This window comes from Rousettus aegyptiacus, unplaced genomic scaffold (genome assembly GCF_014176215.1).
Source record: "Rousettus aegyptiacus isolate mRouAeg1 unplaced genomic scaffold, mRouAeg1.p scaffold_m13_p_2, whole genome shotgun sequence".
NCBI lineage: Eukaryota > Metazoa > Chordata > Mammalia > Chiroptera > Pteropodidae > Rousettus > Rousettus aegyptiacus.
This window is the reverse complement of record NW_023416295.1, coordinates 172,050,911-172,191,008: the sequence shown is the minus strand read 5'-3', so window position 1 is coordinate 172,191,008 and position 140,098 is coordinate 172,050,911. Positions and strand designations below refer to the sequence as shown.

Sequence of the window (140,098 nt, the reverse complement as noted above, 5' to 3'; positions counted from 1 at the left end):
GTGCGTGTTCATTGTTGGGAGATGTTAACTGAGCACTAAGTCAGTTCTGTGCTCGGGCTGAGATGTAGGAATGAATCAAACCGAACCTAGCTTCTGTCTTCACAGAGCTCAAGTTCCAGTGTGTGACCATGAAGTGTCCTTGGGTTGTGGGCTGGGGGTGCAGAGGAAGGAACGTGTCAGGAGAGGCTAGGTGGGGAAGGCGGCCTGGAGGACCCCAGCCCTGGCCTCACCTTGCATCGCTCAGATGGGCCAGTCAGGTGCTTGGTGTTAAGGCGGATCAGTCCTTGAGCTGTGGACCGAGGGTCTGGTGGAGGGCAGTGTCAGTTTTCCTGGTGGCAGCTTTGTGACCTCTGAGACGCTCCCCACAGCAGGCCTGGGTTCTGATCTTGCCGGGGCTGGGAAAGCCCTGCAGAGAGAGCTCCCTGTACCCTGTCTGCCGCAGGACAGCCCCGGTCACAGCACGGCCTCCCGTCCCCGCACCCATGCCCACCGTCAGCGCTCTCTAGCTAGTGGGGCTCTTGGTCACTGTCTCTTGCTGAGTCAGAGGGTGCAGCCATCACTACTGAGGTGGCGTGAAAGCTGTTCAGAGCCGCAGCCCCATGAAGCCAGAGCTGGAATTAGACATGGAAGCAAAGGGGACTCCATTCTCGGTGCCATCAGCGGGGGGCCAGGAGGGAGGAGAGTGTGGGGTACCTGCAGGATAAGAGTGCACATCCCTGAAAGAGTCCAAGGCTGGACCTTGGGACCAGGTTCAAGGCTCAGCTCTGGCACTGAGTCTGACTCTGGGCGAGACACTTACCTCTCTGGGCATCTCAGGCTGAAAAGGCTTTTGTCATTCCCATCGGATGACTTATGGTGCTCGCGTGCACACACTAAGCTGCGCATCTTCCCTCACTGTCATCGTAGGGACTTGGGGGCAGGGTTGAACCGGAGGGACAGGGGGGCTCATCTGGCCTCCTCTGACTTAGTGTTTGGGTTGGTTCCACGTCACCTTTGCCCTCCAGTTACTTGTAAGAGAGAACAGGAAGGGGGCTGGGAGGGTCGCCCGCCCACAGCCAGCCTGGGTTCTGGTGTTGCAGATGGTGGAGAGCATGAAGTACCCGTTTCGGCAAGGCATGCGGCTGGAGGTGGTAGACAAGTCCCAGGTGTCACGGACACGCATGGCCGTGGTGGACACGGTAATTGGGGGTCGCCTACGGCTCCTGTACGAGGATGGCGACAGTGACGACGACTTCTGGTGCCACATGTGGAGCCCCCTGATCCATCCAGTGGGTTGGTCACGACGCGTTGGCCACGGCATCAAGCTGTCAGGTTAGCAGAGCCCCAGGCCAGTGTGACCCCAAACTGCTGGCCCCAGGGCCTGGGTGGGATCATCTCCCTGCAGATGGCAGTACTGAGGTCCAGAGAGGTTGAGTGACTTGATCATAGTCACTCAGCTTGTAAGTGGTAAAATCGATTTGGACCTAGGGACTACAAGCCCCACCCTCTCCCGTGTCCCGTGGGAAGAGTCTGCGCCTTGGGGGCTGCCTGGTTCCTACAGAGAGCTCCTGCTGCTCTGTATTCTGGTCTGGGTGGGGGCCGGGGGCTGTGTTTGAGACCAGAGCGTGCGCAGCGCAGCTGCACATTTCTGGGGGACGTGTGCAGACGGCCCCGTTCCCTGCCTTCAGCTCCCTTCTCTCCCTTGCTCCCTCTGCCGCTTCCCCAAAAGAGAGGCGCAGCGACATGGCCCACCATCCCACCTTCCGGAAAATCTACTGTGATGCTGTTCCCTACCTGTTCAAGAAGGTGAGACGCAGCCCTCGGCCGTGGGTGCGTGCCCCGCCTCAGGACTCCGGCTCTTTCCAGGGATGTCCCTTTCCCTCCCCGCTTCCCTGCCAGAGGCGGGCTCCCCCATCCTTGAGCTGGGCTGGCCCAGATTCCCCAGCTGTCCCATTCCTTGAAGGTTCGGGCCGTGTACACGGAAGGCGGTTGGTTCGAGGAGGGGATGAAACTGGAGGCTATTGATCCACTGAATCTGGGCAACATCTGCGTGGCGACCATCTGCAAGGTGAGCCTGGAGCTGGCCCTCCATCCCCCGGGACGGCTTTCTCAGGGGACGGAGCCCCGTCCTCCCCGTCCGTCCCTCCTTCCCAACACTGGCTGCTCCTGCACCGCCTGACGTTTGTGCGTTAGGGCGCTGACCTGCTCCTTGCTCAGAATCTGCTTTCATGTCAAGCTTGGAGGCGTGTTGCCCAGGTGTTCGTTGAACCCCGGGCTTGAGCTCGGTCTTGTGTCAGGTACAGGCCCCGCCCTGTCACCTCAGCGGGGGCCTTTGCACAGCCACATGCCGTCTCCTTTAAGTGCCAGCCTAGCCGAGAGCCACGGCCGGCTGAGTGCTGCACACCTCCATAATCGCAGCCTGAGAGGCAAATGGCCTCGGCCTCCCTGGGGGACGTGCTGTTTTGTCCACCTGGCAGATTCCTCCAGGCTGGGCCTGTGTGCTCGCCACTGGCGACAGTGGCCGGCACAGCATTTGCTGTCCCGTGAGGAAGGTGAGTGATCTCAGAGCACAGTTCACAGAAGTGCTGAGCGCTCTGGAGCTGCCACTCAGGGAAGCTGAGGTCTAGCCCCGGCTGGGTCCATGGCTTCCTGTCCCCACCGCAGCCACCTGCCCTGGGATGGGGCTGCAGCTCGTGACACCCTGTTCTCTGTCTGCCCCGCCCCACCCCCAGGTTCTCCTGGACGGCTACCTGATGATCTGTGTGGATGGGGGGCCCTCCACAGACGGCTCGGACTGGTTCTGTTACCACGCCTCCTCCCACGCCATCTTCCCTGCCACCTTCTGCCAAAAGAACGACATTGAGCTCACGCCCCCGAAAGGTCAGGCCGCCCGCGCGCGCTGCACGCCCCTTTCTGGGCTCCCTGCGCCTCTCCCCTCTCTCTGCATCTGCGCTTTCTGCTCCTCCAGGCTGTGAGGCACAGACTTTCAGCTGGGACAGCTACCTGGAGAAGACCAAGTCGAAAGCAGCTCCGGCGAGGCTCTTCAACATGGTGAGGACACTGAGCCCGCAGGGCGGGGGCCGCGCAGGACCGGCCCTGCCCGCCGTCAGCGAGCGTGTCCTGAGATCAGCCACTGGAGGGAGGGCCCAGCTCCTACCTGGGCACTGTGCCCAGCAGCTTAGCCGGCCCCTTCCCTTGGGAGCTGGTGCTCGGGAACAAAGTACAGTGGGGTCACTGGTCGGGCACTCTGGACCCTGCTTCCTCCCCTCGATTCTGTCCCTCCGGGCAGGGAGCTGGCCGGCGTGGTCACTGCCCCTTCCGCCTCCAGGACTGCCCCAACCACGGCTTCAAGGTGGGCATGAAGCTGGAGGCCGTGGACCTGATGGAGCCGCGGCTCATCTGCGTGGCCACGGTGAAGCGGGTGGTGCACCGGCTCCTCAGCATCCACTTCGATGGCTGGGACAACGAGTATGACCAGTGGGTGGACTGTGAGTCCCCAGACATCTACCCTGTTGGCTGGTGTGAGCTCACCGGCTACCAGCTCCAGCCACCCGTGTCCACAGGTCTGGGCTCTCGCGGCCCTGAGGGGCTCTCGACTTTGCTTTCCTTTCTCCTTCCTGGCATCCGTCCCCGCCCCGTGCCCATCTCACTGTCGGTGTGAGATGGAGAAGTGTGGCCCACCTGTGAGGGACAAGTCGCCCTTGCGCCTGACTTCTCCGTCTCCCTCTCGCTCTGGCCTGCAGAGCTCCTTCCTTGACCTTGCCCACTCTGTCCTAGGCTCATGCCCTTGGGCACCAGGTAAACTGCCCAGGTCCCTCCGAGCAGCCCTGGTGACGAGGGTGTTCTCCAGTCCCTCCCCAGCCCTCTCCCCCATTCTCTTTGCCAGGCTTCGGCGTTCCTTCTTGGGGCGGCCTGTGCGTGAGGGAGGCGAGTGCGGGGTGGGCAGCGGTCTCGGGGTGTGCTTCTGCGCTGCGTTTTCTCAAACTCTTCTCAACTTGGCCCCTGTGTTTTTTTTACGACAGAGCCAACCACACCTCTGAAGACCAAAGAGGCCACGAAGAAGAAGAAGAAGCAGTTTGGGAAGAAACGTAAGCAGCTCCCTAAGCAGCGTGGGCCGGCGTGGGGCCGGGATCTGCGGGTCCAGCGCCCGTGGGCGCGGAGCCGGGATTTCCCGCCTGGATGGTGCTCTTCACGGTCCCCCCATCTCCTCTGCTTGCCCTCTGGTCCCACGGGCTGTCACCGTCTGTCTCAGAGCCCCAGAGCATAACAGGGAGTGTTCGGTTTCTGGCAGTGGTCAGGATGCCCAGAAAAAAAAAGGGGTCGAGGAGAGGAGGGGAGGGACCCGACTCCTGCCGCCCCATGGCAGAACCGGACGACACGTCCCCCTCGGCAGTGCACAGCTGCTGGGCATGAAAGTCAGAGGCCTGGGAGGAAAAGGCAGCTGTTTCTCGAGGCCACCAGGCTTCCCTTGTGACCCCCTGAGGGCGAGATGAGAGCTACAGCCAATCTTTAGGGTCATTTCACTGGGCGGGGCCCGCTCTCAGCAGGTCCTGAGCCCGGCGTGGGCTCAGCTCAGAGGACAGCGGGTGGCGAGGGTCAGGGAGTGGTGGAGGCCGAGCATTTCTCTGGAGCTGCGGGCCAGCGGCAATGATGTGGCACCAGAAACAGGACAAAGAGGTCCCTGAGCAGAATTAAGATCACACGAGGGTGTGGAGGGCCCCGAGGGATGATGTCCGAAGCTCAGGCCGATCCCCCCACATTGGTGCCAGGCCCTCTGCTCCACTGCCCATGCGCCAGATGAGACCCCGCGTTTGAGCCTCACGCGGATACAGCCCTGATGGTGGGTTTAACGCCGTTTTTATTCAAAGGGAAAAGAATACCGCCCACCAAGACCCGGCCCTTGAGACAGGGGTCCAAGAGGGCCTTGCTGGATGAGGACCTGCAGGCGGCGGAGAAGACGTCGTCGGAGCCCGCTCCTGATGAGAGTAAGGGCCCCCGGCCGGGCCGAGGCGGCGCCAGCCTGCTCCGGGGCTCAGACGTGGCCCCGCTTCCCCACCTGGGCACAGAAGGGTAGAGTCAAGTCTGAAGGGGATGCTCTGGGCACCACGCGGTCTTCCTCATGCCCCCGGCCTGAGGAGCTTCCCAAACGTCCACCCCGCTCTGACCGGAGCCGGCAGCTGCATTCTGGCCGCGCCGTCTGCCCCGCCTCATGCGCCCGGGTGGGCAGCAGGGGCGCAGTGCCCGTGATCCTGACACAGCCTGCCTGGCGACGTGCGACAGGGCCCCCGGCCTTCTCGTCACTGACCCCCACGGAGGGGAAGGTGCTCTCCCCGCCTCCTCCTGAGGTCCCCACCTGTAGGAAGCCAGGTCCTGCGCCCGCCCGTCCCAAGGCTGCGTGCGCGCTCACGCTGTCCTCTCGGCCCTCCCGCCTCTCCCTCTTTAGTCATCGCTGTGCGCGTGAAGGAAGAGCACGTGGACATGTCCACGCCTGACAAGGCCTCAAGTCCAGAGCTGCCTGTCTCCATTGAGAACATCAAACAGGAGACAGACTGAGCCTTCCCTGCTGCCAGCATGGCCGCCCCGCGGGAAGCTGCTCCAGGCCTCCTCTGTTGCCACCGCTCCCCACCCCACTGCAGCTCGGACACTGCGTCTTTTTGCATAAATTCTGCCTGGTGCTTTGAGGGCCAGGCACTGAGGTCCAGCTGGGGGCTCCTCTGACCCACGCTGTGGCCTCTGCCCACCTCCTTGGCAAGGCCTAGTGACTGGGGCTGCCTAAGTGCCCCCCACACACACACTTGTGTGAGCAGCTCCCCCTCCAGCTAGGGTGCCTGAGGCTGCCTCCCTCACAGCCCTCTGTGTCGGGGTGGGGGGCTATCCCTCAGCCACTCTGTAAGACAGTGAGTGTGCGTGTGTGCGCATCGGCGCGTGCCCGGTCGTGAGGGCCTGCAGCCACTCTCCTGAGGAGACAGTGGTGACGGGTGGGACGGGTGCAGCCTCTGCCTGAAAGCCACCTCTGTCCCCTCCTGGGTTGGTTCTCTGCTCCCCCTAGGTCCCTAGGGAGGTTGGGGGGCCCGTGCGGGCACCCAGCTCTGGCGGGAAGCTGAGAAGCAATGATCAGGATGTGGGTTTATTTCGGTGACTTGTGAGGTGCCCTTGACCTGCGTTCTGTTGACGTGTGAGCAGACTCCCATTCCTGAAGGGAACAGTGGAGCGGGGGGGGGGGTCTGTTCCTTGGGTTGGGCTCTCAGGGGCCTGAGGAGGGAAGTCCACACCGGCCCCTGTGCCCCGTGGGGAGTAGGGGGACAGGGGCGGCAGGACCGGAGGGTGAGCATGGCCGGGGTGTGGAGGAGACCCCCGCTGAGAGGGAGACTCACCCGCATGGAGCGTAACCTGCGCTAGAGGCTGCTTGGCTGGGCCTGTCCCTTTCACTCCCCGCTCACCGGGGCCAGGTACAGCCCCGCCAAACAGTCGCAGAGCTGCGACATGCAGCGGTCAGCCCTGCTGACCAAGGTGGCCCTGCAGGACCTGGAGGATGAGGAGAGGGGCGACAGGACACGCCTCCTACGCCACGTCCGTAGCTCAACCCGGATGGTCCCTGCTCCCCTGAAGTTACATTCCGGAAGTTCACTTGTGTCTGCCCAAATTACAGCTTGTATGTTTTCCAGTCTTCGTTGAAACCGTCTCCTCTCTGGTCACCTGTGTCTGTTCAATAACGCCACCTTCTGGAAGCTGAGGTGCGGGCAGGCTGCAGCCTCGGCCCTTCCTGTGCGTGGGGTGAACTGCACTGCCGGCCGGGGCCCCGCGTCTGCCTGCGTTCTCCAAAAAGTGACTGGTTTTAGGACAGTGACGATCAGGGACAAGTTCTGGGACAAAAGGGGCATTCTCTCACACACACTTGGGTGGCGGGTGCCAGGTCAGTGGCATCAGTCCCCGGGCAGGAAGGTGGCCTGGGTATGCACTCTAGCTCCTCAGCCTGCCAGTGGGGTGCTGCTTTTGCTGGGGGTACCCTGCCCAATTCTAAACTGGGTTTATATGGTATTTTGGCCTTTAGATTCTTTCGAATGTAGCATTCCTCCAGCTGTCATGGGCGCGAGAGCCCCATGATTTGGAAGGCAGAACTGGAGGACAAGTTTAAGTGCCACTCCAGCCTTTGACCGTCCTCCCCAGAAAGACGGTTCAGTCCCTCACGTGCTGAAGCCCAGTTTGTCGGCCTTCCGTTCGCGCGGCAGGGTGTGCTCTGATGTGCCTCCTCAGTAACAGTTACGGAGTCGGTTCAAACACGGAGACGAGAAGCAATAACAGCCGTCCCTCTTGAGCACCCACCTCCATAGCAGCCACCCACATTATTCTGATTTCTGCCATCCCCCTGTCCCAAGGCCCTAAGCTCCCGAAAGGGTGACACCGAGGAGCGTGTTTGACATGGACGAGTGGGTAACTATCATGTCGGGGCCTAAAGGTCAGTTCGACGTGTCAGGTAGAAGTGTTGACCCCTGGGACGTGTTCACTTGAGGCAGAATGAACCTTCTCTGACGTGCTGTGAGGCTTCGCTACACCTGAGATCTGAGTGTGAATGGATCTGTGAGGATGGGGAACATAAGGTCGGGACGAAGCAGAGTGCAGTCCAGCCTGTCCGGGTTGACAGCTAGTGGAATGGCAGCGTCAGCAGCACACTGGCTCAGCCGCTCGTCCCGGCCCAGGGACCAGCGAGACCCTCGAGGTCGGGGTGGGAAGTGGTCAAGACAACGGATCCAGTAATCACCGTAACAGCGGCCTCGATCTCACAGACACAAAGCGCCACCCGGGATCTTTGGGACCCGTGCCCCAACAAGGTGCCCGCACCCGCCTGTGGCCCACCTCATCTCCCCGCCGCCTTCTCTGTACGTGGGTCCTCCTGGCCCCCGGCGTCCGCTTGGCCTTCTGGGCCGCCCAGCCCGGGCAGGCTTCAAAGACAGCAGCTGCGGCCCTCAGCCGCTGGCCACGGGCCCTCGGAGGACTGGCGCACGTCGCCCCCACGCGCAGGTTCAGCCCAGTGAGCCACCTGCGGAGGGACGAGAGTCGGGGACCCTGCTGAGCTGTCTGAGGAGAGCACAAGGGTCCTTGAGAATCTGGGCCAGGGGACACCTACTGCGTGATAGCGGAGCCTGGGAACTGTCGTGGCCCGGCTGCTGACCGATGACATGATGTGAGCAAATCACTGCCAACCTCAGATTCCTTCTCTAAGAGGTGCGGAGGGCCGGTGCTCCAGGCACCTTTCAGACCACCCTATGCGCACCACTAAGTCAACGTAACTCCTTCCAGCCACCGCCAGGAGGCGGCACAATTGCTCTCATCCCCGTTAGAGAGGGACCTACTCAGGGTAGTTAGTTACATGGCCCAAGTCAGAGCTGGATGTCAGCTGGTTTTGTGAGACTCCAGGTGCTCCTCACTTTCTCATGTAATTAGGTCACATGCCCACACACACTGCCACTTCGCTAGGCTCCAGGCTCATAGCTCAGAGGCGTCCACCCCAAGCCCATGCACGCCGGCTCCCCCGGGAAGGGTAGTTGGCGCTGGCAGGACCCCAGCCCCTAAAGCTGCTCGGCTGGGCCCAGGTGGCAGCCTGGGGAGGTCGTGGGGCTGGGCTGAGAGCAGCTGTGGGTCCCCGGCTAGGGGTCCACGTGGGGATGCTCGCCTGTGCAGTGGAAGCAGCTGGCAGTCACAGCGGAAGGGATTGCCGCTGAGGTCCAGCAGCTCCAGCTGGCTGAGGCCGGGCAGGGCGGGCAGGGCCTGCAGCTGGTTCTTCTGCAGGTGTAGGCTCCGGAGCTGGGGCCCCAGGCCCAAGAAGGCCCCAGGAGAAATCTGCAAAGAGGAGCCATGCCCGGATGTGAGCTCCTGTCAGGCCAGGGAGGGAGACCCCAGCATAGGAACTGGGCAGCCCAAGGCGGCCCAGGCAGGAAGGGCAGAGCTGGGCTGGAAACACAGGGGGGGCTGATGCCAGAGCACTTGCCCTTTGCAAGTCGCCTGGATCCCCAGTTCACAGTTCTCACTGTTCTGCCTGAACCCACGCCCAAAGTTTCTTGGGGGCTCAGCCCTGCTCTCAAAGTCTATAATGGCAGGTGACCCATGGACCGACATTTCTCCGTCTTCCACGCCCCTGCAGTGCCCCCGCCCCGCACACCTCCCTGTGGCATTGGATTCCGCCTGCTCTGTCACGCAGGCCTGAGTTCCCTGGGGCAGGCGCAGTCTGGCTGATCTTAGTGTGCGAGCCGGGTCTCGGGCCAGGCACTGCAAAGGCAGCCGTGTTTGCTGAGTGAACGCGTGCCTGCTGCCTTCCCACCCCTAGTCCCTGGGCCCACCCGCCCCGGCCACCAGCCCCTGGGCCCACCTGCTCCAGGCCACTGCTGTTTAGGAAGAGGTGCTGCAGCGACCTGCCCACGGGCTGGAAGGCCCCGTCTCGCAGGGCCCTGAGCGGGTTCCCCGAGAGCCGCAGCTCCCGCAGGCCAGGCAGCCCCGCCAGGGCCCCGGTGGGCACCTCGCGCAGCTGGTTCCTGTCGAGGTGCAGCTTCTCCAGCTCCCGAGCTGGGCCCAGCGCCCCGGGGGACACCTGGGTGATACGGTTCCCACTCAGGTAGAGCCAGCGCAAGGCCTGCACGCCTGCCAGGTCCCCGGGTGCCAGGCGGTCCACGGCGTTGTCCTGCAGGTGCAGGGAGAAGAGGCCGGGCAGGACACGCAGGGCGGGCCCAGGCACCTGCACGAAGCGGTTGCGCTCCAGGTACAGGTAGCCGAGGCGGGGGGCCCCGTGCAGGGCGGCAGCGCTGAGGCCTGAGAGCTGGTTGTCAGACAGGTAGAGGTAGAGCAGGCTGCCCAGCCCCGCCAGGGCGCCCGCCCCCAGCTCCGCGATGCCGCAGTGCTGCAGGTGCAGCGACACCAGCTGGCCCAGGCCTGGGAAGGCCGCTCGGGGCACCGAGGGGGAGTGGTTGTGCCTCAGGTCCAGGAGCCGGGTGTCGTTGGGGAAGCCGCGGGGCACGGCCCGCAGGCCTCGGCGGCCACAGCCGCTGTGCCGGGACTCGGCGACGCACGCGCAGGCGCGCGGGCAGGGCTGCGCGGCCCCATCGCCCGGCCCGGGGGCGCCGGCGGGGCCGCGGGGGCGCGCGGTCGCCGGCTCCTCGTCCTCCGCCGCGGCCGCGTCTCCAGGGCAGCGCAGGTCCGAGGGCCGCAGCGCGTCCAGGGCCTCGCCTCGCAGGCGCCGGGGCTGCCCGCACGCGCCGTCCGAGCGCACGCGCGCCCGCGCCAGCCACTCGAGCAGCGGCCGGGCCTGGCAGCCGCACCACAGCGGGTTCCCCTGCAGCCACAGCCGGCGCAGCTGCCCCGGGCCCTGCAGCGGCAGCAGGGTGTCCAGCTGGTTGCCGCGGAGGTCCAGGGTGTGCAGGCGTGGGCAGCGGGCGAAGGCCCTGGGCTCCAGGGCCTGCAGCGCCCCGTGGTCCAGCGCCAGCACCCGCAGGCCGGGCAGCGCCAGCCCGTCCTCCTCGCCCGCGTAGGTGAACGGGTTGTGGCCCAGCTCGAGGCGGGCCAGGCCGCGGGCCTGGGACAAGGCCGGCCCGGGCAGGGCCTGCAGCTCGTTGTGGTGCAGGCTGAGCCGGCGCAGCGCGGGCAGGCCGGCCAGGGCGTCCGGGGCCAGCACGCTGAGCGCGTTGTGGGACAGCTGCAGCCAGCGGGTGCGCAGCAGCCCCTGGAAGGCCATGGCGGGCAAGTAGACCAGGGCGTTGTGCGCCAGGTTCAGCGTGGCCAGCGCGCCCAGTGCCCCAAACGTCCCTGGCCGCAGCTCCTCCAGCACGTTCCGCTCCAGCTCCAGCCGCCGCAGCGAGCCCAGCCCGGCCAGCGCCTCCTGGGGCAGCGCGCTCAGGCGGTTGGAGGCCAAGTTGAGGAGAAGCAGGCGGCCCAGCCCGCGGAAAGCCCCCTCGGCCACCCGCTCCACCTGGCAGAGCCGCAGGTCCAGATGGGTCAGGTAAGGCAGGTCCTGGAAGGCGGCTGGAGGAATGACCTTCAGCGCGTTGCCCCGGAGGTCCAGCCGCTGGGTCAGCTGGGTGGGGAGAGGGGAGGGGAGGCTGAGCAGCACCGGGGCTGGGCCCTGTGCCCTTGCCCAGTTCCCCCTCTTGGAGCACTCTTCCCCCCTCACCTTCGCCTCGTTCTCTTCATCCCGCTCGCTGACACCTCCTCCAGGAAGCCTTCCTCTCCTGCTGCCTGGGCATCCCCCACTCTAGCACTTTTCGCATAGAATTGTCACTGACCATTTAGTTTCTTTCTCCCCGGCTAGTTCTTGTCTCCATAGGGCAGAGACCTTATGTGACCCCAGTTCCCTGCCACAGGGCCTGTAATTAATCCAGTATTTATCTATGGGTTATCTACTTGTCCCAATCACATAGGATGCTAAATAGATTGTTTCCCTGTTGGTCGTCGTTCCCGTTTTACCGATGTGAAGACTGAGGCTCAGAGAGAAAGAGTGACTTTCCCAGGTTCCCCAGCCGGGCGGTGGCCGAGGCTCCCGTGCCAGCTCAGGCTCCCCCCACGTCCTCCCCCCACCACACCCGCTCGCCCTGCCGACCTCGGGGATGGCGCTGGGCACCTCACTGAGGTTCTGGTGTCTGCAGGACACGTGCCGCCTGGCGTTGTCGCAGACGCAGGTCTGTGGGCACCGCTGGGCGGCCGCGTGCCAAGCCGGGCCCAGCAGCAGCGGCAGAGGGAGCAGCAGGAACACGCGGATGCGCGGGCGCCTGGGGCGAGAGGGCGGCGTCTGTGGTTCACAGGGGCTGGCGACCCGCACTCCTCACTCGCGCAGCCCTGGCCCCCGTCCCGAGTCCCTCGGCCCCAGGGAATGTGTCCTCGCCCCCAGCCTCGCCCCCTCCCACCTGTAGGCTGGGTCCAGGCCTCTGAGCAGCCTTTTCTGATCCCGGGGCTGGGGCCCCGCTCAGCCTCCCGCATTTCTGTTCACTGCTTTGCCACCCTCCGTTTTTCAGTCTCCTCGGGGTCCTAGGATCCAGCCCCAGCTTTGGGGCTGGTGGCATCCTCCAGTCTGTGGTGAGACTGAGGCTCAGGGTGAGCCAGGGAGAGGGGCAGTGGGGGCCGGGGACAGATCCCTGAGGGACAAGTGTCCATGGCTCAGAGGGCTGCTGAACGCTCAGACGAGCCCCACAAGCAACTGGCCCACAGGAGCAGCCACACTGCCATACACCACCTTCCTCAGCACCCATTTTGGGGAACCCCTTGGAGAATGCCCAGGCACACCCCAGAGCTCCTGTCCTCCTCCGTCTCGGAGGCCCTGAGACAGGCAGGGGCTAGCCTGCGGCCACTCAGCTCTCTAAGACCCCTGGCACAATGGAACCCAAAGACTCACCCCTCCATGCCACCTCGCACTGCCAGCCCGGCCTGGAGGTGCCTCACAAGGGAAATGCCGGTGTCTGGATGCTGGCAGGAGTCCCCCTCCACGCCTGCAGGCCTGGCGGTGGGGACGGAGCTGAATGGGAGGCATTGTGGGCTGCCCAGCCAGAGCTGAGGCGAAGGAGGGGCAGGCAGGGGCGGGAGCAGCGGCTGGAGTTCCGGGGCCTCCTGCCCAGCACAGCTCAGGATCTCGGCCCAGGCCCCATGGCCTGGTCTGGGCAGCCGAGCTCCAGGGCCAGCCTCGCAGGCAGGGGCCCTCAGGGCTGCGGGACCTCTGGCTGTGGGACCCTACGTGGCGCTGCACCTCGCGGAGCCTCTGTTTCCTACTGTGTGTGAAAAAGACATAGTGTTAGTAACTAGCTCAGAGGGCTGCTGTGGGGTTCAGGTAGGCACCCGGCACATAGTAGGTGCTCAAGAATGGTTAACTCTGTCCTTTCTATTTGTGCTTCTTGCACATTTACTTGCATCATTTAATACTGTACATACATACAGCATTTTGCAATTTATTTTTTTCTTTCCACTCAACACTGGATTCCTGGCAGCAATCCAAGTAGATTGTAGTCACATTCATTTGCCTGCTGTATAGTATTCCATGGTAGAAATGTCTCAACTTGGCCATTCCTCTCTGTTGCCTCCAAGGTTTTGCTGTTACAAAGTTGCAAAAAAATATACAGATAATTACTTCCTGGACACTTAAAAATATGAAGTAGCGCATCCAGACCATAGCAAATACTTCTGTTTCCTATTTTTCAGATCCGTGTTTCCGATGAAATTGCATTTCTCATTACTCCATTTGGCTTTTTTTGTTTGATTTTTTTTTTTTAACCAGAAATAGTGCCACACCACACACAACTTTCCGCATGTGCCATTTCACTCAGCAAATTCCTTATCCATGGAATCACAGTGCGAACCCTTATGTCTGACTTTTTTCACTCATCAGGGTGATGCATGTTTTAAAAATCGGTCCACTTCCAGTTTTGTATAGCATTCCCGCATTCCGTTCTGTAAATGTTCCGTGACCGTGGCACAGGGGTGAGGCAGGAGAGCGATCCGCTCAGATGTAAACAGCAAGGACGCATCGGCGGTAGGGGATTTAGATACAGTGGGACCGACTTAAAGTTGGTCTGCTTCTTATCATCATGCACTGGAAATCCTCAACGATGTCAGTACTGAACTATCCCTCCCGGCTTGGGGTGACCATTCCCACCTTTGCTTTGCTGGTACTTCCCTACACTACAATTTATTATTTTTTAAATTTTATTGTTAGTTTGAAGTATACAGTACATTGGTTAGACATTTATGTAGCTTATAGAATGATCCCCCTGATCGCTCTCTCTCCCCTCTGGCTCTTACCTAGCGATTCATTAATGCTACAGGACTCTCAATGCTGAGCTCCCCATCCCCGTGGCCATCTATCAACTACTAATGTGTACTTCTTTAACCCTTCACCCCATTCTCCCAGCCCCTCAATCCCCCTCCCCTCTGGCCATCACTAGATTGTGAGTTTGTTTTTGATTAGTTTTTTTTTATTCTTTAGATTCTGCATATAAGTAACATCATATGGTATTTACCTTTCTCTGACTTATTTCAATCAGCATAACAACCTCTAGATCCATCCATGTCACTGCAAATGGTAGAACTTAACTTTTTTCATGGCTGAGTAGTAGTCCATTGTATGTGTGAACCATAGCTTCTTTAACCAATCGTCTCCGATGGGCATTCCGGTTGTTTCCATGCCTTTGCTATTGTAAATTGCGCTGCCATGGACACAGAGGTGCACAGATCTTTACGAATTATCGTTTTGGTGTTCTCTGGATAAATACCCAGAAGTGCAATCACTGGGTCAAAAGGTGGATCCATTTTTAATTTTTTGAGGAACCTCCAGACTGTTTTCCATAGTGGCTGTACCAATTTGCAATCCCACCAACAGTGGATGAGGATGAGGGTTCCCTTTTCCCCACATCCTCGCCAACGCTTGTGCTTTTATTGATGATAGACATCCTGACAGGTGTGAGATGTATCTCATTGTGGTTTTAATTTGCATTTCTCTGATGATTAGTGCCCTGGAGCATCTTTTCATCTATCTAGTGGCCATCTGTATTTCCTCTTTGGAGAAATATCTGTTCAGGTCTTCTGCCTATTTTTTATTGGTTTGCTTTTTGTTGTTAAGTTGTAGGAGTTCTTTATATATTTTGGATATAAACCTTTTATCAGATGTATCATAAGCGAATATCTTTTCCCATTCAGTCGGTTGTCTTTTTGTTTCGTGGATGGCTTCCTTTACTGTACATAACATAAATGTTTTAGTTTGATATAGTCCCATTTGTTTATTTTTTCTTTTATTTCCATTGACTGTGGAGTTATATCTGAAAATAAATTACTGTTAGCAATACCAGAGAGTTTACTGCCTACGTTTTGTTCTAGAAGTTTTATGGTTTCAGGTCTTACATTTAAGTCTTTAATCCATTTTCAGTTTATTCTTGTATACAGTGTAAGAGGTGGTCGTTTTGGTTTTATTTTGTTTTGTTTTGCATCTGTCTGTCCTATCTTCCGAGCACCATTTAGTGAAGAGACTGTCTTCATCCCACTGTATATTCTTGCCTCCTTCGCCATATACTGAGTGTGTAGGCGCGGATTTATTTCTCTGTTCTCTATTCTGTTCCCTGGCTCGATGCGTGTTTTTAAGCCCGCGCCATGCTGTTTTGATTACTGTAGCCTTGTAGCATATTTTTCTATCAGGTAGCGTGATATCTCCAACTTCGTTCTTCTTTTTCAAGATTGCCATGCTATTTGGAGTCTCTTATGGTTCCATATACATCTTAGGAGTATTTGCTCTAGCTCTCTGAAATGTACCACCATTCTTTATCCATTCCACTCTTGATGTCCGTTTCCGTTGTTGCCCGGCTGGGGCTGATATGAAGTGCCGCTGACCATGTTTTGCTTTGTTATTCCTTTTTGCGCCTACAGCACCTGGTTTTCCTTGGTGGTCTCCCATTCAAGTACTAATCAGGCCCGACCCTGCTTAGCTTCCGAGATCCGACGGGAGCGGCTGCTGACCATGTTTGCACATCTTTCTGTAAACATAGCACAACCCGCTTCTGTCAGGATATCGCGAGGGGTGGAATTGCTACTTTTAGAATATGCCTGTTCTGGCCTCAGTGGACACTGCCAAACGGTTCCCCACGGGGTTCTTCCAATTTACACGTTCACCAGTGGCATGAGAGAGTCCCAGTTGCTCCACATCCTCTGTGACGCTGGGTGTCATCTCCTGTTTGGTAGCCATTCTCGTGAGGACACGAAGGCGTGAAATTGTGATTTTTAAGACGTGTTTCCCTGAAGACTAATGAAATTAAGGACCTTTTCGTATACATTTTGTGAAGTGCGCTTTCTAGCCTTTTGCTAATTTTTCTATTGTCTTTTAGAAACTCTTTATATTCTGAATGTTATTTTAAAGCCGTCACCCCTATCCATTTCCAGAACCTTTTCATCATCCCAAACAGAAACTCTGTACCCATTACACAGAGTCCTCATTCCGCCCCCACCTCCAGGCCCTGGTGACCTCCCTTCTACTTTTTGTCTCTATGAACTTGCCTCTTCTGGGTACCTCATGTACGTCGAATCACGTACTACTCGCCTTTTCACATCTGGCTTCTTTCACTTAGCACGGCGGTTCAAGGTTCATCCATGTTGCAGCATGTGGCAGAATGTCATTCCTTTTGATGGCCTAATAATATGCCATTGTGTATATATAGCACATTTTTCTTGTCCATCTGTTGATGGACGCCTGGGTTGCTTCCGCCGCTTGGCTGTTGTTAACGCTGCTGTGTGCGTGGATATGTGACATCGGGGCCCTGCCTTTGCTTCTTTTGGGTCCATACCCAGATGGGGGGTTAGGGGCAGTTTAAGCCTGTCCTGCCGCTTTTCCCACCCATCTCATTCTCTCCCCTTCCTCTCTACCCAAAGGCAACCGCTTTCATGAGGCAGTATAATTTCCTGTAACATATGGCAATGCATTTTGCGATGTACCAGTGTATAGTTTTACGACTTGCTTTTTTTCATTCGAGTTTTCCAGATTCATTCACGTGGGTGCAGGCAGCCTTGGCATTTAGTTTATTAACTGCCCCACGGTCACCGCATGCACGTGCTATGGTTTAACCATTCTCCTACTGACGACCATTTAGGTTGTTCCTCAATGTTTAGTGAGCCTTATCCCACTGCCTTTCCTTTGTCTCCTTCGGCACAACGTGCAGGTTTTTCTAAAGTAAATGGAATTTGGGGCCACAGCTACACGCATTCCCGATGTTTTTAGTATCTGCCAAATTGCTCTCTAACGTGGTTTTATCAAGTGACATCCCTCCAGCAATGTATAAAATGCCTTACTGGTGTCGCCTCAACAATATTTGCCAGTCTGTGTGGCTTTATTTTGCACTCCCTTGATTACCAGGAGGTGGAATGATTTCAGGTTCTGCTTTCCCCCCTTATTTTGTTGTTGCTTTACATTCTTTGATGTAGGCAGACTTCCTCACGGTTTATCATCAGAAATGCTCTCCTGTGTTTGTACTTCCTTTCTAAGAATATGGTTGTTCGGTGAACGGACTTGGATCACTTTGACAGCTGGCGCTTCCACCCCATCCTGTCCCCGCCCTCCCTGGACTAGCTCCTGTCATCGGTGGTGCTGGGTTTAGCTTCTCTACTGACAGCATCGCCCTGAGACTCTTCACTGCCGTGGGCTCCTCCGCGCTGTGCATCGCACGCACATGACCGCAGTCGACATGTCTCCACCGTCGTCAACCGTTCTGCTTGTGGCTCTTTGCTCTTTCTCTGTCTCCCCAATACTGGCCTGAGTCCTTTCTAGGTTTTTGTCAACAGATGAACTGCTAGGAGTGGCCTCGCCCACGCGGCCTGGGGCTTTTCTAGTCCGTCTTCAGAATGGGATTGCTGGTTCAGGCCCGAGCGAGCGGTTGTGCTTTTATTTGGAATGGCCTCGTCAGCACCAGGCCCTTGACATGTGGGGCCCCAGGCAGAGGTATCTAGGACCTCAGACCCCGAATTGTGGTGCTTAGAGACCTTGAACCAATGCTATCTTAGGGTTGGCTATACTTCTTGGGAGCATTCGGATCTGGGGGGAAATGCCAAAAACTGTAACTTTCTCAGTAAGCAGCAAGTTAGAGGGCCCAGGTCCTTCCCTGCACCTGGAGCTGGTCAAGGTCTGCACTACTGGGACCAATCAGACCTTCCTCACTGTGCAGGTTTGAGGAGCCAGGCACCGTGAGCCTGTCACGAGGTTAAACGAGATCTGCGGTTCTCTTCTCAGCCTGAGCTGAAGCTTGCACCGCATTTCCTAGGTGGGAACAAGGGCCAGCCCAGGGCGGCCTGGAGGGAAAGGAGCCAGGCCAGAGGACCCTGGACAGGCCCCTACACAGCACCGAGTCCCGGTTCCTCCATCTGTCAGATGTCTCTTGTGAGGAGTTCTGTTAGAACCTCAAGACACAGTCCTTGCAGCCCTCGCTTGTGGTCTTCCCTGACTTCACTGCCCACCATCCCCACAGGGAGTCGTGGTTATTGGTCTCCTGCACCAGACCAGGAGCTCCCCAGTCAGCGCCTGCGGCCCTGGAGCTCACAACAGGGCCCAGATGGAGGTTGGACAATGTTTAGGTCAGGCAGGTCCATAAACGGAGCAATCCAGGGACCAACAGAGCTGTGGCCCAGACTGGGTAAAGGTGGAGTGGGCTGGAAAAGCAGAACAGGCCCAACTCAGACGTCAGTAGATGGGAGAGGGGATCCGCCCACCCTCCCCCGCCCCAGGTCGCTGCCCTGCCCGCAGCAGAGGAGGCATCCGGGCCTGGGTGGGAGAGGCCTGCCCCAGGCAATGACAGGGTTGACATGGGAACTGCTTGGCCAGACAGACTGCCCTTGCAGACTGAGGCAGGGCCTCCGCGCCCGTGCTGATGTGGGCCCCCAGGCACTGAGGCCCTGAGAACGGCTCACTCACGGTGTCCACTGTTGCCACACACGACTTTATTTGTGGAGCCTCAGGCACAGCCCGAACACAAACAGCACGAAAGGAAAAGCACAGGGTCCTCAGGGCTGCCAAGAGACAGTCCAGGGCATCTCTGGCCCTGTCCCCATCCTACCCCAGGTCCTTCAAGAGCCTAGATGCAGCCCAGGCAGCAGTGGGCCGGCCCCCGCCCCGCCCCTGGTAGAGACCAGGTTAGGGCCTGTTACGGGTGCCCCCCAGGCCAGCTGCAGACAGCCTCTCAGCATCCAGGGGAGGGACCCCTGGGTCCAGAGCCAGCACCATCCACACAACTCTTGTTAGAGGGCCCTCTGTTGTCTGCCCGCTAGCTTCCTGTCCTGTCCATACGGCACGGGCACCACAGTCTGGCCCTCTGCCGACCACCCTATGCCCCCCTGCCCCTGACAGCTGTCTCTGCCTCTCATGCCAAGGGCTCAGCACCGCAGGGATGGATGGTGGGGACTGTGGTGGCTGCGGGATCAATGCTTGGTGACAGGAAGCAGAGGTAGCCACCAAGCGGCCCCAGGCAGGGTGGGAAACAGCCTGGACACAACACAGAGGGAGGGGACAGCTCACAGACAGGAACTCTCCTGGCTTTGGTACAGCCCAGGAGGGTAAGGAAGGCAAAGTGGGTGGGGACAGCCACCAGGACCTCAACCTGAGGCACAGATCAGCGCAGCGCCCTCAGATGGTGGCGAGTTTAATGGCAGAGCAGCTGGCGCCTTGCAGCCCTTTGGCCTGGGGCAAGCTCCCCTCCAGGGGACCAGGGCCAGCCCAGCGGGGAGATGTTAAAAACCCCAACCCCGACAGGAAGCACACACTGGCACGTGCACCACACCCACACACACGCTTGGGGGACTGACACGACACATGCGACAAAGCCCCTCTCTGCCTCTGGCCAGAGCCCTTCATCTGAGTCCATTCCCAAGTCACTGGTCCGGGCTGAGAGTCGGGGAGAGGATGCTCTGCATCTAGACCTAGACCTTGTGCAGCGTCTGCAGCAGACTGTGGCGGGCGAAGGAGCAGGACTCCAGGGCGCCGTTGGGCCTGCGGGGAAAGAAGGCTCAGTGGGTGGGGCAGCCCCGGGGCCTGGCAGCTCAGGGTGCAGAGCGGATGGGGCTCTCTGTGAGGCCAGATGTGTGCCAGATTCCGTTTTTCTAATTTTGACAATGCCTTTTCAGGGGAGGTGCGCGTGGGGGCGGGGGTGGGGGCGGGCACTTCCTCCTGTCTCCCTGCCGTGTTCCCCAGGGCACTAGGTTTGCTCGAAATGTGGCCGGTCAGAGCCCCTGGAGGCAACCCTGCGCAAAGGGGAGACTGAGGCCTGAGGAAGGCCAGAGGTCAGCTGAGGCCATACAGGGCCTCGCCTTCCCACTCATCCCTAGTGGGCCCCAGGGCCTGGAGGTTCCTGGTGACCTGACTGCGGCCAGTGGCCCACCATGGCCCAGGACCCTCCAGGAGGTGGGCAAGGTTTCCGTGTCTCTGGGCACTGGCGTCCCCAGGGGAGGGCCTGTGGTCACGGAATGCCCATGAGACCGGGCCCCTTGACCGAGGTTGCTGTGGGAATGAACAGAGAACTGCCCCAGGGATGCTGCCAGGCACAGGCCCTCGTCAGCAGTGTGACGTGGAAAACTCCTTAAGCGACCTGGGTTTCCTCATGTGGAAAATGGAGGCCCTGTCTTTCACAGAGAAAGGCACTGTCGTCGAGCCCCATGTCCTCAGCCGGGCACAGAGGCTGCCTCACACGAGTGCCTGTCTCATAAGGCTAGCGAGACCTAAACACAGAAGCCAAGAGCCTGGGAGGCACGAAGGTCTTTCACAAGCCCCAGCGGCCGGGCCAGGGAAGCCTCAGCCGGCCGGGGCCTGCCTGCATGGCCATGTGAGCTGACATGGGCACACTCACTTGGTCACGAACGCCAGCAGCAGAGGTGCAAGGGCCTTGGGGAAATAGTCCTGCTGCACCATGTGATTCAGCGCCATCAGGGGGCCGTACAGGTTGGCAATGGCCTTGATCTTATCTTCACTCTGCAAGGGGAACACACAGAAGGTGAGCATCGAGGTTCCCTGGGGGGGCCCTAGGTTGCCGCCATCCAGTCCCTCCTCAGAGAGCCTCACGGACGAGGTCAAGCTGAGCCCCATCACGAAGGCCAAGGCTGCTTAAGCGGAGCCAGGCCCAGGACAGTGTGGGTGACAGGCCCCTGCAGGACACATGTGCGATGGGGCGGATGGGTGTGGCCAAAGCAGCCACCAGTGCGCCCTCCCCCACCTGGGCCCACTGCTTCCGGCCGCACCTTGAGCAGACCCATGTGGATGAGGAGACTCGTGAGGAAGGCGTTGGCGTTGAAGGAGGATGAGCCGAAGGCCTTCTTCATCAAGGCATCTGCAAGGCAGAAGCAGCACGGGACAGGGTGCTTACTGGGGCAGAGGGCATGCGGCTCCCCCACGAAGCTGGGTCCCGCCTCCTTCTCAGGAACACAGGAAGTGGGTCATGGATACAGGTACCAGTCTAAGGGGACAGCTAGCACCAAGGGAAGGGCTTGACCTACCGGCCGTGACACCTTGGCCCTTCCCTGTCCTGGCCTCGCAAATGAAATGGGCTCGGGGTCCTCACACAGCTGAGGCAGAGACAGTGAGGTAGAGACAGTAAGGCGGATCACTCCCGGAGAAGGTTCAGCCATCTTGTGGCAGTGAGGGAGAGTGATGGGGAAGAGGAGCGGCCGAGGGCCAGCAGAGACCGCCCGCTGGGGCCACCTGCTCCTGTGCGGGGCTACTCTGGGAGATGGAATTCAGGCAGTCTGTTCCCGCAAATGCCCATGGGGTCGGGATCTCAGGGAGCAGACCTGGAGGCGCCCACCTGGCTCTCCCCCGCCTGCTCAGCCTCGCTTCCTGCCGCCCCTCCTGCCTCAGTGCTGCCCACGGTACGCCAACCCAGGAGGACGCATCGCGGGTGTTGCCAGTCCTTTCTACCCCTTTCCGCGGCGGAGCCCCTCGCTGCAGGCCCCTCCGCTCCTCTCTGCCTAGCCAAACCTGGCCGACTCCTGGAGACTCAGACACACATGGGCAGCGGGGAAGGTGAAAGGTACTATGACAGAGGTAACTAAGAAAACGAGGTGGCAGGATGGGCAGTCATGACAGGGAAAGTGACCCAGAGACCCCAGGAAGCCTTGAGAAAGATTGGTGAACAGCGGGCATCGTCCAGGCAGGGGGACTCCAGCTGGAGGGGACCACATGAGTAGAGGCTCGGGGGGGGGGGCGGGCAAGCGCTCAGTTCTCATCACCCCTCCTGAGAAGCCTGCCTCCACACGGGCCTTGCAGCTGTGACCAGCTAGTCTTCCTGTGGTGGACACCGCCTGGCCTGAGCTCTACCTGTAGACAGCTGTATGACTGGGAAAGACCTGTTTCCCCATTTGCATAAAGCAGAGAGAGAGCGCCCAGCCTGCTCTATGGCAAGCACCCAACAGGACAGGTGAGAGGAGCTGGAGAACAGTTCACACGTTAGCGCTGGAGCAGAGGGATTCCGGCGACTTCGAGGAACGTCACCTGAGTCCTAGGGCAGCGGAGGTAGGAGCCACCCAAGCCCCACGCCGCCCACGTTACCTACTGCATCCTGAACTGCTGTCCTCACTGTGGCTTCGTCCTTGAAGACAGAGGACACCTTCAGGAAGGCAGAGACCACCTTCTCCGGATCCGATGTGTCAGTCTGAGGACAGAGGAGACAATGGCTGATCACCGGATTTCGGTACGCACTGGCTCGGGCTCTGCTGCTGGCTCGATGAAGCCTTGCCAAGAAATGGGCCTCGGGCGAGCGAGGACAGGCCATGCCGCGCCCCGCGCTGTCTCCCCTGGGCCTGGCCCGTGCGACTGTGCCACACAGAGAGGGAGCAGATAAGCAATCGTCCTCCTTGTGACTCTGTGATCCCCTTCTTGTCATCTAACCTGAATAAATAATCCGGAAGGTAGACGACGGTCCCAGGCAACAAAGCTTACCTCTACTTCACTGCTACAGAGAACAGGGAAACAGGGCAAATGTCCAGAAATGGGGGGCTGAGTGCTCCACCCACTCACGGGATGAAGGGCTCAAAACGAGTTTTATTGACACAGGAAAACGAGAAGCGGTAGTAAATGAAAAGATGGGCCACGGAAACGTTTCTATTATACAATCTCATTTATCAAGAGGAAAAAGTACAGATAAAACATCAAAAGGAAATTAGCCAACATGCCCAGCCAGCTGAGCACGGGCCTGGTCCCTTCCGTTTACCACTCACTCTCTTCGAGGCTCAGGTGTCCCATCTGGACATTAAAAGTCACAGCATCTCCATCCCAGGGCAGCAAGAGCACTAAACAGCGCCGGGCCCAGTACTCAGAACAGCGCCCGGCACACAGGATTGCTCGACAACCCTCTCAGAATGAGTGAATGCAGGAACGCATACACGAATGAACCAACTAACCGGCAAATGAGTGAGGCTGGAGCAAGGGCAGCCTCCCTGCAGTACGCATGTGCCTGCCACAGGGGCCCTGGCAGGAGACAGTTGTTCTAGAAGCAGCTGGGCCTACAGAACACATAGAGGGAAGCCTAGGGATGTGTGTGCACGTGAGAGAAAAAGCTAATTCTAGTCGCCTGAGGAGCGGCAGGCCTGTCCTTCCTGGGGCCCAAGTGTGCCCACACGGGCGCACTCGCTCGTCCACGCATCTGCGGATTACGAGAGAATCCCCCGCAGCCCTCCCTCACCCCGCGGACAGCCTCCCCGCGCCCCGTCTCTGTGCCCTGCTCGTCCCTTCCGTGCGGCAGACGCGGAAGCCTGGGCACGGAGGTCTGCGGTCGAGGCGCTGTTACCTGCTGGGCTATCAGCACAGAGCTCTTGGGCCCGAGGCGCAGCAGCTTCTCCGGAGAGGGGAACGCCAGGAAGGTGGAGACGTCTGCGGGGGGCGGCGAGGACAGCGCGGAAGCTGGTTCCTGAGGGACAGGTGGCGCAGGCGGCACTGCCGAGGTCCGAACCCGGGCCCCACACCCAGAACACGTGGCCCTCCTCGAGCCAGGCAGGGCTCAGTCTCCAGAACGCTTCCTCCCACTCGTGTGCAGCCCCCACCGGTGGCCCTGGCCGGCCCCGAGCGCGCAGCCTCTGCGGTTGGGGCAAGCCACTGCCCTAGGACTCCGAGCGCCTCGCCATGACACGCGATGCCCCAGAAAGGACTCGAGACGCATGTGGGGACTAAAGTGGACCCACCAGGGAGGGGAATGTAGCCCAAGTAAGGACTGGAGCAAGCGCCAGAGGTGCCCGAGAAAAACGAAAGCAGAAACCAGACCATTTGTTCAGATGCTGCCATAAAATTGGAAAAGAAGCCAAATTGAGTGAGGGGGTCCTGAGCGACCCACCCCAAAGTTCCCCAAAAGCTTCATTTGGCAACCTGAGGGAACAGGAATGAATGACTGAGGGACCTGGCAGCTCTGATGCCACTGGCCTCCTGGCCAGGGAAAGGACACCAAGTGCTCCAGCTGGGTCATGGGCCCAGCCAGTCTATAGAATGGGGGGCTGTCCCTATAGGTCATTGAGGTGAGTGAGAAAAAATAATTTGTTTTTATTAACTCTGTCCTTTCAAAAATATGTACGTCTTACAACATGCACGAGGTAGCAGCAACACGTTCACTACAACCTATAAACAAACGCATTTATAGTGAGGTCAATACAAACATAGATAAAACGGCTACATTTGGGTGGTTTTCTTTTTTACTCACAGGAATGTGTAATTATAAAGTTTGCGGCCACTGTGCTTCCTAAGGGGGTTCCACCCACCATGTGGCCCCATAATGTCTTAGGATTTCACACTTGGACCCTGGTGGAGAACAAGAACTCACCCCACTGTCAGAGTCCAGAATACTCCTTGGTGGCGTGGGGGACCCCTCCCCTCGTGGCTGTGGCTCCTCCTCTTCTTCCTCCTCATCCTCCTCGTCCTCCTCGTCGTCCTCCTCCTCCTCCTCTTCTCCCTCATCGTCGTCCTCGTCCTCCTCCTCCTCCTCATCACCCTCATCATCACTGCAGGAGGAAGCTGGCTAAGCAGACCCACCCTGCCCAGTGGCCATGCTGGCGCCGAGGCCGGGCAGGGGGAGCAGCTGTTCCCAGGGTGGGGGCAAGTGGGTTGCCAGGGAGCTCATCACTCATTTCTCATCACCCAGGGAAGCCCATGCTGAGAATCAGATCTCGTCCCTGTCCCAAGAGTCCCCAGTCCCACCGGGGTACAAAGAAAAGGAAGAAAACTGTCACAGGGGGCCCAGGGTCTGGCGGAGACACTGCCTGGGCTGAGATGCCCAGGACTGCGCTACCCACACCTTGCCAACCATAGGAAACTACAACTGGGGGTGTGGGAGAGGCAGGAATTTCCTAGCCCCGAGGACGGCCGTTCCACTGTCCCTGGATCCCGAGCCTCTTGACACCATCTTCGAGTCCCCAAGTCCTTAGCAGCAGCGCAGGCCCCAGCACTGAGGGTACACGACTGAGATCTGACTGGTGAATGAAGCCGTCGTGGAAATTAAAGCAGCAGAGAAAAACGGGTCCTTCTGGAGGAGCCTGCCCACTGTCGCCCCGTCCCACCCCAGGGGGCTCTGCAAACCCAGGGACCCCGCCTCTGGCCTCAGGCGCTTCCCCTCTAGAGTCAGTCTCTCAGAGTGATTTTAAGAACAATTCTGAGAACATCTCCATTGCTACCTGGCCTCACTGCCACCCTGCCTAACCGGTCAGCATCGATCAAACGTCCCTTCGGAGGTCCCGCTCACCACTCAAACTCAACAAGGGGACCATTCTCAGTTCTCTGTCCCTCTGCTGAATGTGTGATAACCTGGGTATTCTGGACCCCTCGCCCCACTAGAATGAAGTCCCGTGGGTCAGCAACGTCGATGCCTTATTCTTGTATCGTACTGCTTGGCACATGACAGGGGCTCAACCGACTTGTTTTTAACGATGCTTTTCCAGGGAGGCACTAACCCCGCAGAGCTCCCTACCTGAGGGACGCCAGCACCGTGGCCATGCTGAAGCCATCCAGCACCTCCTGCAGCTGCTCGCAGCCTTCTTCCCCCAGGATGTTACCTGCCCGCCGGGGAGGGAACAGAGAGGGTCAGGACCGGCACTGGGGCCACCGGCAGGCCTGCGCCAAGGCCAGTGCCCCCATCTACCCACCGTTAAGGTCCAGTTTCTCCAGCTCGGCCTTGTCTGCCACAGCCTCCGCCACGGCCAAAGCAGCATCTCTCTTGATTTCACAAAATGACAAGTTCAGCTCCTAAAAAATAAGAGGAAGGGGTAGTGGCAGGCAGAGACGTGGGCTGGGAGACTATATCCCACTCTGAAGCCTCCAGGTAAGACAGGTGCTGTCCTCCAGCTGGGCAGAATGACACCAACAGCAAAAATGTCATTACCAGCGGTGTACCAGGTACTGGGCACACTTATACTCTACTCTGAGAACTTACGTCATGCCCGCCTCTCAGTTCGCAAGTGAAGAAACTACAGCTCAGAGAGGCGAAGAGACTGGCACGTCGCAGAGGGAGAATGTGGGAGCACCCAAGCCCGCCTGCCTTTGAAGGCCGGATGCTCTGCTACCGCCCCCCATGCATCTGCCCCACCCCCACCACCGCGCATGGGAGGAGCCGCGACCCCAGAGGGCACCTTCAGCTTGGGCAGGCCCCCGCGGACAGCGTCTGCAATGGCAACAGCGCCCTTGGAGCGCACCAGGCAGTCCCCAAAGTTGATCACCTCCACCTGTCGCAAGGTCTTCAAGGTCTGCAAGGAGGAAGTGCAGGCCAGGGCGAAGGTCAGACCTCCTCACCCAAGCCCTCCATGGCCAACGTCACACCCCGAATCAGTCGATACACTCTGTCCTCTCCTGCATCCGGTCCGGCCCCCTCCGCTTAACTTGTCTCCCTGGTGGCCTCCTGACCTCCAGCTAGACCTCCCCCCAACCCTGTTCCCACAGTACAGCCAGAACCCTCTTCCTCAAGCACAAACCCTCTCCGGCTCCCTACTGCTGACAGGAGAAAGTCTGGGAGTCAGTGAGGGCACAAAGTCTCCAGCCCTCAAGCACACCTTGACCGTGGTCACTTAAACCAATTGAGCACGGCTCCCTCCCGTCTCTTGGCCTCCCTACCTGCTGCTAATCCCTCTGCCTAACACAATCCTCCTCCCACCCTCTTTGTCCAGAGGAAGTTCACTTGTCCTGTACAACGAGACCAAAATGTGACCTCTTCCGGGAAGCCTGCCTAGTGATTTGAACTTCCTGTGTGCTCCCCAACACTTGCACACATCTCTGCCTATGCCACCCAGCAGCAGGACCAGCCTTTTGTGGGGTCGCGGGGCCCTGTGAGTTTGATGAGAGCTGGGGAGCCCTCCCATGCTAGTCACCATGTTTACGGCCCTGCACTGCCGCCGATTAGCCACTCCCTTCCCTTCTTGAACCAGGGGTTTTTTGAGGGCGAAATCTTTGACTCAACTCTGTGTAGCTTTTGACTGGTACAGGGCTGGGCGCTAGACAGGGGTCACTAACCAGAACCTATGAAGAAATCGGGCTGGAGCGGCCTTATGCGCAGCCTCTGAGAACAAAACCAGCCCCAAGAGCTGCGGTTACAGAGGCAGCTCAGGGGGAAGGTGGTGCAGACACTCGAAGCTGCCCGAGAAGGGTGTGGGCTAGCTCGGGACACACGCCTCGGTCTGGACATGTTTATACGGCTGGAGCCGTGGGGGTAACACACGGGGTGGGCGGGGCGCGGGGCAGAGCAGCCACCTGCTGACCCGGTTCCTCCCGAAGGAAGCAGCCATGCCCTACCTATCGGGGCCTGACCTGGGCCTGACCTGGCCCTGCCGCACCGGCCTTACCTGGGCCATGGCCACAGCACCCTTTTCAGTGAAGGTGTTGTCGTTCAGGTTGATGATCCGCAGCAGGGGGTTGATGGCGAATGCCTGGGCCAGGGCAGTGACGCCGGGGTGATTGATCCCATTCTGTGGCATGTGGACCTCTTCCAGAGTCCCGATGATCTGTGAGGGGCGGGAGGGAGAGGGCAGAGGTGGCGCCCGCGACACGAAGCAGGTGGAGGGCTGCTCCGCGCTCGGACGTGGGGAGGAGCTGCCGTCAGCGTGGGCAGGGGCCCGTCCGCGGATGTCTGCGCACAGATCCGGTCTGAGCGCACATTTGGGGGCAGCTGCATCCGAGGCCCTCCCCAACCTCATGAGGGAGACCTACCTGGGATTATGATCTCCACTGGGCACAAAAGACGGGGTCGGAAAGGCTAAGTGACTTGCCCAGGCTCACCCAGCTCGGAACACAGCTCTCTAGTCTGGTGTCCACCACACTGTGGGGACCCTGGGCTCTGGCCCGGCGGTCAGCCATGGCCCTTCTCCGGATAACGCAGCTCTGGGCCTTTCTTTCCTGGAGCCCTCCTGCCGTGTTTATCCAGTGAGACTGGCATTCCATGTGCCATGTCCTTTTTGGGGGGTGAGGAGGGTCTTCCCTAACCCATCTGGCCCTTTTGTATCCCAACCTTCTGACACTTCATTCTCTCTGCCTGGACACTCCGTCTCATTTGCTGACATTTTCTTGGTAAGCCGACTACTATGCACGCTGCAGCTCTCGCTCTGGATGCCTCCTCCCCCGGGAAGGCTTCCTGGATCCCCCACGGTCCTGCCATGTAAGGCCTCAAGCAGAGAGTGGACACTGCGGGGGGTGCTGCCCTGGCGTGAACACTGTTCGTGCCACTAGACATCGTCTGCCAAAGGGAACATTTCAATTACGCAGAGGAGGACAGACCCCAGAGCTCCCAGCTTCAAGGGGACAGGTGTCCTCTCACCAAGCTCACCACCAGGGACTCAGCAGTGCCTTGTGTGGGAGGGAGGTGGGGCAGCTGGAAGGGGACAGGAGGGGATAAGGACACCCGAGTGTGCTTCGCCCTGCACCTGGGCCGCTGCTCCAGCCTGCCTCCCTGTCTCAAGGACCAGCCTGTGCCCTGCCCACCAGAGGCCGGAGACGCTGACTCACACTGCTCTGGCGCCACCGCGCCCGTTTCTGAGCCTGGCAGATGGCACTCACTGCTTGGGGCAGCCTCACGCCTTTCTCAAACAGCACTGGACTAGGAGCCGCTGCCGGTCCACCTGCAGTGGTGGGTCAGGCACCTTCTCAGACATGCTGCAGGGTGAGCCAGCCGGCGGGCTCAGTGAGGAGAAGCGGCTCGCCTAAGGTCTCTAAGCTAAGTCCCAGAGCTGGGAGGCACACCCAGGACTGCCGCCATGCTGGGCAGGATGGGCAGAAACCACTCACCCCAAAAGCTTCTGCCAAGGCAGTGACTCCGTCATTCTCCAGACGATTTCTGCCAGCCACAAAGACCTTCAGGGCCAGCGGCTTGCCTTGGGCACTGGATTTTCGGTGACACTCAGTCAGGGCTGCTGCCAGGATCTGTGGGGAAAAGGCAAGGGGCCCGGGCCTAGGCAGGAGGCCCTTTGCCCAGCAGGGCAGCCACGCCGCTGAACTGGTCTTCAACACCCCACACCACCCACTGGTGGTGGGCACAGGGACAAAGAACTGTTCTAAAGAACAATGGTCACCCCTCACATGTGCCCGGCACCTTACAGACACTTTCCTGACTATTAGGCAAGTGACAGACTCTGGACCAGAACCCAAGTCTTCCAGGGTCTCTTCCGTATACCCCAACACCGAGCGGGAGCTGGCCAAAGAGACCATGGCCTCACTGCCCTGTCTGATGCGTGCCAGGGTCCAAGGGAGCCACACAAAACGACGTCTCAGCTGCTGCTGGGGACAAAAACCTCAAACCCAGTTTGTCCTGTCCTTGGGTGGCGTGTGAAGGTAGCTGCTAAGCCTCAGCCCCCCGGGACTGCTGGGCGGCACAGGTGAGGCAATGCGTGGAAAACGGAAGCATTTTCCAAAGATGTCCCCAGCTCTCCCAGCATATCACACTCTAGGTTGGGCTTCACCATTTTCTGTGCTGATGCAAAGCTTTTTATGTAATCTGTCTGTCTCTGTCTCTCTGTCTCTGTTTCTCTCTCTCTCACACACACACTCACACACTCACACTCTCTCACACACAGCTTATTACCCGATTAAAACGAGGGGCAGAGCCGGCTGAGACGGACATGGGAACATACCCCTGTTCTCCCTCCCATGGGGCAGGAAGGTGAAGGGCACCCTCTGCAGCGGGGTGCTCCTCAGCCTGGGCACTGCGAGCGTCGCACAGGCCCCTCTTGTTGCCGACCGGACTGCATGGATGCAGGTTCAGGTCCCACATCATCCCGCACTAGCTACATCATCTGGGATAACCTACCAAAGAGCTCCAAGCCCAAGCCTGGTTAAGTAAAAAACTGGAGACAGCATCAGCGCCTATCAGTGTGGATAAGAGAACCAGGTAACGCATACAACACATCTTTAAAGAGATTTCCTGACTGCTGTCATTCCTGTGGCCTAGCCTTTTTCTCCTTTTGGTCAGAAGTGGGAATGGGGGCCGGGGGAGACGGAAATGCAGACCGGCACTGAGTTTTCTAGAATTTGGGCCTAAAGGAACCAGAATGGAGCAAGAAAATAAGCATGGCCACCTCCCCTGGTGCAGATTCTGGGAAGAGGACAGACTTGTACGCCAACCAGCCTGACTGGCAGGACGGCGAGGCATCCTGGCCCACAAAGGAGCCGCGCCATCTCTTTCTGGGTCTCTCCCCGCTGCCCCGTGCACACTCTCCAGGCTTCGCGTGGCTCTGCCAGCTGTTCGAAGGGCACAGCAGGTCTAGGGATGCCCAAAGCTCTGCATTTTACAGAGCCTGCAGGCCGGAGCACATATGCAATACTGCTGCTGTGTTGCCAAGGCAACGTGAGGACAGGATGGTTGCTTGGCAACCCCACCCTCAAGGACTCCATCTCCTCTCCCCACCGGCCACAGGCTGTGCCTTTGAGGCCTTTCTCCTTTGAGGAGAGGAACAATGAGCAACCATCCCAGAGGGTGGGTGGCCGAGCGCACATACTTTAGAGGAAAATGTCGCAGGGAACTGGCTAGGGAGGGAGGGTGAGGGACAATGGAGACGCGCACCCACCTTGCCGCCCCCGATGCCCATGCCACAGTTGTTGAGCTTCAGTTCGTGCAGGGTGAAGCAGGCCGAGCTCTTCAGTAGGGCCTCAAAGCCTCGCACGCCATCGGGCCCGAACGCATTGTCACTTAGATCCAGCTCCACCAGCTGGGCCCCGGCTGTGATGAGTCCCTCCCCTAGGGAGATCTGGGCACAGAGGGAGCTCATGTCAGTATGAGAGCCACCTAGCAGGTGCTTCTGTGCCAGGCCCGCCGCCCTTAGAAGGCACCTGGATTGGTGGGGAACTGGCGGAAGGCACGGCCCGCTTCAGCACGGAGCTGTCGTACCATATACCCGAGACGGGAAACCCTGCAGAGGGCTCCTAATCCTGCTCGGCGTGGGGCTTGGTGCACGTGGGGTGGTCAGAGAAGGCTTCCCACGGGAGGTGACGTTTGAGCTCAGTCTGGATGCGAGTTCATGAGAAAGTTCCAGGAAGCAGTGAAAACATGAGCAGAGAGAAGGAAGCGCGAAGCAGCATGCTGTGTGCTGACCGGTCACGAGGGAGCGGAAGCTCAGGGCGTAGGAGCGGGAAATGCCGGGACAGGGGGCGACAGTGTAGGGAGCGACACCCACAGTGCAAGTGGAACCACACAGCTCCAGAACGAGCCCAGGAATCTCTGGCCTCCGCTGTCCCTCCTGTCACTGGGCCTCCCAGTCTCACAGGGCCCTTGAATCCTCCTCACTCTCTGGCTCCCCGTTACCACCTGTACTCGCACCTGCCCGTCAGATCACAGGGCAGCTGCCGTGCTTGCTTGGCTTCTATTTCAGCATCTCTGACACCCACAGGACACAGCTCAATCTCCAGAGAGAAGGTGTGAGGAAAAAGGCCTGAGAACTGCCACAAGGTCCCCTCTGCCCAGCTGCCCAGGGGAGCAGTGGCCTCGTGTGCTTACCAGGGCTGGTGGGATCTCGGACCGCAGCCTCCCGGTGAACATGTCACTCCAGTGGCATCGCTTAGGAGGACAAAAAGACGAGTTAGCTGAGGCCCTCAGTGGCTGTCTGCAGGCAGTAACTCTTCTCAAGGACTCGGACTCCCACGCCACCAGACTTAATTTGGGTTTTGTCAATGAAAAGATGAACCAGCTCTGGCCCAAACTGGTGGGACCTGGAGGCCCCCAAGAGGCATGGGCGTTCAGCAGAACTATAAGAAAACCCCCAATCTGCCCAACCCTCTGGTTCTCTGGGAAGGAAACCAGGATGAGAGAGAGGAGACCGGTCCCGGGCCCCACGGCAAGGCAGTGGCTGGTCCAGCACCAAGGTGGCCAAGTGCTCCTTTCCAGCGTCAGTTTCTCACATGGTATGGGCTGTGGTGACATGTGACGCAATTATGGGTGGTGGAGGAAGAGAAAAGTAAACAACATGGGGTCCAGTAGCGAGGAAGTTACTCTTTTTTCAAGCCTCCTGACCCCTTCCAGAGGAGACCTCACTTTGAGGCTGGTAGGTCTTGCCCGCCTCCCCAGCTCTTGTTTGTGACACAAAGGGAAAGCAGGCCTCAGGCTCAGGGCCTTTAGGTGCCCATGGTATGGATAACACTTTCCATTTGTAGAAAAAATCGTGTTTGTTTTTCAATTACTTCGAAGAAAGTGGATTTAAAGAAAATACTAGGTAAATGTCACAAAAGTGGTGGCCATGTGACCGGGCTGTGTTATCATTTTGGCCAGCAGTTTAGTCTCCATGCACACAGCCCTACTCTCCTTTTGGGTTGTTTCTGCCCAAAATGTCAATTCTGGCAGCTCTGTCCTTTCCTGGACCAACCCTGGGAATGATGGGCCACAGAGAAGCATCTTTCTCCTGAAAATCTGGTCCTTAAAATGAATGAACTTAATCTAACCTTGAACAGGGGAGTCGGCTTCGGTAGAAGGTAAAGCAGAGTTGCTCATGCACCTGGGGCCTCAGGGGGCTCCCGCCACAGGTCTGCTCAGTGAGTACACGGCACGCAGGTGCTAAGGGCCAAGACAGGCAACCGCTGCCTGTGCACCGGAGCCCCTCACAACTGGCATCTGTCCCCAAAGCTTCCCAAACCCAACTCTGATGCGCTCAGGGGTGGCACGGGGCCCCAAGGCACAAGGCCTAAGTTCTGATCCCAACTTGGCTGACGCCAGGCCTGCTACGCCCTGTCTCTGACCCCTGGTGTCCTACCTTTGAAATATGCTTTAGACTTCACTATCTCCACCAAGTGGGCAGAAGACCCGTTAGGAGGTTGGGCTGATGTGTGGGCTCCAATCCCAGCCCGCTCCTGCTGGGGTGGGCCACACTTTTCTCACCCGTCAAGACCTAACTTGTACAAAAAGGGAGAGTATGTCTTATCTCAAATCAACCCTGGGCTCCTTCCTGCATAGAAGTAAGCCTGAGACGGTGGGGTGACCCAGGGCACTGGGTCTGCACAGGGGGACAGCATGCACACGGCTCTCCCCCGGCTCAGTTCTCACATGAGCCTGCACCCGGGCATCACTGCAGCCTCCTGGGGAGGAAACGGTCCATGAAGGAGCCGGATTCCGCTGAGTTTAGCGCAAGGCCGTGTAGTGCACACCAGGCGGCTTGAACACAGGCCCCTGGGTGCTGAGGCTCGGCTCCGGCAGTCTCCACGCCCGGACACACCTGCTCTGTTCCTGTTCTACACAGGTCACCAGGGAGGGCTGAACTCTCTCATAGGAAAATGTCTCAGCTTCTGCTAAGGAAAGGTTGGTCCTGGGCAGGAGAGTAGGAATAATCGCTGTCTGAGTTGCTCACCTGAAGGCGATCTTCCTGAGGAAACCACTGTCAAGGGTCACTTCATAACCTGGCTCCGGGCCCTCAGTGGGCAGACGCCCTGGGTTTTCGCTCGGGAACCCCAGACCTGTATTCCTGCCCCCTCAGAAAGCATAGTGGTGCCATGGAAAGAGCACTGGACTTGAGAGTATAAAATGCGGCCCAGGCACCTACCAGCAGTAGGATCCTGGGCCATTTACTCGGCCCCTCTGAGCCTCGGTTTCTACTGATTTACAGAACGGAGATAGTCTGGTTACATCGGTTGCTGTGAGAACTGTATGACTCGCATGGAAGGGCATGGCATGAGCCCAGCCTCTTATTACAAGAGCCACTTCTGGTCTGGAAAGCAAGGCTCTTCCTGCATGACTCTTCAGAGGCTTTCGTGTGCTAATTTACACCGGGATCTCCGGGAAGAGGGGCATGCAAGGACGGAAGTCCTCCTGACATTTTGAACAGGCTACCCCACTTTTCTCAAAGAGCATCTTGACATACTGGTGTTCAGTGGAACCCACTCTGGGACACACTAGAACGGGTACTACGTGGATCTAACTGGTAAGAAAGAACCTGCCATCCCTCTGTGAGGAGGGCAGTTAGCACCTTCCCAACAGCCCAGCATCTGAGCTGAGGCCCCGCCATCAGGCAGTCTTCGCCCTGAGCTCCCGCTGGGCGGACTGAGCAACTGTGGGAACAGGGAGGGTGTCGAGGCCTGCTTCTGTGCCACCCCTCCTCACAGGTGCCAGATCTGCACTGCGAGCTGAAGGCGCTCCCTGTCTGGTTCTGCCCCTTCCCCGTTTATGTCACGTGTGTGGCCCACTAAACCTCGTACGCTCCTAACAGCGGCTCAGTGTCTGTTACTGGAGGACCCAAAAGGACACTTCATGCAGGATCAGGGGCCCTGGCTAGTGCTGAGTGCTCTGGGGAGGCCAGAAGAAGAGGGGCTATTTGTGGTGGCCATCAACAAGGCAGGGCCGGGAGGTCTGGACACAGGTGGGTTGTGGCCGTTTGAGCAGAAGCTCATCCCCAAACAGTCTGGGCCCACTCGTCCTGCAGCTCTCACCTTCAGCTCCGACTTCTTCTCCAAGGCCTTGGCGATGACTTTGGCTGCTTCCACGCCCACCGTGTTGCCCTCCAGGCGCAGAGCCTCGAGGCTGTCAAAGTCTTCAATCTCTTTTATCACATCCTTGGCTGTCAGGACCAAAGAAACGAACCTTAGACTTCCGGAGTCATGAACAGCTCAGAGAGGAGAAAGCCTAGCCAGGACCTTGTCACTCACAACTCCAAAGGCCATGATGTATCTCCCATGTGCCAGGCCCTGGCTTACAAAGGACAGTCAGATAGGCTCGCAGTCTAGCAGGGACACAGCTACACAGACAATTCTGTCATAAATGTTGAAACAAGGCATGTATAAAAGGCCTGGGGGCCAAGAGAAAGAGCACTTGGCTGCTTGGGGTGAAGAAAGTGCTCGTGACACCTCGTGGGTGGTGTGCCTGAAGCCTCCCAGGACAGGGAGGGCACCGGGCCAAGCAGGGAAATGGCGCCCACATCAGAGGGCCAGCAGGCACAATGGCACGAAGGTTTTCAAGGTTTCGATCATTCAAGTTTGGGGTGCTCATTACTTTAGTGTTTTATGATTATGAAAAATTCCAAAAGACCTAAATGTCTATAAACAGAAGACAGGTTGATAGGCAAGTTACCGGGGTAGTTACACTAACGTCTTGACGAATGGTGACAAAGGCATTTGACTTACTTTTTCCATAACATTTTTTAATCGTTACATGTATTCCCGCTCTCACGCGCGTACAGAGGAAGGCTCGGCACGGAAAGCGAACGTCAGAGCGGTTACGTCCGGGCGGCGGGAGCGTGGACGACCCTGCGTCGTCCCGTCGTCTGCACTAACGCGCTCCCAATCCGGCGGGTTATAAAGCAGCTTTTAAAGTTTCTATAATATGATTCTACTCATCAAAAAGAAGATGAACTCAGCTACGTTTAGGAAAAACAGGAAAGACTAGAAAATATACCAAAATTGACAGTAGCTATATCCCTGAGCTGTGTGATAATGAAAATAGTTTTTACCATTTTTTTAATGTTTCTGCATTCTATAATGAAAACGTATTAACTTTATAATCTGAACAAAACACACCACTTACCTAAAACAAAACAAAATCTAGGCTGGCTGGAACAGGATGGAGTGGGGTGGGGTGACGTGGTAGGGAAGAGATGGAAATGGATACGGGAGATAAGAGTTTGAACTTGACCTTCCGGCTGACAAAGCCCACAGGTCTCAAGAAAGGTTGTGACATGCAACCTTAAGCGGCTCCCTACGAAGTCCCGGGCTGGGGCCTTTGCACGCACCTGCCTCCCACCCTCTCGCCTCGGCGGTGGCTGCGCTTCCTCAGGAGCCCTTGCCAGCCTCGTGGCCGGGTCAAATCCACAGCCCCCCAGACCCCATCTCGCACGTGTACACAATTTGAACCCATCTAAATGATTATTCAATCATCATGCGCTGACTTCATTAACACTGTCCTCCTCACTGGGTCATGAGCTCCATGAGGAAAGGGACTCGCTCTGCGTCTGCTCACACATGTATGGATAAGCACTTAACACACTAACATGCGTTTCACACACATTAACTCATACATTCACATTTGTTATGTCTATTTCACGACTGAGTACACGGAGACACAGAGAAGGTAAGTAAACGCCTACAGAGTCACACAGCGAGAAAGTGGCGACCAGCATTCGTTTTCCGTTTCTCCTTTCACAGGTGGAAAGACTGCATGGGTATGAGCCTCCCATTTTCTAAAAGGGGAAGCTGAGGCTTCGAGGCATGGAGTAACTCTGCCCAGGACTTCAAGGGAAATGGCAGAGCTGGCTTCAGACTGTGTTTCCAACAGCGAAGCTCCGTCCTCCTCCCCAGACCCTTGCTCTGTGCACAACCACGGACTCTGTGCAGCCCCCCCACGGAGGAGCCCCTCAATCCCTCCATTCGCTCTGCCCCTCTCCTGGGCGACCCCTCTGCAGGCAGCACCTAGGACAAGGGCTGGAACACCTCCTGGGCTTTTGGAAGACCTGCTTCGAAAAGGAGTCCTCTCCAATACCCGGGGACTCACCAGGTCAACACGGAGAGAGGGATGCCCGGCTCGAGGGCATGTTTACGCAGCCCTTAAAAGCAAGGTGACAGATGCCAGGGCCCCAAGGGAAGACAGCTGATGCTGCATAAGTGACTTAAGCACAGAAATACACAGGTGCGATGCTTCCCAGGAGTCTGGCCTTGGGGAGAGTCACGAGCACAGACCAGCCTTGGAGGACAATGCACCAGAATGGGAGGGGTGGGGACGGGAGAGAGTGGAGCCACGAGGAGCTGCCTTTCCCACTCAGCTTCCAGTCCAAAGACGGTCAGTCACACCTAAACACGGCTTAGAAACAGGCCCGAACCATTCCAGAATAACCCAGTCGCGAGGCTGCGTGGCAGGGGTTTCTCTTTTCAGCCTCTGCCACCTCGCAGAGTAACACATTCCAGGTGTTTATCCTTTTGCCATGTAAAACAGGAAGGCCTTTCTTTGGTCCTTAAATGACTTCCTGCAGAGAAAAGGGCCTTGTTCTATCATGGGTTTTATGCCTTGCCCAGGCCTTGCCCACCCGAGACACACTGGCTCACTCCTGGCCAAGATTAAGTCACTTTTTAGGCCAAGGATGAGGCCACCAGGCATCTCAGCACAGCATTTAAGGGCCTCTGCCTTGGGCTCCCTATGGGACTCTGACCTCTTCCGAGCCCACGCTGTCTCAGATCCTGTGCCGAACGCGTGGCTCTCGCTGCCTGCAGCACCCTCTCTCCTTGAAATCCTCCTTCAAGGTCAATACCACCTCATCCAGAGACTTTCTGGGCCCTCCTAAGCTAACCGTGATCCCTTTCGCCTGCTCTCCTTCCCAGAGCCTTCTGTTCACATCTACCAAAGTGTATTCCATCTTCTGTCCCGTTAGTTATGGGGCTGCCTCATTCTCGTTTCAGGTTAGGAGCTTCTCAGAGGCTGGGGCTGTCGGTCGGGCATCCCTGTGACCTTCTGAATGAGAGGCAACACATTCAGCCTGGCCTGGGAAGGGATTATCTGCACTACTTTAGGGCCAGAGAAACTTGAGTTCAAAGCCCAGTGGGACTACTTACTGCTGTGCCCTAAAGCAAGTCACAGCCCCTCCCTAAACCTCAATGTTCCAACCTGCAAAATAGAGATAAAACCTACTTCAAGAGCTTTTGTGAGATTACTATTTGTATGACACTTAAGACTGCCTGACACAGTGTTCAATGAATAGCATTTAGTAGCACATCCATGTTCAATGCACTGAGCTAAATGTCTACAGAGAAGCACGGGAAAAAGGATATAGCTAGAGCTTTGTTAAAATCCTGGCTTTGCTGTTTAAAAGCTGTAGGACCTTGGCCAAGTTATTTAAGTCTCCTCTAAGTCCTTTTTCCTTATTTATACAATGGCAACGTTTCTACCTCCCTCCCTCAAAGATGAGGCAAGACTCAAAAGTAATAAAGCAAAGGGAAGAACTCGGTACATTTCAAGGGCCTGCAGAGATGTTAGAAATGTGCGTCACTGTGCTCCAAGCAACCCAAGGACTCGAGCAGTCTATGACCTGGTGGAGGCGGGCAAGCCTACCTGCACACCGAGACAACCAGGCAAGTTGAGACCAGTTTCCCTGGCTGGGCCGGAACCTTGAGAGGCCCCAGGGTTGGTCCGTGCCAGCCATGCCTTGGCCACGGACAAAGAGAAAGGGTCTCCATTCTGATTCCTAGCTCCCTCCAGTCCTGGTGCCCACACACAGACAGGAGCATCCGCCCTCTCCCGGGGGCATTCAGCTGCATGGACCAGGCCTCCTGAGAGGGTCTGGATTGTTGTTTTAATGCAGCTCCAAGAGGGCCTCAGCTCTGAGAAAGGTGACAGGTATTCCCAGACCCCTTGGGATGATGGGGGTGAAGGTCGGGGTGGATCTCAAGTAAGGAGCCAGCACCCACATCTTGGGACTGCTGTTAACTATAGTCTGTCATTGCCTCTGTGCCCCACAAGAGGTAAGCGGCCCTTCCCACCTGCAGCCTGGGCTGTCATGGGCAAGAACGCCCACTGCAAACATGAAGAGTGGCAAGGAAGCCTGTGCACTCCGGGCACATCACCTTTGAGCCCCACTGTCGGATGGGCCCAGTGATGCCTCACAGAGCTGCGGGAACAAATAACGTGATAACGCAGCTAAATGAGTCTGACAACTAGCAAGAGCCAGTGCCCACGCGCACACCCCCTTCCTCCCTTGGGCCAGCCCCTGCAGGAACTCACCATCTTCTGCAGTGTTGAGTTTGAGACTTTTGCCTTTGAAGCTCAGCTGTCCTCCAGCCACCTGGGTTTGGGCTAGCGTCTCTGCCAACTTGGCAATGTCTTCAGAGGCCATGTTGGACACGCTGGTGGCCTCCCCTGGAAATCTACAAACTGAGAAGGCCAAAGTTTCATTAAGGGAGAAGAGTCTCCTGCGGACCCCTGGTTGGGGAGGGCAGGGTAGGACATCAGCTGCTTCAGGAGCCTGAACCCTCCTCCCCTGCTACAGAAATCCCAAGGGCTAAGCCACTGAGAGAAATGGAAAGAAAGAGCAATATGAAAGGAATAGTTCTAAAAGGTGGAGAAGGTAGCAAGAAAGCAGAAAAATCACACACATTTCGCCTGTGAAGAGTTACCATCTTGCTACAAGTCTTCCTCCGCCCAACTGCCCCAGCTGGGACATCCAGTAAAGCAATAGAAGTCACCCAGCTGCTGCGCCCTGGTGAGTGGTGACTGAGTCTCAGACCCGTGGCTGCAAAGAGCTGGCCCCAAGCACACACCTGCCTGATCATCTTGGCTGCTCTCTGTTTGAGGGTCCCACTTCTCAAACAGGACGTAGATAGCTATGGGATCCAGGTCATCCATCTCAAAGAATGCCCCCCTACCCGTGCTGGCATGACTCTGGGGGTGGGGCACAGGGGACAGCCCACTGCACATCTGGTTTCAACCTTGGCCAGGAGACAAGGCAGCCCATGCTGGTCAGAGCTCAGGGGTTCCTAGGAGACCAGAGGTCTCTACATCACAGCAGCCGCCATCACAATAGACCAGGGGCACAGTCTCTGAAAACAGGAGCTTCCGGCCTGGAGCTCAGCAGACTGATAGAAAGGAACACTCCATTTCCCCAAAGAGGAAATGGCAGGTAATCCAGGGAGACCAAGGAAGACTGATATGGGGGGATTGAACTAGGAGATGCCCACAGAGACCCCTACCAGAATGATTCCTCTCCCGATCTGGTCATCCTCAAGACATAGTTGTGATAGCTCCCCATCCTCCCACTCGCCCAGGCTTCAAACTGCCAACTGCTCACCCCTTCTCCTTATCTTAACCCTTATCTCCCTGTCTGTCTGTCTTTATCAACAAGCACAAATTATTCTTCTGGGTACGGAGGCGTCCACTCATTCATTCAGCATTTATTGAGTACTACTGTGTGCTGGACATTATTCCAGGTACCAGGAGTACAGCAGTGAATGAAACAAAAACCTTGCCCTCTTGAAACACATGTTCTAAACAAAATATTTAGTTAAACAAGACAGTACCTGATAAGAAAAATAAACAGGGAAAGAAGTGAGGTAAAGAATTTTTGGGGGGTGGGGAGTGGGTGTCGCAATTTCAAGGAGAATGGTTAGAGAAGGTATTATTAGGATAGAAATAAAGACGTGATGGATGTCAGGGACTGGGCCATGCAGATACCTGGGGGAAGAGCATTCTTGCAAATGCAAGGGATCTTATGGGGGAGAGGAGGCCAGTGGGGCTGGAGCACAGAGAGGGACGGTGAAAGGGAGGTAAGAGAATTAACAAGAGGCCCAAGTCACAAAGGCCAGTTTAAAGACTGTGGCTTTTATTCGGAGTGACAAGGAGAGCCACTGGAAGGTTTCCAGGAGAGGAGAAGGGTGATGTGGCACATTTTGACAAGTCCCTCTATCTGACGAATTCAGAAGGTGCTCCAACGATGAGAGGAAACTCAATGAAAATCAGCCCCAACCCCATCACCGCTAGCGGTTCTGGGAGGGGACAATCTTAGACTAGAAAAGTGGTGGTGGGGCCTCCAGGTGGAATAGGAACACAATTTATCAGCGGGAGGAAAGCCAGCACCCTTTAGTGTACACACACGATCCACCTGAAAGACTACGAAACCGAAGCACAGAGGGTGAGTTCATTTGTCCATAGTCTGCAAAGGGGCAGCGGCAGAGCAAAGACAAACAGCAAATACACAAACGGTCCTCTCCCTTCTCCGCAGGGGCGTCACACTTTTTTAGGTGCACAAACCTCGCTGCTGCGAAGCGTTAGCAGTGACTCACGCCGATTCCTAAGGGCTGTGGCGTCAGCCCAGGGCCTCCGTGGGTGTGAGCCTATTGGGAGTCGGAGGCGGCGAAAGAGCGACGCGCGAGTTAGGGCCGCAAATGACAGGCGGGCAGCGTGGGAGCCCCACCCGGGATCCCTGGCGGGCGCGTGCCGCCTCCACTTTACACTGACGCTAACAGGAGACGCCACTGCTGGCAGCGGCGGGCTGGGCGAGCCAGGAGCCCTCCCTAAGCCTCAGTTTCCCCATTTGTGAAAAGGGCCAGCAGCCCCACGCCCACACCTCCGCGCTTGACCATCGCAGTTGCCGGGGAACAGGCGCTCAGGGGCGCCACACCTTCCTCGCCCAGTTCCACGGTCGCCCCGCCCCCAAGCCCCATCCCCAATCCCAGGCAGGTGACAGGGAAAGGAAAGGAACCTCGACCGTACCGTAAACAGACGCTGCCGCGTGGGACGACCCAAGCGCGCGCGTCCGCCCGGCGGACTGATTTAGGGTGCGGGTCCGGTCGGGGTCGCCGCCTCCGAGTCCAGCAGTCCCGATGCCCAGCCCGCCTATCCGTCAGCTCTCCTGGTAGTTCTCGCCACTCGCGCCTCGGTTACCACCTGCTCCCCACACGGCCGCGGATGATGGCGGAGGAGGAGGATTTTGAAAGCCGGCAGTTTCTTTCCTTGGTTTTGATTTGTTCGAGGCCGAGACGGCTGCCCCTGCCCTTGCGCGCGTGGCCTCTCGGGTATGGTAGTCTAGTTCGCCCGCGCAAAGCGAGGCGGAGCGCAACTTCGAACTACAACTCCCATGAAACACCGCGTCCAGAGCGCTTTCGTGAGCTCCTTCTTCGCCCTCTATTTTCGCCTTCTGGCTCTTTCTCCGCGAGACCACAGGGCGGCGTTCAGCCGCGAGCGCCGCAAAGGACTACAATTCCCATAATGCCTTGCGGCCAAGCGTCCCAGCCCTTCCGGAAAGGTGCTCGTTCACAGAACTTGATTGACAAAGGCTGGCGCTGTTCAAGGCATGCTGGTAGATCTGTTCAGCGAGAAATAGGTGTCCATTCTCTGAGATGAAAGCTTCGGCCTTTTTTGTCCCATTAAATTGAAAGGACATTCTAAGCCTTCCACGTAAGTAGTCACAAATTACTTGATAATTAAAAAGAGGAAATAGTAATCCTATAGAAGAGGAACTCTGCCACACCATCTTCACCCAAGTGATATACGTTCACATCAATAACGAACAACCTGATACCACCTCCCGCTGAGATGCACCGAGGACACAGCATCACCATCAAGTCAGCAAGACATAAAATTAATCTGATCATGGGCACACATCAGACGAACCCAAACTGAGGAGCATGTTACAGAATAACTGGTCTGTACTTTTCCGAAAATGTCTATGTCATGAAAGACAGAAAAACCGAGAACTGTTGTAGATTATCAGAGACTAAAGAAAAGGACAACTAAATGTGATACATAGTCCTGAATTAGGTCTTGGAGTTGGGAATGGGTGGGGATTACTATAAAGGGCAGTATTGAGACAGTAAAACTTGACCGTATATTAGATAATAGTGTTGTATCAACATTAAATTTATTGATTTTTTAATTACCGTGTTGAGTTATTTAAGTGACTTCTCTTGTTTTTGGGAAATCTATGCTGAAATTATTAGGGGCATGATGTCTGTAACCTACTCTCAAATGGTTCAGAAAAAGTGTATACAGATTTCTCCGCTATCCAATAGTAGTGGCAAAATGTCAACACTAAGTGAATCTGGGTGAAGGGCTTCTGGGTGTTCTTTGAAGATGTTGGCCACTTTTCTGTAGGTTTCAATTTTCTAAAGTATCAGAACAAAAGTAGTTTTTTGTCTTTTCGCAAAAATCTTTTAACCATTATATAAATCATATGTGTTCATCATCAACGCTTCAACCAATCAATATTGAGCAGGAGAAAAGAAAAGTAAACATTACTGAGAAACTCTAGCACCCAGAGACAATCACCATCAACATACCCAGCTGTCTTTTCCAAGGTTATCTCACAACTCATCCCACACACATGCTTTCGCACTACCTACAGTTCGGAGTTAAATATTACAAGCCAGGTCCTGTCTCATACAGCTAATTTAATCTTTACAACCACAAAGGAAGGGGGTATCATTTCCATTCGTCCCAGCACAGAGCTGAGAAAAATGAAGTGCCAGGCCCTGGTTCCCAACACTGCTCAGATGTGGGTCCCCTTTTCACCCTCCTTCTCCTCTTCCTACAAAGCCAATTTTAAATGCCACCTCTCCCAGGAGGCCTTCCTACACGACTCTGGCCAGATGAGTTGCCTTCCTCTGGGCTCCCATGGGAAGCTGCGAGCCCGTTCAACAGTGGGTATGCGGCTTTGAGGGTTTTTTCACAGTTAATAGTATTCTTGACAGCTTCCTCCATAATCATCTTGGCAGCATCCTCTCTGGGCCAGGCCTGTCACAGGTGCTTGAAGTTTCCTCATTTTAACTGGATTCCAGTCAGAATGATCAGATATTTGCTTAAAATGACTCGTCATCTGAGAAGTCTGAGAAGTTCCCAATTAGGCCCAATGCTATTCCTGGGCTGATTCCAGCTAGGACTGATCAAATCGGTCTGGGGGGTTCTTGAGGGTGCTCCACAGGCTCCATTTCCCAGGTTTACTTCCTGAGACTTTCGTTGCCCCTCTGACGGAGACGTCTCAAAGCAAAGAAGAAGGGGGGTGGTGGAACGTTTTGGGGGATCTTCTCCTTTCTCAGCCAGCTGATGGATCATAGGGTTTTCAGAACTGTAAGGGAATTCTTAGCAGAAACTCAATGGCCTTCAAAGGCCAGGGAGGGAAGAGGAGGTCATGGTGGCCCGGTGGGACTTGTGGAGAACTGGAGAGTAGATGGTCTGCCTGAAGGTGTTCACATTCAAAGCTAAAATCCCACACCCAGCCTGAGAGCACTCCTTAGCAATCAAGATTCTCTCTGTTGCTCCTGAATCTAGATTCTAGCACAAGCCCCTCTGAAATGGGAAGACTGGGGTTTAAAAGAAGGGGGTTTGTACAGTGAGTCAGAGTTCCGAACCATCAGTGTTTCCGAGCAACACATTTGTCATCTCCTCTCTCTTTCTCTTTATCCAACTGATCTGATCTGTTTGCCTAGCTCAAGAAGTGGAATCATAGCCTTCAACAGACGGATAAGGCCATCATTGGCTACCCCTTTCCTCTTTTCAACAGATGAAGAGCTGTGGAAAACTTGAATGAAAAAAAGCAAGTCGTAAAACTATACACTGGTACATCGCAAAATGTATTGCCATATGTTACAGGAAATTATACTGCCTCATGAAAGCGGTTGCCTTTGGGTAGAGAGGAAGGGGAGAGAATGAGATGGGTGGGAAAAGTGGCAGGACAGGCTTAAACTGCCCCTAACCCCCTTTCTGGGTATGGACTCCAAAGAAGCGAAGGCAGGGCCCCGATGTCACACATCCACGCACACAGCAGCGTTAACAACAGCCAAGCAGCGGAAGCAACCCAGGCGTCCATCAACAGATGGACAAGAAAAATGTGCTATATATACACAATGGCATATTATTAGGCCATAAAAAGGAATGACATTCTGCCACATGCTGCAACATGGATGAACCTTGAACCGCCGTGCTAAGTGAGAGAAGCCAGATGTGAAAAGGCGAGTAGTACGTGATTCGACGTACATGAGGTACCCAGAAGAGGCAAGTTCATAGAGACAAAAAGTAGAAGGGAGGTCACCAGGGCCTGGAGGTGGGGGCGGAATGAGGACTCTGTGTAATGGGTACAGAGTTTCTGTTCGGGATGATGAAAAGGTTCTGGAAATGGATAGGGGCGACGGCTTTAAAATAACATTCAGAATATAAAGAGTTTCTAAAAGACAATAGAAAAATTAGCAAAAGGCTAGAAAGTGCACTTCACAAAATGTATACGAAAAGGTCCTTAATTTCATTAGTCTTCAGGGAAACACGTCTTAAAAATCACAATTTCACGCCTTCGTGTCCTCACGAGAATGGCTACCAAACAGGAGATGACACCCAGCGTCACAGAGGATGTGGAGCAACTGGGACTCTCTCATGCCACTGGTGAACGTGTAAATTGGAAGAACCCCGTGGGGAACCGTTTGGCAGTGTCCACTGAGGCCAGAACAGGCATATTCTAAAAGTAGCAATTCCACCCCTCGCGATATCCTGACAGAAGCGGGTTGTGCTATGTTTACAGAAAGATGTGCAAACATGGTCAGCAGCCGCTCCCGTCGGATCTCGGAAGCTAAGCAGGTCGGGCCTGATTAGTACTTGAATGGGAGACCACCAAGGAAAACCAGGTGCTGTAGGCGCAAAAAGGAATAACAAAGCAAAACATGGTCAGCGGCACTTCATATCAGCCCCAGCCGGGCAACAACGGAAACGGACATCAAGAGTGGAATGGATAAAGAATGGTGGTACATTTCAGAGAGCTAGAGCAAATACTCCTAAGATGTATATGGAACCATAAGAGACTCCAAATAGCATGGCAATCTTGAGAAAGAAGAACGAAGTTGGAGATATCACGCTACCTGATAGAAAAATATGCTACAAGGCTACAGTAATCAAAACAGCATGGCGCGGGCTTAAAAACACGCATCGAGCCAGGGAACAGAATAGAGAACAGAGAAATAAATCCGCGCCTACACACTCAGTATATGGCGAAGGAGGCAAGAATATACAGTGGGATGAAGACAGTCTCTTCACTAAATGGTGCTCGGAAGATAGGACAGACAGATGCAAAACAAAACAAAATAAAACCAAAACGACCACCTCTTACACTGTATACACGAATAAACTGAAAATGGATTAAAGACTTCAATGTAAGACCTGAAACCATAAAACTTCTAGAACAAAACGTAGGCAGTAAACTCTCTGGTATTGCTAAAGGTAATTTATTTTCAGATATAACTCCTCAGTCAATGGAAATAAAAGAAAAAATAAACAAATGGGACTATATCAAACTAAAACATTTATGTTATGTACAGTAAAGGAAGCCATCCATGAAACAAAAAGACAACCGACTGAATGGGAAAAGATATTCGCTTATGATACATCTGATCAAAGGTTTATATCCAAAATATATAAAGAACTCCTACAACTTAACAACAAAAAGCAAACCAATACCAAATAGGCAGAAGACCTGAACAGATATTTCTCCAAAGAGGAAATACAGATGGCCACTAGATAGATGAAAAGATGCTCCAGGGCACTAATCATCAGAGAAATGCAAATTAAAACCACAATGAGATACATCTCACACCTGTCAGGATGTCTATCATCAATAAAAGCACAAGTGTTGGCGAGGATGTGGGGAAAAGGGAACCCTCATCCTCATCCACTGTTGGTGGGATTGCAAATTGGTACAGCCACTATGGAAAACAGTCCGGAGGCTCCTCAAAAAATTAAAAATGGATCCACCTTTTGACCCAGTGATTGCACTTCTGGGTATTTATCCAGAGAACACCAAAACGATAATTCATAAAGATCTGTGCACCTGTGTGTCCGTGGCAGCGCAATTTACAATAGCAAAGGCATGGAAACAACCGGAATGCCCATCGGAGGCAATTGGTTAAAGAAGCTATGGTTCACACATACAATGGACTACCACTCGGCCATGAAAAAAGTTAAGTTCTACCATTTGCAGTGACATGGATGGATCTAGAGGTTGTTATGCTGATTGAAATAAGTCAGAGAAAGGTAAATACCATATGATGTTACTTATATGCAGAATCTAAAGAATAAAAAAAAACTAATCAAAAACAAACTCACAATCTAGTGATGGCCAGAGGGGAGGGGGATTGAGGGGCTGGGAGAATGGGGTGAAGGGTTAAAGAAGTACACATTAGTAGTTGATAGATGGCCACAGGGATGGGAAGCTCGGCATTGGGAGTCCAGTCGGCATTAATGAATCGCTAGGTGAGAGTCAGAGGGGAGAGAGAGCGATCACGGGGATCATTCTATAAACTACATAAATGTCTAACCAATGTACTGTATACTTCAAACTAACAATAAAATTTAAAAAATAATAAATTGTAGTGTAGGGAAGTACCAGCAAAGCAAAGGTGGGAATGGTCACCCCAAGCCGGGAGGGATAGTTCAGTACTGACATCGTTGAGGATTTCCAGTGCATGATGATAAGAAGCAGACCAACTTTAAGTCGGTCCCACTGTATCTAAATCCCCTACCGCCGATGCGTCCTTGCTGTTTACATCTGAGCGGATCGCTCTCCTGCCTCACCCCTGTGCCACGATCACGGAACATTTACAGAACGGAATGCAGGAATGCTATACAAAACTGGAAGTGGACCGATTTTTAAAACATGTCTCTATCACCAGTGACGAGTGAAAAAAGCCAGACATAAGGATTCGCACTGTGATTCCATGGATAAGGAATTTGCTGAGTGAAATGGCACATGCGGAAAGTTGTGTGTGGTGTGGCACTATTTCTGGTTAAAAAACAAACAAACAAACAAAAAAAGCCAAATGGAGTAATGAAAGATGCAATTTCATCGGAAACACAGATCTGAAAAATAGGAAACAGAAGTATTTGCTATGGTCTGGATGCGCTACTTCATATTTTTAAGTGTCCGGGAAGTAATTATCTGTCTATTTTTTGCAACTTTGTAACAGCAAAACCTTGGAGGCAACAGAGAGGAATGGCCAAGTTGAGACATTTCTACCATGGAATACTATACAGCAGGCAAATGAATGTGACTACAATCTACTTGGATTGCTGCCAAGAATCCGGTGTTGCGTGGAAAGAAAAAAATAAATTGCAAAATGCTGTATGTATGTACAGTATTAAATGATGCAAGTAAATGTGCAAGAAGCACAAATAGAAAGGACAGAGTTAACCATTCTTGAGCACCTACTATGTGCCGGGTGCCTACCTGAACCCCACAGCAGCCCTCTGAGCTAGTTACTAACAGTATGTCTTTTTCACACACAGTAGGAAACAGAGGCTCCGCGAGGTGCAGCGCCACGTAGGGTCCCACAGCCAGAGGTCCCGCAGCCCTGAGGGCCCCTGCCTGCGAGGCTGGCCCTGGAGCTCGGCTGCCCAGACCAGGCCATGGGGCCTGGGCCGAGATCCTGAGCTGTGCTGGGCAGGAGGCCCCGTAACTCCAGCCGCTGCTCCCGCCCCTGCCTGCCCCTCCTTCGCCTCAGCTCTGGCTGGGCAGCCCACAATGCCTCCCATTCAGCTCCGTCCCCACCGCCAGGCCTGCAGGCGCGGAGGGGGACTCCCGCCAGCATCCAGACACCGGCATTTCCCTTGTGAGGCACCTCCAGGCCGGGCTGGCAGTGCGAGGTGGCATGGAGCGGTGAGTCTTTGGGTTCCATTGTGCCAGGGGTCTTAGAGAGCTGAGTGGCCGTAGGCAAGCCCCTGCCCGTCTCAGGGCCTCTGAGACGCTGGAGGACAGGAGCTCTGGGGTGTGCCTGGGCATTCTCCAAGGGGTTCCCCAAAATGGGTCCTGAGGAAGGTGGTGTATGGGAGTGTGGCTGCTCCTGTGGGCCAGTTGCTTGTGGGGCTCGTCTGAGCGTTCAGCAGCCCTCTGAGCCATGGACACTTGTCCCTCAGGGATCTGTCCCCGGCCCCCACTGCCCCTCTCCCTGGCTCACCCTGAGCCTCAGTCTCACCACAGACTGGAGGATGCCACCAGCCCCAAAGCTGGGGCTGGATCCTAGGACCCCGAGGAGACTGAAAAACGGAGGGTGGCAAAGCAGTGAACAGAAATGCGGGAGGCTGAGCGGGGCCCCAGCCCCGGGATCAGAAAAGGCTGCTCAGAGGCCTGGACCCAGCCTACAGGTGGGAGGGGGCGAGGCTGGGGGCGAGGACACATTCCCTGGGGCCGAGGGACTCGGGACGGGGGCCAGGGCTGCGCGAGTGAGGAGTGCGGGTCGCCAGCCCCTGTGAACCACAGACGCCGCCCTCTCGCCCCAGGCGCCCGCGCATCCCCGTGTTCCTGCTGCTCCCTCTGCCGCTGCTGCTGGGCCCGGCTTGGCACGCGGCCGCCCAGCGGTGCCCACAGACCTGCGTCTGCGACAACTCCAGGCGGCACGTGTCCTGCAGACACCAGAACCTCAGCGAGGTGCCCAGCGCCATCCCCGAGGTCGGCAGGGCGAGTGGGTGTGGTGGGGGGAGGACGTGGGGGGAGCCTGAGCTGGCACGGGAGCCTCGGCCACCGCCCGGCTGGGGAACCTGGGAAAGTCACTCTTTCTCTTGAGCCTCAGTCTTCACATCGGTAAAACGGGAACGATGACCAACAGGGAAACAATCTATTTAGCATCCTATGTGATTGGGACAAGTAGATAACCCATAGATAAATACTGGATTAATTACAGGCCCTGTGGCAGGGAACTGGGGTCACATAAGGTCTCTGCCCTATGGAGACAAGAACTAGCCGGGGAGAAAGAAACTAAATGGTCAGTGACAATTCAATGCGAAAAGTGCTAGAGTGGGGGATGCCCAGGCAGCAGGAGAGGAAGGCTTCCTGGAGGAGGTGTCAGCGAGCAGGATGAAGAGAACGAGGTGAAGGTGAGGGGGGAAGAGTGCTCCAAGAGGGGGAACTGGGCAAGGGCACAGGGCCCAGCCCCGGTGCTGCTCAGCCTCCCCTCCCTTCTCCCCGCCCAGCTGACCCAGCGGCTGGATCTCCGGGGCAACGCGCTGAAGGTCATTCCTCCAGCCGCCTTCCAGGACCTGCCTTACCTGACCCATCTGGACCTGCGGCTCTGCCAGGTGGAGCGGGTGGCCGAGGGGGCTTTCCGCGGGCTGGGCCGCCTGCTTCTCCTCAACTTGGCCTCCAACCGCCTGAGCGCGCTGCCCCAGGAGGCGCTGGCCGGGCTGGGCTCGCTGCGGCGGCTGGAGCTGGAGCGGAACGTGCTGGAGGAGCTGCGGCCAGGGACGTTTGGGGCACTGGGCGCGCTGGCCACGCTGAACCTGGCGCACAACGCCCTGGTCTACTTGCCCGCCATGGCCTTCCAGGGGCTGCTGCGCACCCGCTGGCTGCAGCTGTCCCACAACGCGCTCAGCGTGCTGGCCCCGGACGCCCTGGCCGGCCTGCCCGCGCTGCGCCGGCTCAGCCTGCACCACAACGAGCTGCAGGCCCTGCCCGGGCCGGCCTTGTCCCAGGCCCGCGGCCTGGCCCGCCTCGAGCTGGGCCACAACCCGTTCACCTACGCGGGCGAGGAGGACGGGCTGGCGCTGCCCGGCCTGCGGGTGCTGGCGCTGGACCACGGGGCGCTGCAGGCCCTGGAGCCCAGGGCCTTCGCCCGCTGCCCACGCCTGCACACCCTGGACCTCCGCGGCAACCAGCTGGACACCCTGCTGCCGCTGCAGGGCCCGGGGCAGCTGCGCCGGCTGTGGCTGCAGGGGAACCCGCTGTGGTGCGGCTGCCAGGCCCGGCCGCTGCTCGAGTGGCTGGCGCGGGCGCGCGTGCGCTCGGACGGCGCGTGCGGGCAGCCCCGGCGCCTGCGAGGCGAGGGCCCTGGACACGCTGCGGCCCTCGGACCTGCGCTGCCCTGGAGACGCGGCCGCGGCGGGGGACGAGGAGCCGGCGACCCGCGCGCCCCCCGCGGCCCCGCCGGCGCCCCCGGGCCGGGCGATGGGGCCGCGCAGCCCTGCCCGCGCGCCTGCGCGTGCGTCGCCGAGTCCCGGCACAGCGGCTGTGGCCGCCGAGGCCTGCGGGCCGTGCCCCGCGGCTTCCCCAACGACACCCGGCTCCTGGACCTGAGGCACAACCACTTCCCCTCGGTGCCCCGAGCGGCCTTCCCAGGCCTGGGCCAGCTGGTGTCGCTGCACCTGCAGCACTGCGGCATCGTGGAGCTGGGGGCGGGCGCCCTGGCGGGGCTGGGCAGCCTGCTCTACCTCTACCTGTCTGACAACCAGCTCTCAGGCCTCAGCGCTGCCGCCCTGCACGGGGCCCCCCGCCTCGGCTACCTGTACCTGGAGCGCAACCGCTTCGTGCAGGTGCCTGGGCCCGCCCTGCGTGTCCTGCCCGGCCTCTTCTCCCTGCACCTGCAGGACAACGCTGTGGACCGCCTGGCACCCGGGGACCTGGCAGGCGTGCAGGCCTTGCGCTGGCTCTACCTGAGTGGGAACCGTATCGCCCAGGTGTCCCCCGGGGCGCTGGGCCCAGCTCGGGAGCTGGAGAAGCTGCACCTCGACAGGAACCAGCTGCGCGAGGTGCCCACCGGGGCCCTGGCGGGGCTGCCTGGCCTGCGGGAGCTGCGGCTCTCGGGGAACCCGCTCAGGGCCCTGCGAGACGGGGCCTTCCAGCCCGTGGGCAGGTCGCTGCAGCACCTCTTCCTAAACAGCAGTGGCCTGGAGCAGGTGGGCCCAGGGGCTGGTGGCCGGGGCGGGTGGGCCCAGGGACTAGGGGTGGGAAGGCAGCAGGCACGCGTTCACTCAGCAAACACGGCTGCCTTTGCAGTGCCTGGCCCGAGACCCGGCTCGCACACTAAGATCAGCCAGACTGCGCCTGCCCCAGGGAACTCAGGCCTGCGTGACAGAGCAGGCGGAATCCAATGCCACAGGGAGGTGTGCGGGGCGGGGGCACTGCAGGGGCATGGAAGACGGAGAAATGTCGGTCCATGGGTCACCTGCCATTACAGACTTTGAGAGCAGGGCTGAGCCCCCAAGAAACTTTGGGCGTGGGTTCAGGCAGAACAGTGAGAACTGTGAACTGGGGATCCAGGCGACTTGCAAAGGGCAAGTGCTCAGACATCAGCCCCCCCTCTGTTTCCAGCGCAGCTGTGCCCTTCCTGCCTGGGCCGCCTTGGGCTGCCCAGTTCCTATGCTGGGGTCTCCCTCCCTGGCCTGACAGGAGCTCACATCCGGGCATGGCTCCTCTTTGCAGATTTCTCCTGGGGCCTTCTTGGGCCTGAGGCCCCAGCTCCGAAGCCTACACCTGCAGAAGAACCAGCTGCAGGCCCTGCCCGCCCTGCCCGGCCTCAGCCAGCTGGAGCTGCTGGACCTCAGCGGCAATCCCTTCCGCTGTGACTGCCAGCTGCTTCCACTGCACAGGCGAGCATCCCCACGTGGACCCCTAGCCGGGGACCCACAGCTGCTCTCAGCCCAGCCCCACGACCTCCCCAGGCTGCCACCTGGGCCCAGCCGAGCAGCTTTAGGGGCTGGGGTCCTGCCAGCGCCAACTACCCTTCCGGGGGAGCCGGCGTGCATGGGCTTGGGGTGGACGCCTCTGAGCTATGAGCCTGGAGCCTAGCGAAGTGGCAGTGTGTGTGGGCACGTGACATAATTACATGAGAAAGCGACGAGGACCTGGAGTCTCAGGAAACCGGCTGACATCCAGCTCTGACTTCGGCCATGTAACCTCCCTGAGTAGGTCCCTCTCTAACGGGGATGAGAGCAATTGAGCCCGCCTCCTGGCGGTGGCCGGAAGGGGTTACGTTGACTTAGTGGTGCGCATAGGGTGGTCTGAAAGGTGCCTGGAGCACCGGCCCTCCGTACCTCTTAGAGAAGGAATCTGAGGTTGGCAGTGATTTGCTCACATCATGTCATCGGTCAGCAGCTGGGCCACGACAGTTGCCAGGCTCCGCTATCACGCAGTAGGTGTCCCCTGGCCCAGATTCTCAAGGACCCTTGTGCTCTCCTCAGACAGCTCAGCAGGGTCCCCGATTCTCGTCCCTCCGCAGGTGGCTCACTGGGCTGAACCTGCGCGTGGGGGCGACGTGCGCCAGTCCTCCGAGGGCCCGTGGCCAGCGGCTGAGGGCCGCAGCTGCTGTCTTTGAAGCCTGCCCGGGCTGGGCGGCCCGGAAGGCCAAGCGGACGCCGGGGGCCGGGAGGACCCACGTACAGAGAAGGCGGCGGGGAGACAAGGTGGGCCACAAGCAGGCGCGGGCACCTTGTTGGGGCACGGGTCCCAAAGATCCCGGGTGGCGCTTTGTGTCTGTGAGATCGAGGCCGCTGTTACGGTGATTACTGGATCCGTTGTCTTGACCACTTCCCACCCCGACCTCGAGGGTCTCGCTGGTCCCTGGGCCGGGACGAGCAGCTGAGCCAGTGTGCTGCTGACGCTGCCATTCCACTAGCTGTCAACCCGGACAGGCTGGACTGCACTCTGCTTCGTCCCGACCTTATGTTCCCCATCCTCACAGATCCATTCACACTCAGATCTCAGGTGTAGCGAAGCCTCACAGCACGTCAGAGAAGGTTCATTCTGCCTCAAGTGAACACGTCCCAGGGGTCAACACTTCCACCTGACACGTCGAACTGACCTTTAGGCCCCGACATGAGATAGTTACGCACTCGTCCATGTCAAACACGCTCCTCGGCGTCACCCTTTCGGGAGCTTAGGGCCTTGGGGCAGGGGGATGGCAGAAATCAGAATAATGTGGGTGGCTGCTATGGAGGTGGGTGCTCAAGAGAGGACGGCTGTTATTGCTTCTCGTCTCCGTGTTTGAACCGACTCCGTAACTGTTACTGAGGAGGCACATCAGAGCACACCCTGCTGCGCGAACGGAAGGCCGACAAACTGGGCTTCAGCACGTGAGGGACTGAACCGTCTTTCTGGGGAGGACGGTCAAGGGCTGGAGTGGCACTTAAACTTGTCCTCCAGTTCTGCCTTCCAAATCATGGGGCTCTCGCGCCCATGACAGCTGGAGGAATGCTACATTCAGAAAGAATCTAAAGGCCAAAATACCATATAAACCCAGTTTAGAATTGGGCAGGGTACCCCCAGCAAAAGCAGCGCCCCACTGGCAGGCTGAGGAGCTAGAGTGCATACCCAGGCCACCTTCCTGCCCGGGGACTGATGCCACTGACCTGGCACCCGCCACCCAAATGTGTGTGAGAGAATGCCCCTTTTGTCCCAGAACTTGTCCCTGATCGTCACTGTCCTAAAACCAGTCACTTTTTGGAGAACGCAGGCAGACGCGGGGCCCCGGCCGGCAGTGCAGTTCACCCCACGCACAGAAAGGGCCGAGGCTGCAGCCTGCCCGCACCTCAGCTTCCAGAAGGTGGCGTTATTGAACAGACACAGGTGACCAGAGAGGAGACGGTTTCAACGAAGACTGGAAAACATACAAGCTGTAATTTGGGCAGACACAAGTGAACTTCCGGAATGTAACTTCAGGGGAGCAGGGACCATCCGGGTTGAGCTACGGACGTGGCGTAGGAGGCGTGTCCTGTCGCCCCTCTCCTCATCCTCCAGGTCCTGCAGGGCCACCGCGGTCAGCAGGGCTGACCGCTGCATGTCGCAGCTCTGCGACTGTTTGGCGGGGCTGTACCTGGCCCCGGTGAGCGGGGAGTGGAAGGGACAGGCCCAGCCAAGCAGCCTCTAGCGCAGGTTACGCTCCATGCGGGTGAGTCTCCCTCTCAGCGGGGGTCTCCTCCACACCCCGGCCATGCTCACCCTCCGGTCCTGCCGCCCCTGTCCCCCTACTCCCCACGGGGCACAGGGGCCGGTGTGGACTTCCCTCCTCAGGCCCCTGCGAGCCCAACCCAAGGAACAGACCCCCCCCCCCCGCTCCACTGTTCCCTTCAGGAATGGGAGTCTGCTCACGTCAACAGAACGCAGGTCAAGGCCACCTCACGAGTCACTGAAATAAACCCACATCCTGATCATTGCTTCTCAGCTTCCCGCCAGAGTTGGGTGCCCGCACGGACCCCCCAACCTCCCTAGGGACCTAGGGGGAGCAGAGAACCAACCCAGGAGGGGAAAGAGGTGGCTTTCAGGCAGAGGCTGCACCCGTCCCACCCGTCACCACTGTCTCCTCAGGAGAGTGGCTGCAGGCCCTCACGACCGGGCACGCGCCGATGCGCACACACGCACACTCACTGTCTTACAGAGTGGCTGAGGGATAGCCCCCCACCCCGACACAGAGGGCTGTGAGGGAGGCAGCCTCAGGCACCCTAGCTGGAGGGGGAGCTGCTCACACAAGTGTGTGTGGGGGGGGCACTTAGGCAGCCCCAGTCACTAGGCCTTGCCAAGGAGGTGGGCAGAGGCCACAGCGTGGGTCAGAGGAGCCCCCAGCTGGACCTCAGTGCCTGGCCCTCAAAGCACCAGGCAGAATTTATGCAAAAAGACGCAGTGTCCGAGCTGCAGTGGGGTGGGGGGCGGTGGCAACAGAGGAGGCCTGGAGCAGCTTCCCGCGGGGCGGCCATGCTGGCAGCAGGGAAGGCTCAGTCTGTCTCCTGTTTGATGTTCTCAATGGAGACAGGCAGCTCTGGACTCGAGGCCTTGTCAGGCGTGGACATGTCCACGTGCTCTTCCTTCACGCGCACAGCGATGACTAAAGAGGGAGAGGCGGGAGGGCCGAGAGGACAGCGTGAGCGCACACGCAGCCTGGGGACGGGCGGGCGCAGGACCTGGCTTCCTACAGGTGGGGACCTCAGGAGGAGGCGGGGAGAGCACCTTCCCCTCCGGGGGGGTCAGTGACGAGAAGGCCGGGGGCCCTGTCGCACGTCGCCAGGCAGGCTGTGTCAGGATCACGGGCACTGCGCCCCTGCTGCCCGCCCGGGCGCATGAGGCGGGGCAGACGGCGCGGCCAGAATGCAGCTGCCGGCTCCGGTCAGAGCGGGGTGGACATTTGGGAAGCTCCTCAGGCCGGGGGCATGAGGAAGACCGCGTGGTGCCCAGAGCATCCCCTTCAGACTTGACTCTACCCTTCTGTGCCCAGGTGGGGAAGCGGGGCCACGTCTGAGCCCCGGAGCAGGCTGGCGCCGCCTCGGCCCGGCCGGGGGCCCTTACTCTCATCAGGAGCGGGCTCCGACGACGTCTTCTCCGCCGCCTGCAGGTCCTCATCCAGCAAGGCCCTCTTGGACCCCTGTCTCAAGGGCCGGGTCTTGGTGGGCGGTATTCTTTTCCCTTTGAATAAAAACGGCATTAAACCCACCATCAGGGCTGTATCCGCGTGAGGCTCAAACGCGGGGTCTCATCTGGCGCATGGGCAGTGGAGCAGAGGGCCTGGCACCAATGTGGGGGGATCGGCCTGAGCTTCGGACATCATCCCTCGGGGCCCTCCACACCCTCGTGTGATCTTAATTCTGCTCAGGGACCTCTTTGTCCTGTTTCTGGTGCCACATCATTGCCGCTGGCCCGCAGCTCCAGAGAAATGCTCGGCCTCCACCACTCCCTGACCCTCGCCACCCGCTGTCCTCTGAGCTGAGCCCACACCGGGCTCAGGACCTGCTGAGAGCGGGCCCCACCCAGTGAAATGACCCTAAAGATTGGCTGTAGCTCTCATCTCGCCCTCAGGGGGTCACAAGGGAAGCCTGGTGGCCTCGAGAAACAGCTGCCTTTTCCTCCCAGGCCTCTGACTTTCATGCCCAGCAGCTGTGCACTGCTGAGGGGGACGTGTCGTCCGGTTCTGCCATGGGGCGGCAGGAGTCGGGTCCCTCCCCTCCTCTCCTCGACCCCTTTTTTTTTCTGGGCATCCTGACCACTGCCAGAAACCGAACACTCCCTGTTATGCTCTGGGGCTCTGAGACAGACGGTGACAGCCCACGGGACCAGAGGGCAAGCAGAGGAGATGGGGGGACCGTGAAGAGCACCATCCAGGCGGGAAATCCCGGCTCCGTGCCCACGGGCGCTGGCCCCGCGGATCCCGGCCCCACGCCGGCCCACGCTGCTTAGGGAGCCGCTTACGTTTCTTCCCAAACTGCTTCTTCTTCTTCTTCGTGGCCTCTTTGGTCTTCAGAGGTGTGGCTGGCTCTGTCGTAAAAAAAACAGGGGCCAAGTTGAGAAGAGTTTGAGAAAACGCAGCGCAGAGGCACATCCTGAGACCGCTGCCCACCCCGCACTCGCCTCCCTCACGCACAGGCCGCCCCAAGAAGGAACGCCGAAGCCTGGCAAAGAGAATGGGGGAGAGGGCTGGGGAGGGACTGGAGAACACCCTCGTCACCAGGGCTGCTCGGAGGGACCTGGGCAGTTTACCTGGTGCCCAAGGGCATGAGCCTAGGACAGAGTGGGCAAGGTCAAGGAAGGAGCTCTGCAGGCCAGAGCGAGAGGGAGACGGAGAAGTCAGGCGCAAGGGCGACTCGTCCCTCACAGGTGGGCCACACTTCTCCATCTCACACCGACAGTGAGATGGGCACGGGGCGGGGGCGGATGCCAGGAAGGAGAAAGGAAAGCAAAGTCGAGAGCCCCTCAGGGCCGCGAGAGCCCAGACCCGTGGACACGGGTGGCTGGAGCTGGTAGCCGGTGAGCTCACACTAGCCAACAGGGTAGATGTCTGGGGACTCACAGTCCACCCACTGGTCATACTCGTTGTCCCAGCCATCGAAGTGGATGCTGAGGAGCCGGTGCACCACCCGCTTCACCGTGGCCACGCAGATGAGCCGCGGCTCCATCAGGTCCACGGCCTCCAGCTTCATGCCCACCTTGAAGCCGTGGTTGGGGCAGTCCTGGAGGCGGAAGGGGCAGTGACCATGCCGGCCAGCTCCCTGCCCCGGAGGGACAGAATTGAGGGGAGGAAGCAGGGTCCGAGGAAGCGGTGGCCCGAACTTCCACGCCATCCTCATTTTCTACTGCTGGCTTCCATACCACCCGCGCCCTACCCATCAAGTTGGAATTCGAACGCCATTTTCTCCAGGAAGCCTTGGTACCTGCTCTTCCTCAGGCCCTGAGGCCAGTTCGATTTCGTGTCCTCGCGGCACCTGCCCTGCTGTGATGCCCAGGGCAACACCGGAAGTACACCTGTGAGTACCCGGGTCAGGAGACCTCAGCTGTGGCCCAGGCACCTACGTGAGCAAGACCCACAGCAGGCCTGGCGTACAGAGCGGGAGAGACTGGTCTTCACTGCGTACCCTTGAGAGTCCTTTGAAATTTTACCCAATGCAGGACTTTTTCGGTTAAAGAACTAAATAATTTTTAAAGAGTTAAAAGCCACAAAGTGATCCCGAAGCACATCCCTGGTTCAGAACCAAGGCTTTTGATAATTATTCACGTGTGTGACTTCGTTTCCCCTGCCAGTCTAGAGAGTCCCGGAAGGCGGGGTCTGTATTCCCGCAGGGCCTCGTATACAAGTACTTAATGAAATCTGTGGACTGAATGCTCCTGAAAAATGCTGTGAACGAGGGAGGGGATCTGGAAGAGCGAATGGCACACAAAGCAGTGTGGTCCACGTGGCTGGGTCAGAGGCTGGGCGGGCGGAGGCTGGGAGGGCAGACGGCAGCTGCCATCCTCCCTTGAGAAGTGCGGAGCCGCTAGGCTGCTGAGCAAGGCTGTCTCGCAAAAAACACTCCAAGGAGCAGCATGAAGGACAGAAAATGGGAGGAGGGACAGGAGGGCGACCAGTTAGGAGACCCGAAGGGCTCATGCCAGACCTTGATGTGGAAGTCCACGGGGAGCGTCCTGGAGCCCACCAGCCGTTTCATGAGGTAGCCCTTCCAGTCGGTGAACTTGGCGTGGATGGCTGCGAGACAGGAGCAGATTCCTGGTTACACAGACCGACAACACTCCCGCCAGCAGAGGGCGCCAGAGCCGCACGGCCATCACAGAGGGGCCAGAACCACCTGTGTCTTTCTGCCCTTTTGGGAAAGCAGTTACTTCATCCCACAGAACCAAGCTCCACAACCTTGATCTGCCCCAGGGCCTCTGGGACAGATGCGGCAGGGGGGTTCTGTCCTGACCTCAGGCAGAGGACGCTCCTTCTACCAAGGGCCCCGCGGGAACCAGCACGGGCCACGTTCTCATCGACTCACTCCGTGGGGGCACCAGGATCTTGCTGTTGATGGCGCACCAGCCGATGGGGTGGACATCCACGGTTCCCAGGTTGCACCAGAAGTCGTGGCTGGCGTCGTTCTCAAAGCCTTCGTACCGGAGCAGCACTCGGTACCCTGGAAGGAGGAAGAGAGCCCAGTGAGGGCGGGGGGCGGGCACAGGGCTTCGAGGCCTTCCCCCTTCTCCAGCGGACACTGGACGTGCCACTGCCTCGTCCAGGGGCTCCTCCAGGCACGGGGTCTCTGCTGTCCACAGGAGTCACGGCCGAACCATGCCACTTACGTGGAAAGCAGTAGAGCCCAGTGGGGAGAATTAGCTTTCTATAGCCAGATGATCCTTAGCGTAGACTTAAAAAAATGGGACGTCCCAAACTCACCGAGCTCCGTGGTGCCCTCTAAGGTAGACAACGGAGGAGAGTTGCACAGGAGGCAGAAACTCCAGCGGATGGTTTTTTGTATCGTGAAGCCAATTTCTGCCTACAGCACTGCCCACCCATCTGGAGCTGCCACGCTCCTGACCCTGACCCTGACCCTGACCCTGTGCCTGCGCCAGAGGAGCGCCCACCTGCCGTCTGGATGACAGAGGCGATCCAGTACACCCGGCTGGGGAGCACGGCGTCACTGTTGAGCACCTCCACCTTCATCCCCTTCATCACGTCTTCCCACTGGTCGTAGAGCGGGACCTGGGCGGGCGTGAGGGAACCCCAGGGGGACAGTGAGCGGCCTGGCTCGCAGAGTGGCGGGCCTCACGGCCACTGAGTCGCTGTGTCCCTCGCCTCGTCCCATCATCGTGCGGGGGAAGCCAAGCGCGGGACCAGGGATGAAGAGGCGAGCCAGATGTGCCTGCCGTCCTTGAGGAGCGGACTCAGGGAGTGAGGACGGAGGCCGGGGGCGGGCGGGGGCGACGGCCAGAGATCCAGAGTCACACAGCCCTGAGAGCTGAGCTGCACGGGACCGGCCCTTAGCCGCACTGTCTTGGGCACGTCCCACCTGCGCCAGCCTGTGTGACAGTAAGGAGAGTGTCTATAGTGCTGACCACATGCCAGGCACTTTCTTGGCACAGATATTACCTCGTTCGGTGGTCACTCGAACCTGAGTGGTAAAGACCACGACCCCCTCGCCCCTCAGCTGCCACCAGGCCGGCTCTCGCAGAGCTGTCTAGCACACACTTCCCCTGCCATGCTCTTTCCCCACCTCTCTCCCCGGTTAAAATGCCCCCTGACATCAATGGACTGCTTTGGGGTGCGTTCCCGATGTCTAATCCTCACTTTGCTAAAGAAGGGCTTCCCGAGCAAGGTTCTCGGGAATCCCTGTCCCCGACACGAAAAGCGCTCCCCGCTCATCTCCACGCCCCGGGGTTTCTCCACGAGACCTAACAGGTTTCTTTTACCGTCACCAGGCGCGGGAATCCCAATTGGCCTCGCCGCTTCCCCCGAGGGCACTCATTGGCCACCTCCCGAAGCCGCAGGCCAATCACGCTGCAGAAAAGAGAAACAGCCGCGGACGCGCTCGCCCGCGCCCCTCCTCCCCTGGGCTCCGGGAAGCCGCGGGCGCTTGTGGGACTTGTAGTTCTCCCGTGGGTGTGCGCGCGGGGTAGGCGTTCCTATAGCGACGTGGAACTCCCGGGGTGCTGTGCCTGTCCCGATTCCCACGGCGTCTTTCTTTTTTTGACACCACCCTCCTTCCTTCACCCTGACCCCGGTCTTCATTAAGCCATTACTGAGCACCTGCGACTGTTAGATACTCTTCCAGACGTCAGAAAAAACCTCTTGTTCTCCCTGATTAGGAAATTCAGGTTCTCTTGGGCCAGGATGCCTAGGCAGAAACTGGAATATTCTTATCCCCAATGTTACAAATGTCCTTCATGTTACAAATCTGGCAACACAGCCCCTACATCACTATCTCCCCAAAGAAACCTCGAATATGAGGTTCTCTACCTCATTCGGTTGAGATTTCTCACAACCTCCTTATACACTCTTGAGTGCTCTCTTGAAGCTTTACAAACATCCGAAATCCGAGAACAACCATTTTCCTTCGAAAGACAAGAAAACGGTGGTTCTTTTGATTTAGATAATTCCTAAGATCATACAGGATTGGAAATTAAGATGCTGAAATTAAAATTCTGTGTGCTGTGCTGTGCTCTAATGAGTTGCGAATCTACATGTATTAAGTAGAGGCTAAATATTAAGTATGTTTCTAAATTTGAGGTGCACCACAGATGTGAAAGTCTTCGTTAATTTCTTCAACCTTTTCTACCTTCACCCCATATCCATGCTATCCACAAATACTGGTGGTTCTTCTACATCCATAAGATATTCTTGTCCCCCTACAGCCACCACCCTGATACAAGCCACCAGTCCACTGCAACAGCTCTCCACCTTGTCTCTTTGAGTCTTCGCCTTCTCTAATCCACACAGGTGATCTTTTAAAATGAAATGGGATCATGCTCATTCTCTTGCTTAAAACCCCTAACAGCTTCCCCTTGCACTTTGAATAAAATCTAAACACTCTGCAAGGCTCTGAATGACCTGGCCCCAGCTTTCTCTCCAACCTCCTCTTGTACCACCTTCTCCACCTTTCCACTTTGTCCATCCACCCTCCTCTTCCTGTTCTTAAATGCCAAGCTTGAGTTGGCCTCAGGGCCTTAGCACCTGCTGTGCCATTTGTATGGGAATTCTTTCCATGGCTTTTCTCATGGATGGCTCTTGATTTTTCAGATTTCAGCTCAATGTCACATCCTCGGGGACCTTATTCAAAGCAGCTGTTCCCTCCCCTCACTCTGTATACCTTCACTCATTTTATAGTCATTGATAGCACTTGTTTCTGTCTGAAATTATTTTCTTCAGTTTTTTACTTGTTTATTGCCTATCTCCCACCATTGGAATATAAGTCCCATGAGGGCGGGGTCTTGGTCTGTCTTGTTCTCTACTGTAGTTTCCAGAGCCAAGAACATAGGCTAGGTGCTTAATGATCAAAGGGCTAGAGAATAAGACTTTAAGGATTACAATAGGCTGCTTTAAAAAAAATTTAAAGTATAGTTGACATACATTATCATATTAGTTTCAGGTATACAACAAAGCGATTCAATATTTATATTCCTTGCAAAGTGACCACCACAATAAGTCTAGTAACCATCTGTCACTATACAAAATTATTACAATATGATTGACTGTGTTTCCTATGTGCTACATCACAGTCTTGTGACTTATTTGATTTGTATCTAGAGGTTTGTATCTATCTTCTTTACCATTTTTTGCCCTGTCTTCCACTGCCTGCCCTTCTGGGAAACCATCAGTTTGTCCTCTGTATCTATAAGTCTCTTTCTGTTTCTGTTTGGTTTTCTATATATATAATGTGAAACCTGGGGAGGTTTTAAGCAGAGGAGTGAATTAATTCCATTATGTTTTACTAGGTCACTCTCTGGCTGCTGTGTGGAGAGTGGATCGGAAATGGGTTAAGAGAAGCAGCGGGAAGACCAAGTTGGAAGACTCTTGTAATGAAGGATTCAGGTGAAAATGGTGATGGCTTGGACCAGGACAGACTCAAAGGATATGCAGAAAAGTAGAAGCATTTGAGATATTTGTTAGAGGCAGTAATTAATTGTATGGAGTAGGTTTGGCAGAGAGAGGAATCCAGAATGACTCCAGGTAAACATGTCAAATGGGTAGATCGTGGGACCATGTTCTGTAATGGTTAGAAACTGTACAAGGAATGAATGAGTTTGAGCGGTTGAATAGAGAGATTAAGAATCCTGTTTAGCCTACAGCTATACAACCCTGAATGCACTTGATGTCATCTGATCTCGGAAGAGTTCTGCTTAGTCTGAGATGCCTGCGAGAGGGCAAGAAGGCAGTCGCAGCTCCTCAGAGAGCCCTGGCTAGAGATCTGAATCTTGCAATTTTGGGCATCCTCTCTCTAAGATGGAATGGGAGTCTCTAAATCCATCTTCGTTGTGATGTATTATTTTTCACATCTTAGTGCATGTGTCATCAACATATGTAACAACAAAAGGAACAGAAGTACCAGACATTGGGGAAGGGAGAGAAATAGAGCTGGGAACCTCAGTGACTGGTACTGTTAGCATAAGTCGAAATGGCTGTTAATCAGGAATTCAGTTGAAACATCTTATTAAACGCAGGTTACTAAGCAGAAGTGGCCGGCTCAGGAACAGTGGGGCCATTCCTTCTGCCTTCGGCTTCCTGGGTCTGAGTCTCATGCTGTAGCCAAAGTACCCTTTTTGGCCGGTCTGGGCCATGCCCCTATATACCCACCTCACATATTCCTCTCTGTTCAGAGCCCTCTCTCCGTAAGTCACCGTCCCTCTCTCTGGGATTATTGATCTCTCCCTCGCTATTGTAGCATTGCCAATAGCTCTCGTGTTACCCATACTATACAAATAAATCCCTTGACCCCACTTCGTCCGTCCCCTGCGATCGTGCTATTCCATCCCACAATCTTTTGAAGGAATCGTCTGCACACTCTACCTCCACTTCTGTTTCTCCTCACTTCTCTATCTGTCCTCGGACTTCACCAACACTGCTCTATTAAGTTCACATACTACTCTGAAGTACGGCCATGCCTCCTTTCTTTCAGTGGCATTTGGTGTAAGCGGTGACTCCACCCTTCATAAAATCCTGTCCTTTCTTGGGCCCTTCTTGGTTTTCCTCCTGCCTCTCTGGCCAATCCTCTCCCCTTTGCAAGACCTTCCTCTACGACCTGAATTCTATTTTTTTCTTTCTACCTGAATTCTAAGTATTGGCTGGTGTCCATCAGGGCTCTGTTCTGGGCCCGCTTCTTCACTCCTTACTTCTTACCATGAGTTATGTCTTTCATGCTATAAATACCATTGAAATGCCTCAAATGTACATCTCCAGCCCATGTGTGTGTCCTCTAATCTCCAGACTCACATATCCGTCTGATATTTCATCATTAACTACAAAACAGCAGTTTCTTCCCTTACCCAAAACTATATCCCTTCCTGATTCAGTGCATGGCGCTGCCAACTCCTCGGGAACTTCCTCTCTATTCCTCCTGGTCCGCCCCTCACTTTCAATCCATCAGCGAATCCCCTTGCTTCTTCAAAACCTCCCTCAAATATTTCCACTTCTATTAGTACTGCCACCCCTTAAATCCAGACCACCAGCCTCTGTCCTCCAGACTCCACTGGAGCTTCCCAGCTGGCTTCCTCTCTTACTCCGTCCCACGAATCGGATCGTTTCCCCTGCATCAGCGATTCGCAGGCTGGGCGCTCTTTTCCACGTGGCATCACTCACGTCTGTCTGGCCTTCCCCCAGTTATTTCTTAAGATCTTTGGGGAGAGGGCGCCGGGTGACTCAAGTGGAGGTTAGAGAGTTAGGGAAGGGACAGATGAGAGTTATTCGTTCAAATAATTTCCTGCGTGCCCACTGTGCTCTGGGCACTGCGGGCAAGTAGGGAACTGGAGGACCGCTGAGTTCCTGCCAGATGGAGCGTCCATTTCAGTGCGATGTGAAGGAAAGGGGACCAGCGCTTTCAGGCTCGCACGACGGGCCGGCACGGTGCTAACGGCTTCGACAGTCGGCCTGCCACCTGTCACCCTGAGCAGGCCTCAGTTCTCCTCATCTGCCAAATGGGCTAATAACAGGTAGCTCCTAACCGTGGCGCTCCCTTGGTAGCAGGTAGGGCTCAGGCCGAGGTCAGAGGTGGTGACACCAGTCACCCCGCTCCTACCTCACCCCATCCCCCGCCTCCCCCCCATCCTCACCCCTAACCCCATCCCCACCCCCACCCCGACCCCCACCCAGACCCCCACCCCATCGCCATCAGTGCCAACCCCCGGCCCCGAGGGGCGGGGCCCGACGGTCACGAGGCCGGGCTCCGGGCGCCGGTTCCGAGCGCCGGTTCCGAGCTCCAACCGTCGGCCGCCCCCGCCCGCCCCGCGGCCGCCCCGGCGCGCGGCCAGCCCGGCGCCCCGCGCCCCGCGGGCCAGCCGCAGCCCCTGCCCGAGCGCGCCCGGCGGGAGCGGGGAGCGGGCGGCGCGGGCTCGCCCGGACTGCGGGACGGCGGGGCGCGCCTGGTGCGGGCGGCGCCGGCCCGGGGGAGCCCGGCGCTGGGGGGCGCGGCGCGCAGCGAGGCCGCGGAACTGCCGGGCTGCGGCCGGCGCCCCGGGGCGGAGAGCGGCCCGGCGGCGGGACCGCGCCCCGTCGTCTCGGTCCCCCTGCGTGCGGGGCGGCTCTGCGCCCGAGCAGTGAGCCCGGCGCCCGGCGAGTGCGCGCAGATCGCGGGCCTCGGCTGCGCCCGCGGCGCGGGCAGGAGCCGGGAGGGTGAGTGAGCGGGCGGCGGAGCGACCCGGGGTAACTGCCGGGGTCAGCTCCGCGGCCGCCGCCGCGGCCCCGGGGCACGGGCGTCCGTCCTGGGAGAGGGACAGGGGCGGAGCCGGGGCGCGACCCTGGGACGTTTGGCCCTCGGCCCACAGCGCTGGACTGGGGAAAACGTGGGCGCCTTGACCAGGGGGGAGGATTTGACGGCTGGAGGTAACTGAGCGGCGCGCCGCCCTAGGGTCCCTGAGACCTCGGGCAGGCGTTTGGTCTGTAGCAGCCACGCTTTCTCCTCCGGGACAATGACGGGACTTAGGACAGCTCAGTGAGGCTTCGCAGTGGGGGGAACAATCTCAACCACGTTATCGTAGGTAATGCCTCCCAGCTCACCGAGTGAGCATTTTTATTAGCTGCCTTTTACAGACGACGAACTTGTGTCCTAGAGAGGTTTGTTGGATCCGGGAGAACAGACAGCATTACTATTCAATCATTCAAAGGATTTTCAGGGTAACTGTCCTGAGCGTAAAGCTCCAAAACTCAACTAGCTTGTGACCTCATCATCTAAGCTCCCAGCTACCAGTTTAAAACGATACTTTGCTGCATCTGCTGGCCCCTCCCCAACTACCAACTACCGTATCCCAGCAACCTAGATCACCAGTACACAGGTTTTAATCATTATTATTATTTAATGCTTCTTTGTGGTTTGGGCTGGACCCACTGTGAGGAGCCCTTTAGCTGAAGTCAAGACTGCGAGATTGTTGGGTGGGGGCTGACTGCCCTCTGAAGACTACAACTGTTTTTTAGGCTAAGAGTTATTTTGGGGACATTGGTGGTAAATAATAATTTTTGTCCTTTCTATTGACAGGTCCACGTTCTCTGGGAAATTATTGGAAGGAACATGAGAAATGTAAGTAGGGATGTTGAAGTACCATCTAAAGGAACCGAGATAATTTATTTAATTTGGCAATTCTATTTCTGGATGTATAAAGGTAATTGGCAGGTGCCTAGCCACTGCCCCTTTCTGAGGAATGTGTTTCCTAATGCCGCAGAGAGGTTGCACAGGTGGCACCTGTCACCACGAACTCTGACGAATGCACAGAGGGAGATGCCGTGGCCTGTGAAAGGGAATTGGGGCCCAGTGATTCCTCGCGTTGGTGATGCGTGCAGGTGTTTTCTGGGCTAAGCGTTTTCACCTCTCCTGTAACCTCGTGCATCCTAAGTACAAACTTAAAAGGCAGGAGTTCTTTTCCTTTTTAGAAACGAGGAGCTGAAGCTTAGGAAACAAGCAAACCTTGCCAAGCTTAGGAAACCAGCCCTGTTGGTGCCGATAAAAACTTTTCACTAAACCTCACTCCTCACAGTGTTGATCCAGGTTCAGAGTCCAGAAATATTTAATGAGCATCTACTTATGCCAGGTGCTTTTGAGTGTTTTATTTAATCCTCATGACAACCCGCCATGCCTTTTGCTCACTTCAGCCGATCACCTTGAAATCAATTAGCGAGCCTTAAAAGAAAAGCCCACGTCCTCATACAGGACAGGAGATAAGCATTTGTAAATCCACGTGAAGTTAGAGCCCCCTTTCTAAATGCAGTGCGGTGCCGTCCGGGTACCAACAGCAGCAAATCCCTCAATACACTCCTAACATCTCAAAGAGAGATGTAAAACAAAAATGTGGGCCTTAGGGAACAAATCGAATTGCAAGAGCATTTTTTCCTGCTGATGACAGTTGAATCTGAAAATGCCACTGGTTTCCTGTTTTGAATGCACAGGGTATTGATTAATGGGACTATTCGCTGAGCTGACGCTTGGACCAATTAGGTGTTACTTAGAAAAACAGTGTAAATTCTAAGATGGCCAGTGAGAAAGAGGAGTCAGATTGTTAAAAGGCCTTCAGATGCTTAAAACTGAGCCCTGAGCGGAATTGTTACAGACGTGGCCTTCCGTCCGAAACCTCCTCCAACCGCCCTCCACAACTCTGGTTTTTTAAAAAATATAAATCTGATCAGGTCATTTGTTTTCTCGCCTTTGGAGGAAAGACGTTTGTACATCCCGGAAGAGGCTCAGTGGTTGGCTGGGGCGGAGGTGCGGACAGGCGCGACTGCAGACAGACGGCAGGGGCCTTTGTGGGGTGATGACGACGGCAGGGGCCTTTGTGGGGTGATGACTGGACCGTGGGGATGGTCGCGCAACTCCGTAAATTTACGAGAAATTACCGAACCGTACCCATAAAAGAGATGAGTTTTATGGGATGTATGTTATACCTCAAGAAAATTGTTAAAAAACAGAGAAAACCCCGTCAGGTTTCCCGTCTCTTGCCCGGCCGAGGCCCCGCCCGACCCAGCGTCTCGCGACGTGCCCCGCGTGTGCCCTGCGTGCGCGCCGTTCCGAGCTGGTGGCCGGTCTTTGCACAGAGGCTCAGTCATCTCGGTGCCTTTGCACGTGATGCCCCTGTGCCTGGGCTCTCCTGTCCCTGGGCGACACTTAGTCTCCTCCTTCAAGACATGGCCGGAGAATCTCCTCTGCCTGGAAGCTACCCGACTTTTCCCGACCAAACCAAGGGACATCGCTGCCATTTTTAATGTACACATCAGGTACCCTCACCAAACTGTGAGCCCTCTAATTATTATTCCTGTTTTCCAGGCACTGCTAGGCAAAAAAAAAAAAAAAACGACTGCAAGCTGACAGGGTCTTTGCAACCTGTGAGGTCGGCCAAGGGTTGCCTCGCCTAAAAAATTAAAAAATCGAAAAAATAGATTTTTTTCTCCCTCTTTTTCTGTAACTTTTTTTTTTTTTTAAACACCTACAGCACTGTCTTCCTAGGTGGTCTGCCATCCAAGTACTAACCAGGCCTGATCCTGCTCAGCTTCTGAGATCAGCCCAGATCAGGCACATTCAGGGCGGCATGGCAGGAGACTGTCTGGAACTTCAATTCCGCACCTGTCAGGTTGCTTCATGTCGCCCCGCAGAGGCTCTGTTCATGTCCTTCAGTCTTTTTCCTGTTTCGTTTTAGTTTCTATTGTGATGTCTTTAAATTCACCGATCGTCATTTCCTGTGGTGATTAATCTTCTGTTAATCCCGTTCAGTGACTTCTCCATCTCAGACACTGTATTTTTCATCTCAGAAGTTCCGTCTGCGAGAGTAACGAGTGTCTTCCCCCTGACCCCACTCAGGACGGCGTTCGGCTCAGGCCCGTGCTTTACCGTTCAGCCCCACGCTGCTGCACGAAGAGAAATGTCCGATCACGTGCCCTTTAGATGTGCTGTGTTTTCCTTCTTCTCTACCATCTTTTCGTTTTTTCTGCCTGTGACCGCCCGTGACCACCTGGAGTTTTGAGGCTGTTGCTCTGTGGAACCAGGCAGGTCCCAGCTAGTGCTTCCTTTCACGTGGTTCTGGTCACCAGGCCGTGTATGGAAAGTAGTTCCGGCCTGTTGCAAGGCCTTGCTGCAAGGACACAGCCATGACTCCCTTCCTTTTTTCAGTGTTATCCTATCAGGCCGTGTTCTGTGTGCAGACTAGGAGGAAAGGCTGGAATTCACGGCCAGAAATCTCTCCATCATCTGTACAGGGACTAATATTTAGTTGGCTCCTTTTGATGAATTGATTGACAGCATCCAGGAAGGAAAGAAATAACATATGAATCACTGCTTTGAAGTTTACAACATATTTTCATGACACACAATGTTATTTAATCTCTTTATTGTGGTAAAATATATATAACGTTTACCATTATAACCATTTTTAAGTGTACAATTCAGTGGGGTTAAGCACGTTCACACTGTTGTGCAGCCCAAACTAAACTCTGTCCTCAGCAAACACTAACCCCGAGTCCCCTTTGTCCCCAACCCCCGAAAACACACTTCTACTTTCTGTCTCCACAAATTCGACTGCTCCAGATACCTCACATAAGTGGACTCATACGGTATTGGTCCTTCTGTGTCTGGTTTATTTTACTGAGTTTAATGTTGTCAAGTTTTAAGTTGTAACTTTCTCAGAATTTCTTTTTTAAGGAATGATACTGATATGTATATTTTATAGATATATAAAAATATATATACTTTTTAATCCCTTCATCTGTTGATGGACGCTTGGGATGCTTCCACCTCTTGGCTATTGTGAATAATGCCGCTGTGAACTTTTTAGAGAAACCGCTCCAATTTTCCTAAGTGGCCGTACCATTTTACATAGCTACCAGCAGCGTATGAGGGCTCCAGTTTCACCGCATTCTAAACAACACTTGTTATTGTCTTTTCGATGATAGCCGTCCTAGTGGGTGTGAAGTGGTACCTCATTATTTGATTATTTGCATTTCCGTAATGACGAATAATGTCGAGCATCATCTTTTCATGTTTATTGGCCACTCGTATACCATCTTCGGAGAAATATCTATTGAAATCCTTTGCCTGTTTCTTCAATGGGTTGTCTTTTTATTGTTGAGTGTCAGAATTTTTATAGTCTGGACACACAGACCCTTATCTGGTTTACTAATGTATTATATTCCATTCAGTGGGTTATTTTTTCACTCTTCTAATAGTGTCTTTTGATGCACCAAAGCCTTTAATATTAATGAAGTCCAATTTTTTTGTTGCTTGTGTTTTCAGAGTCATATATGAGTAACCATTGCCTAAGCCAAAGTCATGAAGATTTATACCTATATTTTCTATGCTTTTTATAGTTTTAGCTCTTACATTTAGGTCTATGATCTATTTTGAGTTAATTTTTGTATTTGGTGTGAGTTAGAGTTCCAGCTTTATTTTTATAAATATATCTAGTTGTTCCAGCACTACTTGTTGAAAAGGCTATTCTTTCTCCATTGAGTTGTCTTGACACCCTTATCAACTGTGACCATAAATATATGGGTTTATTTTGGACTCTATGCCATTGATCCTTATGCCACTACTATCGTCTTGATTAGTTTTTTAGTTTGAATTTTGAAATTGAGAAGTGTGAGTCCTCCAAATTTATACTTCTTTTTCAACATTGTTTTGGCTATTTTGGTTCCTTTGCATTTCCATGTGCATTTTAGAATCAGCGTGGCAATTTCTGCTAAAAATAAAATAAAAATAATAAAATAAAATTAAATGCAAAGCCAGCAGATATTTTGATATTTTGATTGCATTGGATTTCTAGATCAATTCGAGTAGTGCTTTCTTAACATTAGTTCTTTCGGTCTTCCCGTGCATGAATGTCTTTTCGTTTAAGTCGAATTTCTTTCAATGGTGTTCTGTTGTTTTCAATGGACAAGTCTTGCACTCCTCTAAGCCTCTTCTCTTCGATGCTGGCTCACGTGCTGTTCCAACAGGTGACCTCATGATAAAATCACATTCCAGGACACTATCTGTCTGGAGATTAGTTTCCTTGGTTGTAAAAGAAAACTGGAGAGCTTATCTTTACGATTCCTCACCGCCCACTTTTTTATTGTTAGTCTGTATTTTGAATTCGCTTGGAACAGGGCCTATGTGTCGTACATATCAGTTAATTTGCTGCCATCTCTATGGCTTCTCGGCTTCTCTACGGTATGAAAGATAAAAGATACGGAGAAGAAGGGCTTTGGAGCCTGACAGAACTTTCTGGTAAGCTGTTTACTGGCTGTGTGATCTGGAGCAAGTTATTTCATCTGAGCTGCAGTTTTCTCGTTTTTCAACTGGGGCTGTTTGGGGGGATTCAGTAACCTAAGTCAGCGAGAGCACCTGGGATACCACCAGCCGCAATGGGTCAATTTCCTGGATCGATGTCTTAGAAACAGCCCAGTTGGAGACTGTGGCTCCTTTGAGCTCTTCCTAGCTTTTCATTGTGTTAATTTTCAAATACACACAAACGCTGTAATCAAATTCTTGCAGTGCTGACTCTAGAATAATCCTTATTTTCCCTCTCCCCAGCACTAGCTCTGGCCTGAGCAAGGACAGCTTTTTTCCCTCCCCATTTAATTATGTATTTCTGCGGCCACTTCCCTGCAAGGTTGCAGTGAAATGTGGTCCGACATTTCAACCTAGCTGTCGTCAGCCAGAGGCTAGAGCTATGAAAGCTGTACATTTACTGGTTAGAATTCAAAATATTTCCCTTTTGGGGGCTCAGATCAATCCTGGGTTCCTACTAATAGAGCAAAATGGAAGTCTTTCTGTAAGAGGCATTCGGCAGCTTCTATAACCTGGCCTCAGCCAGGTGGACCTGAGGCTCTTGAGGATCTAACTCTTCAGTCTCCTGGGTGGGGTCCCTTCTCACTCCTCTCCGCCTTCGCCCATGCATCTCCTTGCCAGTTGTTCCGTTTAAATACTACCCTTCCAGAAAGGTTTCCAGTTCCCAGAAGCCAGGTTCCTCCCCCAGTCTATCTTGTTCCCTGCTTACAGAAGTTAACACTTTCTATGTGATTTAAGCATCGTTCTGCCTTTTGTAGCTCTCAAACTGGCTTGAGGGCAGAGCTGCATCTTGTCCACGAGTGCCTTCTCCAGCCTGGCTTGGAGTGTAGGTGCTTCACATACCTCTGGTGCACCACTGACCTGAGGCAGGTGGATACTCTCGGGGGTGGGGTCAGCCTATTGATGTCGAGTGTGCAATTCACCTCACATTAGGATACTGGATATTTTTGAGACAATGTCACTTTCTTTAGCCCTTAGCAGACTGTCATATAGTGTAAAACTGATAAAAACAACACCTGCCCAATGGTGCCAAAGCAGCTTACTAAACAGTCTTCGAATTGTTCAAGGCTAATGTAACATGCAGTCGGAGGGGTAGCAAACTCTCCATTCTTTAACACCTAGCACAGTACTGGACTCACTGTTGTGATTAATCTCTCAGCCTTCCAGGTTGAATATTTTAAAATATGGAATGCTTCCCGAATCTGCCCGTCATCCTTGCGCAGGGCCAAGCAAATCTTCTCTGCGTCGTTCATTTTAGTATGTGTACTGCCGAAGCGGGCACCCAGGTTTTATTTCCCCGTATTTTCCTTTCCTAATGCCCTCATTCCAGCCCCGCTCACCCACCGGACTTCTTGGTTGGCAGTTAGCAAAAACAAAGCATGACAGAGATTACAGAGGTACTGTCACCCTAGCTTTCACACTTTCTTGAGAAACTGTTGTGACTTAGGTAGATAGGAGCCCACTTCAGCGCTCCTTTTCATCCCTGTAACATGAGGGCACCCATAGTGGACCATGGGGAAAGGTCCCATATCACGTGAAAGGCTAATATCAATTCGAGTTGATAAAATTGACACTTAGCTGGTACTTGTGTTTTTCTCTGAACTTCGGACAAATTTACTAAAGTCCACTTGTGAATTCACTTTGTGTAACAGGGAGGCTTTAAGTTATACTGCTTTCGCTTTATCCTGGGTTCTCTGCCTCAAGAACTTACACTGATGCCTCGTAAGACAGAGACATGAGGGCAAGAAGTGAAACGAAGCCGGCTGTCTGTCTCACACAGTTTATTTAACAATAGTAATAAGAAATCAAATTTAACAGTCTATACAGTGATCTGAAGTTCATATTTATAAGTAATCAACTTTAATTGCATGATTTACAACAGTTGAGGGTTTTTGCTTTCTATTTTCAAGTTTTACAGAAAGTGTGTGTGAGTGTGTGTGTATGCGTGTGTGTGTGTGTGGTGGGGGCAGGGTAAGGAGGAAGAAAGCAAGCAAAGAAACCCCAGGGATATTTTGCATGTTAAAATCATCCCACTGGAATCGTTTCTTACCCTCTTTTTAATTTTTTCCTTTGTTAGATGTAAAAATAACAAAAAAATTTTTTTCGAGAAACAGAACCACAATATATAATACATCAATTTGGCAGCTGCCCCTGTATATTTTGAAAAAGTCATTTTTCTCTCTACATGTACAAATTATTTTAATACTTGAAGTTTTTACGCTCAGACTTACAGAATAGAAAATTTTCTGGAGCACAAAAGTTGACTTGAGGGGGGAGGAAAGGGATTTTTTTTTTTTTTTTTTTTTTTTACATTTTTAAAAGAATGAAATCTTTGCACCCAGAGAAAAAAAACTGGTATTTTATATATATTTATATATATTTATATATATATAGAATGTAATTTTAAAGTAACATTAACCCCTTTTGTCCTCTGGTTTTAGAAATGTTCTTTTTTAACTCTTCCATAAAGTGAGGAAAATAGGGAAAAATGTCAACCATCTGCACCAGTAAATAATAACTATTAATATTACATATTTTCATTAATTTAAAAAAAATAATAAAACCTATTGGAGGTGCACGGCAGGAGCATGTGGGCGGCTTCACAGACCGCGGCCTCCTCCCAGTGCACACTTGAACCACACACACAAAGGGAAAAAAGAGGCTGATGGTAGCCAGCCATAACAAAAATATATTCTTTGTATTCTGTCGTCCCTCAGGTTCATCTTGCGTGTTTGCTTTAAACCACAAACAGCTACTGCACAGTTCTTATGTGTTCCAAGGAAAAATTGTCTTTTATGCTAAGAAAGATTCAAAAAAATTGTTTTCAGTACAAAACAGTCCTGTTACGAGAAAATAATTTTTTTGCTCCCAAAATACTACAAGGTGTCTCTAGTGTATGTCTAGTGTACTCTGTGAGAGGGTTGAATTCAAGTCTGAGTTGTCGGTGCTGAGTCCCAGGTCCGTGGCGCTTGCACCATGGAGGTTTGCCATGCCTGGGTTGCTAGCGAGCTGAGAAAGCATCGAATTCTGGTCCGGGCTGGCAAAGTGCCCTTGATCCATGGGGTTGGCCTGGGCAGCTACCAGTCCCGGATGGGGGGAACTGGTCTGCGGGGAGACGTGGTGTGGAGAAGGTTGAGGTTGCATCCTTGGGGAAGGGCTGGAGTGGGGGGGCTGAGACTGTGGCCGAGGAGAAGGGACAGGCTGGGGAGAACGCACTTGATTGGAGAGAGAAGAAGGGATCTGCTGGCCTTGTAGGTGTGGGGACTGAGCCTGATTCGGGAGCATATGCTGTTGGGGGCTCATGGGGTTGGGCTGAGCAGGGGACCCCATCTGTTGCTGAAGGAGTCGCTGCTGATAGACCTGCAGACTGGCTCCTGCCTCCGGTCCCAGAGCCTGGGGGAGCTGGCCCATCGGTCCCATGTTCCCTTGCTGCATCTGCTGCATATGATGCTGCATCCGCTGCTGCTGCTGCTGCTGCTGCTGCTGCGGGGGGTAGCCAACTCCTTGGGGCTGCTGAAACTGGGTATGGTTGGCCATCCCCGGGCCAAGGCCTGGCCCTGCGCCCTGCTGCTGCTGCTGCTGCATCATCTGCTGTCGCCTCAAGATGTCTCGGAACTGTGAAGGCATGGCGTTGTGATTCATGTTCACCTGCTGAGCCTGGGGGCTCATCCCTCCCACGGGTGGCTGCAGTTGCTGCTGTGGCTGCTGCTGGGGCAGGCTGGCCCTCTGGACACCCGCCTGCATGGCATTCAAGTTCTGCATGGCTGGATTGGAGTGGACCCCCTGCTGACCTGGCATGCCAGGGGGCTGGAGCCCTGGCTGGCCCTGGGGCATGCCAGGCTGCCCAGGGAGGGACTGTGGATTAGAGTTGGCGTACTTGGCAGCCCGCTGCTTGATGAATGCAGCCAACAGCTGGGGGTTGGCGTGAAGGATACTAAGCACCTGTTGCTGCTGTAGGGGAGAGCTGGGAGACCTGAGAGTCCGCAAAAGGTTTTGTAAGGCTTGTTGAGGCACAGTGCCTGGTTTGAGACCTACCTGGCCCAGTCCTGGTTGGGGAGCCATGTTCAAGGGCTGACCATGTTGGGCCACTGACATCATGGCTGGCCTGGGCATCCCGGTCTGTAGTTGCTGGGGCTGAGGCAATCCTCCTTGGGCCCACGGTGGCTGCTGTTGCATCCCGGTGGGCCCCATCCCTGGCTCCAAATGCCCACCAGGACCTCTGGCCATGGGAGGTGGGTTCATACCCATGGGATTCATTGGAGCCATCTGAGGCATCTGGTGCTGGATCGGCCTTTGAAAAATTTGCACGTGGGCCATCTGGCGCTGCGTCTCAGCTGCCCTTTGAATCTGCATTGCCATTTCCACTGCTGCAGGTGGTGGCCCTGGAAGGGGTGGCTGAGCGGTCTGAGGGGGCGCTGGAGGGGTCACCTGGCCTGCTGCCTTACCCTGGGACACAGGGCCAGCAGCTTGAGTCCTGGGCAAGTACGGCGGCATGCTGTTGGGAGGTGTAGGCTGGGGCTGAGGAGGGGGCGGGGGCTGAGGTGTCTGTGGGGTGGTGGGCTGCTGGCTCGTCGGCGTGGTGGGCGTGGCAGGAGTGGGGGAGGGCAGGCCCTGCTGCTGCCCCGCCACGCCGGTCCGCTGCATGCTGGCCATCCTCCTCCGCAGCATCTGCGCCTGCTGCAGCCGGTGCTGCAGCTGCTGCTGCCGGAGTTTCTGCTTGATATTTAGGCAGAACGGGACGGGGCACTTGTTCTCCTGGCAGTGCTTGGCATGGTAGCAGCAGAGGGCGATGAGCTGTTTGCAAATGGGGCACCCTCCATTGGTTTTCCGTTTGCAACCTTTGGTGTGCTGTACAACCCGCTTCATCTTCTGGCAGGAGGGCAGGGAGCAGTTGGCATTTCGGCACTGGCAGGCGTGGACCAGGGACTGGATGCAGCGCTGGATGCTCAGGCGGCGAGAGTCTCCTGGGCTCTGGGTGGCCGCAGCCTGCTGGCTGTTGCTTTCGTCATCTAAGCCAAGACCTAGTTTCTCCATTTTGTGGTCATGGTTTTTAGTGTTATAGCAGGTGATACACAAATCGTAATCCTGGGGGAAAAGAACACAAGTCCAGGTCAACTCTCCAAGACCGAAGTCATGCAAAAGCACTTTACGTATTCTGCTTGGGCTCAGAAGCCCCTTTCTGGAGCAACCTCTTCAGTCCACCACTCCGGGACGAGGCCGGGCTCCTCCCACCTCCTTCTATCCCTTGCCACTGGCCCTCGGAAGCCTCCCCCTGTCATCCGCACCATCTGGGCCTACCTCGCACACGGTGCAGTGCCAGCGGGTCTCCACGTGGTGCTTGCACTCGTTGCAGGTGTAGACGAAGCGGTCCTGGCTCTGGGTGTGCAGCTCCACTAGCATGCACATGGTGGACCACTGGGCTCTTCGCAGCGATGAGAACTCCAGGTGCTTGTCCCTTGCGAGGGTGAGGAAGGCGTCCCGCCCATCCATCAGATCGCAGGGGATGAGGGGGTCAGGATCAACGATGGGCGGCAGGGAGTTGGCGGCAGGGCCAGCGATGAGACGGATCACAAAGAAAACCTGCAAAACAGAAAATCTCATCCGTCTCTGGATCAAAAGCACCTCAAGGCACTGGACCACCCGCAGCCGACGGGCGAGTCGAACTGGATGCCTGTGAGGCTGATGAACCCTGAGTTAGTTTCACAACCACACCACAAGGATAAGTGATGTAGCGCTCTCTCCTGCTTCGCACACCGCTGGTCTCCTCTCTGAGTCTGTCTATACCATGGGCCTAAAACCTGCATCATAGCTTTTCTACCTCATTCTGTAATTCCTTCAAAATAAGATAGTTCAGGTCAGGTACAGCACATGCCCAGTGGACTTTCTTCTTCAAAGAAGTGTACTTTGAGATGCATTCCATGGCTTTGTCTGAATCTAATCACAAGGAAACAAAGACAAATACAAGCTGAGTGACACTCTGCAAAACAACCGGCCTGCACTCTTCAAGAAAATGCCCATAGCACAAAGGAAAATAAGGCCGGGAACTGAGACAGGGCAATTCAACACGACACGTGATCCTTTAGTGCAGTATGTAAGGACCAGACATTAGACGGTGGGCACTGGGTTGTTTGCTGAGTGCGAAACCATAGTTTGGCTATGCAGAGGATGTCCTCTTCCTTCAAGGGTACTAGCTGAAACAGAGATAAAGAAAATATAGCAGAACGTTAACTGCTGACTCTAAGTGAAGGCTGCGGGAGGAGGTCTTCTATGCAACTTTCCTGTAAGTTTGGGGGAAAAAAAGCCCAAATATATTGGCTGGGGTGGGAAAAATAAAAAAGTTTCCTTGCTGTAGAAGCAGCAAAATTTTTGTTCATTGAAGTGTGAAAGAAGTATAAACACTATGACATAACATAACCAGTAAAGGCTGCAACAAGAAGCCAGCATCTGTGTATCTAAATTAATTAGCATAGACATAAACCTCTTAATAATACCTTCAAGAAATTAAGACATCATGAACTGCTGTTTGCTCACTGTATTGTTTTCAGAGACTGGAAACCTATGTGAACTGGCAGTATAACTTGTAATAACTTGGGAAACGTTTGCAAAAAACAAGTCTTTTAAGATACAGTTTCAAAAACATAACACGAGAGAGCGCACACTGAGCACAACTGTGTCAAACAGAAGCCCGAAGTTAAAAGCATCACAGGAGGACTGGGATGCGTCTTTGCCCTTGTACTGCTGGATCTAAGACTGCAGCTGGAAGGAGGCGCTCGGAAAGCAAGGAAGCGCAGGCTGAAAACGCGACACGGAGGGAAGCACTGAATCGAACGAGCGGGGAAGGCCTGCGACACCCCGTGAAAACGCAGAGGCCGACGACCCGGACCACGGGCTGACTCCGCAGGAAATCTCCACTGTGGCCGACCCTCCGATGACCACCACGGCTGACAATACTTGAACTTAACCTCATCGACAACCTTAGATTCTAATTCCTAATTGGCAACTATGTCCTACATCTTCAGATGAAACAAAGTCACAGGATGTACTGACTATTTAAGTCAAAACCTCCTACGACACACTCTAAGGGGCGTACCCCACTGCTCGGTTGTCAAGAATTTTGCGACATTAAATACTGCTCTAAGTCGCTAATAGTATCTGAGGCACCGCTAGGACTCGGGAATCCTTCCAGTTCACCAGCATGGCTGAGGGAACAGTGTTAGGCTTCTACCATCTCAGGCCATTCTGCTGACCTTAGGTTTTCGGGCTTCAACAAAAAGAGCCTGGGGGTAGAGCAGTGGTGTATGGGAAAAGATGCTCTGAGCAGCTTTATAGGTCAAGCACCATTATAATACCTCTCTAAAGAAGGGTTCTGCCCTAACTATTTCTCTCCCCAAGAGAATGCTTCATCAATTTGGTTGTAATTCCATACTGAAGTAAAGCCTTCCGTTCCCTCTCCACAGAATAGTCACTTCCTTAAGAACTGGATTATGACGTCTGAACAGTCTGTGACACTAAACAAAACAAAACAAAACCACGCTGCCATGAACGACCCTTTAAGACTCATCTGACCAATGATAAAGCTGAAGGGAAAAAGCGCACCGACACGTCAAGCCGTGTTCCCAAACGACTACATCAGCAATTCTGAAAATGAAATAATTCAAAGTTTTATCTTCTGTGAAAAAGGTTTACCATGTGAGCCCCAGACCACTGGAAATTCAGAATATATGTGCATATATTAAAGTTTAACTTTTCTTCGATTCTCTCCATTTCCCCAATAGTCCATATTTTTGTTCATTTGCTTTACTATAGTTTTATAGACAAATTGGAATGGTTGGTGGAGTTCTAAGGACTTGGTTTGAAACAAAACAACAAAATATCCAGCAAGCCAATCTTGTGAACAATGGACAGAGGTAGAGACACGAGGGTTACAAACAACAGGGTTCAACTATGCTCGTACTTTTAAATTATATTCATGTACCACTTCTCGACCTGGGTTACGTTCTGAGAAATGCATCATTAGGTGACTTCGTCACTGTGTGATGGTACACAGCCTACTACCGCAATTGTATGTGTACGCTCTTATATGACTGGCGGCTCTGTAGGTCTGTTTACACCAGCATCACCACAAACGTTTAAGTTCCATTATAATCTTACGGGACCCGCCGTTGCATGTGAAGTCCATCAATGACCAAAAAAACAGCATTATGTGGTACATGACTACATGAAACACAATCCAACACCATCTAGATTTTAAGAGCTGCAAGTCAAAGAAACCTTATCATTTCCAGTTCTTACCACCCACTCTAGCCATCCTCTTTTGTTTCTTCTGACAAGTGATTTCTTTTGAATTTCCAATGGTCTGGGGCTCTGTCATAAATGCCGACCGTGGTGGATAGTTTTTTTTTTTTTAATTTTTATTTTTTAAAAGAAATCCTGCTTTGTTTTTCTCCCATTCTTGCAGGCCTAATCTTACCTCTTTATGCTTCTCCATGGTGGCATACAGTTTCTGCGAGAGGTCATTGGAAACATTGGGCATGCCTGGCTTCTTCTTATTGCCCCTACTTAGGCTGCTCTTGTTTTTGCTGGTTTTCTTATTATTTTTCTTTTTAGCATTTTTGCTGTCTCCTTTTGTCACCTACAGGATAGTAAAAGGAGACAAAAAAATGTTAATGTTTTGTTAGAACGTGATCTCAACAATACTAATGGTAAATTGTTCTCCTTTCTTTGAAACTAAAGAACATAATGTCATGCCTTCCATCACCCGCGCTAATCACCCTTTCTTTTTCAAGCTGTTACTTACATTAAACTGATGTTTACTAACTTTTTTTGTACTCCACATTAGGAGTCCCCTCGGATTAAACCACCCTACCCCCGAGTTGAGAATGCGGGACAGGGAGAAGTGGCAGCGTGGGGTAGCGAAGGTACACAGCGGTGGTGAGCCAAGGACTTGGATTAACATTTCTTTCTTATCACATTCTAGAATTTTATGAGCCTACTCTAAAAAACAAAAAAAAAAACTTGAAAAACATTCAGTTAATGAATTCAAGCAATAAGCTGTGGAGTGTCCTTTAACAGACAATTTAAGGATTACTTCAGTAGGTCAGAAACAATGAGTGCAATTCTAAACACGCTATGGGGAAATGAAAGACCAGGAAAAGCTCCTCAGATGACCCTCCTAACAAAGCCACGTTTTGTACGAGGGACTGGCAAACTGTAGTCTAGACCCATTTTTGTTTTGTACGGCTTTAGAAAAGATTTCATGTTTACAAAGTATTGTTTAAGAGAAAAAAAGCAAAGAACATGCTGGAGATGATACATGGTGTGCAAGGCCCCAATTAGCTATAATCTGGACCTTTACAGGAAATAAAGTTTGCCAACCCCTGCTCTAGACAGGTAATTTTCTAGTTTTCAGGGTTTCCTTTCTGTTTCCATGATCAGCTTCCATAATGGAACTCCAAGATTCTACTTAAAAAGGGAGTCCGATGCTAAAAAGGTTGAAAACCACAGAAACAGAACGTCGGTAATTTCTCAATGCCAGTGTTTCTTGCACAGTTAAAAGGGCTCTCTTTCACAGCTGAGAGCTTTAGGACCAAGTTGAAAGTTTAAGCCCCATTCTGGATTATACGTGAGAATCAAGGTAGAAGCTGGAGAGGAAATGCAAAGCCCTTACATCTGTGCTCTCGTTGCTGGTGTTTTCCTCTCGTTTCCGCTCTTCCTCTTCCTGTTCCAGTTCCTTAATGCTCTCTTCCAGGACATTGGGCCAGAAATCACCCTCGAAGTAAGGCAATTCCTTGGCACTTGTTAATCGATCTTCAGTAGCTTGTTTAAAAATATCCTGTGAAAATATTCATGTACAAATTGAAATTTCTACTTTTTTTTCTTTTAAAAAAGGCTTTGATCATACAGAAGCAGCCCCAGCTAACGAACATAAACACCAAGAATTAACATGTTTTTGAAATGGTGAGAGATTTTTTATCTAAGTTCCAAGCCTGGGATGACACTGAAGTCATAAACAGTGAAAAGCCTCGGTCTTAAGTCAGTATTCCTGGTTTTCTCTTTCCTTCACCCATGAGGGCGGGGAGACAACCTGTCTTTATTTATAACCAAGTGATCAGTTATCCTGCTAGGACCAACGGCACAGCCAGAGGCAGCAGCATTCACGGTGGCCTTTACCCTTCCTGATGACAAAAGGCAGTGCCGTAATGCATGCCTGCCTCGCACCCATTCTTGGAACTGCAGCACCCTTAAGTGAGAAATACGTTCAACACGACTCTAATGACAAACACTGGAAACTGTATGGCTACAGAATGATTTGCTGTGCTGCTCGAGAAAACACCCATTAGTATAAACAGGTAAGAAGTTTATTCAAATTCTTGTCATGAGATTCCCTATGATCACAAATGGCTATTAAGAATGTATTTTTAATTAGTCATATCGTTGATATTCGATTTGTTGACCTAAGATTCTTTGAAAGTCTAGTTTTTCGAATTTGAAAAAGTGTGACTGGACGGAAAAGGGAATATTAAACACTGATGTACTCGACTGACTAGATTAGAAATTTGAAAATGTTCTGCCAGATACACGCCACCTTAATAATAATTCTGGCAAAATAAAAACTTTGCCAAATTAGGTTAACTTTATAAGTTACATGGAAGAGGGAGAACAGAGTCTCGTGATGGTAGTTAAGTGGCATAATACAGAGCAGCAGGATTAGCAAATGTGCACTTCTACCACGCCCCGCACTCCTACTGACCTTGTAGTCATGGACGATTCGCTCAGACACGGCCTTGTCAAGCATCTTTTTGTACCATTCCTGCAGTCGCTTAGGCTTGGGTATCTTCTGGTCAGGAGGATGACAATGGAAGATATAGTCGTCTCCCTCACTTGGGGGACATGCCCAAATATGCCCTGTTGTATAACTAACAACATGAAGAGAAAAAACAGTCAAGAGAAAAGATCGATTCTGGGAAGAATGCCACACCTTACAAGGTGGAGTCAGTACAGAAACCAGCAATTTCCTAAGATAACACAAAGTACACAGTCCAGCACCGGATCAAAATTCTAAGGCCTGTACGAGACATTGCTCAGAACACTAACAATGGATCTCCCGTTGACTAGCTCTTCCTGGAGGTTTCCTGAAAACTTCTAGTTCTCGGATGATCCGAAAATCCCATATTTGCGTTCAAAGACCAAATGAAATGGAAAATGGATCCATTTCAACACGAAAGCTAAAGGAATGCAAATTGCAAACAAGGAGAGGCGGTGAATATTCTCAAGCACATATAGAACTTAAAGGTAAGGAACTGGGTCTGGTGAATTTTTATTATTTCTAGACATTTGTTTTTGGTTTCCATATCTGGTGTAAAAAGATCAAATTCAAATGTTGAAGGTTCTGGCCCTGAGTAACAATCAACCTTCAAATCAAAGGGGACCTAACAGCTTAACTGAAGGAAATGCAGCTGAAGCTGATCTGGGGCGGGGGTGACTAGGGCCAAAGCAGCCATTTCTTTTCTACTGGCCACAGTAACACCATGGGATCAACAGCAAAGTCGGGTTGTGGTTTCACTGGATGAAACTGAAGTAGAGAAAAAGGACGGAAAATCGCATATTTGCATGTTTTACCTCATGTCTCACCACAATACTGGTAGTATAAGACAAATTAATTTAAAACAATTGTTTTTAAAAATGGCACGTTATCAATATACTTACCCTAATTTCTTGACGTATTCTAAATATCCAATCAGAATTTCGTGGTAGACCGCAGTTCTCAAGCATTTAGGATGGAAGAAATGAACACTATCGAGGTATGATATGTATACTCTCCTGTGCCAAACAGGGAGAAAGAAATCAAGTCAAGTCACATAATGAGTTCTTATCAATGTGGCTAAAAATACATTCTCTCTTTTGTGCATTTTGCTCATCCCGTCATTTGTAATGCTTACAACACAGCACCATAGTTAGGTGCTGAGACTGTGAACGCTGGGCTCTACTATACAGTCTCAGCACCGAGCAGTGCCAGAAACACAGTGTATCAGACGATATTTATGGATTCAAATGGTTTCTGGCAGCATCCTTATTCTGGCCTTTATGTTATTTTGGAAACAAATTCTAAATATTCTACCTCATTTGTATGACGGTCTTTCACGTACCTCCCCATGAAGGTACTTAATACAATCTAGATTTAAGCCCGTTATCTGAAAGCAGTGCATTCGCTCCCCATTCCGGACTGCTATTCATCACCCTTTCTTTATTACTATGACCACAGGAGAGCAATATTGAGCAGGACTTACTTATTTTTGCCTCCGCTTTAATACTACACGTGAGAACCTGCCTTTCCAAACCAAGTACATCAACCGTTTTCTTGCCCATTCTGCTTTTTCGCCTAACTCCAAACTCCCACGCACATGAGGAGGTAGCCCTGGCAAAGCTTACCTCTGATTGGGTGGAGGGCAGTCTGAGCCATACTCTTGAACATGCATGCCAAAGAAGCATAAGTCAACACCATCGATCTCTTCAAAGGCAAAGAGGGCTTTGGTTCGATATGGAAAGGATTCTGCCATCTCTCCACTATCTACAAACCTGTGCAATTCAGATTGGAGGGAAAAACCGCATCTCGTTCAGATTAGAATCATCACCAGTAACCACGCATGAACAGCTGTGGATCCATGAGAGGAGAGGGGACATTACTACGTACCTTGCTTTCATGCCTGGTTTGACTTCCACGGTTTTGTCAGAAGCATGAACTACCCGAACAGTGACCTCTCCTGACTCAGGGTGATTCTGTCGCCTCAGAAATTCATTCACGCGATTCTCCAGAAAGGTGCCTAGCCTGGTAGATGGCAACCCTAGAAATGCAGAAGTTAAAAGTTCAGTGGTAACCAAGGTGCAGATTTATTACTATCAGTCTCAAAGTTCGACATCAAATACATAGAAGCAACTCGCTGGATTTTGTTGAAAGTTAGCCATGTAGTCAATACTTAAAAAAAATTTTTTTTCATGGAAGACTTCATGAGTTTGTGTATCGTCCTTGCCCTGGGGCCATGATGATCTTCTCTGTATCATTTCACTTTTAGTATATGTTCAGTTGAAGCAAGCATGGTAGCCAATACTTTTTAGATGTTCTTTTCCCTAACTTCCTATTTTGAAAACTTCGCAGTTTCAGATCAGTTTAAAAAAAAAAAAAAAAATAGAACAAATATCTGGATATTTGTGCTTTGCTTCAGCTGCAAAAAATAATTATAAAATAGTTTGGGTATTGTGAGAAACTTCATAGTAATTAAAGCAATCTATATGTAGGTCAGCAAAAAATTGCAAAAGATCCACAAAACTGAACCAAATATAAGATAAATCAATATCAATTCATTACATGATACTTGTTGCAACCACTCCTCCCCCTACCCTCATCTGAAAAGATCACACAGGAGCAAAAGCAGCCCCCACTGATAGCACGGACAAAGCTGAGGGACTCACGCATGGGATGGCAACTCTGGACAGATACCCCACACCCAGCCCCGCGAGGAAATGCTCCAGATGTGGAGCAGTGCGAGAACAAGGAGCAAGAAGAACAGATTCTGTAGTTTAAAAATCCTGCTCCCTGTAAAGTTTCACTTGGGTTCAATGAATTTCACACCAAAAATGTTGTACATTACTACAGTTAAACTGCATACATTACAGGAAAATTATTTTTAGTTTGGTTAAATATTTTAAATAAGGTTGAAAGAAAGGAGTTAATTTTGGATGCCTTAGTGTTTTAACTATATGCTTCGGTGAAGTCTGCCGAGATATACTTGCAAGAATGAAACTTACTTTTAGCAGAAAATTTATTTTCTTTCCTAGTTCGTGCAGACTTCTTCAAACAGCCGTCGCAGATAAACCTAAAAGGTAAACCAAGATTCTGCTTACAAAACTTAAGAGAAACATACACAATAACGTACACTACAAAATCTACCTCATGTACGTAAAAGTTAAAATTCAAAAGACGATCTGGGAGTAGTTTTTCTAAATATGCAACAAAGTGAATACAACCAGTATACCAAGAGCTTGTAAATATTAACAAAAAGGAAAAAAACCTGAAGAAATGCGAAGGGCAGATGAACTGGCTTACATGTCAAAAGATTATGAAGGGATTACAAGATCAAATCAGGGATTTTGTTTTTGGCCAATCACAATGGCAAAAAGTCTATATGTTACCGGCAGGAATGTAAAACACGTAACATTTGTCCAGCAATGTGCGACAGATTTAAAATGTGCATTCTCTTTGCTCTTGCAATACATAAGGATGTGTACACAGGTAGAATTTCTTACAAAAATGGGAGAGTTCATCAACTAGCTGACTGATCTGAAGTTGCAGTAATCACTGCAAGTCTCTTAATTTATCCTTATGCTCTCTGTAGTTTAGGAGAGTACTAAAAACGCGTATCTAAAGACATGTCCACTACTACAACTTTCCTCTGTCTTACTATCTGGAGATCTGTTAATGGGCCTCCTCTTTCCTATAACCTCCAAACTGACATCAACAATCAATCCAAGAAAAGAGCACAGAACACTGTAGGTAGAGACCCTACATCAGTGGGAGTCACTTGATGTGCAGATACCCTCCTCCATCCCTTGGAACAGGACTGGGATCGGCCCCATCCTTGGAGAGTGAGAGGTGGCCCATAGCAGCAGCAGGCAAGTGTCACAATGGACAAAAACCCACGTTTTGCTATAGGAGTCACTGATGATGTGCCGCTTGGGTAAGTATGTGGAGAATATTCAGAAACAGAACATGGGACCCAAGAATAGCTAGTTCATGGAAGTCGGTACCTAGTCCTTTTATGCAACTCTGTCACTCACTGGACAGAAGCCATGGAACTTATTACTATGGCCGTGAAACTTATCACCCAACTCTCCCTAGAATGATCAAATTAAATCTTAACCAGAGCCACCAGTTAATATATGATTCACAGTGATGTTTTCTCAGAGAGAGAAATAGAGGTGTTCCCTTGGCACCCTCCATATCTGTATCTTCTAATATTTCTACTGCAGTATAAGTAACATTCAGAACCTGGCAAATTCATTAGCACCTAACACCTCCTTGCTAGTCTCCAGGTGCAAGAGATTTCTTGTTATCGCTATTGATAAATCTTTCAAAACCATTTACTTTTAATGTATAATGATCACAAAATAATTTAAAATATAAACCGGCAAAATAAAAGATTTGTACATGGATTTAAACAATGCATGCAAGCGAGAGATCAACATTTTTGGATCCTAGGTTAAAGTTTAAAAACTGGATTTTCATTACTTTTTCCCAATCGAAAGAATAATTTTTAGACAGGAATTTCGAAGAACAGGATATAATCATTGCAAAGATGACAAAACTCATGATGGAAAAAAATGCCTACAGAAAAAGCTGGTGTCTTACCCAGATGGCCAGATGACCTCATGATGAAGGACACAGATCTGATGCATCTTTCTTCCACACTCTGTACATTCCACAAATCTGGAAATAAAAAGCCAAAAGTTCAAAATTTCCCAAATCCTCAGATTTCGGGTAATTCCAAAGGTAGCCAAATCATGTCCACATAACTGAAATAGTTTAAATAAAAAGTTTTTAAGTTTTAAAAGTTCTTTAGTGTTACAGGTAGAGCAAATTTCAAAAGAAGTACATTCGGTTATTTTGTGACGATTTTAGATGTGACTGTGGAACCGCCATGAAAAGCGGCGGATCACTGACGCAGAGTCCTGGGGCGCCTCAGTGCTCTGAAAGGCCTCCCTGCGAAGAAAGGGACTGGGAACCTGTTCGGAAATGCAGAGGCCAACAGAGATGGCCTTCAGGGCCCTGAGCAGAGTAGTTTGGTGCTTCACTTGGGCCTATCAAATACCATTTGGTCGATTCAGTGAAATGGAAATAAACACTAACTGAAATGTAGACTTTTACGTTTCTTACCATTTAAGTTAGATGTACGTTACATAGATTTAGCTCAAGAATACAGAATCATCTCACTGACTGTGCGAACCAAGAAAATGAAAGGAAGAAGGAAAATCAAAGCATACTGACCATTCAAGGGGAACTACTTACAGTTCAGGATCCAGTGTGTCATTTTTTCTCTTGGAAAATTGTTCTTTATTTATTGTACTAAAGAGAGAAGAGGGACACGATGAGAAAAAGCAACATAGGAAGATGAGCACTGTGACTACTGTTCTAACCCAAGGAACAAATCGCAAACTGTAAGTGGATTCTTCAAATCGAAGAATATACCAAGAATACGTTAAACAGGTATATTCTCGGCTCCCACAAAAGTGTACATTTTACATAAAGGAATGCTGTGTTCTATTTCTTCTTATAGGAAATGGAGACCCCCACAACTAGAAATACTAGTTTGTTCTTTTCTTTTTAAAATCTTGCCTGCTACTCTTGATGTTAGGTATTTATATTTATGCCCTTTAATAGTTTAATGTTCCTAGACTGAATCATGAAAGATAGTGTGTACAGAGAGAGCTAACCCACTATTTAAAAACAACACCCATTTTGTTAGGAGAGTGCAGTTAAACAACTTTTTATATTAATAGAAAATTTCAATATTAAGAATATGTGCTTTAGGCTACTAATAGTCTTAAAAAGTAAAAACTCTTTATTTCACAGTATTCATTTAAAAATTTTCACATGGCCTCCCATGCTGTGATCTAGGATACCACACTACTACTCACTGCCTCACAAATACAGACGCTAACAGGCCCGTCATTCTCTTAAGTAGGATTAACTTCATGGCGCCTAACTCTCACTACAAAAACGAGCACACCTCCACATGTAAACTGCTTCCCACTAATTATAACCTGGAGATACGCGTGTGATCTGAAGAGTCACAGCACAGGAGGTCCTGGGAGCTTGTCAGTAAGGCAGACGGGCCCACCACAGACCTGTTCCAAGCCGGACATGCACTGATCTGATGTTCAGAAAATGTGGTAAGCTACTCAACAGTACTAGAGAAAGGCCGCCTTCCTTTCCTGCCTTGGGGAAACCCAGCTAGAGCTGACATCCCTGTTTTAGCCAAGGATCAGAAAATCCTAAGGCTCAAGAGACTCAGTACCTACTCTCCAGATCAGCACCTGATTCCACTATGCTGTACTTCAATGGTGCCTGAAGGAAGAATGCAACTTCGAAACCCAATTTGAAAAATTAACCAGTTTTTCTCAGAAGCCCTGTTTTACGAGTAACAGAACAATTCCAAACTTGTTGGAATGTTCTCAAATACTAGAGGTTAAAGCAGAAAAAAAGAAAATTAAAAGTACATGAAACTGTTCTTTCTTCCCAGAACAGAACGAATTTGATATACAGTGAATAACCAGGTCTTATGAGATTAGAAGTACTATGAGGGATTTTTAGGATGTCTGAAAATTTTTCTTGGCATTTTCCGAACAAAACAGCTTTAAAGATCACAAAAGCCCAAGAAAGTCTCTTTCTAATGAAGTCACTCTAACAAATTCCTGAACCACTAATGTTGAAAAGATTTTTTTTTAGGCAAGGCAACCCGTGGTTGACCTCACAGATTGCAAGGACCTTGTCAGCTTAAAATCCCTTATATTTTAAGCCTACACCACCTGGTTGTCCTAGGCGGTCTCCCGTCCAAGTACTAACCAGGCCTGACCCTGCTTAGCTTCCGCTATCAGAAGGGATCGGGCTTGTTCAGGGTAGCATGGCCACAGACTTGATTGTTTCTTTATAGAAGAACTGTATCTAAAATGACCATCCAATCTGATGCATTCCCTATCCTTACGCTAACAGAACTCTCTGCTGTGATGGAAGTGCTCTATCTGTGCTGACCGATATGGCAGCCACTAGCCACAGGCGTTTAATAAGCACGTGAAATGTGGCTAGTGCAAGTGATGAGAAACAATTTAACATTTTATTTATTTTTAACTAATCTGCATTGAAGTAGCCATGTGTGGCTAATCGCTATTACACTAGACAGTGTAACTCAAGATCATTTAAAAGCCAGAGCATAATCACCTGATAATAAACTGAGAAATAAGATAGCACTTTCCAAAACAATGCAGTTACTTACGTTTGAGGCTGGGAAGGGTCATCCCCCAAAGAAACGCTCTCCCCTTGGATTTCATTGAAACACTTCTCACAGAAATGATACCTGTCGGCAAGAAGGCCATACTGGGGTGAACTATTCCGTTCACACAACACAGCCCAAGCCAAGCAACGAAGCCACCAATCACAGCAGGCCAAGGAGGGGGACGGGAGCAGAGAGCAGGTCATCAACGGCGACAAGGACATTCAATGATGCAGATTTATGGGCCCCACAGTATGGGTTTTGTATTTTGGTTTTTTTTTTTTTTTTTTTGCAATCAAAGCCAAGTGCGGACAACGACAAGCATGAGGGAGAAAAAAAAAAACACAAAACAAACGAAGAAATGAGGGATTGCAGGACAACAAAAAACATAAAAGCAAGACAAGACAACACAAAGCAGAAAGCCAAGGCAAAGCACAGATTAGCATTAAATATCTCAAATGGGATCACAAGTAGCAAATGATTACAGCAAATAAAACGAAGGTTCACTCTCACGGACCTATACCCTTTCATTTTAGTAACTAAATATTCAAATGGAGGGAGGAGGATGAATATAATGGGGAAATAAAAATTGCTACTTAATTACCTAAACCCCACACACTTCTCTCCACTCACAAAAAACATCGAACAACCAAAAAACAAAATTCATACAGTAATCCTATGGATACAAGGAAATAATCATCTGAAAACAATTGTGGGTTGAAAGAAACTTTCTTTTTTCCCTTTTTGATCCCAAAAAAGCCACATAAGGAAAAAAAAAAAAAAGTTTTTTTTTCAATGGAAAGTCTGCACAAGCAGTGAAATACTGATTTTAACCATTAAAACGTAGTTGAAAAGGCAAAGGCAGGCAGTGGTGTATACAGGTACACGGTTAGATGATCCTTGGTATAAATATCTCCAACACTGAAAATTAAAGTTAAAAATCCAAAAATGGTATGTCAAGGTTGCAGCATAAAAAAAGTTTCATGCTCGTTTGTTACTTGCTTTTTTGAAAGTAAGGTGCTTTTATCAACTCAAGACCCACTTTTCCTGTGGATTCCAATGACTTTAAAGCACTAGGAGAGTTCACAAACTTTTTGATTTACAAAAAGTTGACGTGACTTTTTCAAAGCTAGAAATACATCTGTAGCACACAAGTTCAGCAAAAGCCACCACAACGGGCTTGGTTTTATCGAAGAGGTAGAGTATTAACTGCCCGGCCTTGCTATTATACTGTCTCAGAGCCCAAAGTAAACACCCCAAGCAAGCTATACTGTAGGCTGATTACGGAAGGTAAGCGACAAATCATGGTTAAGATAGATTAGCGAGTACAATTTTTATAACTACAGCCGTTGTTTGGGCAGGAGAAAACAAGGCAGAAGTGCCGAATTTATTAGAACCCTACCATCCACTGTCATAGGCAAGTGTTTGTCAGTTATCTAGTACAGAGAAATTTTTCGCGATGTTCCTTTTTATTTGCTTCACAGAGGTAAAGCAAATACTCTGGAATCCGTTTTCACACACTTTAGGAACAACTACTTAGGGATAGGACACATAGAAAGAGAAAGAACTTCCAAAAAGATATACCGGGCTGACAAACTTTGGGTTAAAAATTTTCTGGGTAGCTTACGGGAAATGAGCTAGCCAGCAGCAATTTTAGGGACAAGTAGAAAAGACTTATTAGTCGGAAAATTGTTTTGCCTGAGGCTGCGGTGAGCCATGAAGAGACAGTGGAAGGAGAAGTGGGGCCTGGGGCATAATCCCATCTAGCCACCAACACACAAAGTTGCTTAACTGCCCAAGGCTCTGGGTTCCTGCCTTTCTTATTTTTATGAGAGCCCAGACATCTGATGCAAGGCTAATTTCTGCCAGAATATTGTATGATTCTACAAACAGAGGCAGAATGCAAAGAGCAGAACTTGTGCTGTACAGCTGTTTTCAAGCAAGTTCACAAACACACGAACCATGACCGCATGTGAACTGGTCCGTCTATCCCCATGCACTCCCTAGACGTGTGGACACATGAAGTATGGGATACACGTGGTCACACTTACCTGTTTTGATAACTGTAGTAAGTGGCATCACGAGGGATTGTGCATAACTGTTTGCCATAGCAACAGAGTGTCTGTGGAGAGAACTCCAACTGCAAAAGAAACCATTCATTACATAGTACCTGTACATAGGCATGAAGGACGAGCTAGAATATTTACACTGGCAAATCAAAAACAAGTCGGTGAAGTCTTCGTTGGCATTTGTGTTCATCACAATGGGCTATTCAGTTTCCAAGGCACTTCACTGATCTAAAACCGTTGTAGCTCGTGGTTGAGTCATATCCTTCCACCGTTACCAAAAAACTGAAGAAGACAAGAGGAGCTCAGTGGGAACTGGAATGCACAGGAAAAGCTCTGCATGCCAGGTACCGTGCGCCCACACTGGTGATTATGAGTCTCCTTACCCTGGACGATGAACTTATAATCTGATGATTCAGGATTCAAATTAGTCAAGTTTTCCACACAATTCTCACCTGTCCACAAATTTCTTACCTTTCTGCCACAACAATATCCAAGGCTTTGCATGACTGGGTCAATTTCTTGTTCAAAGACCTCAGACAGCTTGGAGCAGTATTTGTACACTCGCGACGTTTTCCGATTATATAGCCAGGCATTGTTGAACATAAGCCAGATGTCGTCCACATACTGCCAGGGTTCCTGATACTGTCCAGTGTCTAACTTCCTCTTGATGGTAGAAAGATCCATGGGGCTCTTCACAATATCGAAGTAATCCTAGGACAGGTGACACCAAACGTTACCTCCCAGTCTCTGTATTTGAGGGAGATGGCATCTTCCATTACCATTACTAATTTTCCAGATGTTGTTGAAACTTTGACCTGTCTATATTTCTAAGAGATGACTGATATTCGATCGTCTTTAAATCCTTAGTGTAGAGATATGACGCAGCTAGAGGGCAGCGAGAACAGACTTTCCAGACAGCTGGCTGATGGTCTACTGAAGCGACTCCATGTTTTACCATATTACCTATGTGCGATCACTTCGAAGACCCTTACCATTTTAGTATTATAAGGGACCTATAGATAAAAAAGCAAAGTCCAAAGAACATCAGTGATCCATCTAAGGTCACAGAAAAATACAGGGAAATGAAAAGTCCCTAATGGATTTTTGCCCCTTGAAAGCACTCTGCCTTATCTATTTCCACTTCAGACCCTCAAATGAAACCTGCTAGTAGCCTGGTGTGTAAGGGCAACTTCAAAAGCAGATGAAGCTAATTCGGGCCCATCATTTCTATCGTAAACTACTGATACTCAGTGATGGCAATAAACCGTATGACCGGACAATCTCACTCCTGGGTGTATGCCGAAGGAAAATAAAATCATACACCCACACAAAAATTTCTATAGGAACATGCACAGCAACGGTAGTGTCGACAGACGAAAAAGTGCAAATAGCCCAAACGTCCATTAAAAAATAAGTAAGTAAAGAAAATGGGGTACAACTGCATGAAGGAATATTACTAGGCCATAAAGAGCAGTGAAACATGGCCTCGTGATATAATACGGACAAACCTTAAAAATATTATGGTAAGTGAAAGAAGCCAGTCACAAAGGACCACATACTGTATAATTCTACTTAATGAAATGCGCAGAACAGACAATTCCAGAGGCAGAAAGCAGACTAATGGCTGGGGTGGTGGTAGTGGGGGCTGCGAGGGAAACAGGGAGTGACCGCTCATGGATGTGGGACTTCTTCTGTGGGCTGATGAAAATGATCCAAAACTGACTGTGGTAATGGCTGCACAGTTCTGTGAATACACAAAACCCACCGAATCGTATACTTTAAATGGGTGACCTGCACAGTATATGAATCACGTCTGATGAAGCTGTTAACTCAGTTTTAAAAATTCAGAAGTTCCACCACATACTTACAGGGATTCCTAGAAGCTGAGGGTCCACAGGCTGACGAAAAGGAAGGGATTCCGGATCCTGTCGGTAAAGTGCCTCCAACGTTGGCATCAGCGCCTGACGTAATTCCTCCGGTTTGAAAACTTAAGAGTACATTTGAAAGTAGTTATCGATTAAGCAAAAGAAGGAGAAAAGTTCAAGTCAAAGCCAAAAAACGTCTCAAGAATCACAAGACACGAGTTGCCTACATTGGCCCCACGGGACTATCGCTAAGTGCGCACTTCCTGTTTCTGATTCCTGCTCTGCTTAAGGTAGCACCTTCAAATCACCACGTCTAGTTACCTTTAAACAGCTTTCATAGCTCGGCTATTTCTTTGGTCAGAAATTTAGTTAAGATAGTGTTGACCATGTAGAAAAAGAATCCTAGCCTTCCAAAAATTTATGGAGAGACTTGTCAGAATAACAGTCCGAAAGATTCTGGCGATGAGAGGGATGCTGTCAAGGAAGAATAGAAAAAAGTCCATGTCTGTGTTATCAGTATTTAACAAGTCAGAAAATTAGACCTGGTATTATCTTATCACTAAAGGTCTAAGAACGACTTAAGGGAAGAGTTCCTCGTTATGTCTTAGAGCTTAGGAGGAAATTATAGTTACAATTTACTTGGCGAATGTGAGGTTTAAGTCTCAGGAAACAGAGAGCTAAATTGTTATGCCCGAGCCATGGACTCACTTGATCAAATTCTGTTCAAAGATGTTCTCAGTTATGTTTCCCAAAAGCCAGGAAAGCTTTGCTGGCGTGTCCCAAGTGGAATTAATTTAAGCTCTCACTCAAGAAGCGAGTCATCTAGGGTTCAGCTTTGTGCTTTAAAAACATACTCTGGGCATGGGCCTTGTTATCTCTACTAGTTATAAGTTAATTTTATCTTCATGAGTATATGTATTAGCGCTTTAGATATTTATCACCTAGTGATGGGGGCTGGCATTAAAATGATCAAAGAGATGGGCTTCTTTGTCTCGCTCACACTTGCTTGTACTCAAACATAATTTGCAAACTTGTGGGATTAGCTGTTTTAAAGAGAGATTCCTAATAGTAAGACTGGGTTTGCCGCAGCCTACATTAAAATAGCACCTCAATATGTATAAACCTTTTTTTAATGAAAATAATTTGTAACTCCAACATTTAATAGTAGTACATTGTATTAATAGAACACTTTTATATATATCATCTCTAGGAACCAGGAGACTCTCCCTATTGAGCCAAGATCTACCTGTGCCACTGAAGGGGTCTCTAGAGCCCCAAGAAATTCTAGCCCTAAACTAATTCACTTCTGTGGGAACTGTTTAATGCTGTGCAGCGCTGTTAGCCCGGCCTGACTCATCGGATTGCAGCAGCGTGGTTCAGAACAGAGATTCTGCATCAGCCAGCCTGGGCTCACTTACAAGCTGAGCGAGCTGGGGCTAGTTACTGAACCTTGCCAAGCTTCAGTTTTCCAGTCTGTAAAATGGGATCGAAAGCCTCACAGAGTTGTTGTGAGGTCATCAGACGAGACAATGCAGGTGCTTGGCACACTGCCTGGTTATTAACAGTAGGTTAATAATCAATGTTATTATTATTGCTATTATTTCCTGCATTTCGGTCAAAAATATTACTTAACAACTTCCTTCGAAAAAGAGAATTTTGACAGGTTTCAACCATCTAACCCTGAAGAAATGATAGGTGTGAATGACCCCGTGATTCCAGGAAGCAAATATTATCTTAAAAAGTATAAATTCTTTCTCAATATTAGTAATAAAGAGACCAGGCCAAGGGCTCCAAGTGTAATGAAGTCACATTAAATTCAATTCCCAGGCTTGATGTTTGATCCCATCCTTCTCAAGCTCTTCGGGTTTCCTTGTGTCCAGGAATACAGAGCTTAAGACACTTACTCTTCTTTTTTGACTGTCCTGGGGCTGGAGACGACTGGGTAACTGAAGTACTTGGCTGGTCTTCTTCCTCTTTTATTTCAGTTTTTAATTCAGTGCCTCTCTCTTCTGTTTCTATAGGTTCCACTTTACAGTCTTCTGTTTTAATCTAAAAGGTAAGGTAAGTAGATGTTTTTAGTATTACAAAGACATGCACCTGGAAGCAATAAGATCACAGTCTTATTCTCCCCTTGTCTGAGTAAAGAACGACCCTTCTCATGTATCTGAAGACTCTTTCTCACATGGAAATCGACAAAATGAGACCTGATTATGAGAATACTTTCCTGTAACGCGTTTATAATTGGGTTCCTAGACTAAGGCGCTGACCACGTAACAGCAGTAATTGCCCTACTCTCACCTCTGGAATATCCTCTGGCTGAGTATCTGCTGGTTCTGGTTGATCCACTTCCATTTTAGCCTCCATTTTCACTTCCTGTGAAGGCTGCTTCTCAGCAATGGTCTGAGAATTCACTTCTGTGCTACTAGTAGATGGAGGATTGGATACCTGCCCTTCAATGCTTACAGCTGGCTGGGAAAGCTGGGCAGAGAGGGGGGAAAAACACAGAAAGTTTGCCAATTATTCAACCAGAATGTACGCTACACAACAGGATGGCACAATTAACCACCTATTTCTAGGCCAGTATCATTCTATCCATTACGGTGCTTTCACGTAACTGCTTATTTCACCCCTTGTAGTAATTATACTGAAGTACAGGAGACTGAAAATTTGCAAATTATCGGCTGCGCATAAAAGAGCCAGGAACTGTTTATTTGATAACTATCATTCTTTGGCGTTGTGTGAGGGGTGGAGGTTTCAGAGATGGCTGCCTAGAGGAGCTCACATTTATAGAGAAATGGAAAGAAAATAAGGATGACTGGCTATCTTGTTTTGTTTTTAACTTCTCATTGGAAAAAGTTTCAAATGTACAGAAAAGCAGAGAAAATACAATGGACCCTCATAATGAGTGGCCGCTTTCCATCATCGTATTCCTCTGGGATAAATGGCTATCTCTTTTTCCTAAGTCTCCTAAGAAGAAACTTCATAATGATGTTGGTATTTTCAGGAACTACCCTACAGAGAATAAAGTGAAAAGTTTCCATTCTGCACTGTTCCTTTTCTTGCCTCTGAAGACACCAAGATGAACCAGCCGCTGCTAAATAGATACAAAGTAGTTGTGACTCACAGACCTCTCAGTTCACCTACATGACAAAGATCTAAAACACAGGCCTCAGTGATCAAATAGGAAGTTCTAAGCCTTGACACAAAGAGTTCAACTAGTAAGGACGCAACTATTAAAGGTAAATTTGGATTTCTACGTATATATGAAGAAAGCCTCTCAGAAGGAGCTACGGGTTGCCTCAGGCCCATACTTTTCTCATCTTAGATCATAATTTTCTAACCTTACTCAGGACCACAGATACTCATAAATCCATGATTTTTTGTTCTGTGAGAGAGGGTGCTCATTTGCTCTCAAGTATTACAACTCAGACAGCCTGAAAAATATTCTTAAAAATTCACATGTTGTTCTAAATGTACCACAGGCTTTCTCCCCCTTGTGGTCCTCCACATATTGCCCCAAAGCCTCAAAATACTACTACACGTAACATACTATGGTCAACACCAGACCTGAACAATAAATGTCCTTGGTGCTCCTTCTATGGTAGGTATTACACCAGAAGGGATGGAGGGATGGAGGAATGGAGAAAGAAAAGGAAGGGAAAGAGGAGACGGAAGAGGGAAGAAAGAAGAGCCTGTAACACAAAGAGATTCTAGTCTAACTGAGAAGACAACAGTTAAGAGGTGAAACAAGCAGAAGCAGCACAGCACATAGGTAATGTCACACACACAAAATACAATGAAAATGATTCTGCCAAACCCAAGTCTCTGCTTACTGGCGTCGCAGGCTGTGGAGGCAGCAGTGGTGCCGTCGGGGTGGGAACAGATGCTCCTGTACTCTGCTGAGAGAGAGGCTGCTGCTGTGGCTGGTCAGCGGAAGCAGCAGCAGGAAGTGAAGGCTGTGCTTGGGGAGGAAGTTGCGTTGTTGGTGGAGTTGGTGTCTGCCTTGGCGGTGGATGCAGAGCCTGGGACTGTGGCCCAGGTGGTATAGCTGGAGGTGTAGGGACAGGGGCTGGAATTACCGTTGCTGGTGGCTGCTGAGCCCCTATGCTTGGGGGAGTGTGGTGAGGGGTGGGGGTACGACTAGGTACAGGAGAGGGTGAATTCTGATGCAGAGCTTGAGGGAGAGGAGGACAGTGAATGTGGCTCCCTTGAGACCCTGGAGGCATTATAGGAGAGTTCACAGGGCAGGAAACATTGGACATTTGTGCCTGTTAAAGTAAAAAAAAAAAAAAAAATAATAACAAGATAGCAATTAAGAAGAGAAAGAAATATTTACATAAGGCAAGCTATACACATCTAAGGACTCAAACTGAACAAACAGAAAATGGCAATGAATGCCTCAGTTTAAAAATGTGATTAAAATTCTGTTATTGTGGGCGTACCGTTGGATAATCTAAGCAATACAGTATTTAAGTAGACTTTAAAAATTCTGCAGAAGGCCCTCAGTACCATAGGGGCATGGGACAGGTAAGCACATCGTGTTTTCTGGCTTTCCTATGTTCTCTTCAGCTAGAGCTCTTCCTTCTGCAAGTAGTTGTACGATTTTATCTTAAAGTGTTCACTACTAAAAAAAAAAAAAATGGCTAAATCCTCAATTTATTTCCCAGTTTGTAACAATTAACACTATTGCCTATGTCACAGAATAGTCTCTTTATTGTTTATAATACTATATGTCCATAATTATTCTTATTAAAAACTTGGAGAATCTTTCACCTTCTACTTGCTGTCACCCTTTCCTGTAAAAAGAAAACCTAGATCAGATTTTCAAGAATCACAAAAACAAATAAGAAAATTCATTTGGGAGACATACTTGAGACACTGGTGCTTGACCGCCAGACGGAGCCAAAGGCATATTCGTTACATTCATTCCCTGCGCTGGGAACGGAGTCTGGGGAAGGAACTGGTTCGGGTTGGAAGGCTGCTGTATGCGAGGTCCATAGCCCAGAGGCTGCATACAAGAAACACAGCACCAAATTAATTCATTATAGTTATTCTACTAGAGCCGCAGCTGGAATCACCAACTGCCCTGGGCCCTGCTGAGGAGAGTGGGGTAGGAAAGGGAAAAAAGTCGTGCAACCACTGATTCTCATGCCAAGATAAAGCCTACTCTAAAATTACAAGTTGTTACGAACTCTGACGTACAAATGCACCTAGAACCTTGACCTAGAGGTAAATGTTTCTTTGCATGCTTTGTTAAGGGAGGAGAGTGAATCATGATTTTATAAGTTCTTTGCTCATGTCAATGGTATTGTAACAGCACAAATTTTAAGATTCCATAATGGGTTCAAACAAGCAAAATATTACAAGGTTATGATTGAACCTGGTAGCATTCATAGTCCACAAACACTCTAGGATTGTTACATTTTATTTCTAAAAGCATCCCAAACAAATCCAGGGATTTAATCAAGAATTATGGAGTACCAAAGGCTAAAAGCGTCATAATCTAAGAAAGGCATATGTGATACAGATTAAAATGAAGACTAATAAGAATTCTCATTAAACAAGGGGGACTCGTATGCCAAGACGTCTTGCTAGACTACTCCAAAAGGCCTAAGTACTAGAGGCACTAGCTAACTCTGGAAGATGGTAAAGAGCTGAATCCAACCAAAGGTTGATGACAGTTTTAAGAGTCTCCAACAGAAAACAGCGAGATGCTTAGAGTACTTCACTTGTCTCTAGTACCAGGCAACTGCTTCTCCATCTCCTTTCTCCAAGTCAGTTTCCTGCATGGGTATGTGCCATGGCTCAGGAAGACAGGCATTTATGAAAAAGGAGAGACTGCGTTAAAGTGTGCAGGCTACTAAACATTAAGATTTGAGGGAAAGGTGACTGGGTACTCTTATAAAACTTTCTAGTACTATAACTATGAAAAGGACTTGAAAGCTATCTCTTTTAGTGTTTATTTTATATATATTAAAATCAAGAGTGTTCTTAAATATGTTGCTCTCATTATATATATATACTTTAGAAACCTAGTTTTCCCATTTAAATCTTTCCTACAATCATGTAAATTCTGAAATTATTGATTACTTGATTACTTAACCTCCCAACTGACAGATGTACCGAAGTTAACTCCATAATGTACATTCAAGATACAGCCTTTTTTCAAAATAGAGTGCAAAGCATCTTTCAAATGAGTTATCTTCAAAGCATCCTTTTAGTATCTCACTGATTATTTCTGCAGGACCAATTTCTAAAAACAATTTATAGGTAAGAGGTAAAAATTAAGGTTTTTAGTATTCAATATCTACTTATTCTCATCTCTAGAACACAAATCAAAGAATTAATAACTTATACTTAGCTGGTTAAGTAAGTCTGAGAATTTTTGTTTATGAAGTTAAAACAAAGAAAAAAGATTTTAAAAATGTCAGATGAAGGCCAAAGAGGTTATCCTGAAGAGGTTAAACTTACAGGGTTGAGAGTCCCAGGCTGAGCCAACTGTCCATGGTGCTGAAGAGGTGAGGTTTGCCGTGGTCCAATAGGGGGCTGAGGCATACCTATCTGGCCAAATTGATTCAAACCTATGAGTAAGTGCAAAATATTACATTAGGTATGAACACCTTCATGGAATCAGAGAACAGAAAACAAGAGTCTTTATTTCTAATTCTACATCATTTTTCCAGGATAAGTACAGGAACCTGCGTTCAATGGCGAATGAATCTGTTTTATTCACAGTAGCCACAGAAGGGGACTGTTAATTTTAACATCGATTTCATTTTGGCCAGGTGGTTTTAAATGGATACCAAATCATCTAATGTCTTTTGCCCATTGACCTGCAAGCCAACCTGTTCTTCTCTATTCCTTCCACCCTGGGCTCTAACTCTAAAACGTTTTCAGATTTCTCAAACATGTTATTATGATACCTGCTGGTGGAATGAGGCAAAAATCAAGGTGGGAAGTACAACCTTGTATTGTAGTATGATACGACCTCTGTTAAAGAAAAAGACCATGGATAAATACATAGTTTCTTCCATAACTCACCAGGTTGTGGTGGTGCCCGAGGCATCATCTGGTTTGGCACACTGCCACGGATCATAGATGGATCAGGAAGAGGGCCATCTAGAATGGAAGAGAAATGGTTAGAGAAGGATCTTTTAGCCAGTTTCTCATCCTTTAAAAAAAGTCTACAAAGCATTAGTGGTATCTTGAAAACTTCATTACGAATCATAAAAAAATACAACTATGAACCAGACAGGAACTTGAAGAAAATGTTAGTTCTGTATGTATGAAAATGTTTCCACCAAATGACTTTAGTACATTCCTTTATGAACTAGGGTCCTTTCAGTGCTGATGGGAAAATAACATAAAATCTTAAAAAAAAAAAAAAATCTGATTCTTTGGTTTCTATGTAGAATACCTCTGTAGAAAAAAAGCCACAGATTTTGTCCAGTGACTAAATTTGACTATATACTCCAATAATGTTTTTATGCACACAAGCCCACTGTGAACGGAGACTTTAAGTAATCCACACATTATGGTGCACTATATATTAAGCACCTCTTAAAACAAAAATAGAGAAATGAGATTAAAATATCGATACATGAGTTCTAATGTTTTCTTGGATTATCTGTACTTCTAGTGCAGCACTTTCCAACCTTTTTCACATCATGGTGCAAAAAAGTAGTATTTCTATAGCAACCCAGGAAAAGACAAAATGCTTGTAGTGAGTGACCCAGCTCTACCCTGGATGTGCCCTACTGAAAGTGCTATGCCCTCAAGCCTTAGACTATGCTCTAACAAGAAGCCCAACACTTCAGACAACTGTTTTTACTGTCATTTTTGTTCATTTAATAAAAAGTTTGCTATACTGAGTAGCAAAAATATGATCCCACAACTAAATGGCTTACTATATACAATTCGAATTACTAAGTCTATAAGGACTTACCACTAATAATACGCCTAATAAAATAATACATTAAAATTTAAAACCAAGAATACTCAACATTTAGTGATATCTTTTACCAGCAACTGTGTAAGATATACAAAATTACATGTGTAACCTATGTCCGCTACATTAAAAATTAGAACACATAGCAAAAAGAGATGAACTTGTATTAATAGTTTTATTCTTCCACATGTGTATTCACATACATTCTATATACAACAAGGTTTTCACCTAACAGACTGAGGAACTTTTTCTCTTGTCAGTAATGTGGGTAAGCACTGCAAGCCAAATGACAGCAGGGGCCAGGCAGTTACTATCAAAACTAGGCACTTGAAACTACAGGGAACACAGAAAACTGTGAAGTGGAAAAAGCACAACCCTTCTAAACAGGAAGCAACCACTCTAGCTATAGACAAAAGTGCCCTGTGGGAGAGGGGCCAAATCTGCTAGGTCCTTCTATTTTTAAAGGAAGCCAGAAATCCAGATTTAATGCAAAATCTTCTGATTAACACGTAAGACTAATAAAATGAAACAAAACAGTCCTACGGCCTACATCTGGCCCAAGCACATCTGCTTACAACTATGATGGATATGACAGTTTTTATTGACTTCATGGAATAAATTGTCATAAAATCTACTGTTGGCCTGTTAGGTCTCGATTTTTCACTTACTATAAAAAACATCTGATGAACATTTGAAAGAACAATTTTGATGTTTTTAAGATAAATATTTAAAGATAAAGAATATATGTACACATATAAAACCATTAATTGAAATGTCCACGATTTACATTTTAATACTCTTAATGCAATATATATATATATGATCACACAACAAAAACCTCATAATGCACAACACTAATTTATCCAGGAATCTTACCACCCTCACAGGAAACCATAGTTAACAGATTAGTATTTACTTCTTCTAGAACTCTTTTCTGAGAATATGTCACATTTTTTAAAAAAAATCAAATTATTATCCATATGCTTGTCTGTCATCTACTTTGTCTTAAGGTTTTTTATATTTGCGGGAAAAAATTAAGTCAGATCCTATTCAGCCTAAAATTAGGTGTATCTTTTTCAGACTGCACATGTACCTTTCATCTATTTGGCACACCATCTCGGCCTCTAGCAGCCACCAATCTGTTCTCTGTATCTGCAAGCTTATTTTAAAGATTCCACTTTTTAAAAAGTGAAATCACATGGTATTTGTTCTATGCTTGACTTATTTCACTTAGCATAAATAATGCCCTTTTTGCGGTCAATCCATATTGTTGCAAATGACGAGACTGTTTTTTAAAGCCAAACAATATTTCATTATCTGTATATATACAGACATTATCTTTATCCATTCATCCACTGAGGAACATAACTTTGCTATGGTAAATAACGCTACCATGGTAACGGGGGTGCATTTATGTTTGTCTTATCCAACTTGCTTCTTTCTTATGACACACTTGAAGCTTTTTACCTAGTCAAATTTATCATTCTTTTCTTTATGGTTTGGTTTTATTTTATGGATATTTCCTCATCTACCTTTACATTACGGCAAAATAATGAGCTAGGTTTAGTTAGCCGACTTGGCCTTTTCTTTCGAGAAAATTTTCTTTTACTTTTTAACTTTTAAATTATAATTTAACACATCTTAATAGTTTAGAGAAGAATGTGAGGACAGAACGCCTGGGTTTGGTTCCTGGTTCTGCCACTCACTAACCAGACCACAGTTAGGTAACCCTCTCTGCCTCAGTCCCTTATCTATAAAACGGGGATAAACAGCACCTACATTACTTAGGTTGTTGGACCTTTCAAATCTGCTTTCTATAGCTATCGACTCTACCGATCTCATTTTTATTTTCTATTCTAGTTTGTACCATCTAAAATAAACCCGCTGTAAATCTTTCCTTGTTTTGTATTGATAATACGGTTTTAATCTTGATGAACACTCCCAGTTCCTTTTCTACCCCTGCTGTCTTTTTGTTTCCACTTCTTCTGTGCAGAATTTTTTTCTTAAGTTTCTTGTTTTCTGTAATAATTCTTCAAATGCTTTCTCTAACCTTCTCTTGTAGTTTTAATTTTTATGCCTAAGGATGCCAGTTTAGATCCTTTCTAATTGTTATTTATCTCTGTATAGGGAGTGGCCTGCTCAGGGTGCGCTGTTTGCTTGGAAAGCGGGTACCTGGAATCACCTTAGAGCTGTCAGTCTCTCAGCCATATCTTGACCTTCACTTTTAAAAGCAGACAACTCCTGATGGTTGGTGAAATCGCTTCAGTTTTCCCATTGCTTGGGTGTAAAGGGAACGCTGCGAGGATGCCTCGGTTAAAACATTCTACTGTATGGCTGGATGGTTACTTTAGCAATATAAAACTGGAGCACTTTTAGGATGATTCTCATGTTGAAGAAGTATAAATATGCTGTGACAATTTCTGTGCAATTATACCATTATTGCTTGGAATGTAATTTCTAGAAATGGAACTACTGGATTTAAGGGAATGAACAAATATTTAAGTTCTCACTAACAGCATATTTCAGAGTCATGCTGTCACTAAAGTCCATTTTAACCTTTCTAGACCCATGAAGGTCTGTAATGGTTTTATTTACTTTTCAATTTCTTTTCCCATTTTTCTTCCCACAAGTTTCATCTTTTTTTCCTCTCAAGTAATATTATTTAGGAAATTAGTACCTTTAATGTTGAAAATATTTTCCTTGGTTTGTCTATTATCATGTTTATGGTTGTCATTTTTTTCTTTAAAGCTTCTAGGTGATATCTAGTTTAGAGACCTTTCTAATTTCAGTTTATATTTTCTTCAATATTCTAAATAATATTTTCAGTTTCTTATTTAAGGCATACAACTTTTGATTCTTCTACTATCTTCTACTATTAATTTCTGTGTATAGGGTAGGTAGCGATCTCTTCAAAATGTCAGATTTAGTATAAGTGAAAGGTCAACGTATACTTACGGCAATCCCGTTTTACTAATATTTGTTCCCGCCTGGGTTATAGCAAACTGTTCATACTGTTTTTACTCTAACATAGACGATAATTTAATATGATAGATTTTACACCTGGCTCAAATTTCTGAAGAACTCAAGTAAATTCTACCACACCCAAGTAATCTCAAATCTGTCTACTCGTCTCTTTGCCTTGGCCACTGCCCTTCTTCAAACCATCAGCACTGAAGCAGTCTCAACTCTAGTGCTGACTTTCTCATTTCTGAACATCTGTTCTCTTACCTACTCAAGATATATCTGCATCTTCCCTTACCAGCGGGCCTCCATGTATACTATTCGCCTGCCAGAAATGCTGGTACCCTTCTCTTTTCACATCATAGCCTAATGAAAAAACACATCTCGCACATGGCAATTAACAAATGAAGCTGCCAGATTAGGCCAGTGGCAATCCACATTTCGAGGCCTGAGAGGGATGACTTTCACAGCCATTGTATAACCTACTAATGGCATAAGAGTTGTAAGTACCTGCTGGCTTATCTAGAGCTACCTGTCAGGTACTCGGCTTTCCTGACTCAAGAAATACAGGTTTTTCACTATCATAGCCTTTCTTCATATCATTTAAACAGACTGTAGTCCTACTATTGTGTAACTGTATTTCACTGCTTGGAACCTACTAATGAGTCAATGATTAAGGCAATGCACAATCATCTTGGCCATCTGGTTAATAATTCATTAAGTCAAGGAGACTGCTAGAACAATGAAACTCAAAATGCTTTGATAAAATTGTTCTTAGCCCTGAACATATTATGTCAGTGTAACTCGTATGATGTTGTATCTTTAGGACATATGAAAGCTGGTGGGGCCTTTGAGGCTGCTCAGTCTACATCACTGGCTGCCTGCTACATGCAAATCAGTGAAAACCTGTGGGCTTTCATTTTCTAGGTGTCACACTATGAGACTATCCTGGGCTCTAAAAATGATGCCAGATTATCAAGACTGTTAAGTATCATGCCCAGAAATTATAAATATGTACTGTTCAGCTACTGTTTTTATTAGAGAATTGTTTTCTTGGCAAAGGCAAAAAAGGGTCATTCAAAAAGTCCAGAATAGTTGCATAAGCTAATGCAAATTAATGACTTTGGTGAGAAACCACTCTATTACCAATTTCCTTCCAAAATACCATAACGAAAACCACTTACTAGAAGTCATTCCTGGTTGTGGCTGCCCCATGTTAGGCCCTGGATTCATGGAAACTGGCACCATGCCTGCAGCGTTTGGTAGCATGTTTTGTTTTTGTAGTCTAGTCCTTCGTTTTTCTTCTAGTTCTTTCTGGATTTTATAGATCTTCTCAGCTAGCAGGTGGTAATATTCAGCCTTTTTGAATTTTGGAAATAAGACATAGATATGAGAAAAAAAGGAACTACTATCAGGTGAAACGAATTAAAAGCAGATATTAGCTCCATTTAAAGAGGCAGGCAGAAACTAAAAGGAAGAATGTAATTTCCTTTCTTGGATCGTTCCAAACGTGAGCTTGTTTTGGAATGATCGTATGAAAAGCACCTTTATCATGAGGCTACACAGGAGAGCAAGACCTCTCAAAGTAGGTTTACAAATTACGTGCTGGCAACTTATAGCCCATGGAAGAATACGCTACATTTTAAAGAAATGCCAATTTAGGGAAGAAAGTTCAACTGATGTAGAGAAACTGCAATACTACTCGAGATCAAAATACTAAGCAGCTGATTCACCATATTCCAGTGAAAAATAGCACAGAGCTGGAAACAGCTCAACCACTTTCTAAGCTGACAGAAGGACAACTCAGATAAAGTGCCACATGAGTGACTGTATTGTTACAAGGAAAAATGTAAGATTTTGATGACATATACTTTAAGAAAATTACTTTGTTATCTTGACTGCACAGTGAGACGAAGACAGGATAGCTGAAGTACATGTTCTGAAACACATATTACAAAGAGGAATAAACTACGCAAGAGAACAAATAGGTAAATTTCTAACTTTAGGTAGAAAAAAATAGGTGCTCACTCGATTATTTGCAGATTCATACATGTCCCCTTCCACCTTCCGGGCATATGCAACTAGGTTTTCCATCCGTCTGTCTTTTAAAGCAGCAGGATCCGGAGTAGGAAATATGGCTTGAACACTAAGAACAAAAAATCCTACCACTGTTACATCATGTCGGCTATTCAATCTCACCACAGAAAAATGTACAGTATTTTAAAGGTTTTCCTGATTAGTATTTACTCATTTTTGTACAATGTACACATTAAGTAAACTAAAAAAAAAAAAAAAAAAAAAAGAATAGGGCTGGGATGTGGCTCAAATATAAAATACACTGATCAAAAATGAAACTGTCTCTTTATAGTAAACAAAGGGTTTTCCTTGTCAAAATATAAGAAATGAATCCATAAAAATACTCTCTGGCTCCCGTTACTCTAATGCGGAACAAAAAAATTACACTGTGCAATCTGCACGACAAAGTGAGGAAACCTGACCTTTGTTATGGTATCAAGTAGCAACAGCTTTTAGATCCTTCTACCTCCTAAATTTATTCAGCTTATCAAAATAAGCCACATGGTTCTACGCCAATAAAAAAATATGGATGGAATTAATGAGACCCCTCTATAAGGTGGAAAAGAAAGGAAAAGACTGCTTTCCCCAAGAACAAAAATGCTGAGTGTTGTTTGAAGTGCGAGCTCTGTGATCAGTGAAGTCTGAGCTCTATCTTTATGGTATCAGGAGCATTACATTTTCCCACTCTATTTGTCTTTCCCCACTTTATTTAAGTGTTATTTAAGAGTTCATGAGGCAGAGTGCCTGGCACGTATCTTCTCAACAAACAGTGCAAACTATTTCACAATCTATGATATGTGCACATTTGGAGGACCAGAGGACAACAAGACCAGATTCAATTTGTCAACATAATAAAAGCTTTACCAGAGATAACAAAATGTTGTCACTGATATATTCTAATAAGCGGAGCTCTAGTTTTTAAAATATAAGTTTTGTAAAGGCAGTGAAATGAAAATGAATTTTTAACTAATATATATTTATTACTGTCACTAGGCAGACTAGTTCACACAGTGTCAAAGCTGAAAGACTAACAAATGATGGTGAAAAAGTTGACAAGCAGAGAATAGGAAGCAAGAAAGCCACAGGAGCATATGTATGGGCAGCAATAGCCAGGATAGAAAAATCAGTAATATTCTCTTGTAGTTAACTGTCTGGCAGATTAGAAGCATGTTGACAGGTAATTCTTTAGGAATAAGCTTTGCCTGTAATCTTACAGTTTGTGAACAAGATGATTTCGAAGATCCTGAGTAATATCTTCATGCCATTGTTTCCGAATTCCACTGCTGGATGGTTGAGTTGCTGTTGGCATAGGACCCAGGGAGGCCACACTGGCATTTTCACTCATCAATGGGCTTTAAAGAGGAGTCGTGAAACAGTTTTAGTGAAGAGGGTAGGGGCAAGAAGATCTTACTTAAGTAGAGTTGACAGTGATGACTGCAATGGGTCTAAAACACTATGATAAGACTATTGACATTAAGAAGTTTTTTGGGGAAGGAATAGTGTATCTGTGTTTGCGCTTACCCACAACATTTCGTTGTGTGGAGTGGGCAATGACGACTTGGGTTTAGAAGACTTGTCTTGTGTTATAAGACTGTGCTCTCATTTTAACACAGCTTATCCCAGGGAATCCACTGGACAATGAACTAATTCCTAACCATAGGATAGAGCAAATTCATTTTTTAAGTAGCTGCATACTTGCAACTTCCTACTGTAAACGGAAAGGTGCAGGTTACCCTAGATAATTATTTGATTTCGAATAGGTATACAGAAAGTCTAAAGTATGAACTCAAATATCATTTGTCTTCATTCATTAAGGGTATCTTCACATCAAAGAAACTAAAAAAACTCTAAGAAATTCTAATGGGTATTTGAAACACAACACAGGACACAAATATAAAACTTACTTTTGAGAATTTATGGCTGAATGCAACATTGAGTCGGAAAGAAGATTGGATGTTTGAACCCCTACACCTCCATTTACTCCCATAGGACTAGCATCTAGGTCAAAACAAAAAAATGGACTATTTTAAATACCAGTAATAACAACAACAACAACAACAACAAAGGCAAAGGAAAAAGAAGGAAAAGCCATAAAAGTACTGGAAGAAAATAGCACAACAAAGTTTTATCCTTTCAAGACCCAAAACTCATTAGCCATAAGAACATTTAGAAATTTGAGAAATAATTAAAATGATCAACACAAAGAGATAAATGAGAAATCAGGGGAAAAAAACAATGGCAGCATATACAATAAATAATTATTAGTAGTGTAAGTAGCAACACAAAGGCTAATACATGAAGTGTCCTTAAAACCAACAATCCATCCAAAAAAACCCCGGAAAGGCAATATACATAAATAATACATTAAAAATGCAAATATGCTCGATTGCCCTTATCATAAATCTTAAAGTGATACATTTTTCATGTATGAAATTATGAAGACTTTTTAAAGTTTGAGTATAACAAGGTTGAACAGAGTCTGGGGAAAGAAGCATAGTCAGTGAAAATCCACAGGTGTGTACACTGACACAGCATGGGAAGGCTATGTGGCAGTTGCTAACAAACGAAAAAGCCATGCACATGTTCTTTGACTCAGTCAGGAGTTCCACTTCTGATATTTTGTCTTAGTAATGCTTACAATATGTATGGACAGACGTTAAGTACAATAAAGTTAAAAGGAACAAAAAACCAGAACCAAAGTGCTTAAGTGAAGTGAACTACACATGCACATGCTTTCGAAAACACAGACAATTTATGTAAGGACAGGAGGGACCTAACTACAATGATCTCTAGGGAGGGAATTAAAGGCAGTATTTGGGTTAAAGTTAAACATTATTAATTGAATACGTCATACTGGTTTGAATAGCTCCATGTGCATATATTACTTCTTCGATTAACAATTTTAATGAATATCCAGTTTCATCAAAATAAACACCCAACAGCAATATTCACACTAAACCAGATTTTCATGTGGTTAAATAAAACACGTTTGATACACAATTCTATTGATATACCCCTGTGTTTTAATTTAAAAAAAAAAAGAAAGAAAAAGAAAAAAAAAGAAAAAACCTTCCCACTAAAGTGCAATAACAAACTAGATTTAGAAACAATGTTTCATGGGAAAATGCTTCTTAAATGCTTAGGAGAACTCTGCTGCTGTGACAGCACCCGACCAGCACTGAGAGCTGCTGCAAGTGGCCTTTTTCAACAGAGTTGTATTTGTCCACAATTCTGCATTTGTCACTGTGCATACTGCATGTGCAAGTATTCCTTTTTAGAAAAGTCACATACTCTTAACATAGATTTGTTTTACTGGTGCCAACAGTACGATGAGATAAAAGAAAAAGTGCTTAAAGTCTGTATTAATTTGCTTATCTTACTGCCTGGTGCACATTAAAACACAGCAAAACATTCTCTCCACTGTCTCCAGGCCCATTAATATTTGGCAGTGATTTCAATTAATGGATAGTCCTAATTTGAGAAGGAATGCCCTTACAGAGCCTGGTATTTCAGACTTAAGAGTGAGCATCATTTGAGAATACAAAACCATAGGGAGTCAGATATTACTGGTACTGTCAGAGAATAAGTCAGAAAGAAAAAAATGAACAAAAAAAAAATTCACGGCACCTAAAAATCAGTGAGAATCTATTTTTTATTTTCTAAGCCCTAGGAGGAATCCTGCGCTAAAAAAGTATTTATAGAATCAGTGAATTCAATCGGAACTAGAAGATTAAGAATGTGGCTGTGGAAATCTTACAGTAAAAAGCTCTAATTTTGGGCTCCAGAGATTCTCTCTTCCCCTCCCTGCTATAGAACCTCAATACTCAAATGTATAATAGAGATCCTGTAATTTTGCCTAATCACTTATCTGCCCCTTCAGACTAGAGATCTTTCAGAGGAGAGACCATGTCCCTTTACTGTGTTATCGGCACATCTGAATGAATGCTGCTTCTCAATTACTCAAATGCTGTTAATTATAGATACCTAAAATTCATAACTAAGAATGTTCTAGCATTACAAACAGTTCTGCCACAGTGGGAGACACATTTGTAATACCAAGCTGTTACTGTGAATATTTTTTTCCCATGAAAGCATCAATATAAACCTTTGCTTAGGTGCTTCATCTTACTTAGTACTATATACACCTCAGGCAAAGATATGACATAAACATAAATACTTTTACTAAAGATCCTACAGCCTGGGAGCATAAAATAGAGATCATATCTACCAATTAAGTGAGATAGAAAACTTTTAGAAGAGCATACAAAACTCAGAAGTAATAGTTCCAGAATTTCCATAAAATAACTGAAAGATAGCTAATCAATACTATGAAGGTCAGCGATAAGAGAATAGGGATACCATAAAGACTAGCTAAAGGGAAATAAAGAATACAAGAAGCTTTTCGTACTGAAATTGTGCCACCACCCATAACACATTCGGCCCGAATGTTTAATCCGGATCTAATTATAGCAGATATTTAAAATATGGGTAGGGAAGTAGGGGTGCTGAACTCTTGCACAGTCGAAAATCCGAGTGATTTTTGACTCTCCTAAAATTCAGTCATCCCTCGATATCTCCAGGGGACTGATTCCACCAAAATCTGTGGTCACTCACTCAAGTCCCTTACATAAAATGGCACAGATACATAGTCTCTGTATCTGCAGATTCCCAGCTGCGAACCAAAGTACTGTTTTCCATCCGCAGTTGGCTGAATCTGCGAATGAGAATCCTGAGGATATGAAGGGCTGATTGTGTATATACTGAAAATCGTCTGCATATAAGGAGACCCACGCAGTTTAAACTCATGTAGTTCCAAGGTTCAACTGTATTATGAAACAATCAGACAATCCAAATTACGGGACAACCTACAACCATCTACAGGGCTCATCAAAAGTCAATGTATGATGAATAAAGAAGACTGAGATTATTTCTAGATTAAATGAAACAAAAGACACACAGACAAGAAATGAATGTGAAAGCTCTGAATGACTTTGGCGGACAACTGGAGAAACTAAAATACAGACTACATATTAGATGACATTATTGAACAAACGTTAAATTTCGGAGGCATGTAAATAATACGTGGTTACGGTGAAGGATGTCATTATTATTAGGACTTATACGCTGAAATAGCAGTCAAGCGTCAGAATATCTCAAGTCCACACACACAAAGCAAATGTGGCAAAAATGTTAAAAATGAGTAAACCTAAGTAAAGGTATGCATGTGGCTTTACTAAATTACGACTTTTAGGTAGGTTTGAAAATTCAAAATTAAAATTTAAGAGAAAATACGTATTCTCCGAGGGAGAAAGAAGTAGAAATAGTCCTTTTACCTTAAACTTGCAACAATTATGAAGGAAGAACCTAGTGTATTTTCAATAACTCTCAAGGAGGATGAAATGGGATTATTCAGAATCAGACCATTTTCTACAGAAGAACTGCACCACCAAGAACAATTTTAGAATGAGCCAAAATATTAAAAGTCATGGAATTACCAGTGCTGAATACCTATTTAAACAAAATGGCTTAGATGTCCAACCTGCCTAACGGCAAATGGATAATCACAGAGCAAATGTCCTTTATGTAGTTAGAGGAAAAAAATACCCCAAGTTAGGTTATTACAACACCGCTCACTCTTCCCCTTTCCTCAGTCAGGTCATAGAGAAAGGTTAGGCAAACAAATGCTTTCAATAAATTATTTCCAAAGGCACACTAATCTTGCTGCCAGATACATATATGGAAATCTGTATCAACTATATCCATAGTCAATTATACACATTTCAAACCAAAGAAAACTTCAAGCCAAAACAGTTTCTTTGTGCAGTTTAAAACAGCATTTAAAAAAAAAAAAAAGAGGTAACTTAAATGTCCATCTGTCAGATTGTTTTATGTAAGGAAATACTATTCAACCATTAAAAAGGATATAATGGATACGCCAAGTGAAAGATGTGCACATTGTGTTAAAGAAATAGTTTGCTACAGATTATAACACATGAGATCCTTTTCTAGAATTATAAAGTCACATATACATAAAAGTATTTAGAAAGGTATAAACCAGCAGCAGTTACTTCTGGTATGTGGCAAACAGATACATACACATAGAAACTCAAATAGGAGTTAATCCTGCATATTACATGGCATTTACACACACAAGTAAGATCATATCTGTTACTAAGAGGACACACTTACTCATGTTGCCCATAGGTCGCATGCCTTGGGGAGACTGTCCGGACTGCTGATTCTGCTGGTTTTTTGCTTGTACAGGGGGCTGTGTCTGCATCTGATTTACTTGATAAGGTAGTCCAAGAGCTGCATAGGCTCTTTCTATAGAGCTGGGATCAATCTGACTAACAGTGCTTAGGCTGGGGGTAGACTGTTGACCCACCCCTAGAGAGCTAGTATTTCCAAGTCCAACTGGTGCTCCAGTTAAAATTGCTAGAGAAGACAAAAGAAATGGTATTACAACGTTAAAGACAGTAAGAAAAAAAGATGAACATGTTTTAATAAATTAAAATGAAAACACACACACACACACACACACAAAATTACCGTTTTGTGAAACATCTCAGTACATGTTTTTTCCCAATATTTCCTTGAAAAAATTTCTAGATGCAAGACTGACTGGTCAAAGGGGATCACTGGCATGAAAAGGCTTGTAATCCAAAATACCCAAAAGCCTTCCTGCAGGCTGTATCAACATTCCCACAACTAGTGTATGAATGCCTCAGAGCCATACAAATGCCAGCACCAGTCAGCATCATTTCTGCCAATGTGACAGGAGAGAAATGGTACCTTATTTCGTTTACTTTAAATAGTGAACTTGTTGGTATTTCCTTCTTCTAGTGAACTGCCTGTTTCCAAGTCTCAATTTTCTACTAAACTATTTGTGAATTTTTTCTTTAATTTATAAAATTTAATTCCTTTTTCACATGATGCATATGTATTTCCAAATTTGTCTTTCAATCCTAAATGCTTAATTAGTGTTTTGTTTCTAGAGTACAGGTGTGGTAACTCCACTTAAATCTTTCTAGTTCTACTTGTCTTTTCTCTAAGAAAAGCTCCTCATTATCTCAAGCTTCTAAAAATAATCTCCATGTTTTTCCTCTTTAAATAATTTCAAATTATCTACATATTTATATCACAGGCACAGAAGAGTAACTTGCTCCATGTGAAAGCAATGATCTTTTAAGTTTTCGTTAATTTAAAAATAGAGCATATATATACCTACTTAAGATTCTGGATCTTATTTTAGGGGATACAAAGTTTAATTCTAATCTCAATAATATAAAGTTAATAGGGTGTGAAAACAAACTAGTATGCCAGACAGCAACAGGTAGTCAAAGAAACTTCATGTTAATCAAGCACTCTAAACCCCACCAAACTGCACTGCTGAGAGTCCAAGACTACTTTTGGTATAATAACTTTGAAAGATTTAATCACTTACACTGTTGATTTCTCTTATCCCCAGCATTTTTTAGGGGGAGACACACAGGACAATCGTGTCTTGTACAGTTCTTCCAGTGTGAAATGATTTGTCGAGAAGATGCACAGTGTGCCACTAAAAAGAAAATGATTTTTTTCAAATGCAGTTTATATTTTTACATTAGTATCAGCTAATTTATTGATTACTTAACAAATGCCACAAATGTTACTAACTCATTTCAACTTCATAATAGCCCTGTAGGGTAGCTATCAGCACTTACATTTTATAGTTGAGAAAACAGGCAAAAAGTTGTTGTTACATTGCACTTGCACAAAGTCACAGAATACCCAAAAGTGGGATTCAAACAGAAGTGTGGCTCCAGAGCCCATATTCTTTGCAACCAAGATGTGCAATCTACTATATTCAACAAAGGATTTCTAATGACTCCGTAAATATAAAAATTGTATGATCAGATAAAACTCTTTTAGTATTGGCCACATGATAGCAAACCCTCGTTAATACTTAAGGTATGCTATACTGGGGCAAATCAAAGTCAGTCAGGATCATCGCAAAAATGAAGTCCTTAGAATTTCCTCCTCCTACTACTTCCTTACAAAATGATGCGGGATCTTATAATATCCTAATATAGAGCTGGACATTATCAGTAAAGGAGCCTCAAAATATAACTGATCATATTCTCTCTCTTCCCTCTGATGTAAATATTAATTGCTGAGCACACAAACCCTTTGAACCCACTCACCTTGGCAGGATTTGCCTGACTGGCAGTGTGTCATGTGGTTTAGGACGTTCTTCATTGTGCGACAGTGGGGAAGGTTGCACTGCCTCACTTCCCCATTAGCCTGCTCCCGGCGCTGGCACTTGTGGGCATGCAAAAGGAGAACGAGCTGCTGCTGGATGAGTTTGCGCTTCTCTGGATCAGCCGTGTGCGCTCCAGAACCCATCCCTTGGGAAACTGGAGTCACAAGGCCAGGCTGCTGGACCTGAGGGGCCTGCTGTTGGCCCTAAGCGATAAACAGTAAAGACACAGTTAATATTAGGTGTCACAGTATGCTACCTCTTTAAAATAAAAAAAAAATGGACCTGGACATTTTCAATTAAAACCTTTAAAGACAGTCTACCATAATAAGCCAGACTCCATTTTCTGACACAGGAGATTCCAAGTTAAATAAACAATGGTCCTACCATCGAGAAGCTCAATTTAATAAGTAAACACATTACTACATTACCAAATGACATAAGCAAAGAATACATAATATAGAGAAAGTAAAAGAAAGAGAAGGATGTGGTAAATGCCAGTGGGAGAAGGAAAAGCAAGGAATCGGTCGTGAAGAGCATGTCCAAGTACAGTTCTGAAGAACAATGAGGAGCTTCTTGGGAAGCAGGGCCTTTTAGATGGGTGAAAAATTAGCTTTTATAAATTCTGGAAGAAATCTTTTTCCCCCCCAGTAAAAAAGTAAACATTTCTGGGCACAGAGATGCCATGTTTTATTCATCTTTATACCTCCACTGCCTCACTTTCCAGTTTCAAATACAGGCATTCAATGAATACACAACACAACGCAAAAATTGAAAACATCTGAAAGAGAAATAAAATTCTTATAGGACAGTGTTTTCCAAATGTGAACAAGGACTACTTGACACATTTACAATTAGGTATAGTTTTACTTTAGAAAAATAGCAACCTTAGAAGCTTTGGTGATTTTCCCCCATTAACAAAAATCACTGTTTAGAACAACTTGTAGCTTTGAGAGGGATGTTCCTTTTGTGCAGTAGTATCAGATTCAAATCAGCAGATATCTTCATTAGGAGTTGGAATCCTCTGCCAGCGTTCTGCCCAAGGAGAAAAGTTTTACTTTCCTACCCTAAAAACATGCTCACAGGGAGAAGCTGTGTAATATGGCAGACCCCTAAAACTCTCGCTTTAGCAGTCTCGCTTACTCTTATTTGGACTAGCGAATGGAAGGTGGACACAAGCCTCCTCAATCGTAGTGGCCATCCATTACATCATGGTGTATATAGCAGAAAGCATGAAAGTTTAACATGATACTTCTAAAATGCCAATTTGAGGACAAATTTGTAGATAGATTACTACCTACCATGCTGGGCATTCCTCCACCAGGAACCGCCTTTTTGTCCATTGCAAATGGAGATAAGCTATTTGGTAGCACAGTCTTCGACTGAATCTGGAGACCAAGCCCACTAGCTCCAATCTGCTGCCCAGAATTCTGAGTGTATGGTGAACCGTACGGATTAGGGTTGTTCATCATTCCCATCTAAGAATATGAAACAGAAAAAAATTAAATCTCATTCCCCACATCACTATTTCTTTTCCACTCCCTAAATTACAACACACGAAAACAAACAAAAAAACCCACTAAAGAAAATCCTTTGCATGTATGAGTATCCTGGAAGTATGCTTATGAAAATAGATTTTTAAGATTAAGATTTAGAGGTCTCAGGTACAGTAAATTTACAGAGGTATTTTCTGTAAATGTTTGAGATAAATGTTTCAAAAAACTTGTATCTTCATTTAGTTATATCTGCTAAGCAAGGTTTACCATTCGTCTCCACTTTTAATTCATTAAATGCACTTTCATTTAATGTATAAACTGTGGGGCTTAATAAATTCAACTCAGTAAAAGTTGTCTAATTCTTAAATATATTATAGAGTTTGATATGTTAAAGCATTTGGATGCTTATTCCAGGCATTTTGTTTATATAAATTACTGGTAGTTTTGGGGATATGTCTTTTTTTTAAGGACATGGTGGCACAGTGTTTTAAAACTTTATGAATCTGAATTCTTTAGAGCTTGCAGACTTCAGAATTCATTAAATAACCTGCTTGGCTCTAAAAAGTAATTTGATTTTCTTTGCAACCTCTATGTACTTTAAAAAGTAGCTTTCCCCCACCCTGTGTTTATGTAAGTCCATCTGGAGCCATTGTATTATAAAATGATTAATTGGAAACAGAGTATTAATTATTTAAGAGCCAATGGGTTTGGTGATAACAATGATGCAACTTAAAATTCTATTCTCCATATAAGATCCCACTATAACTCAATCATTACCTACTAGAAACACAGAGGAAATACTCAACAGAAACTACAGCTACTGCCAAATTAAAAGGAGTTATAGCAGACTTTTATCCTCAGATTCAATTCTATCAAAGGGTCCAAATTCTACCTCTACTATGGCCATGCCACCCTGAACAAGCTCGATTCTGTCTCATTTCGGAAACTAAGCAGGGTTGGGTCTAGTTAGTACTTGGATGGGAGACCACCTAGGAAGACCAGGTGCTGTGGGCTTAAAAACAAAATAAAAAATAAGGGATTGTAAACTAAAAAGGTCCTTGCAATCTGTGATGTCAACCAAGGGTTGCCTTATCTTAAAAAAAAAAAAAAGAAAAGAAAAAGAAACAACAAAAATCAAATTCTACCTCTGAACACCCACCCCAGTTCTTCCCATGTATACATGCCTACTGTCATTGTCTTTAATTCAAACCCTTCACTGCAGCTTATGTAGACTTGTGTCCAACAGGTTTTTTGCCTTCTGTCCTCACTTATTCAATTCTTAAGAGAAAAAAACATAGTACACCAGATCTTCATGATGTGCCTGGGGGCTGACTGACTACCCTCCACAGTATCCCACTACCTCCCAAACCCATTAACTGGCAAATCTAAGGGCATCGTGCTTTTTAAACCTTCAGCATTTGCTTTAAGTTTTTTCTTTCCCCTAAAACCAGAGAGTGGCACATCCCCCTTTCCTATTTGATTCCTGAATGCTAACCTATAAAGAAAATAAAATAGTAACTTCATAATGAGGCAGTCCCGGTTTTCGCTTTTTTGTTGCTTATTCAGTTGGTACAACTTTAACTAAGAAGCAGCTGTAGGGTCTACTCATCCTTTAAGATACTTTTCAAAAGTTGCCACCTGTGTGAAGCATCTGTTTATTGTCCTAGACAGCTAAAGAGCTTTTTTTTCCTACCCTGACACAAATGTTCATACCTTTATTTATAATACAACATAGGTGATAAAATAATCTGTTAAAATGTATGCCTCTGTGCCCAAACCATGCACAAAAAGGAAAGAATCTTAAATATATCTTTGTAACTCCATCCCCCTAAACATGATAGACAAAAGAGCTCGTTAACTCAGGAAAACAAATTACAAAAGTCATAAACTAAATTACTTGAACCTCTGTAAACAAAATTCAGTTCTTTAAATCACATGCTGTATATACACTCTGCAAGTTTTCATGAATATAAAATGTTTATCAGTTCAAAAGTTTGTCTGTAGTGGAAAGGCAAAATAATAAAGAAAAAAATTTAATGACATTCACATTTTCCAGATGAGATTAGAGACTAGGAGTTAAGTAACTTGCCTAGTGTTCTAATGAGTATAGGGAATGAGAATGAGGGAAGTGGCATGGTTTGGGTGAAAGCACATAAGAATGGGGTGGTCTAAATGGAAACATCCATAATAAAAAACTTAATGATTCAGTCTCCAATAACTGGAATTTCCTAAATGTAACTGGCTAGTAAGACTGCAGGGACAATCAAATATAGAAACAGGCTTAATTGCCATTTCAGGTTTCTTTTGGTAGTTTCAAATGTGGCTGCAACTACTGCTGCTACATATGCTTTTAAAATACTAATAATAATTATACTAATAGAGTTTCAATAATATGCACTCTTACACCTGGGGGAGTTATATTTCACTAACTGTGTTTTCTATTAGCATGGACATTCATGAGACATGAATGAAATGAAAGCCATTCTATCACAGAACCTGCATGGCATACCATGAAAGACGGAGTCCATTACTGATATAAATAAAATGCTGGGATTTGTAAGCTGACTTAATGTTTCTTTTTAATAAGTGTTAAGGTCTTTATTCAAACACTACATGCCTATACCGAGTTTTAACCAGTTCCTGCTTGTTTGCTTAATCACAATTCATTACCTACAAACTCCACGTTCACTCTCTAGCAGACTATATGGTCTCGAATACACACACAGACTGCACTGACTGAGGATCAGTTGGCAGTATTCACTTCTGACTTCTGGTCACTCTAACCAACAGACTTTCAGGCTTTTGTTTTACTGTGTCCCTCACAGTTCTGCAGCCAGTGTTAGAAAAAATACAACCAATCTCCCTGTCCCCACCTTTCTATCTCCCCAATCCCTGCTACTCCCTCACCAAATAGAAAAAAAATATACTGTACTTAAATGTCTGCTACACTGTAGTTATTTGACATTATTCCCTTCTTTATAGCTAATGTGATCCAGATGTCCAACAACCCACTACCTACCTGGACCATAGCAATACAGATAACCACCTAAAACTGGAAAGGTAAAGGTCCAGGAAGCCACCAACAGTTCCAGGCAGCTAAAATAAAAAAGTACCTGCATGGGGCTAATTTTCTTTCTTTTTTAAAAAAGCTGACTATACAGGTTGTTCCTAAGTTTTCAATATATTAAAAGCACAACCTTGGAGGAACACAATCCCTGACAACTAAAAAGGAAAAATAAAGAGCAGTTCCTATAATATAAAGAATAAATCGTTTAGTAACATTTAATGTAGGGACAAAATCCTTTAATAGAATTGTTGGCACCACAGTAACACAAACCAATGACATGTATGACTCCCTAGATTCACTGCATGAAACCAAAATTCAACTACATTCAGACATTTCCTACTATCTATTGGATTTGATAAATGTCCATGCTATGTATCTGTACCCAATTTATAGGCCACGCGCTACGTTAAGCATGAGGGGTATGCTGATTAAACATGGAACACTAGGAATCTCTCAGCACCTAGGCCAAGTTATAAACATTAATTTTCAGACTCATTATCATTACTCCTATAGCACTGCCTTAGTGTAGGGGGCCTCATCACCGCATTAGGAACTATTTCTTTTAAATTGATACTGCACATCCATCTCGACTGCAAATTTGGACGTAAGGTCCTCCTACTTAAAATCCATCAGAATATGGCACTTAAGACTCGTCTTTCTGTCTCAACATGGATTCTTCCTCCCTGCCTTACGCTAACAGATCTCTAACTGGTACTATCTGCCTTACTCCTTACCTATCCAATGACACCGAAGTTCTAAAACAGAGATGCAACAGGTCATTGCTCTTGCTCTAACTATATAGGGTAAAGACTCTTTAACATCAACATGCCAAAGGCCATCAAGAACTACTGTTAATTTTAAGAACTCAGAACTGACGATATCAGCTCCTACCTCCTCAAAAATGTTTAAGAAAGAGAAAAGGAAGGAAAAAGGAAATTATTCCTAACGCCAATATTTATTTGAATGAAGTTCAGTTTTTGGTTTTTGTCTTTAACATCAATTTCATCAGTCACGAGCATACAAAATTTGGATATGATGCTATCTAGATGCAAGGCAACACAGACCCCTCCACAGCCTGTGAGGTAACCGGAGTCAGAACAAAGGCAGTTAGAATTTTTCCCCCCCCAGATATGGTATCACAGAATAAGAACTGAAAAGTAACACATGAAGATGCTCCAAGGTTGTGCTGGTGACAAGCCCAGGGATCACTAAGGCAGAATTACAGAAAGCAGGCATGACTCCTGCTCTTACGGGTCTCAGCCTCGCATCGACTGCGCACAGTAAGAATGTAAGTTAGGTGACTGTTTTTGCGGTGATCATAAAAACTTTATTTTCAGCTGTGTGGATTTTACCAATACATGAATAATAGAATGATATTATACTATAGTGATGAAGAACATGACTTGTAGCTCGGAGAGGCAAGAGCTCTCTGCCACACCTCCCACTGACTATTTCTTCACCTGTATAATAGAAATAAAACTTTCAATTCATCGAGTTGTTAGGATTAATGGTCCCAACATACACTAAATGACTATTAATATTCAGGAGATCCTTTGCATTTGAAGCCTAATATTAATTTAGATAGAATTATACTGTCTGATATTGTTATTTAATAATATTTTGGATCCTGTCAAAAATCATAATAAGCTATTTTATAGAACAGATTTATTTTGTATTTATTTTCTACAAAAAAAAAGTTAAAAACTCCAGAATATTAACGAACACTTCTTGAATAAAAGTCCTTAGTTCCAAAGAAAATAAAATTTCCTTCAAATTTATAATAATATTAACCCACTAAGTCTCTACTAGTAGCATCCCCATACCTTCTGGCCAATAGTTCATGGAATATGCTGATTTGATCTCCCTCATTATATCTGAGAGCTACGCCTCTAAAAGACTGTAGTTTAACTACATGATATAGGTTGACTTCTTTCCTGTCCATGAAATTGTTTTAACATCACAATATGGGAACTACGACAGTACTAAGTACTTGCTGCTGCTGCTACGCTAGTAAGTGCTTACTTACTACATGCCACTCATAAAGAACTTACTTTTATTAAATCATTTAGTTCTCTAACAATTGTATGAGGTAGAATACACCTACTCTCACTACTCGCACTATACAGAAAGGAAAACAGATGTATAGCAAGCAACTTGCCCAATGTAATGTAACTACTATGTAAGTGTCTGAGTCCATTTTAAACTCAGGTAGTTTAGCTCCATGTTCCACACCATTAATTATGATGCTTTGATTCATTAACTTCATTTCTTCCTTCATACACAAAGGACAGATATTAAAAAAAGAACTTTAAAAAACTTTTCCTTCTTTCGTAACCAGCAATTCTGAAGAGGCAGATATAGTATCCTGTGAAAGTATTGGAGAGTTAAATGGTTTAACCAAGCAGCTTTGCAAAATGCAGCTAAAGAGGACAATTGTGGTACAGCCCAGATTCTAAACCAGGTATGGTTCAAAATCTGTGTACTATTCTACCTTTCACTGTGCCCTCCTGCATGAATGTCAGAAATAACTTTAAGATGTGAAACATTGTCTTTTGTTATTTTATGCTGACTGTAAAAGTAAACATTAATATAAAAGGGGGTATGACCCAAATTTTTCCCTTAAACCATCACTAGTCAGGCTTTAGGAAGATTGTTACAACCCACCTATACATTTTGAAACATAGTTTTGTCCCTAAAAAGCACTGTGTACATGTCATTGCCATTTGCCAACAGAGTTCAAGTCATCAAGTCTGACTGAAAACTTTCTTGTCTTAACTGCTGATTCTTAAATGTTACCAGAACTCTTAGGAGTTTTGGAAGAAATGTAATGAATATAATCAGCTAGATAAGGTAATTTTAGGACCTGGTAGAGAAGAAGAGCAACTGCTAACCAACAGTGTGAACACCCTGACCTGAATTTATTTTAGACTTCGATAGGAAAATATAGAAAAGGTTTTTTCTTGTCATAAAGAGGAAATTAGTTTTTTTTTAATAGAAGTACTTAGCTGTATATGTTCTTTGGGGATCTCACCCTAAACCCCTGTAACTCTAGAAAACTCACTAAACATTCACAGCTCTTCTTATGTGTCAGGCACCACTGTGCTTTACAAGTACCAACTTCTAAATACAAAATATAGGTGGAATTCATTGAAAACAAGGACATATTTTAATAATAAAGATTTTATATCTGAATTCCCCCTTCTCGTGAAAATAAAGCTCCACAGGACAGGGATTTTTTTGTTTTGTTCACTGCTATATATCCAGTTCCTCAAAGTCGATGCAAAAAATTTGTGACTTACATTATAAATAGAATAGTACCCTTATTCCCAACCCAGTCGTTCTCCTAATGAGCCTTTCCTTACTTTATTTTTTTTTCACAGCACTTACCTGGAATACTATAAATTTTTATCTTATGTGCATACTAGAAATTAAGTTCCATTAAGTAACGGCTGTATCTTCAGCACCAAAGCTAGGACTCAATAAATATCTGATCAATCAGTGAAGATTTACTGTCACCCCTGCTCTCTCCACAGGGCATCACCAGGAGGGCGGGGACTCTTCACATCTAAGTTCCTAGAACCTAGATGAGGCAGCTAATAAATACTTTACCTCGTTTCTGGTTCTCACTCCAAATATTCTAAGCAAACCACATCAACCCAGCAACATAAAAGTGCCAGAAAGGGAGCATCTACAGAGCAGGTAGAGATGCCAAACAGAATCTTTTCCTAAGTTTAATGTCAATATTCTTTAGTGTAGTCCAAAAAAAAAAAAAAAAAAAAATTTACAGCCTTTCATACATCTACATGCAACCTCAGTCCCTGAACTCCTGATTCATTCCTAGATCTTAATTTCAGAAAGCTTGCTCCTGACTCCTTGTGAAAATCTTATCTATCTCCAGTAATATCTTTCAAGCCATTTCTTTCATTAAACAAACATTTACTAACCACATGCCAGGCAGTGGCAACTCTATCATTTTAAGAAAAAGGTATAAAACATATAGGAAAAATGTAGAACAGACATCAAATATATGTTTATAATGTCTTAATTATAGAGTACACATTTTAAAGGTTTTTAAAAACATATTTAGCGTTCCCTAATTAACAAAGTTAAGAAAGTAGACCTTAAAAAAAAAAACTTTCAAACAATGGTCAAAATCAGGTTTACTGGAACACAAGGAATGATAACTGAAGTTTCACAGTAAAGTAATGCACCTTAATTTCCATCAACTACTAAGGAAAAATAACATTTAACAAACCTTTTAGAATAAATAAATGTATCTTAAAAACCAGGAGCATTACAAGCAGTGGGAATAAATAGTCTACCTTAAGACAGTATAATGCCAGTTACTGTATTCGTATAAGGAGGCATGAAGGCTAAAGTGGGCTTAGAAATAACATGAAAATATTCTAATTCTTGTACTATAAAGAACAGGAATTAGCTGGTAATTGTTCGGAGCAAACTATAAAGGTATACAATATCATTCTGTTGTAAAATAAATGTTTTATTTAAAGAGCTTCACAAAATTTGTGATAATACACAAGATCCTTGTGTGGAAAATGCTATACAATGTAAGATTAAACATGAACACTGAAGAAATGAATAACCGACCTCAAGCCCTCCCTTCAACACTGGAACACTCAAAAAAACATACTGACAGTGCACACAAAGCAAATCTGCACTTACCTTAAGAGGCTGGGGGCCTCTCAATCCTGTTTGTCCTCCCATCTGGGGAGAGCCCTGCTGCAGTGGCTCAGTCATTAAGTTGCCAGCATTTCCCATGCCTGGGTTTGGGTACTGCATGTTAGGTCGCCCCCGGCCCGTTCCAATTGAACCGTTCATAACTTGATTAGGCATCATCCCCTGTCCATTGCCTGCAGTCAACATTCCAGGATTCATGCCAGCATTCATCCCTGTGTTCATGCCCATGGCAGGTTGATTTACGGGACTGTTCATCATACCTGTTGCAGCCGGCGTGGGACCCTGATTTGGTCCACTCGTGCCCATGCCCATGTTGGGAATTGGGCTTTTGACCATGCTATTTATCAAACCTAATCCAGGACTGTTTTGTTGGGCCTGGCTGGCCATGCCTTGGCCTGGGCCACCAACCCCCATATTGAGGTTGGGGGAACTACCAGACCGTAGCAATTCTGACAGTTGTTTATGTTTAGAGGCTGCATCTTGTACTATGCCAAGACTTGTCTGAAGCTGACTAATATCACCACCATTGGTTAGTCCCAATTCTGTAGAGTTGATTAATTCATCTGGTAAGTCGTGCTCCAAGTCAAACAGAGAGCCAAAATCTAAAAGCAAGAAGAAAGATTATGGTCAAAGTTTGACAGAATCAAAATTACAAATCATTCTATATTTTATTCTTGATAAGCATTACGTTTCTAAGCCTCACTCCATAGAATACTAGCTATTTGTATTGCAGCTTTGCATGCTATACTAAAAAAATTTTGGTATCTACATATTTAAAAATTGGAGAATGTTTGGTTATGCCAACAAATTTGAACACTTATGAACATACTTAAAAGCAAAAGAAAAAAGGGTTAAATCTTAGTATAACACCCGTTACACAAGTTAACAAAAGTTTGTATTGACAGTCATGAAAAAATATGACTAAGTTGTATAATAGTCCAAGATTCCTTAGAAAAGGTTATAATTTAATATCCTAACACACAAACTCAGAACAAAATAAATCTTTTAAATCAACTCATAATGATAAGACAACTGATACAAAAGATCCACCATTTGTGGAACATTCAGTGTGAGCTCCATGAAGCCAGGGGCTGTCTACCATTCTTTGCCAAGCTCCTACCACAGTGCCTACCACGAAATAGTCCTTGTTCTGCTGAATGAATTTGCTTTTACCTGACCTCAGCCTACAGTTTTCCTTAACTTGGCTGGAATAGGATATAAAACCATGCCTCTAGCTCCGGTCCTTCGACAACATACAAACCACCCTACCCCTGCCCCACCCCCACCCAAAGAGGATGAAAATTATAGATTAACCCAGGGTTTCTCAATCTTGGCACTATTAAATATTTTGGGTTAGATAATTCTTTGTTGTGGAGGAAGGGAAGATTGTCCTGCGGATTGTAAGATACTCTATAGATCTCTAGTCTTTCCTCTCAAGACCATTAGTACCCACACCCCATTTGTGACAACCAAGAATGTCCTCAGACATCACCAAACGTCCCTTGGAAGGGCAAAAGTGTCCCTGCTTGACCTGCTGACGGTATTAATTCATCAGATTTAGGTCTTTTAGTTTTCTTTTAATTCTCCAAGTAGTTTTCACATTAAAAAGGCATTACTGGGTATTAAACATACTTGAATCTACAACTGATTATTGTACTAAAAAAAATAGTCTATCCCTTGAAGATAAGATACTACTTTAAATGACCAATTTTGCCCAATTAATCTTGGTTCTTAAGTACAACTCTTCCTCTCTGTCCCCTTAGAGAACTCTCTCACTGAAATTATTAGTGTGTCTTTCTGTCTCTCCTCCCACTCGTGCACCCAGACCACAGCTCTTTGGGAGGGACATGTCTTATCACTTATATACCAACTCCTTCCCCAATGCCCAATGCAACGAAACAGTCTGGTCATATTTTAATTGAACTAAACTGTATCCCAGGATCTCAGGACATGATTTAGAGTCTAGACTTTTACAGAATTATTTTCTTTCCTTTTGAAAAGTCACATGTGCCCATCCCCCATAAAGATGTGTCTTATTAATAGTTCTGGAATATAAATAAGGTGTCAAATAAAATTTACTTGACATCAGTACTCAAAGAAAATTAATATACTGATATATTTCCTTAATCGTTTCTATTTAAATAACCACAAAACTAGGATCATACATACTTTATGAATGATTTTGCATTCTACTTTTCCTCTGGAGTATACAAGGAATATTCCATCATCAGTATATTTTTAGTGATGAACATTTAGAGAAAAATAAAACTCTCTAACCATTAATTAAAAAAAAAAATACAGATACACAAATGACAAATTAAAGAGGAAATCACAAAAGAAAATGAATAAACACACTACATTTCAAAACTTAAAAGGCTTATGTTAAAAAATAAAGCTAAAAATTAATGACTTAAGTATCCAAGTTACTATGTTAGAAAAAGAGCAGTAGGAAGATGATCAAAGGTAAAGCAATTATCAAAAGAAGAGAAAAACAGATACAACTGAGAGGGTATCAACAAACCAGAAATTAGTTCTTTGAAGACAAACTGGGAAAGCTGAAAAGAAAAGGACAAAGTGATTTACTAATCAACTTCATAAAAAAAAAAAAAATTGAAGAGACAAAAATAGATAAATTCCTGAGATAATACTCACCAAACCTTAATCAAAAAGAAATTATATAGGATGTCTCAGTTTCTCCAACAAATCAATGGCATAAAAGGGCAAAAAAAATAAAAAAGGAGAATGGGAGTTGTTGTTATCAAGAGATTCAACAACCAAATATACCTTGTTCGGATCCTGATTCCAATCAATTGTAAAAACACATTTTAAGAGAATCGGAAAACTATAAATATCGACGGAGTGACTGTTAATATTAAGAACTTATTCATTTTGTTGGGTGTGATAACAGCATATATCCGTATGTTAAAAGAAATAATCTTAACTAAGATACATGTTGAAGTGTTTCTAATGAAATAACATATCCGGTATTTGCTTTAACACACTCTAGCAAAAAAAAGGAGGGGAGGTGGTGAAAAAAAAATACTGGTTACTTTAAGGAATAGGCACACGGGAGTTCTTTATTAAATTGAAATTTCCCATTTAAAAAAGTTTAAAAGGAAATATAGAAAATCTGAATAATCCTATCACTATTAAAGAAAATAAATCATCAGTTAATCTTTCTATAAAGAAAACACCAGGTCTAAATGTTTTTACAGGCATGTCTTACTGAACTTTCAAGGAAAAGACAATTCAACCTTACACAAACACTTGGAGAAAATAGACTACTTATCTGAAAATCACACATGGCCCATACAAGAAAATGAACACAGGAGCAAGAATATTTAAAATAAAGAGCAAACCAAATTCATTAGTATCTTTAAAATGTATTGTTATGATCAAGTTGAGATAATCTCAGGAATCCAGGGGAAAAGGTTTAAGTTAGAACCTTAGACCATCTATAAATGTCATTCGCCATTTAACAAAGGAGAAAGAAAATAAAGACTCATCAATGGCTGTAACAAAAACACTGAATAAAATTCAATACCAAATCACATTTTAAAAATACAGTAATCAAGAAACTGATGGTAACGTCTTTAAACTGATAAATAGCAAATATGTGAAATGGACCAACATTAAAAGGAGTCTTTTTAGCATCAGAACAAAACAAAGATACTCATGACAACCACTTCTATTCAGTGCTGTACTGGAGTATCTAGCCAAAGCAATACAAGAAAAATTTTAAGTAAAAAGACTGAAAAGGAAGAAATACAACTTATTCTGTGGAGATGATTTAACTGTCAACATAGAAAAATCCAAAGCTAAGAACTGGAAATAGTGAGAGCATTAGCAAGGTGATTGAACATACCATAAACAAATTACAACTGTATTTCTGTACATCAGCTATAAATAGAAATAATTTTAAAAATACAATTTATGATAACATGGGGAAAACTTAGAAAAAAATTGACAATGTTACTATAAATTACATGACATGTAAACTGTGAAAGACTACCTAAAAAAAGATACCTCAAACATCTGAGTACAAATCCTCAATATTATATAAAGATATCTATTCTGCCCCAATATTGACCTATAGATTCAATGAAATGCTAAGTAAAATCCTAACAGTTTTTCAGGGAACCAGACAAGATGATTCTCAAATATATGCAGAAGAACCTAGTAGTTCCTTCCTGTCTAACAGGAAAGTATCTACTTCATAGGTTATTTGTGAGGATTAAATGAGTTAATGTATGTAAAATATTTAGAATATTACCTGGCACATATTAAACAGTATGAAAATGTTATCTATTATTATTACTCAGAGGAATCATTATCCTATTAGGAGACAAGACTAGTTTATAATGAGAGGAAACTTTTATCAGGCACTTTAAATGAGTCAGGTATTATTCTTGATACTCAGTAATTGTATTATTCTTGTTAATCCTTTCAATCTCAAAGTAGATTAATAGCCACATAATAGAGTTCATTGACAAGAAATTAACTTCAGTAATATAGAAGTCTTACTTTAGGCCCTACAGCCTTGAGGATTTTAATTTAACCTATATTATAACCTAATGCACTTGGGTGTTTTGTTTATGAAAAACATTTAACATCACATTATGAATTCAGGCTCCACTGTAAAGCAGACAGGAGGGTTTACATTGATAGACTTTAAAAATAAAGGTTATAAGGTTGTTCTTTTTTAATGGCACTGTACATCCAACAGACCTAACTGTATTACCACTCAGGTTTCAACTTAAAGACTCATAGCAATACTCCTATTTTCCAAGACGGCTCACTTTGTTACAATCTCAACTATGCATTTCATACCTTCTATCTTCTGTTATAGTGAAATATTTGTGTGTGTCTTACTTTAACAAAGTATAAGTACCTGAAGGGTAAGGGTCTCATTTAATATTTACATTTCCCCTAGCACATGCTCACAGAATGAAATTAGATATTTCCAGCAATTCTACAACTACATACTATAATCACTTATATCTGATTATTGTAACTTTATAAAACCTTTTATTTAACTATACTTTAAACCTTTTATTTTTAACTATACTGATTAAATCTGGAAGACTATGTAAAAAAGTCATATATACTTTGATGCCTGATCAAACAGACTATTATTTCATCTGATATCACTGACTTGTCATTACTCCTAATCTATTTTGATTTTGCCTCCAAGTTCTGGACATTTGTAATTCCTAAATGCCATCAGCTATCACTGGTATCTAACCTGTCACTGCTCAAGGAGTCCGAATACCTGGAATTAAACTGAATTCTACAAGCTGACCTCACTGAGCTGTCACTTGCCATGAATTAAAGTTACCTTTTCTATCAAAAGGTAAAACTATTCTCCCTCCCTTATGAAATTGTTTTAAGAATCAATAAGGTGATGCTTAAAGTTTCTAAAAGACTCTCAAGCATATAAATGTGTACCGTGTGTGCATCTATATAAATGTGTAAATTTATTAACTTTCATTTAAAAAGTTGCAGACCAGGTGGGGCAGAGCAGAGAATCTCTCAATCATCTTAGTACATAGTTGACTTGGAAAATAACTAATCAACCAAACTAACTAAACAGAACAGTGTTGGGTGAAGAGGAATCAAGAGATGAAGATCCATGCTCTTTCTATGTAAGTCAAGCAAACAGACTTCAAAGTTGTTTCAGATTACTAACATTAAGAGAACTATAACTTTTCTGAACATCTTAAAACTGAGAAAACAATGAACAAAATTTAAATCTTTCCAGACTAAGAAAAATTACTCGAACTGTCAATAACCAATTCCATATTGGTAGGGATAAGAGCACTAAAGCTCAAAAACCTATTATGTGGATTTCCTTTCAGCCATCAAATTTCGAATCTTTCCCCAGTAGATCTTTCTACAAAGGCGTCCCAGAAAGAAACCTGGTAGCAAGTTCATGTGCAGCATATTGTGAAAATGTCACTAAAATAAGAGATTATATCTTTAGCCAAAGTGTGCCATAAATAGCAAATGAAGCCCAGTGGTCTAAAACTGGCAGAAAAGCAAGTCCCAAACTAAAAGCAGTATGTATGAAGATGCAAGGGAAAAACAATTTAAAATTTAAATACCATAATTTAAACAAATCCTATTAAACGGTGGGTTTCAGCACTGACCAGCCTCTTTATTTTATGCCTCTTACTAAGCTCTTCAGGTTCTTCCTTTTCCTTCAAGGAAAGGGGGAGAAAAACAACAAAAAAAGTTCAAATAAATTTTCTTAGGCCCCCATCTCGACTTGCCCTCCACAGGGATTAGTTCAGATTAGCTGAATAAAATTTAAATGTTCAACAAATATAAGCAGCAATCTAAAGATTCCTGTAACATAATAGTTTAAGATTTTTATTCTAGAGAGAAAATTGGTCTACTGAAGAATTTTCAGTAGAAATATGACCTGAACAAATCTGCATTTATTAGAGCCCACTCAGGTAAACAGAATGAAGGGTGAATTTGGACAGACAAGTCTAGAATCAGGGAGTCTGGTTAGGAGGCTGCTACTAGAGAAACTACCAAAGCTAGCTAGCTCTAGCACTTAACCTGGGAGCAGAAGTACTAAGGGAGCACAAGCATCAAAAAGGCCAGTCAAAAGAACTCTTTTTTTCTGACTGCAGGTAGAGGATTAAGAAAAAAAGAAGTAAGAATGACTTCTAAGTTTCTGGCTTGGACAACCAAAGAACGGTGTTTATAGTTATGCAGGTGGGCGATCAGAGGAATACACAGCAAATATAAGGAAATGTGGAGCTCGAATCACCATCACACCTTAAAGGGGACAGACAATGAGCTTAGCCAGCAAAGGATGCTCAAACCCAACATTTCCCAGCCCTTCCAACCGGAATACTGTCCTGGAAACCAGGTTCCAAGAAGGAAATGTTAGTGGTGTCCCATGCTCCAGAGAGGAGATAATATGATATTACGTAGATAAAAGATATATTCAGTAATTTAGTTAAGAGCAGTTCAGTGGAGTTGTAAAGAGCAAAAGCCAGACTGTAGTGGACTGAGAAGTAGAAGGTAACATGATACCACAAGTTTTTTCTAGCTATATTAAGGTGAGCTCTTAGATATGTAACTTGCTTACTCCTCCCCCCTTTCCCTTTGATTAGAAATTTATAAATCTGAAATTTATTGTATTACCATTAAAGTATCCTGTGGCAAATATTACAAAAGTGCATCACATACAACTGATGAAATGGATGAAATCACACTACCGTAACCATAACCCTAGCCCTATGTCCAGTAAGACATTTCCTACTTACTTCTAAAATACCAACCAATCAACATTATAAGCAGGCTACTTCTATCAGTTTGTTGATAAGTTCCCATATACCTTTAATGATGCTCAAATACAAAATGACTCCAAATAAATGATGCTTCTTCTGAGTGTACATTCAGCCCAAACACAGTGATGTAAACAAAATGTGACTGACAGGGCAATTTAAATCTAATTTGAAAAGTTTAGGGTAATACATGAGGTTTATTCAATAGACCGAGAATTAGAAATATAACAATTCTAACAAAAACAAATTTAAGTTAAATATTTAGTGTTGAGTCAAAACATCCTTTTGATTACATACTGATTCTGTAGGTTACCCTTGGTATCTCATATATTACTGTGGTCCTCAGCAGATTTAGCCAAATAATCATTATAAAATAAATACTCAACTTACTTAGCTTTCCGTAAATCAAAAGACCAAGACACTTCCACAACACATGACAAACTAGACAAATACTGCCCACTATGAAATACATAAATGGAGTTCAGAGCTAACAATACCAAACACTGCATCTGTGACTATAAAGTTTTTAAAGTTATTAACTAGGATGCAAAACAACTTAAAATTGAAATAATTTTAGCTGAAATATCATTCTACTGCATAATAGTATCTCTTTCAGTTATATATTATTTGTTGACTAAACAGGCTTATTTTTGTACTTCGGGTAAATTAAAAGTTAAATAAAAGTCAGTTCTGCTCTTGAACTGTATACATTAAGCAAAATACCCATAAGAATTATTATTCTAAAACTGGTCACTTCTTAAGTATCCACTCAGAAGACAGAATCTATCCATTGATTCTCCTCTTTTCAGTTAGTTTTCACTGGCATTAAAATGCTTTTTTTAAAAATGAACATTTCAGTTCTCAAAACCTTTCTTACATCTAACCAGTGGTGAAGCCAGAGGACAAGCAGGCACTAGACAGATTAAGAGTGGAGAGAAAGCGAATAGGATGTGAACAACCTACAGCTCAGTCAGTCTCCAGCAACTGAAGAAATTCATAGTAGAGGGAGCAAAGTGAGTGATGAGGCTGGCAGAAATCATAATACTCTGAACCCGAGGAGTTCCAGGTGAGGGATTTGGGATTAAAAATAAACAAACAAAAGGATGGAGTTGAAAATCAAATCTACATAACTAAGAATTTCAGTAATAGTCTGGCTAGACACTGAAAAAATCTCACAAAGATCTTGCTCTTACTGGTTTCGGGCGCTCTTACATTAATTAACCCAGCTATTTTGGGTGCTTAAAAGCACATTTTAAAACAGTACAGCCTTTAAAATGAGACAATTTTGTAAACTGCATCAATTTATCAGGTAAAACAACTTTTCTAATGTTCACCCAGTAATCTATTTAAAAATAGCATTTTTCTACTGTAGAATTAATCTAATCATAAACAGCCCACCTCACAAAGAAAAAAAGGTGCAGAAACACTTAAAACTACTTAAAGGAACACAAATTAAATGCTATATCCATGCTGCAGACAGATGAGACTCGTAACTATTTCCAAAACAGTTGGAAACAACCTGAGTTACATACAAATCTGGATCGAATGATAATCAATACTAGGTTATACAGGATCACACAGCTACACATGTTGGCAGGTGTTGAATTTTGAAATCTGATAATTAAAGAATAACAGTGCAGCAAATTTCAACATATGCACTCTTAAAACCGTCCTGCAACCATATCAAAAGGTCTACCCATAGTTTGGGAAGTGACTGACTTAAAGTTGACTCTCAACCTCAACACATTTAAGCTAGGTCTCAATTTATCTGATGGTAAGATAAATGTCAAATTCCTCAGCCTATTTGTCTTTTCATAACAGGACCCCAACGTCCTTTTCCATCTGTCTCCCATGAAAACATTACACCATACGGTCTGTGTCCAGTCACACCAGAACCACCTGTATTTTGTTCCACCTGAAACATACAACTCTCTCTCTACTTCTATGAAAGGTAAGTTACCTTCAAGCTCTCCTCCCCCCATTCAAATACACATTTTCTTGATCACATTTTCACCCAATACTCCAAACCCATCCTGTTAGAAATAATTCCTATTCTCTGCCTTTATCCAGAACATGTAAAAAAAACTTGAATATAACTTATGGGAAAATGGTGCGAACAAGTATACCAACCCCACCAAACCCTAAAGGCTTTGAGAGCAGAAACTGCAACCTGATTCGCATCTTTACATTCCAAGTTCCTAAAACTTGGTGGGTAGTCAATGTTTGTTGGATGACATGAGAGAAAGGCACACCAAATGGAAAGTGACCACTCCATTGAGAATCACACAACTTCAAAATGTCCAAAATTTAACTTGTCACAACTCCCCCCATCCCCGCCCGCCACATCCATACACAAATACCTCTTTTTAGCATGTTTGCTACTGTAGTAAATGGCATCCTCACCAACCTAGCTGCCCTAATTTGAAACTTGGGAATTATCCTCGATTACTCCATCACAATATCCTAACGTCTAATTAATTGGCAAGTCTGTTGACTATCACCTTCCCTCAAATTTTTTTGCTGCTTTCCGTCTACCAATTCAGGTCACCTTCATCGCAGCTAGAATCCTAACACAGCTGTATCACTGGTCTCCCAGCTTCATATTTTTCCCTGTTCCTTTCCAAATAATTCCTCACTTTAATCACCTAAGGTACAATTCTGGCCCATCTATTTAAAAGAACTAAAATGGAAAGTCTAAACTCCAATAAGCATTATAAACTCTGCACGAATGGCTGTCCCCTTGTTTACCTCTACAGTCGTATTTCTTGTTACCTCACCTAGCCAGACAGAACTGACAAGGATCCCTCAATAGGCCTACCTCCCCTTTTCCCAGCCTGAGCTCACTCTTACTAACCCTTTATCTTATCCTTCGGATTCCAAATTCAGATGCCAATTCCTCAAAGACAGACACCAGAGTAATAGTAACTACAAGTTAGGTCCCCCCGTTTCTCCCAATATACACTGTATTTCTCAGGTACCATGCTGGTCACATCAGACTTGACTGCTGTTCTCCTCACGTGATCTACTTACTCCACAAAGGAGGGGGCTATGCTGTCTGGATTACCAGAGTTCTCCCTGTACTGAAAAAAAAATACCTAGCATATAGAAAATGTTGGTGCAATACAGGACAACTGCTTCCTTGTCAACTCTTGTAAGCCAGTGTTTTTCAAACTAAAGGTTACAAGCCAATAGTGGGGCACGAACTCAATATAGTCGGTTACAACCAGCACTTAAAAAACAAACAAAATGCAACAGAAAATATCAGACTACATGACAAGTAGTAAGGGTCAGTACTGTTTGTTCGCTTGCTGAGAGAGGGTCTCTGGTTTTCCACGTAAAATGTAGCTCTTACTTGGTTGGATGTAGTCAAAAGAAACTGAAAAGCAATGCACTGCTCCTTCTATTGTTCTTCCTTTTATAAGGTCTTTTAAGACCCAGATAAGTGAATAAAAAATAGAAAATATAGTGTTCAACCACACTATTAGCAAAAAGCCATTCTTAACTTGAGCATTTCCAATAAGAACAATCTGCTTTCTGGTTTCTCATTATGCCTTAAAAATTGATTTTCATTTCAATTACTTACACATACGAGACATCCCATATGACAATATATTATTTTCATTCTTACGTTAAGTCTCTGCTGCCATATTTTATACTCTCAAAAAACGATCTTTGAGTAGATGATGCACAGGCTAACTCTGCACCTTCTAAGACTATTCTGAACTTCATGCACTTGGTTTCTCTTTTTCCAGTCTCTAAATACTCACCTACAAATCTACCACTGCTCTTTTTTGGTATCTATTTAAAAGTAAGGTTAAAAACAGTCAACACTTAATGAGCACATTCTATGCTGCAGCAAGCCCTATCTTAAGCATTTCTGATAAAGAGAATTCTCATTTATTCCTTATCACAATCCTGTAAGGTGGGTACAATAGGTGAGAAAACTGAGACACGGATGTTAAGGAACTGGCCCAAGGTTCACAGTTAATAAAGGCAGGTCTGGGATGTGAACCCCAGTAGTTCTGCCTCTAACGCCCAATCTCCTGACCACTCACTTTTTTTCAGTAGTTTTAATTTTACTCTTTCTCTTACACTCACCTAGCTACATTACTCCTAATTGTCCTTTGGGGGCATTTATTTAAAAAGATTTATATCTAAATACAAATGATATCCAAATTGTTCAGAAGAGGTTGAACACCTCAATTAATATTCTCTTAAAGCTTTTTTTGAGAACTGAGCAGTAAAAAATTTCCCATTAAAATTTCACAAGAAAACTACCATCCGTCAAATGAAAAAATCATCTGCAAAATTCAGTGCTGTAAAAATTTTATACTTGGTCTAAGTTTTAAACTTGCTCATTAATTTCTCTAATGTTTGACAAACTGAAAAATTCAACTTCAAAAATCCTCAAAGGAGGAAACCCTAAAATCTCAACACACACACAAAAGGAGCATGTCTTATTTTTCCATTAACTGTTGGGTGTTTGGCAGAATAACTCCTGAATTGCTTTTGTAAATATACCAGGAAGAAGTACTTTACACCCCCAAGTGTATCTGCAACATTCTTCCTACTCTTTTTTCCTTTCCTATTTACCACTAACGTCCCTACAAACACCACTGAGCGCCAATTCTCAATTTATTGTTTTAATTCCCCCCCCCCACACACACCCTTTTTATAAAACACTAAGGAGAAGGCAGAAATGCAAAATAAAACAGAAAATAATGCCAGGAGGCAACCCAGACAGAAACTCTTTTCTCCCTCCCCACGCCAATATATTTCTTACCTCTGCAACAGAACATGAACTCCTGGTAGAAAAGGGCACCCATACTGTAACACATACAAGATTTATACAACTTAACAAAAGTCACTATCAACCACAGATAGCCTTCCTGAAGTCCTATAAATGAACTTACAAAGCCTTGAGAATAAAGGACTGCCGGAGTTCAAGGCACTTGGTAAGATGTTTTGCACTTTAATTTTAATACTGAGGTCAGTAATCCCTCACTGGGTCAAGTAGTTATAACTGAAAAACATCAGAAGCAGAACTCTAATGTGTAAAAAGTAAAATTAAAACACAGTATCACATGTTTAAGAGTTGAAAAAAGAAATAGCCTTCACCAAAAATACTCTGGTTAGGATGATAAACCACTAAGACAAAGTGTTTTGAGAAAGTAAAACTGACATTTAAAAAATCCTCACCACTTCTCTATTGTGCATATTAATCTAGTTGTTAAAATGGGAGGTATATTTTATACACTAGCTGCCTTGTGCCTTTAAAATGAAGGACAGGTGTAAAATCCAAGCCAATTCTGACCCATAAGTACATAGTAGGGCCATAAAACTACCAAGACCAGAAGGACCTTTACCTATCTAGCATGCCCGATCCTAGAGTTGTTGCTGTCACCCACCTTTCCAGAGTCTGTTCTTCCAGCGCATATAGCATTAAGCGTTTACGAAGCAGTGACAGAACATGTCCAGTGTGCAATGGAGGCAACACAGCCTTATCATCCCAATCACTCAGGTTATTATCAGAAATAAGTTCAAGAAATACTTCCAGACTTACCTGTTAACTTTTCTGGTAAATAATTTTACCGATTTTTTTTTTTACAAATAGCTTTTATGATGTTTGTGGGGTTTTTTTTTTTGGGGGGGGGGAGGGATAAGTCGTTTGATCTATTAAATAGTTTTGACCTAACCATATCAAAATAAAATTTTCAATGAATCAAGAACAACTATTGAAACAGGAACATAAAGATGAGAAAGCTAAAAAAATAACTTTCTCTCATTTCAACGCATGAAACCTGAACTTAATTCAAGTTATCTGAATCAACCAGAAACATTTTTAGAAAAAATTTTCAATAGCCATTTTTATTTTGCACCAGTGGCTAACCTTGGAATTTCAGAACTTGGAATTTAAACGCTAATTTGTTTCGTAACACTTCAGCATATCAGCCCAATTGGATTCTATTTCTCTCCTATATAACTGGCACAAACACCGTTTATTGGTAGGTATGCTTACACTACTAAAATTGTAGGCCTCAATCATTAAAAAAAGTGTTTCTCAAATCTTATTTTTGGCATAATTTTTAGCAGTTTGAGATATTCACAACCAAATACCACGGAACAACTTACATTTATATTTATAAAATAGCCAGGTGACTCAAAAGTATACGGAAGTTACAAATTTGAAATTTAAAGTTTTAAAAAGTGAAGTATCTCTGTTAAAAGCTGCCTGCAAACTTACTACCCACTACTGGATGTAAAAAATAAATTCAAAATGTATAATGACCAACTTGAAGTAAGGACAGTATTTTCTTTACACTTTCCTCCCCAACCCCCAACAAAAAACTCAGATCCATTAGGATTAAAAACACCAAAGAATTCCTGGTGTAGAATCCTAATGGGGGCAGGGGAGAATCAACTTTCACTACAAAATTTAGAGAAAAGTAACTAAGATAAATTCTTAGTACTAAGATAGAGTTCATCTCAATGTTTATTTCTTTATTTATTTTTAAAATAAAAACTCACTTGATACATTTAGAATATTTCAAGTAGGGAAACTGTTTTTGTGTATTAGGTGAGATACTACTAAATGAGTTAGATAAAGTTACCGAGGACACAGATCAAGTATGGAGAATGCAGTAGTGCACCTGAATAGAAGTGTTTGAACAGAACACAGCTTGCTTTCAGGCCTTGCATTACTATTACTCCAAACCAATCTGCTCAAGTAAGGAGTCATCAAAATAATGCATATTAAAGAAAGTTTCTCGAAAATATCTCGAGTCACTGGCTAACTCAAATGTAAAATCTATTACCACATTACACAAAAACTAAAGAAATAATCCAAAAATCTACAGATGAAAACATGTGCATGAATTCTGAGGAAAAAAAGACAGAAAAAAAAAAATCCCTGAAGACTACAGAAACTTCAAGGAATCAGGAGAGATCAAAGTTCACACACTGCCAATGTTACAAGCCCGAAGGAGAGAAGCTGTGCAAATATCCTCAAATTTTGCAGGTTACCTTAAATTCATGATACACTTTTCTTACAAAAGCCTAGAAATGAAGGCATATCCCATATTTTTAAAATTTCACCCTTTAAATAAGATGAAGTCTACTTAGAAACGTGCTTAGAAGCTCTCTACAAACTCAAAGGGTTCATTTAACTCCATTAAGCACTCTCACTGGCAGATGGAAGGATGACGTTGAGCCTGTTCTTGGGGAGTTAAAGAGATGCTCCGTAGTAAGGGGGAACATCTTGTGGACTGTCAGATGGCCAGCCATTCTTCCTCTTCATTATCCTGGCACCTCAAACAACTACAACAGTGAAAGAGAAGGTCGGTGGCCATCAGGCTAGCACTAAACTAACTGTAAGAAAGGGAAGGGATATGGAAGGAAGTCTCCCTGGATAGCTCTTGTGAGAGAGGGCTCGTCTACGACTGAGTGAAAAATTCGCAGAGCTTTTTAAAAACTGACATCTACAAAAACACTAAAAGCATATAAAGGCTAAAACACACAAATACGAAACCTACTGCACATTTTAAACTTGTGTACAGTTTGTGTTTGCAGTTCATGACCGGGACTCTTACAATTTCTTACGTTGATTTGCATGCACACAACTCCACAAAATCAGTTATCTCTTTTCATCCCCCGGCCCCCTCCCACGAGAAAGTGACTACAAACTGCAAAGAAAATGCCCCTGGCTCTTCTCAACCTGAAAACCCAGACTTTCAGACATTTTAGTCTCACACCAAAGAGATGGAAGATGTAAAATGAACTGCGCTCCATATTGATTCAGCAAATAAAGAAAAAAAAACAAAAACAAAAACCCAAAACTACGAATGGTAGGTAAAATAATTCAAACCAAATTCCAGGTTTGATGTTAAAACTCACGTCAAACCTGATATCCTGGATCACATACACGCAAATAGAGAAAACAAAGATTATTTTACACCCTCAACCTCAACAGACTATCTTGTGCAAAGCAAAAAAAAAAATCTTGAGTGGAAAGTAGAGGAAACAGAGTTAAGTGCAACCAAGGAAAAAGGACTGGCAATTCCTCATTTATCGACAACAAAAAAATTAAGAGTAAAATAGCTTACAAAACCCTTACGAAAATGCACTGGCATTTCCAAAATCAAACTGCATGGGAGCAACAATAAAGGCCATTTCTATAGCACCACTCAAGAGCTCTAATTCCAGAACACACATCGATATGACATAATGTTGCAACGAATGTATTGGGAAGCAAAGAAAATGGTTGGACTACTGGACGTCTTCGATCAGCTCATTCAAACACCTTTAAAATTAATCGAGAGAGAGACCTAGGGAGCGAGAGAAAGGTAGAAAATATGGAAGAATAAAGGTGAACAGAGCAGAAAAGATTAAAGGGGATGTGGAAGGAGAGGGCTCCCGAGACTAACCTGTGCCATCGCTGGCCGACGCCGAAAGGGCCGGAGATGAGAGTTTAGGCCGCTTGGCTGAAGGCGGCCCCGGTTCCACCACATTCTCGGCCATTTTTAATTCTTTCGGAGATAGAGGCGAAGAAAATGAGAATACTCGGGAAATCTCTTCTTCAGACCGGGGTCCCCGCCCCGCTCCCTGGGGTGGGCTTGGGGGGCTCCGCCGGCCCCCGAAAGGGGGGGGAGAGAGTTCCTTTTTCTCTTCGCCGGGTCGCGGTGGCAGAAGAGGGATGCGGACTCGATAGAAAGGTAGGGCTGAGTGCGAGGGGCCGGGCCTGAGCCCAGGCCCGGAGGAGGGCACAGGAACACAGATCCGCCGAGCGCGTCCGCTGCGGCGAATTTCCGAGAACTCGCGGCTCTAGAGGCGCAGTCCCCGGTCCGCCACGGCCGGCCCCTGCCCTGCCGAGGTCTCTCGGAGCTCCGCCGCCGCCATCAGCCTCTTCCTCCTCGGCGCTGTCCTCCTCCTTCTCATCGCCACAAGGAGGCGGGGGCGAAAAGGGGGGAGAGGAGGAGGCGACGAGACACACTCACCTCCTCCCGGTGCCCCCTCCCGGACCTGCGCCCCCACCCTCCGAACCCGCCTCCTGCCGCCGCGCTCCGCGCCGCCGCCGCACCGGCCCCTAATGGCCGCAGAGAGCTCGCCCGAGCCGAGAGCCAGGCTGGCGCCGCCGCCTTACATCGCGCGGCGGGCGGCGGAGGCGCGGCGCAGACGCCGGGCGCGGAGCTCGCCGGCCCTCAGGGCCGAGGGGGCCGGGCCGGGCCGAACAGCGCCGCCCGCCCGCGCCGACGCCGAGTCCACCGCCGAGGCCCCGCTCCGCCGGGCGGCGCAGGCGGCCTCCCCTCGCGCCGCGCTCTTCTCGCCCTCCTCTCCCGCGGCAAATAAATAAATACGGCCGCCGCTCCGGCCCCCACCCCCGGTGGCCAGGTGCCGGGAGCGCCCGCCCCCCCGGGGCTCCGCTCGGGGCCGCCCTCGGCGGCGGGCGAAGGCGCCGCGGGGCGCGGGGTTATGTAATGGTCCCCCCTAGGCGTCGACGCCGGCCCGGCTGCCGGGCCGCGGTGGGGGTGTGTGCGGGCAGGAGGGGGCTGGGGGTCGCCTCAGCCCGTGCGCCCCGGGCCCCCTGCCACTGTCTCGGCGCCTGCCGCCTCTCCCCGGCCCGGCTGCCCTCCGCACTCCCGCTCCCGCAGTTCGCACTCAGCGCGGCGTCCCGCTTGCCCACTCTCGCCCGCTCCCTCTCGCCCTCTCTCCCCCCGAGCCTAGCACACAAACAAGATGGCGACTGTTGTTTCTTCCCTCTGCCGAATCCTCCTTACGGGATAGCGGTAGCGGCGGCGGCCGGAAATGAGCCAGGGGGGGGGTGAAAAAAAAAGGGAGGGGTTGGGCCTTCGGAGGGAGGTGGCCAGGGGGCGGGGCCTTGGCCGGAGCGGCTCATACAATGGGGGAAGAGGACCCGGGGGCGGGGCCATTGCAATCACGGGACCCGCCCAAGGCCCCAACGCGGTTGGCGCTTCCGCAAACTCCCCCCGGCGTCACCCGGTGGCTCCTTTTAAAGGGGAGGATTTGAAGGGGGGGGGCGGTCGGGGGCGGATTCGCCATCTATTTTCAG

At 47.9% G+C, this 140,098-nt stretch overlaps 7 protein-coding genes, 1 non-coding gene and 3 pseudogenes across 9 annotated transcripts in view; 3 read left to right on the top strand and 8 right to left on the bottom strand.

The window, feature by feature from the left end:
* The window catches only part of LOC107505595 (L3MBTL histone methyl-lysine binding protein 2), a 16,673-nt gene extending 11,060 nt beyond the window's left edge, over nt 1–5,613 (top strand). Inside the window, exons 9-17 of the mRNA XM_016135854.2 lie at nt 1,080–1,311; nt 1,709–1,785; nt 1,943–2,047; nt 2,712–2,859; nt 2,948–3,030; nt 3,308–3,542; nt 4,002–4,067; nt 4,848–4,964; nt 5,423–5,613. Of these exons, the coding sequence (XP_015991340.1) occupies nt 1,080–1,311; nt 1,709–1,785; nt 1,943–2,047; nt 2,712–2,859; nt 2,948–3,030; nt 3,308–3,542; nt 4,002–4,067; nt 4,848–4,964; nt 5,423–5,532 (1,173 nt within the window). The 3' untranslated portion in view covers nt 5,533–5,613. The remainder of the gene's footprint in view (nt 1–1,079; nt 1,312–1,708; nt 1,786–1,942; nt 2,048–2,711; nt 2,860–2,947; nt 3,031–3,307; nt 3,543–4,001; nt 4,068–4,847; nt 4,965–5,422) is intronic.
* A 2,850-nt stretch (nt 5,614–8,463) lies between these two features.
* On the bottom strand, nt 8,464–12,474 carry CHADL (chondroadherin like). Its single transcript, XM_016139621.2, has 4 exons — nt 12,350–12,474; nt 11,561–11,729; nt 9,344–11,038; nt 8,464–8,817 (listed from the first exon to the last, which is right to left on the bottom strand). The coding sequence occupies exons 1-4, from the start codon at nt 12,355–12,357 to the stop codon at nt 8,464–8,466; spliced, it is 2,226 nt and encodes a 741-aa protein (XP_015995107.2). The 5' UTR covers nt 12,358–12,474.
* A 5,915-nt stretch (nt 12,475–18,389) lies between these two features.
* On the bottom strand, nt 18,390–41,309 carry RANGAP1 (Ran GTPase activating protein 1). The gene is made up of 16 exons (XM_036237569.1): nt 41,064–41,309; nt 38,580–38,729; nt 34,310–34,437; nt 31,398–31,457; nt 30,472–30,651; nt 28,697–28,831; nt 27,262–27,420; nt 26,059–26,172; nt 25,576–25,675; nt 25,401–25,485; nt 24,261–24,438; nt 23,241–23,360; nt 22,004–22,106; nt 20,698–20,786; nt 20,310–20,431; nt 18,390–19,456 (listed from the first exon to the last, which is right to left on the bottom strand). The coding sequence occupies exons 2-16, from the start codon at nt 38,689–38,691 to the stop codon at nt 19,387–19,389; spliced, it is 1,755 nt and encodes a 584-aa protein (XP_036093462.1). The 5' UTR covers nt 38,692–38,729; nt 41,064–41,309; the 3' UTR covers nt 18,390–19,386.
* A 6,536-nt stretch (nt 41,310–47,845) lies between these two features.
* Nucleotides 47,846–51,879, top strand: LOC107505514 (chondroadherin-like protein). The gene is made up of 4 exons (XM_036235883.1): nt 47,846–47,979; nt 48,600–48,768; nt 49,290–50,987; nt 51,514–51,879. The coding sequence occupies exons 1-4, from the start codon at nt 47,972–47,974 to the stop codon at nt 51,877–51,879; spliced, it is 2,241 nt and encodes a 746-aa protein (XP_036091776.1). The 5' UTR covers nt 47,846–47,971.
* Nucleotides 51,880–53,674: 1,795 nt separating this feature from the next.
* Nucleotides 53,675–56,805, bottom strand: LOC107508090. 2 transcript variants are annotated; one of them, XM_036237567.1, is made up of 3 exons: nt 56,263–56,805; nt 55,366–55,482; nt 53,675–53,829 (listed from the first exon to the last, which is right to left on the bottom strand). In XM_036237567.1, the coding sequence occupies exons 1-3, from the start codon at nt 56,684–56,686 to the stop codon at nt 53,816–53,818; spliced, it is 555 nt and encodes a 184-aa protein (XP_036093460.1). In that variant the 5' UTR covers nt 56,687–56,805; the 3' UTR covers nt 53,675–53,815. The 2 variants fall into 2 exon arrangements, with proteins under 2 accessions (XP_036093460.1, XP_036093459.1); XM_036237566.1 differs by lacking the exon at nt 53,675–53,829 and adding an exon at nt 53,837–54,907.
* Nucleotides 56,806–56,812: 7 nt separating this feature from the next.
* Nucleotides 56,813–59,563, bottom strand: LOC107508091 (lethal(3)malignant brain tumor-like protein 2). Its single transcript, XM_016139623.2, has 4 exons — nt 58,903–59,563; nt 58,320–58,454; nt 57,942–58,030; nt 56,813–57,020 (listed from the first exon to the last, which is right to left on the bottom strand). The coding sequence occupies exons 1-4, from the start codon at nt 58,988–58,990 to the stop codon at nt 56,829–56,831; spliced, it is 504 nt and encodes a 167-aa protein (XP_015995109.2). The 5' UTR covers nt 58,991–59,563; the 3' UTR covers nt 56,813–56,828.
* Nucleotides 59,564–71,446: 11,883 nt separating this feature from the next.
* On the bottom strand, nt 71,447–71,550 carry LOC118614481. Its single transcript, XR_004956074.1, has one exon. It is a non-coding gene; the product is annotated as a U6 spliceosomal RNA (small nuclear RNA).
* A 482-nt stretch (nt 71,551–72,032) lies between these two features.
* EP300 (E1A binding protein p300) lies at nt 72,033–139,764 on the bottom strand. Its single transcript, XM_036237565.1, has 31 exons — nt 138,456–139,764; nt 122,714–123,330; nt 114,769–114,945; nt 113,412–113,673; nt 112,673–112,786; nt 111,418–111,663; nt 107,133–107,226; nt 106,443–106,580; nt 105,181–105,298; nt 104,337–104,511; nt 99,285–99,362; nt 98,715–98,824; nt 97,114–97,251; nt 96,077–96,511; nt 94,542–94,721; nt 94,148–94,292; nt 92,247–92,365; nt 90,850–91,089; nt 90,361–90,449; nt 88,313–88,393; nt 86,329–86,385; nt 85,672–85,749; nt 84,072–84,139; nt 82,960–83,110; nt 82,698–82,844; nt 81,975–82,088; nt 81,019–81,184; nt 79,936–80,100; nt 78,739–78,900; nt 75,567–75,848; nt 72,033–75,353 (listed from the first exon to the last, which is right to left on the bottom strand). Exons 1-31 carry the CDS (start codon nt 138,547–138,549, stop codon nt 73,158–73,160), a joined length of 7,236 nt encoding a protein of 2,411 aa, XP_036093458.1. The 5' UTR covers nt 138,550–139,764; the 3' UTR covers nt 72,033–73,157.
* On the bottom strand, nt 83,248–83,360 carry LOC118614472 (annotated as a pseudogene).
* On the bottom strand, nt 87,837–87,955 carry LOC118614089 (annotated as a pseudogene).
* Nucleotides 115,859–115,977, top strand: LOC118614191 (annotated as a pseudogene).
* Nucleotides 139,765–140,098: the final 334 nt, after the last annotated feature.

What these genes read in the sequence shown, in the direction of transcription:
- CHADL (XM_016139621.2), bottom strand. An exon ending in TGCCCAGCGCCATCCCCGAG is followed by an intron (nt 11,039 to 11,560) that starts GTCGGCAGGGCG and finishes CTCCCCACCCAG; the next exon opens with CTGACCCAGCGGCTGGACCT. An exon ending in ACAGCAGTGGCCTGGAGCAG is followed by an intron (nt 8,818 to 9,343) that starts GTGGGCCCAGGG and finishes TCCTCTTTGCAG; the next exon opens with ATTTCTCCTGGGGCCTTCTT.
- RANGAP1 (XM_036237569.1), bottom strand. Translation starts at nt 38,691, where the DNA reads ATGGCCTCTGAAGACATTGCCAAGTTGGCAGAGACGCTAGCCCAAACC. An exon ending in CTGTGCTGATAGCCCAGCAG is followed by an intron (nt 22,107 to 23,240) that starts GTAACAGCGCCT and finishes CTCTGTCCTCAG; the next exon opens with ACTGACACATCGGATCCGGA. An exon ending in CTGCTGGCGTTCGTGACCAA is followed by an intron (nt 19,457 to 20,309) that starts GTGAGTGTGCCC and finishes CTTTCCCCGCAG; the next exon opens with GCCCAACGGCGCCCTGGAGT.
- LOC107505514 (XM_036235883.1), top strand. An exon ending in TGCCCAGCGCCATCCCCGAG is followed by an intron (nt 48,769 to 49,289) that starts GTCGGCAGGGCG and finishes CTCCCCGCCCAG; the next exon opens with CTGACCCAGCGGCTGGATCT. An exon ending in ACAGCAGTGGCCTGGAGCAG is followed by an intron (nt 50,988 to 51,513) that starts GTGGGCCCAGGG and finishes TCCTCTTTGCAG; the next exon opens with ATTTCTCCTGGGGCCTTCTT.
- LOC107508090 (XM_036237566.1), bottom strand. Translation starts at nt 56,686, where the DNA reads ATGGAGAAGTGTGGCCCACCTGTGAGGGACGAGTCGCCCTTGCGCCTG. An exon ending in GAAGCAGTTTGGGAAGAAAC is followed by an intron (nt 55,483 to 56,262) that starts GTAAGCGGCTCC and finishes TTTTATTCAAAG; the next exon opens with GGAAAAGAATACCGCCCACC. An exon ending in GGAGCCCGCTCCTGATGAGA is followed by an intron (nt 54,908 to 55,365) that starts GTAAGGGCCCCC and finishes CTCCCTCTTTAG; the next exon opens with TCATCGCTGTGCGCGTGAAG.
- LOC107508091 (XM_016139623.2), bottom strand. Translation starts at nt 58,990, where the DNA reads ATGAAGGGGATGAAGGTGGAGGTGCTCAACAGTGACGCCGTGCTCCCC. An exon ending in CTCTGTCATCCAGACGGCAG is followed by an intron (nt 58,455 to 58,902) that starts GTGGGCGCTCCT and finishes TCCTCCTTCCAG; the next exon opens with GGTACCGAGTGCTGCTCCGG. An exon ending in CCGTGGACTTCCACATCAAG is followed by an intron (nt 57,021 to 57,941) that starts GTCTGGCATGAG and finishes TTCCGCCTCCAG; the next exon opens with GACTGCCCCAACCACGGCTT.
- EP300 (XM_036237565.1), bottom strand. Translation starts at nt 138,549, where the DNA reads ATGGCCGAGAATGTGGTGGAACCGGGGCCGCCTTCAGCCAAGCGGCCT. An exon ending in AATCATCTTGTTCACAAACT is followed by an intron (nt 105,299 to 106,442) that starts GTAAGATTACAG and finishes TTTTGTTCTTAG; the next exon opens with TGTTCAAGCCATATTTCCTA. An exon ending in TACTACAGTTATCAAAACAG is followed by an intron (nt 88,394 to 90,360) that starts GTAAGTGTGACC and finishes TCTTGCCGACAG; the next exon opens with GTATCATTTCTGTGAGAAGT.